This window comes from Papio anubis, chromosome 16 (genome assembly GCF_008728515.1).
Source record: "Papio anubis isolate 15944 chromosome 16, Panubis1.0, whole genome shotgun sequence".
NCBI lineage: Eukaryota > Metazoa > Chordata > Mammalia > Primates > Cercopithecidae > Papio > Papio anubis.
In genome coordinates this window covers 21,149,297-21,290,930 of record NC_044991.1, presented here as the reverse complement: position 1 = coordinate 21,290,930, position 141,634 = coordinate 21,149,297, and the positions used below count along the sequence as shown (strand labels likewise).

At 49.5% G+C, this 141,634-nt stretch overlaps 4 protein-coding genes across 9 annotated transcripts in view; 2 read left to right on the top strand and 2 right to left on the bottom strand.

Annotated features, from left to right (window-relative positions):
* The window catches only part of RFPL1 (ret finger protein like 1), a 3,163-nt gene extending 777 nt beyond the window's left edge, over window positions 1–2,386 (top strand). Inside the window, exon 2 of the mRNA XM_009217046.4 lies at window positions 1,610–2,386. Coding sequence (XP_009215310.1) covers window positions 1,610–2,190 — 581 coding nt within the window. The 3' untranslated portion in view covers window positions 2,191–2,386. The remainder of the gene's footprint in view (window positions 1–1,609) is intronic.
* A 43,475-nt stretch (window positions 2,387–45,861) lies between these two features.
* NEFH (neurofilament heavy) lies at window positions 45,862–56,763 on the top strand. Its single transcript, XM_031656384.1, is given in 6 exon segments — window positions 45,862–46,773; window positions 48,913–49,112; window positions 51,194–51,318; window positions 54,287–55,146; window positions 55,149–55,279; window positions 55,317–56,763. Coding segments are annotated over 6 exon segments (3,060 nt in total). The 5' UTR covers window positions 45,862–45,890; the 3' UTR covers window positions 56,178–56,763.
* A 10,575-nt stretch (window positions 56,764–67,338) lies between these two features.
* On the bottom strand, window positions 67,339–109,123 carry THOC5 (THO complex 5). Of its 5 annotated transcripts, XM_009217052.2 has the most exons (22): window positions 108,521–109,123; window positions 107,080–107,195; window positions 105,406–105,537; window positions 100,358–100,501; window positions 99,323–99,436; window positions 98,445–98,542; window positions 96,361–96,507; window positions 93,236–93,350; window positions 88,105–88,237; window positions 87,350–87,382; window positions 85,117–85,194; window positions 84,560–84,600; window positions 84,208–84,307; window positions 81,973–82,081; window positions 77,511–77,612; window positions 76,225–76,321; window positions 75,225–75,339; window positions 73,478–73,581; window positions 73,244–73,331; window positions 71,025–71,140; window positions 69,838–70,028; window positions 67,339–67,530 (listed from the first exon to the last, which is right to left on the bottom strand). In XM_009217052.2, the coding sequence occupies exons 3-22, from the start codon at window positions 105,499–105,501 to the stop codon at window positions 67,467–67,469; spliced, it is 2,085 nt and encodes a 694-aa protein (XP_009215316.1). In that variant the 5' UTR covers window positions 105,502–105,537; window positions 107,080–107,195; window positions 108,521–109,123; the 3' UTR covers window positions 67,339–67,466. The 5 variants fall into 5 exon arrangements, with proteins under 5 accessions (XP_009215316.1, XP_009215319.1, XP_009215317.1 ...); XM_009217055.2 differs by lacking the exon at window positions 87,350–87,382; XM_009217053.2 differs by lacking the exon at window positions 107,080–107,195.
* Window positions 109,124–109,965: 842 nt separating this feature from the next.
* Window positions 109,966–135,528, bottom strand: NIPSNAP1 (nipsnap homolog 1). 2 transcript variants are annotated; one of them, XM_031656382.1, is made up of 12 exons: window positions 135,364–135,491; window positions 134,492–134,548; window positions 126,753–126,880; window positions 126,525–126,570; window positions 125,561–125,655; window positions 117,241–117,311; window positions 116,955–117,095; window positions 116,616–116,647; window positions 116,220–116,314; window positions 114,338–114,421; window positions 111,044–111,467; window positions 109,966–110,725 (listed from the first exon to the last, which is right to left on the bottom strand). In XM_031656382.1, exons 1-11 carry the CDS (start codon window positions 135,459–135,461, stop codon window positions 111,403–111,405), a joined length of 912 nt encoding a protein of 303 aa, XP_031512242.1. In that variant the 5' UTR covers window positions 135,462–135,491; the 3' UTR covers window positions 109,966–110,725; window positions 111,044–111,402. The 2 variants fall into 2 exon arrangements, with proteins under 2 accessions (XP_031512242.1, XP_031512243.1); XM_031656383.1 differs by lacking the exon at window positions 134,492–134,548 and having other exon boundaries at window positions 135,364–135,528.
* Between the last annotated feature and the right edge of the window lie 6,106 nt (window positions 135,529–141,634).

Sequence of the window (141,634 nt, the reverse complement as noted above, 5' to 3'; positions counted from 1 at the left end):
CAACAACAAAAAAAACCCAATGTCTATGTCATGGGTTAGACAAGGGATTCTCTAAACTTAGTGTGCTCAGATTACCTGGGAATTTTGTTAAAATGCAGATGCTGAACGGGGAAGTCTCAGGATTGATCCCTCTGTCTTGGGGACTTGGCTGAGTAGCGAAAACATAGAGTAACCTAATTTGAATTTCTCTCTAGCAAAGGTTCCCAGGACTCTGACATTGAGATGGGCCTGGTAATTCTCATGCAGGGCGAATATTGGCATCCATTGTACCAAACAACCTCACCCCAGGGTTGGGAAGAGTTTGGAATGGAGCGCCTATGGTGTTTGTTTCTGTGAGTGTGGGGCGAGCTGCAGACGCTGGTCTCATCCATGCGCCATGGGCTTCAACAGGGGTCCTGGCTACAGAAAACACGATCACTCTCCATAACTCTGGAGAAAAGGGACATTTACATGAAGAGATTATGGTCAACCTGGGCAAAGAATTACACCTATAAATGGTGGTGGGCCCCTATGATGTCCCCGACACTGGTCGCTTCTGCCGTGACAGCCATGATCTTTACTCATTCACCTAACATTACCTGACTGTCGCTGTGCTGAAATATGGAGGACAGATTCACCCTGTCCACGTCATGTTTGGAACATTCTTCCTCCTTCCTTGTCCATATCCATTCATTTCATTCCCTAATTCACTATCAAACAGCAATCAATTCCCTCAGGTTTTACTATAATCTATAAAATCTATGTTGGTGATCATATCAGTTTTTTGACTTGAAGGATAATATGTTCTGTAGATTTCTTTTTTTCAGAATGCTCTGGACAATTAATTTTCTTTAGGTCAGATCACACTGCCTCCTTCATGAAAATTGGCAGCTTCACCTGTCAACCACATACTCAATGCCTTAAATTATTGACCTTTGTATTGGCCGCCTTTATTCTCTACAATCAGTCAGTTATGACAAACAACTTTCAAATACCTTTCTCTTGGCTCCAAAATTTACCATTGTTTTGCTTAAGGTCTCACCTCTCATGTAGAATGGAAAACATTCTTTCATCTAAGGCCCCCCTCCTCCTCCTGGCCTTGGAGCCTCTTAATGTCCAGGACGGGCACCTCTGCCATCATATTGTCAGCTGCAGAGATATCCCATCTGTCAGAACCGTGCACAATTAATTTGTTTACAAACATGGAAAACAAAGGCCTGGAATCAGGCTCTAGATACTGAATTGAGCAATACAATATGGAAGCAGATACATATTTAATATTGACCACTTGCATTGTCTTAATTATCACTTATTTATCCATGCATCAAGGTGGGGGTCATGGTGTCTGCGTTCAGAGACCCTCCACTCTAAATGAAGAAAAGTTCAATGAAGCAAACACGTGACATAAAGTCAAATAAGAATTGCTCCTGTGAATAAGAGTCAGGTATTGCCACAAAGCATACCTATGAGAATTTGAACCAGTCAGGGAAGTTGCCTTATGAAAAGTTTTGATTTTGGGGGAAGAAGAGAATTAAACCAAAGTCAAGAGATATCTGGGCCTGCGAAGTAGAGGAGAGGCATGGGGTGGGCTTCTGTCCATTTGATGATCAACTTGTTTTCCTTTTCACAGTGGATATGACCTTGGATGGTGACACAGCCAACAACTTCCTCCTCATTTCTGATGACCTCAGGAGCGTCCAAAGTGGGCACATCAGACACAATTGGCAAGACCGTGCTGAGAGATTTGACTTGTCCATTTGTGTCCTGGGCTCCTCTCGCTTTACCTGTGGCCGCCACTACTGGGAGGTGGACGTGGGAACAAGCACAGAATGGGACCTGGGAGTCTGCAGAGAATCTGTTCACCGCAAAGGGAGGATCCACCTGACCACAGAGCATGGATTCTGGACTGTGAGTTTGAGGGCTGGAGGCCGCCTCTCTGCCAGCACGGTGCCGCTGACTTTCCTCTTCGTAGATGGCAAGCTACAGCGAGTGGGGATTTTTCTGGATATGGGCATGCAGAATGTTTCCTTTTTTGATGCTGAAGGTGGTTCCCATGTCTATACATTCAGGAGAGTCTCTGTTGAGGAGCCACTGCGCCCGTTTTTGGCTCCTTCAAGTCCACCTAATGGTGATCAGGGTGTCTTGAGTATCTGTCCTGTGATGAACCCGGGCACGACTCATGCTCCAGTCCATCCTGGGGAGGCCAAATAAGCCACCACTGAAAAAACAAAAAACAAAAAACAAACAAACAAACAAAAAAAACCAGGGTAAGAAAATTACTTGGGTGGGTAGACTTAGGAATTTTCTACTCGGTAAAAGCATTATACAAGGTCATAGGAGAAAAATATGGGACATTTCATGATTGTACTTCATCTAATTTGATTAGATTATAAATTGAGTCCTAAGTATTATTACCACCATCGAACTCATTGAGTCTTATGTTCACATCTTGTTTCCTATAGAAATGTCCTGTATTCTGGGATCAGTTTCCAAATGCTTTACTTTTGATTTCTGTAAGTTCAAATTAATGTATTATAGAAGTTATGAGTTAAATAAACATTGGAATATCACCTAGTGGATTATGTGACTTTCTTGCCTCAGTCTCCTGAGTAGCCGGGATTACAGGTACCCGCCACCAGGCCCAGCTAATTTTTTGTATTTTTAGCAGAGACAGGGTTTCACCATGTTGGCCAGGCTGATCTCGAACTCTTGACCTCATGATTCACCCGCCTCAGCCTCCCAAAGTGCTGGGATTACAGGCGTAAGCCACTGCACCTAGCAGGATTATGTGATTTTCTAAATGATAGGATTGCAATAGATTTTATTCATAGTAAAAGCGTGAGTGTGTGTGTGTGTGCGTATTTGAACAGAGAACTGGATAAATGCCTATGTCCTATACAGAACTGAAAAGACAAGAAGACGTTGTTGCCGTCATTGCTTAGTATAGGTAACATTTTCCTGGATGTTCGTTCATCTACATTAACAACGAGAAGGTGAAATGTATCAATTCCTTGAGAGACATAATCTTCCCTGGGTCACACTAGAAACATACACAATCTGAACAGCCTCTGCCTATTAATTGAATTAACATTAAGAACTTTCCAAAAAAGACGACACCAGAACCAAATGATTTCTCTTATGAAATCCACCAAATTCTTACGAATCCCAACATATTTTCACAATACAATCCAAAAATTGTGCTCTTAGGTATGTACTCAGTTGAGATGAAAAGTTACGTCCACACAAAGCCTGTACAGGAATGTTTACAGCAGCTTTATCTATAACCACCCAAACTAGAAGCGAGATGTTCAAAAGGTGAATGAAAATAATAATCATCCATAAAACACAATATTATTCTGTGATTTAAAGGAGTTCTCCATCAAGGCATAGAGAAGACAAAGGCATGTATCAGAAAGACTGTGAGGGCAGGCCTTCAAGTGGATGAGACCACACAGAAAGGCAGCAGAGCAGGGTGACTTTATGTTAATTAGTGAAATAAGTTCATCTGAAAAAGCTACATAATACTGGGTTGGTGCAAAAGTAATTGCAGTTTTTGGCATTAAAAGAATGGGAAAACCGCAATTACTTTTGTGCCACCCTAATACATGACTCCAACTATATGACATTCTGGAAAAGGCAAAACCAAGGGGATGGTAAAAATAGCAATAGTTTGTAAGATTTCTGGAGAAAGAGGACAGAGATTCATAAGTAAAGAAGAGGGAAGTTTTGGAGCAGTGAGAGTATTCCTCATGAGATCAAAATGGTAAACATCATAAATATTTCAAAATTCATAGAAATGTGTAACAGGAAGAAAGAACACTATATGAATGATAGACTTTAGATACTAATGTATCCCTTTGGCCTTTCTCTTCAAGGATTCCCTGAGGAAATGGAGCCCCAGTGCCCTCAGACGTCCATGCTTAGAATGAAGCCACACCCCACCCCTGGTATCGAGAATGGTCAGGTCCCAAACGTCCCTGGTAGAACTGTGAGCAGAACGTCCTGTGCGGCAGAACCCCAGGCCGGAGGGGCGGCAGGGCTGATCCTGCACATCCAGCAGTTCTGTTTTCCCTCCTTCCCACCCCAGGCTCTTCTCTGATTTCCCTGCATCTCCCTGTTTCTTCCTGTCTCTCTTTCCCACCTTCTCTCTCTCGAGTTGCGTGTGTGGGGGCGTCCGTGGTCTCTGTCACTGCTGCCTTGGCCACCTGCAGACATCTCTCTCCGATTCCACCCCTGGGTTCACTGACATCCGACATGGGATGCTCTTGGTGCTTCCTGGCACACCAGCCCAGTCCTGAGAGGGAACTGGCAGCCACAGGCACACCGACCCATGGGGCACAGGAGCCTATCAATACATGGCCCCCTCTTCCGAGCTGCAAGTGGACTATTCTAATTATTTATTTATTTATTTATTTATTTATTTATTTATTTATTCCTTTCTTTTTGAGACAGAGTTTTGCTCTGTCACCCAGGCTGGAGGGCAGTGGCCGATATTGGCTCACTGCAAGCTCCGCCTCCTGGGTTCACGCCATTCTCCTGCCTCAGCCTCCCGAGTAGCTGGGACTACAAGTGCCCGCCACCACGCCCAGCTAATTTTTTGCATTTTTAGTAGAGATGGGGTTTCACCGTGTTAGCCAGGATGGTCTCGATCTCCTGACCTCGTGATCCACCTGCCTCAGCCTCCCAAAGTGCTGGGATTACAGGAGTGAGCCACCGCGCCCGGCCTCTTTCTTTTTTCTTTTCTTTCTTTTCTTTTCTTTTTTTTTTTTTGAGACGGAGTATCACTCTATCACCCAGGCTGGAGTGCAGTGGCAAGATCTCAGCTCACCACAATCTCCGCCTCCCAGGTTCAAGTGATTCTCCTGTATCAGCCTCCCGAGTAGCCTGCCACCACACCCGGCTAATTTTTGTATTTTTAGTAGAGACCAGGTTTCGCCACGTTGGCCAGGCTGGTCTTGAACTCCTGACCTCAGGTGATCTGCCCGCCTCGACATCCCAAAGTGCCAGGATTACAGGTGTGAGCCACGCGTCTGGCCTGCAAGTGGACAATTCTAAGCACGTTCTGCTCAGCTCCTCTGACAATCTCGGCCATCAAATCCCAGGTGCCGCAGGGATGGCCCACTGGACAATGACCCTGTATGAGCCGCCTCCATCCCGGCTCCCTCTCCCCAGCCCCACTCCTGTTGCCCTGGGCCCTTTAGAAATAAACTTCTGCTTCTGGAACTGAGTCTCCAGCTCTGCTTTCCAGAGAGGGCTGTGGGTGGGGGACCAGCTTGAGGCAGGGAAGGAGCAGGGAGCAGGGACCCAGGCTGGTGGGCAGGTCCCCAGGAGCCTCGAACGCCAGGCACAGACGCTGGGCTCCTTGGGGTCTCAGCAAATGAAAGTGGCTGAGTCTTTGTGCCTGAGCTGTCTGACTGACTGCAATTGCAGACTTGACCCAGGAGAGAGATGGAGAGACTGACAGAGACTGACAGAGACCACGAATGCCCACACACACGCAATGCGAGAGAGAGAGGGAGGGAAGGAGAAAGATCCAGACAGGAAGAAACTGGGAGATGCGGGGAGATGACAGAAGAGCCTGGGGTGGGAGAGAAGGAAAACAGAGCTGCTGGATGTGCAGGATCAGCCCCTCCACCCCTCTGGCCTGGGGTTTTGCCACACAGGACCTTCCGCTCACAGTTCTCCCAGGGACATTTGGGACCGGACCTTTCTGGATACCAGGGGCGGGGTGATGACTTCAATTCTAAGCATGGAGGCCTGAGGGCACTGGGGCTCCGTTTCCTCAAGGAATCCTTAAAGAGAAAGGCCAAAGGGAAGGACATATCAAGAGATGTTTCATTAACATAGCCTCCTGCCCTGAGGATTTTGAGCTCATCCCAGCTGCTGTGAGGGAGCCCTGGGAGGGTGTGCAGGGGTCCTTGCTGATGGTGATTAATCTGACCTACTCTCCAAATAGCCAACTATCTGCTTTCTTGCGTAGAAGGAAAGGGAAGTCGAAGTTGTGGGGAGATGACACAGACACTAGTGGGCCCTGAACTTTAGTCAAGAAGAGGTCCCCAAGTGGGTTTCTGAGCAGAAATGCCCAGGACCTGCAGGACCAGCATGGCCATTGTCCCGCTGCCATACCCTCTCTGGTCTCACTCTTCTCGTCTTCACAATGGGGATGTTCACATGCAGCTCGCAGGCTGGCAGTGACGATTTCTCAGGGTGATGTGCATGAGCAGGTGCTTGTCAAACCGGCCCCGCCCACACATGCAGATGGGGGAAAGGGGCTCCCCGAACTCTCTGACTTGACAGCTCAGTTTCCTGGGAGTCCTGCCCCTCCCCGCTCTCCTGATATATTAACCGTACTCGGGTGCTGGGAGGTCACGCAGGCAGGCAGCTGAGAACTCCCAGCTCACCCTCAGGCTGGGTATGCCTCAGGGTCTGACCCTAATGAGGGTCCCAGACGGTGCACTCACGGGGCACTCCTGACCTCACTGCAAAGGGGTCAAAGCTGAACAGACATGAGAACCCCAGCGCACACAAACCAGACAGGACAAGGACCAGATGTCCGAGCTGTTTAACCAGCTCCATGGCTGGCCAGGTAAGACACTGAATTCCCAAAGACATATTTTTAAGAAGTGATGAAATTGCCTTTTATTTTTGCACGGGTGGGTGAGTAAATGAATGAATGCACAGGATAAAACTCAGAATGGTGAGAACCAAAACAAAGTAACTGTTACTAGATATAAAAGTTTAAAAACTAATAGTACTGAACACCACCGCCATATAAGCACGCCATATAAACACACGGCATTCCCTTATGCTACTTAGAATCCTTCATGGAGCCTTCACCACCATCACCCTTGCACAGATGAGGAAACTGAGGCTGACTTGGGATAGGGGCCTCCCCAGGGTCACAGAGCTGGAGGTGGCAGTGCCAGGACTGGAGACCAGGCCCACAGCGCACTCTGAAGGCACACAGTAGATTGGAAGTTGCTCTGCCAGGGCGAGTCTGCATTCTGGAATGTCCATCCACTACACCAGGGTCAGTGCCTGCCCACTTTTGCCTTTCTTCCTGGGAAATCACTCCCCATAGCTTATTAACCCAGGCCTCTGCTGCAGAGCCCACCCGGGGGAACTCAAGCTGCCGGCTGCTGCGCATGGCCGAGGTGACCACACCTGCCCCTCGGAGCTGGAGGCCATGAGCAGAGGTGCCAGTCGGCCTGGCAGAGGGGACTCCGGGGGCAGGGCCAGAGGTGAGGGAGAGCAGCCATCATAGCCCAAGGCTTAGCCGTGCCCTGCCTCCCCTCTCTCTTGCCTTTCTCGGTGTCTCTGGGGCCACCTCCTGGCCTGTGGCATCCCCCCAGGCTGGGTTTCCTGGTGACCCTCTGGAGTGCAAGAGACCCAGGCTGGGCAGACTGGACCGTCCCACACCCCAACCAACTGTGAGAGCCAGGTATTTCCTGAGCCCTCACTGCTCCTCCTCCAAAAAAGGGAGCTGGTATTGGCCTCGCAGGGCCGGCGAGAGGCGGAATGGCGTAGGGGAGGGGACCTCAAGGGAGCTGTGCAATAAGCAACCTAAGGCCAGGAGCTGGAGGTTTTAGATCGATCGATCGATTGATTCAGGAAAGTCTGGAACTTGGGTGAAAAGGCAGACTAGGGAAACTGAGGACTCCAGCAGTCAGAGGTGCGCAGGAGAGGAGAGAGTGCAGCAGGGCCACCACAAGTTTGTGTCATCCAGTCCATCCCTGACCCACTTCACAGCTGGGGACACTCAGGCTCAGAGAGGTTGAGTTCTCTGCCCAAGGTCACACAGCCAGCTTTTCATAGAGCCAGTAACACCAAAGTGAAGTACTTTCTAATCCCGGTGTTTTTAGTGAATTGGATGGACCAAGGGGGCCTGCCAGAGCATTTTATCAGATCACTCTCATCCTCATCCTTCCAGAAAATCAGGCTCTGTTTATTATTTGCTCTCCCAAGGTCCAAACAGACCTGGGACCTTCTTGTGTTTCCTTATTCAAAAGAGAAGCTGCCTTTCCAGGGGAAGAGAGTGGACGCTAATGCAGCAACAGCTACATGACAAAGGCCTGACCCCACAGCAACCCTCAAGTTACTGAGTGTCCTTTGCGCTTCACCTGCGTGACCTCCTCCCAACAGAACCAGAGGCTGCTAGTTCCATTTCACAGGTGAGAAAACCAAGGCACATGAGGCCATGCCCTCCCTAGTAGCCAGCAAATGGCAGAGAAGCAGCACAGACCCTAAGTGTGCTTGGCACACAGTCACAGTTGGAACCATGAACCTCACCTTGTCTTCCTTCATTTAATCACAAACAGTGCTTCCATGTGGGGTGGAGAGGAAGGGAGGTTGAATCCTCTATTTTTAGTGGCTTAAAACGGCATTTATTTTTGCAGTTTCTGTGGGTCAGTAATCAGGTGCCTCTGGCTGAAGGTCTCTCATGAGGTTGCCGTCGGGGTTGGCAGGGTCTGCAGTCTCATCTGAAGGTTCACTAGGGGAGGACCCACCTCCAAACCTGCTCATGCATGACCCCCATTCGTGAGATGAACAGACTGAGGCTTAGAGAGGTTAAGGGTCTGACTCCAGAAAATGCAGCTGGAAGCATCAGGGCCAGGTGAATTCATCAGCCTGTGCAGAGACACGGGGTCCAGGTGGAAGCAGCTCCTGGGGCTTCCCAGGGCAGGGAATCTGCTCTGTCTTTGCCATTAGCTGCCACTGTGGGCACCCACAACACACTCTTCAGACATCAATCCACAAATCCTAGCCAGGCCAGGCCTTTCTGTAATCCCACCCTGACTTTGTAGATGTCTCCTAGGCTCAGGTGGCACAGCTGCCCAGGGTCACACACAGGGGGGTTGGTGGAGGTGGGATGCAAACCAGGTCTTCCAGCTGAAAGCCCCTGTTCTTGCTCCATCAAACAGTTTCCTGTGTCCAGTGGCAGAGACACCTGAGCCCCAGCACAGGGCCTCACCTTGATGCAATCAACTCATGGTCTGGGCGTGGGAAGCGTGGCGCCACAGGCATGGCGGAAGACACCCCCAGGGAGGCAAGTATGATGGTAGAGTCCAGGCCACGGGGCCAGAGTGCCTGGGCCATCCACACGTTCATCCCACTCCCCAGCAGGAGATGTTGGGATTCCCGCCATCCCCGCATCGTGTCTCAGCTCGCCATTCTAAAGAGTGAAGCCAGAAGCCCCACCTCGCAGGCTACACTGGTGATCAGACGGGGCACCCCACTGGCGTGGCAGCTGAGTTAGCACATGCAGGGTACACGCACAGGACACTGTCCCTCCACTGCAAGAGATCGACGCACGTTATCTGCCGTTCAATGGTGAGTACTACTGTATGCTTAAGGACAGAATCTCACAACTGGAGAGAGCCTGATGAAGCCCAGCCCACCACTTCCTGGGCAAGCCATGTCCCTCTAACATCCACGGAGCGGGGTGGTTTAGAAATGTGCCCTCGGGGCGCTCCCACTGAGGGGAGGACAGGAAGGTCTTAACCCAGCGCCCGTCCAAGACGAGAGCTCAATCCTGGGTGCTGCTATTGTTCTTCTGATTTTCCGCTAGAGGGCAGTGGCGGCTCGGGGCCGTCCCCTCCAGCTGAGACTACCTGGGCCTGTAAATGTCAGAGGAGCTGCAGAGATTGGTGCTCTGTCTACACACAACGAGGGACTTGCTCAAAGCTACCAGGGCTCATCACACGCTTGTTCACAATGGGCGCTTGTAGGGAGACACACCACAGACAGGTAACAGCCTAAAGGATTGCAAACTTGTGGGGGGAGTCAGGGGGTCCCGTGCCAGGGGCTGCTGAAGACCGGGACTCCAGGAGCCCCCTGTGCAAGGCGTGCTGTCCTTGGGCTGGGCCTGGGGCTCTGGGCCCCTGCAGAGGGGCACCTCTTTTGTCTATAAACTTTCCCAGAAACGTCTTCCTCTATAAACTTGCACCAACAAATGGCTTTTATTATCACACTAATCACATTTCTTCTGATTGCAAAAATAATCATCTTCTGATTTTAAAAGTAATGTGCATGAAAAATACAGAGAGTATTTAGTCACTTGAACCTGTATTTATTTGAACCTGTATTTAGTCACTTGAACCTGTCATTCTGATGTTTCCATATTCTTCTGTCCAACATTTTTCTTCTGAAGAGCATTTTTAGAAGCACAATGTTTTGAGATCTCGCCTGCCTGGGAGAAACATTGAGACTGTCTCCCACATGGTCCCTGTTCTACTAGAACATTGCCCGTCATTCTCAGTGGCTCCTGACTCCCTGCTGGGCTGGGCAGACCCCTGGTGTCAGGGCCCAAGCTGACTCTGGGGAGGGTGGGTCCCGGGGAGAGGTGAGGTCCAGCTTCTGTGGCCAGGTCAGAAGGGTGCGGTTCAGGTCCTGTGTGGCCTCGGAGTTATCCACCCCACTGGCTTCAGCCTTCCATGTGTGAAGCTGGGATTCCCCCACTCGGGGGTCCCACTATCCCTGCCCTGCTAGAGTACCCACCTTTCCTTTGCCTCTCTCTGTGTCTTGCTCTGGCCTCAGGGAGCACTGCTTATCCCAGAAACAATGGAACCATCTGCTGGCTGCTGCTGCAGGGCCTCAGCTTCTGCTGCCTGGGGTCTTGGTACAGCAGTGTCCATTGTTATCTGGGATCTTTCAGCCTCTCGTGGGCAGCCTTCACGCAGGGGGTCATGCCTGCTCTTCATAGGCCACCTTTCACCCTTCACTCCCTCACTCGCCCTGCAGACTCCTCCTAGCTATGGGAGACTCGCTAGCAGGGTGGTCTGCCTGGCACTTTTAGGATCAAGACTGACCAAAAGAAGGTGCACTTGGCTTTATTTATTTCTAGAACAGTCTTATAGAATAAGAAAATACATTTATTTATGTATGTATGTATGTATGTATTTTGAGACTAAGTCTTGCTCTGTCGCCCAGGCTGGAGTGCAGTGGCGTGATCTCGGCTCACTGCAACCTCTGCCTCCTGGGTTCATGCCATTCTTCCGCCTCAGCCTCCCGAGTAGCTGGAATTACAGATGGCCACCACCACACCTGGCTAATTTTTTTTGTTTTTAATAGAGACGGGGTTTCACCATGTTAGCCAGGATGGTCTCGATCTCCTGACCTCATGATCCACCTGCCTCGGCCTCCCAAAGTGCTGGGATTACAGGCGTGAGCCCCCGCGCCAAGCAAGAAAACACATTTAGAACTTAGGTGACTTGTGTGTTTTTAAATGAATTCTGGCTCCATAGTGACAGTCCCCAAGGCACAAGGAATCACACATAATTTGTTTGTTTTAGAGACAGGGTCCCACTCTGCTGCCCAGGCTGGAGTGCAGTGGCACCATCATAGCTCACTGCAACCTCTACCTCCGGGGTCAAGCAAGCCTCCCACCTCAGCCTCCCAACTAGCTGGGACTCCAGGTGCGTGCCACCATGCCCGGCTAATTTTTTTGTAGAGACGAGATCTCACTATGTTGCTCCGGCTGGTCTCAAACTCTTGGGCTCAAGCAATCCTCCCATCTCAGCCTCCCAAAGTGCTGGGATTACAGGCGTGAGCCACCATGCCTGGACTCACACACATCTTGCACACATCAGTGATTTCTGAGTCCACCACATTAGATTAAAAGGAGGTGGCCGGGAGGCTGCCATGGTGTGGATGTTCCTGTCATTGGGGAGTTCTTGACAATGAGAAGGGAGCGGAGGTGTCTCACATCAGCTCTCACACAATCCTGGGCCCCCTCAGCCCGCCGGAGCTGTGGGGGTGTCAGTGGAGAAGGAAAATGCCTCCCCACAGTCTGGCAGGTGGGGACTGGCCTGCTCAGTAACTCAGTCCCACGCCCTAGCTGGAAGGTGCACAGAGCGCACCCAGCCCAGCCCTCTTAGATGCAGATGCGGAGACTGAGGCTGGGATTTTAAATGCAGGCTCCTAACATGGCTCGGGCCTGGGAGAGGACCTGATGGGCTGGGGAGGGCAGATGTCAGACCCTCAAGCACAGAAGAGCTCTAAGTCTGCAACTTTAGCCATGGGAGGCACCTCGGCGCAGACCCAGCTTGGGGCTTCCAGAGTAAGAACGTGTCCAAGCTGCTGCACTGCTCAGACCCTGTCTCTGCACTTGGAAATGGGAACGGCTGCACAGACCTCACTGTGGGGGGGTGACACCCAAGTCAGAGGCACAAAGAGAAGCACCCAGTGAGGCCCCTGGTCTCCTGCAGGCTCCTGGCCTGCAGAGGGCCCATGGCAGAGTGGCCTAGGACTAATCTCTCAGCCCCAGGGCCTGGCCTCCCCAGTCTAGTGGCCAGGGCACATACCCGTGGCCACCAGGAGCTTGGGGCCCTCCGGGAATTCCAGGGCTCTGGCAGATTCCTGAGGACAGTGCTGCTAGGGGCTCAGTCACAGCTCACAGCTCAGCTCCGGCAGGCAGCAGTCGGCATGGACCTCTGTGTGGCTGTGGGTCAGAAAGCTCACTCCATGAGCAGCAGACCCTCAGCGCCTGCTGTGGGCAGGGTGAGAATGTCGCCCCATGTGGCCAGGCTTCCTGGGTTTTCAAGAACAGCAGGATGTCTGGCTTTTGGGGGCGATCTCCACCTGCTTTGGGAAGTCTTTAAACCTCACACCAGCACACTGAGGGCCACTTTGGAGGGTGATGCTCACAGGAATGTGAGCTCCCAAAGTGGGGCCTGTATGAAATCCCTGGTCCTGGAGTAGCACCCACTGAATGTGGTGGGAAGGAAGTCTCTAGTGGGAGGGACAGAGCAGAGACCCAGTGACTATCGTTACCAGATTGCAATGAGCAGGGCATTATAGAGGCAAATTTGGTGGTCTCCTAATTAAAAGCAAAGAAAAATGTCAAACAATTCATACCTCATTCATTCATTCATTCATTCACATCGATAACAAGAATTGCGTGGCCAGCTCCTGCCCAGCCCCAAGGACTAGTTCATGCACCACAGCCCAGAATTTCCCCCCTCCCGACTGAGCAACAGTATAAGTCACCTGGCAGGGCTGGGTCAGGAGCACCAGGATGCCCGATAAAAATACATGTCAGGGGTGCGTGTGTGTGTGTGTGTGTGCACGAATGTACATGTGTCTCTGTGTGTGCATATGTGTATATATGTGAGAGTGCACCTGTGTGTATATGTGTGGTATGTGCACGTGTGTATGTGTATGTGTGTATGCATGCATGTGTATGCATCTGTGCACCTGTCTCTGTGTACGTGTGTGCATATGTGTATGTGTGTGCCAGTGCACCTGTGTATGTGCACACGTGTTTATGTGTATATATGTGCATGCGTGTATGTGTATGCACGTGTCTGTGTACGTGCATGCGTGTGTGTGCGAGTGCACCTGTGTATGTGTATATATGTGTGTATATGTGTGTGCATGTATGTGTATATGCATGTATATGTGTGTGTGCATGTATGTGTATGCGTGTGTGTGTGTGTGTGTGTGTAGGGCATTGTTTTAAGCCGCGAACATTTATTACCTCATTTATTCCTCATAAATACCCGATGAGGTAGGCCAACTACTTATTGTTCTTCCGGCAAAAAGACCAGGAAAGGGAGGCACAGAGAGGTTAAGAAACTTGCCCTGTGTCACACAGCCTGTCACAGAGGCTGTACCCAGCTCCTGGGGGCTCAGGGGGCCTGTGGAGGGGCAGGGAAGCCCATGTCCATCAAGTCCCTGGTGCGTATCTGAGGGTAAGAGTGCTGTTTGGAACAGAGGTTCCCAGAATTGCCTGATGACAAGCATCGCTTGGAAACTTGTTAGAAATCCAGATTTCTGGGCCCCACCCTGGGAGATTCTGATACAAGGGGTCCTGAGTCAAAAATCTCAACCTTTAAGGACATCCCAGGTGACTCTATCTTGATCAAGTTTGGGGACCAGTCCCTCTGGGCACTGCATGAGAGGCCCTGCCCATCTTTGCTGGCCTCACACTGGGCCCCACGGCACACAATAGGTGCTCAGTAAATGTTTACTGGACTCCCAGCTAGCTGCCATGACGGCCCAGCTGCAGAAACCAGGCCCAGGCAAGACTGGTCAGGTTCTCCTCATCCCAGAGGAGCAGGGCCTGGCATCCGTTCCTAGGACCCAGCCTCTCTCCTCTCTGAGCAGGGACCAGGAAGGCGATCTGAAACCCCCCAAAGCCCTGGGCAGACTGGACGGGGCCCTGGAGCGCTTGTGCCAAGCTCCCTGCAGCGGCTTCTCCCCGCCCTGCTTGGGAACGCTGGCCTGGGAGAGCTGAGGAGGAGGAGGGTCAGGCAGGAGACAGCCCTTCCCAGGGTGGGGTGGGGCGGGCGGGCTGCAGCAGCACAGCGAATGACCCAGGGCCGGCTATCCAGGTCAACTGATTGGAGTCCAGAGGCCAGGCTCACTAAAAATGTGTGCCTTCCTGCCCCTCAGGATGCTGGGCTGTGGGGCTGTCCTGAGGAACCGTGATAGCAACAGCTGAGGCTCTGCAGCAGGTGGTGGACCCGGGATCCAGCCTCCCCTCTTCCCTTCCTCTGCAGGGTGAGTTCCAGAACATTCCTCTGGGTCTATCATCACTGGGCTGGTGCCTACTTCTCAAGGTGTTGAGGGAAAACAGTAAGAATTAGTACCAGGGGGCTCACGCCTGTAATCCCAGCACTTTGGGAGGCCAAGGTGGGTGGATCACCTGAGGTCAGGAGTTCAAGACCAGCCCAGCCAACGTGATGAAACCCCGGCTCTACTAAAAATACAAAAATTAGCCAGTAGTGGTGGCACTGCAGTCCCAGCTACTCAGGAGGCTGGAGGCAGGAGACTGCGAACTGGTACGGAGGTTGTAGTGCCAAGACTGGCTTGCACTCAGGCCTGGCAGGATGGAGCGAGGCCCATCTCAAAAAAAAAAAAAAAAAAAAAAAATGCTGGGCTGCTGTGGCTCATGCCTGTAATCCCAGCACTTTGGGAGGCCATGGGGCGTGATCACGAGGTCAGGAGAGCTGAGACCATCCTGGCTAACATGGTGAAACCCTGTCTACTAAAAATACACACACACACACACACACACACACAAATTAGCCGGGCATGGTGGTGGGCACCTGTAGTCCCAGCAATCCGGGGAGGCTGAGGCAGGAGAGCGAGACAAACCCGGGAGGTGGAGCTTGAGAGTGAGCCGAGATCGCCACCCACTGCACTCCAGCCTGGGCGATGAGCAAGACTCCATCCTCAAAAAGAATTAGTACCAGGATCTCTGGGTCTCCCCACACGCAGGGCATGAAGAGGTTAGCCTCAGGAAGGAAAGCAGCACAGGCTGGCTCCAGGGGATAGGTGGGCAGGAGGCCAGGTAGCTCCTACCTCAAGCCCAGGTGCTTGTGCAGGTGCTTAATGCAGTGTCCATGGGATGAAGGGGTCTAGGTGGGCTTCAGACATGTTGCAGATGGGCAGAGGGTGTGCTACCCCCTCGTGGCTAGCTGAGCAGCCATCACTCTGGTGTAGATGAGTGAGACACTGTGCAGGGTAGCCTGGCTGAGCACCACTGAGCGCGTCTGCAGGGGGAAGAGCCAGCACTGGAGCTCTGATGTCTACGGGAGAGGTGGTGCCACGAAGGCCAGCAGGGCCCATGAAGGCAGGTTCCACTGTGCGTGGGACAGAGCATCCCCATTAGCTCATGCAGGCCTCCAGAGAGTTTACCCATATGGTCCAGCCACACAGAAGATGGGTACATGCCTGAAATGCAAGGACATGGTAGCACGAAGAGATGTTTGCTACACATAGTTAAGAAAAAAGGGCCGGGCATGGTGGCTCATGCCTGTAATCCCAGCACTTTGGGAGGCTGAGGTGGGCAGATCATGAGGTCAGGAGTTCAAGACTAGCCTGGCCAACATAGTGAAACCCTGTCTCTATTAAAAATACAAAAAACTAGCCAGGCATCGTGGTGGGCACCTGTAATCCCAGCTACTCGGGAGGCTGAGGCAGAAGAATTGCTTGAACCTGGGAGGAGGAGGTTGCAGTGAGCTGAGATCACGCCACTGCACTCCAGCCTGGGCGACAGTGAGAGACTCTGTCTCAAAAAAAAAAAAAGAAAAGAAAAGAAAAGAAAAAAGTAGGTCCCAAAACTTAGCATACAACATCCAAAATGTGGAAACAACTCAAACACCCATCAACTGATAAATGGACAGACACAATGTGTCTATCTGGACAGAGTATTATTCAACCTGGCAAAGGAATAAAGCGCTGACACATGCGACAACATGGATGAGCCTGGAGGGCATTATGCGAAGCGAAAGAAGCCAGACACAAAGGACAAATATTGTGTGATCTCATTCATATGAAATGCCCAGAGTAGCTAAATCCATAGAGACAGGAAACCCATCGCCAGGGAGTGGGGAAGAGAGGGTGGGGAGTGGCTGCTAACAGGAACAGGGTTCCTTTGGGGTGGTGAACATGTTTCACAACGAGGGAGGTGATGGTACCAAACTGTTATAAATGTCCTCAATGCCATAGAGTTGTACACTTTACAATGAATAATTTTATAATCAACGAATTTTACTTCGATTTTTAAAAATTAATAAATAGGCTGGGTGTGGTAGCTCGTGCCTGTAATCCCAGCACTTTAGGAGGCTGAGGTAGGCAGATTGCTTGAGCCCAGGAGTTCAAGACCAGCCTGGGCAACACAGGGAGACCTCATCTCTACAAAAAAGTAGCGGGGCGTACTGGCGTGTGCCTATAGTCCCAGCTACTTGGAAGGCTAAAGTGGGAGGATACCTTAAGCCTGGGAGGCAGAGGCTGCAGTGAGCCGAGATCACATCACTGCACTCCTGCCTGAACACAGTGAGATCCTGTCTCAAAAAAAATTAATAAATAAAAGCCGCCGGGCGCGGTGGCTCAAGCCTGTAATCCCAGCACTTTGGGAGGCCGAGACGGGCGGATCACGAGGTCAGGAGATCGAGACCATCCTGGCGAACACGGTGAAACCCCGTCTCTACTAAAAAATACAAAAAAACTAGCCGGGCGAGGTGGCGGGCGCCTGTAGTCCCAGCTACTCGGGAGGCTGAGGCAGGAGAATGGCGTAAACCCGGGGGTCGGAGCTTGCAGTGAGCTGAGATCCGGCCACTGCACTCCAGCCCGGGCGACAGAGCCAGACTCCATCTCAAAAAAAAAAAAAAAAAAAAAAAAAAAAAAAGCCAAGACTATGCAGTGTAATTCTAGTTTTATAAATACACATAGACAAACACAGACCCACATGTTAGTAGGAGTGGGATCATGGATAACATTTATATTCTTTTTTTGCTTATACACATTTCCTAAATCATCCACAATAAACATGAAGAAGGAAAAAAGCAACTGTTTTTAAAATAGTTAGCAGAGTGCGGTGACTCACGCCTGTAATCCCAGCACTTTGGGAGGCTGAGGCGGGTGGATCACTTAAGGTCAGGAGTTCAAGACCAGCCTGGCCAACATGGTGAAACCCTGTCTCTACTAAAAATACAAAAATTAGCTGGGTGTGGTGGTGTGCACCTGTAGTTCCAGCTACTCAGGAAGTCAAGGCAGGAGAATCTCTTGAACCTGGGAAGTGGAGGTTGCAGTAAGCTGAGACCACACCTCTGCACTGCAGCCTGGGCTACAGAGTGAGACTCTGTCTCAAAAAAATAAATAAATAAATAAATAAAATTATAGAGTGCCCAGCTTCATGTGAATCCAACCAATAATATCTGACATTGGCACCACCTTGACATTCACAGAATACCTTCAACCCCTCAGGAAGCCATTTCTGCGTCCCCATTTTCTAGGTGAGACAATTAAGGCTCCATCAGGTAAAGTCACTCTGGGCCCTAGGCTTGGACACCATGAATGCACAGACAAGTGAGAATAAAGAGACACCCCCCAAGAACTACAGATGCAAAGCAAGATTGCTTTCTCTTTGTTTTTAGAGAAAGGGTCTCACTGTGTCACCCAGGCAAGATCATAGCTCACTTTAACCTTGAACTCCTGGGCTCAAGTGACCCTCCCATCCAGCCTCCTGAGCAGCTGGGACTATAGTGCATGCCATCTCTGCTATATCACCCAGGTGCCCAGCAGTATTTCTCTTTTCTTTCTCCTTCCCTTCCTTTCCTTCCTTCTTTCCTTTTCTTTCTTTCTTTTTTTTCTTTCTTTTTCTTTCTTTCTTTTCTTTCTTTCTTTTCTTTCTTTCTCTTTCCTTTCTTTTTCTTTTTTTCTTTCTTTTCTTTCTCTCTTCTTTCTTTTTTCTCTTTTCTTTCTTTTTTTCTTTCTTTACTTTCTTTTTCTTTCTTTCTTTCCTTCTTTTTTTTTTTTTTTTTTGAGACAGACTCTCACTCTGTCGCCTAGGCCGGAGTGCAGTGGCGCGATCTCGGCTCACTGCAAGCTCTGCCTCCCGGGTTCACACCATTCTCCTGCCTCAGCCTCCCGAGTAGCTGGGATTACAGGTGCCCACCACCACGCCCGGCTAATTTTTTGTATTTTTAGTAGAGACAGAGTTTCACCATGTTAGCCAGGATGGTCTCAATCTCCTGACCTCGTGATCCACCTGCCTCGGCCTCCCAAAGTGCTGGGATTAGAGGCATGAGCCACCGCGCCTGGCTTTTTTTTTTTTTTTTTTTCCTGACAGAGTCTTGCTCTGTTGCCCAGGCTGGAGTGCAGTGGCACGATCTCAGCTCACTGCAATCTCCGCCTCCTGGGTTCACGCGATTCTCATGTCTCAGCCCGCTGAGTAGTTGGGACTACAGGTGCGTGCCACCACGCCTGCCTAATTTTTGTATATTTAGTAGAGACGGGGTTTCACCATGTTGGCCAGCCTGGTCTCAAACTCCTGACCTCAGGTTATCCGCCCACCTTGGCCTCCCAAAGTGCTGGGATTATACGAATGAGCCACCATGCCCGGTCTATTTCTTTTTGTTGTTTTTTTTTGAGAAGCAGTCTCACTGTGTCACCCAGGTTGGAGGGCAGCAGCATAATCTCGGCTCACTGAAACCTCTGCCTCCCGGGTTCAAGGGATTCTCATATCTCAGTAGTTGGGATTACAGACACCCACCACCACGCCTGGCTAATTTTTGTATTTTCAGTAGAGACAGGATTTCACCATGTTGGCCAGGCTGGTCTTGAACCCAGGTGATCTGCCCACCTTGGCCTCCCAAAGTGCTGGGATTACAGGTGCGTGCCACCACGCCTGGCCCCCAGCAGTATTTCTTATAAGCCTCTAGTGTGTACTGGGCCCTCCTGGGACAATCTTCTTATTCCCAACAACAGCTCACACTCTTGCACACTTCTGAGCCTTTTTCTAGGTTGGACACCTGGCCTGGAAGGTCTTCCCGCCACTCGCCACCCCACCTCACCCCCACCAGCCTATGAGCTTCCTCATCTGGAAAGCCTGCCCTGCTTTGAAGCCAAGAACACTGTGGAAGGAGTTTCTCCCAGCCCTAAGGATGGGTCTGAGAAAGGAGTTGCCTAGGAGAGGTCCCCATGGACAGGAGGCATGCAGCACCCCAGACTCAGCTGGGCTCCCGCTAACCATTTCAGAAATACAGATTTTTAGAAAATGTTTGTTTTTCCTCTTAACTATAAAAGTGACACATGCTTGTGGTTTAAAAAAAAAAAAAGGCCAGGTGCGGTGGTTCACGCCTGTAATCCCAGCACTTTGGGAGGCCGAGGTGGGTGAATCACGAGGTCAGGAGATCGAGACCATCCTGATCAACATGGTGAAACCCTGTCTCTACTAAAAATACAAAAAATTAGCCGGACATCGTGGCGGGTGCCTGTAGTCCCAGCTACTCAGGAGGCCAAGGCAAGGAGAATCGCTTGAACCCAGGAGGTAGAGGTTGCAGTGAGCCGAGATGGCGTCACTACACTCCAGCCTGGTGACAGAGCGAGGCTCCATCTCAAAAAATAATAATTAAAAACAAAAGGTGAGGCCGGCTCAGTGGCTCACATTTGTAATCCCGGCACTTTGGGAGACCAAGGTGGGTAGATCACCTGAGGTCAGGAGTTTGAGACCAGCCTGGCCAACATGGTGAAACCCCATCTCTACTAAAAATACAAAAATTGAGCTGGGTGTGGTGAGATGCACCTGTAATCCCAGCTACTCGAGAGGCTGAGGCGGGAGAATTGCTTAAACCTAGGAGGTGGAGGTTGCAGTGAACTGAGATCGCACCACTGCACTCCAGCCTGGGCAACAGAGCAAAAACTCCATCTCAAAAACAAACAAAAAAGTTGAAACAGAACAAAAACCCTCTGCTGTCATCTCGCAGAGGTCATCCCTGAGTCTGGGTGGCAGTCCCTCCCTGTGGGGCAGAGGAGAGTGCCTGTGGTTGAGGCTGGGGACTCTGCAACTGGGGGTACCAGTATTAAATCAACACCTGCTGATCCCATGAGCCTTTGACAGGTTTCCTGGCTTTTGATGGGGAGGGGGGGCACTGTAAAGTGGCGAGTATAACAGGACCTCCCCGAAGCAAATGAAAATCTGGCATGTGCACATACAGTGCTCGGCACAGAGCTCACATGAGAAACCCGTTTTCTGGGCGGTGGCTGTTGTTCTTGGTAAATCTTAGATCCTCCCATAGCAGCTAGAAAAGTCCTGGGCAGTCTGAGATCCATAAAGCCTGCCCGACTGCACAGGTAATACTCAAAGTGACAGTAACAAAATGCAGCCAAGTCCTGTGTTTGGCGCCGTCCCCAAGGTCTGTGTGCCGGGGTCCTGGCCCGGAGAGTGCCCTCTGCTCCCTGCCCCTCACCTGCCCCTCTGCCCCAAGCCTGTCCCTCGGAGGCTTCCCCGACCCTGAGCAGGCCCATGGCAGGCACTGCAGGCAGTGTCCTCCCCAAGTGCTGCGAGAGGCGTTTTCTCTGTAACCTTCCCAAGCTCCCGGCGGTTGTAAGACTTCTCCTGGCAGGGACTGCAGAGGCTCAGCCTGGAGTTTGGGCAGGCTGACTCCCTTGTCCTCCTTCTGGCTCTGTAGGATGCAGCTCCTCTCCAAGGCCAGGGCAGGATGCCCAGGGCCAGGCGACTGCAGCATTCCTGTCCTCATCCTTCAAGGCCACCCCGAGGACTGAGCTCCCTGTTCAGCTCGCCTGAGTCCCTTCCCCGTCGGCAATCAAGGGTCTTGGGTCTGAATCTTTCTTAAGATTCTGATAAGAATTGTAGTCACTATTTCTAAAAAATGCTCACATAGACACAACACACAATTTTGCATAACACTTTACCAGCTACTTCTCCCACCAGGTTGGTCATGAATCTGCCAGGTAAAGAATTGCCACATTTCAGCAGCTACTGTTATTTGCAAAAAGCAAACTGCAAAACAGAATGTACAATGTTAAGTTTTTAAAAATATAAGTTTTGCCGGGTGCGGTGGCTCACACCTGTAATCCCAGCACTTTGGGAGGCAGAGGCGGGCGGATCACAAGGTCAGAAGATCGAGACCACGGTGAAACCCCGTCTCTACTAAAAATACAAAAAATTAGCCTGGCGCGGTGGCTCAAGCCTGTAATCCCAGCACTTTGGGAGGCCGAGGTGGGTAGATCATGAGGTCAAGAGATCGAGACCATCCTGGCTAACACAGTGAAACCCCGTCTCTACTAAAACTACCAAAAAAATTAGCCAGGCGTGGTGGCGGGCGCCTGTAGTCCCAGCTACTCAGGAGGCTGAGGCAGGAGAATGGTGTGAACCCAGGAGGCAGAGCTTGCAGTGAGTCGAGATCGTGCCACTGCACTCCAGCCTGGGGGACAGAGCGAGACTCCGTCTCAAAAATAAATAAATTTAAAAAAATAAAAATATAAGTTTTAACATATACTTATAAATTCAGAAAAATCTGAAAAAATCTGTGTAAGTGGCTTTAGTGCTTATCTCTAGACAGTGGCTTTCAAGAGCTTTCATTGTATGCCTCAGGCATTTCTGTATATGAATTTTTTTATTTTTGAGACAAGGTCTTGCTCTGTCACTCAGGCTGGAGCACAGTGGTGTGATCACAGCTCACTGCAGCCTCACCCTTCTGTGCTCAAGCAATCCTCCCACCTCAGCCTCCCAAGTAGTTAAGACTACAAGCACACAATGACACGCCAGCTAATTTTTTTCTTTTTGTAGAGATGGGGTCTCACTGTATTGCCCAGGCTAATCTGGAACTCCTAGGCTCAAGCAATCCTCCCACCTCGGCTTCCCAAAGTGCTGGGATTACAGGCATGAGCCACCGTACCCAGCCTTAATATAGTTTTTTTTAACATGCGTATTACTTTTAGGAATTTCTTTCCCATTTAAAATATAATCCTATAATGTTATCACCAACTATCTCAAATTCTCCAGGCCTTCTGTTGAGCAAATGGGGTTGACCACTGTCCCAGAATAGTAATGAGGACTCCAGCTTCTGAAGTCCAATCTACAATTGATCAATATGACATTTACATTTACCACTGGGTTCCTCTGGGAAAGGTATTAATCTGTCTAGGCCTCCGATTAGCCTTCAACGTGGATTAGTTGTAGTTCCTAAACTTCCTAAACTTCAAAGGGTTTTTTACTTCAGTAAAAAGAAAAAAAAAAAGATCAATTTTATTTTTAAAATTTTTAAAGACTCGAGTGAGTCAGGCTCTCAGGGACCCCGCCTGAGTCCCCAGTGGAAATGGTTCGTCTTAGGGCTGCATCATTTGCCCCAGCCAACTTCTTCCCAACTGGAGGGTCTCAACGTGGGCCCCCAGAAGGTCCTGCAGGGCTGGGAGGCCAGAGGACAAATATGGCTAATGGAATCCAGCCTGGATTCTTACATCTGGCACCAGTTCAGCAAATGGGGATATAAAAAACCAGACATCACCTCATCGCTGTCTCATCAAAAAAGGAGACTTTCTCGCTGCACATTCCTGCAGAGGACAAATTCCTGCTCATGTATTACTTGGGAGGGAGCAAGAAGAGCAGAGTAGGGAATCTGAGGAGTTCCCCCTTCTTGGGAATGGGAGAGCAGCCCAGGTCATCACAGCAGCCCTGAGACTGGCCTCTTGGTAACCATGACAACCTCAGCTCCCAGGCACTGTGTGGGCATCTGACATGCAGAGACCCTCCTCTACTCCTTCCTACAACTCTGAAGAAGAACCTGGTTCTACGAGGTGAGGGGGCTTGTCTGAGGTCACTGAGCTGCGGTTGGGACTTGCCCATCTGCCCGTCTGACGAACTCCAGAGCTGATGCTCTCAGCTTCCCAGGAGCCAAGAGGCCTGTGGTCTAAGCGCAGCTCTTCTCAAACTGCATGTATGAGCTTGGGCAGGTCTGAGACCCCTCCTGAGTGCTTCAGTATCCCTCTCAGGATGTCCAGAGGAAAACTCCAGGCTGTCCCACCTCTTCCTCCAGGATAATCTGTTATCAGTTTACACTTTGGGACTTCCTGGAAAATTTAGAACACAGGGCCTGACAGTGTCAGAAAGATAACTAAAATGAACAAACACAACCCTTATAGTTGTGTAAGACCAGACAGTCTCTAAAAGCTACAATAGGCACAGAGGCTCACGCCTGTAATCTCAGCAGTTTGGGAGGCTGAGGCGGGTGGATCACGAGGTTAGGAGTTCAAGACCAGCCTGGCCAAGATAGTGAAACCCTGTCTCTATTAAAAATACAAAAATTAGCCGGGAGTGGTGGCGGGTGCCTGTAGTCCCAGCTACTCGGGAAGCTGAGGCAAAGAACTGCTTGAACCCGGGAGGCGAAGGTTGCAGTGAGCCGAGATTGCACCACTGCACTCCAGCCTGGGTGACAGCACAAGACTCTGTCTCACACACACACACACACACACACGCACAAAAGCTACAATAGGAAGGTACCCACAGTTCCAGATCCCCAGTGTGCTCTCTCTAGAAACTGACGGCCCCACTGGATTCCCTGGCCCTGCCTGCTCAGCCCACCGGCCTCAGGGTCCTCATGGCTTCTCTTCCTCTGATCCCACCCTGAAAGACATGGGGTCCTCTCATGCCCCCCACCCTGTAAGTTTCTCAGGACTCCTCAGCAGGGCTCCCCAAGGACAATGTACACAGCAAAACTAGGCTAAGATGGTGGACTCAAGGGAGCGGAGCCTTTCTTTGGTGTTTCAGGAGAATCTATTAATCCAGATTTTTATGCTAAATCGCCCAGTCATTTCATGTTGACAACTATAACCCTCATGTGCCATATGATGTTTTTTCTTTTTTTGAGACAGGGTCTTGCTCTGTTGCCCAGGCTGGAGTGCAGTGGTGTGATCATAGCTCACTGAAGCTTCAAATTCTGGGCTCAAACCATTCTCCATTTCAGCCTCCTAGCAGCTGGGATTACAGCTGGGTGCCACCATGACTGACTAATTTTTAAAAGTTTTTTTGCAGAGACGAGGGTCTTGTTATATTGCCCAGGCTGGTCTCAAACTCCTGGCCTCAAGTGATCTTCCTGCCTTGGCCTCCCAAAGTGCTGGGATTTCAGGCATGAGCCACCACATCCTGCCTGCTGTATGATTTTACATCCATTTGCTGTCCCTCCTCTGCTCACCATCTGGAAAGGTGGGGGAACTAACCCCTGCAAACTACATTTCCCAAGCTCCTTTGCAAACTGGCATTGATTAAGTCCAGCCAATGGGAGGCACTGAAGGGAGACCGGCAGGTGGAAGAGGCCCGGGTTTTTCCAGCCTTTGGGCAGTGGCTGCATCTTCTCCAAACTTCCAGTTTCCTCCAGACAGACCTCTGTGGTCCCAGGCCATGGGTTGGGTAACCGACCTCTGTCCAGCCTCCTGTTGGCTTTTCAAAATTTCCCCCACTGGACCCCCTAAAGTGGGTTTCTGACTGATAGGGCAACTAATTCAAATCCTCTTTTTTTTTTTTTTTCTTATATTTAAAATGGCTGTGTAAGGCCGGACATGGTGGCTCATGCCTGTAATCCCAGCACTTTGGGAGGACAATGCATGTGGATCACTTGAGGTCAGGAGTTCGAGACCAGCCTGGCCAACATGGCAAAACCTCGTCTCTACTAAAAATACAAAAATTAGCCCGGTGTGGTGGTGCATGCCTGTGATCCCAGCTACTAGGGAGGCTAAGGCAGGAGAATTACTTGAGCCCGGGAGGCAGAGGTTGCCATGAGCCGAGATCACGCCACTGCATGCCAGCCTGAGCTACAGAGCAAGACCCTACCTCAAAAAAAAAAAAAAAAAGTGTAAATGATGTACAGGCCAGAGGTATTCATTATATTCAAAATATCACACAATCATTACTACTATTTCCAAATCAAATCCCTTTAATGTTCTCTGTGGTTCTGCAGACCTATGGATACCTGCTTGCCACCTCTGATTTGCAGATGGCAAAGACTCCTAGCCAGGTGCAGTAGCTCACACCTGTAATCCCAGTAATCCTCACAGTTCGAGAGGCTGAAGCAGGAGGATCACTTGAGGCCAGAAGTTCAAGGCAAAGACCCTCTCATGCATTCTCTCCCCTGAGCATCCCAAATCCCATGAGGTTAATGGGGAGAGGGATGATCGCCCTAATTTCTCAGAGGAGGGAGTTGGGCTCAGGCACGCCCAGGGCTCCTATGTAAGAGGTGAACCCCAAAGGCCTGGTTCCCAGCCCTGTGCTCTGTCTGTGCCCCACCCAGCCTCCTGGTAGCCTCCTCCCCACCCTCCAAACCTGTGCACGTATTCACTGCTGCCCTGCCCTCCACCAAAGCTACCCTGGGGAACAGGGTGGAGGTGGGAGTCCTGGCTTCCTACTGGACATCACAAGACTGGACACCAATACGAGTAACAACAACAGGGCCAAGCACAGTGGCTCACGCCTGTAATCCCCAGCACTTTGGGAGGCTAAGGTGGGCGGATCACCTGAGGTCGGGCGATCAAGACCATCCTGGCTAACACAGTGAAACACCATCTCTATGAAAAATACAACAAAATAGCTGGGCGTGGTGGCACATGCCTGTAATCCCAGCTACTCAGGAGGCTGAGGCAGGAGAATTGCTTAACCTGGGAGGTGGAACTTGCAGTGAGACAAGATCGTGCCATTGCACCTTAACCTGGGCAATGAGAGTGAAACTCCCTCTCAAGGGAAAAAAAAAAAAGAGAGAGAGTAACAACAACAACAATCTCCCTAATATTTATGCACACAGGGGAAGGGACTAGGTCAGAGGCCCGAGCACAGTCTCCAAGGGTCTTGTGTCTGCTTTTCAGGGGTCACAGGGAAGTCTAGGGTGGTGGAAAAGCCCAGAGCCTCCCTAACTCTAACACTCCAGTCACCGCTTCTTGAGGGGTTACTGCATTCCCCAAGCAATTCCAGGTACTGTCTCCTAATCTTCAGAGAAAAGAGGCTGCTCAGGGAGCTATTATGCCTGCTTGGTTCCCAGCATGAAGGGGTGGAGCCAGCATCCCCGCCCTGCCCTGCTTTGATGTGCCCTGTGCACCCCACCTGCCCAGTGCCTCCTCACTCTGGCCCCTGCCTTTGCTGGGGTTGTTTTCCCACACTGGGCCCCTTCTGTGAGGAATAATAAAGCAAGTGTCAGACTGCGCTGAAGGGAGGCCCCCTCAGCCCAAAGCAGCCCTTCACCATTGTAGCCCTGCCGGGCTGTGGGCCTGAGCCCCAACCTCTGCTGCAGCCTGGGGAGCAGAGCCAGACAGGCAGCTCTGCTGAGGAGGCACAGCAGCGGTGGGAGGGGACCTGGGACAGGGAGGGGACCCAGGATGGGGGGATGGAGGCCTCTGGTGGCCCAATATCTTTGCCAGGACATGGTGGGCCCTGTCCCAAGTCTTGAGCAACCCCGGGTGAGATGGGCATCCCACAGGCCTGGGTTTAAAGCTGGTTCTGAGTAACACACAGCTGGGTTTATCTGGGAACACACACACTGCTGAGAAAGACACCTGAGGATCAGATCACCCCAGCTGCTTCCCTAGGAGGATTTGGGTGGCTGGGGACAGAAGAGAGGGGAGATTTTTCACTGTCTACCCTTTGCGCCTTCAGACTTTTGAACCATTAATAAATAATTCAAAAAATTTAAGCCCTGGTTTGGTAAACCCTTTAGGATCTTGTTCTGAAATGGAGGCCATTCCAACAAATGCCAGCTCTGTCACCACTAGCTCTGTGAGTTGCGAAGGTCATGTCACCTCTCTGTGCCTCAGTTTCCTCCTCTGTGAAACAGATACTAGAACTTGTCAACTATTCACAAGGTTATGAACGATCAAGATTTGGTCATCTGGCCAGGCATGGTGGCTCATACCTATAATCCTAGCACTTTGGGAGGCTGAGGCAGACAGATCACTTGAGGCCAGGAGTTTGAGACCAGCCTGGCCAACATGGCAAAACACTGTCTACTAAAAATATAAAAAATTAGCTGGGCATGCTGGCACACATCTATGATCCCAACTACTCAGGAGGCTGAGGTGGGGGGACTGCTACTCAGGAGGCAGAGGTTGCAGTGAGCCAAGATCATGCCACTCCAGCCTGGGCAACAGAGCAAGACTCTGTTTAAAAAAAAAAAAAAAAAAGAAAGAAAGAAAAAAGACCGGGCACTATGGCTCACACCTGTAATCCCAGCACTTTAGGAGGCTGAGGCGGGTGGACCACTTGAGGTCAGGAGTTTGAGACCAGCCTGACCAACATGGAAAAACCCCGTCTCTACTAAAAATACAAAATTAGCTGGTTGTGGTGGCACATGCCTGTAATCCCAGCTACTTGGGAGGCTGAGGTGGGAGAATCGCTTGAACCTGGGAGGTGGAGGTTGTGGTGAGCTGAGATCGTGCCATTGCGCTCCAGCCTGAGCAAGAAGAGCGAAACTCCGTCTCCAAAAAAAAAAAAAAAATTTGGCCCTTCAAAATTCCCCAGTGCTCTCCTCTGTACCACAAATGGTGCCAGGCACAGTGGGTGTCAAGGTGAGGACGAGGGGCTCACAGTCTGGTAGAGGAGGTAAATGCATGAATAGATGCTTGCAACAAGAGGGATGAGTGCCGGACAGGGGAAACTGAGAGAGGCCAGTGGAGGAGCCTAACCCAGCCTGGGATAGGAAGGGCATCAAGGAAGGCTTCCTGGAGGAGGTGATGCCACAGCTGACTCTTTTTTATTTTTTTTATTTTTCAAGACAGGGTTTCACTGTGGCTGCCCAGGCTGGAGTACACTGGTGCAATCTCGGCTCACTACAGCCTGACCTCCCAGGCTCAAGTGATCCTCCTGCCTCACCCTCCTGAGTAGCTGGGGCTATAGACGCTCACCACCACACCCGGCTAATTTTCGTACTTTTTGTAGAGACAGGGTTTCAATCATGTTGCCCGGGCTGGTCTTGAACCCCTGACCTCAAGTGATCCTCCCACCTCGGGCTCCTAAAATGCTGGGATTACAGATATGAGCCATTGCGCTCAGCCATACAGCTGAGTCTTGCAGGCTGACTATCAGTTTGTTGTTTAGTCAGAGGAGGAAGGGAGTCAGGAAACGGTGAGCAGCAAGAGTGAAGGCCAGAGCGGGGATGCAATGGTGTTTCCAGATGGAGCAGGAAGCAGGTTGGTGCTGAGGGCAGTGCGAAGCTGACGAAAGGCGTTTGCCGTGGACTTGACAGGATGGCCCGGCTTCAGACCCTGATTCTACCATTTATCAGCTGTGTGACCTTGAGCAAAAATGATGTGACTACTGCTTACCCTATAGGGTTGTCCTGAGGATAAAAGCAAGTTAATGCATGTAAGGTGCTTAGAACTGTCCTCTGCAGACCCAGGTGCAGAGTGGCCATCAGGAAGATGCTGGCTAGGCTAGGTGCAGTGGCTCACGCCTGTAATCCCAGTACTTTTGGAGGCCGAGGTAGGTGGTTCACCTAAGGTCAGGAGTTCAAGACCAGCCTGGCCAACACGGTGAAACCCCATCTCTACTAAAAATACAAAATTAGCAGGGCATGGTGGCACACGCCTGTAATCCCAGCTACTGGGGAGGCTGAGGCAGGAGAATCGCTTGAATCCAGGAGGCAGAGGTTACAGTGAGCTGAGATCCAGCCTGGGTGACAAGAGTGAAACTCCATCTCAAAAAAAAAAAAAGAAAAGAAGAAGAAGATGCTGACTAAGTATGTCTGAATGGATGAACACATGAGCAAATAGGCCACCAAGCTCTCGACAGTTCCACACCCTCCTTGCAAACACCCAGTGTTGGGGCCCTCCCCGCTTCCTGCTCATGGATCAGACAGATGACCCGGAGGCACAGTGATGACCATCACCCCCACCCCCACGTTGGTCACAAAATGCCCACCCACGGCCATGCTCCCACTGTCTGCAGTGGCCTGGACTTGGTAGCCCCTGGGAAGCAGGCTTGAGGATGCTGGGAAAAGAGACCCGCATTTACTGTCACCTGCTCAAGCTGTGTCTAGCACAGGGATCCGCCTGCAATAAATCAGGTCCGACATTCCCTATTTTATGGATGCGGCTCAGGGAGGCAAGGGACTGGCCTAGAAAAAGCCAGGGGTCCTGCCCAGGGCTGTGGGGCTCCAAAGATGGGTATCTCCAGCAACCATCACCACCCAGGCCTAGTTCTTTCTTGCTTGCCTGGCCTGGTTGCTGGGGTCTCCATTTGGACACATGGAAGACCCAGTTCCAGGCCAGACCGGTGATTCACGCCTGTAATCCCAGTACTTTGGGAGGCTGAGGTGGGCGGATTACTTGAGGTGAGGAGTTCAAGACCAGCCTGGCCAACATGGCGAAACCCCCTCTCTACTAAAAATACAAAAATCAGCCAGGCATGGTGGTGCACGCCTGTGATCCCAGCTACTTGGGAGGCTGAGGCAGGACAATCTCTTGAATCCGGGAGGCAGAGGTTGTAGTGAGCAAATATTGCGCTACTGCACTCCAGCCTACACGACAAAGTGAGATGCCATCTCAAAAAAAAAAAAAAAAAAAAAAAGACTCAGTTCCAAGGCAAAAGACTTGGGAGGTGGTGGGGCAATGTAAAGGAAACTCAGAAGCATGGATATCAGTGAGGATACCTTCAAGATCATTCAATGTGCAAACAGGAAACCTGAGGCCCAGAGAGGTTCCATAAGCCATTTTAGGCCACCCAGTCCACCCATGGCAGGGCTGGGATGGAACTTTGTCCTTCTTCTTAAGGCATAACCTGCCCTGATGTGCCAGGCACCCGGTGGTTGGGGACTGGGGGTGTGGTGGGGTGGGGCTGCAGGCTGTGGCGTGAGACAACCTGACTGCAAACCAGGACCCAGAAAAGAATAGGCCAGGAATGGTTTGCAAGCAGTTTTGCTGGAGCGAGTCCAAAGGGAGCCATAAATCAGGCACTGCGGCTGCTGGTCAGGAGCAGGGACTAGCATCCAGCAGGGATGCCTGCCCCCGATCTGGGCCCTTCGCCCACCACAGTGACAGGGTTGCTGCAGAGGCTGTGGAGGCCCAGGCCGTGTCCCCAGCCCTGCTGCAGCCCTGCAGGGGGAGGAATGTGGGAGATGCTGAGTCGGGCTCAACTGGCTCTAGCCGCAGTGAGAGCAGAATGCCCAGAAAGGCTGGCTGGATGTGGCCTGTTGACCTTACCCTGCAGCCGGGTGGAAGGAGAGGACGGGACAGGAGGGAGGCTTCAGTCTCGGGCTGGCCAGAGGGTCATGCCTTCTGCAGCTGGGCCTGAAGAAACAGGGGTAGGGAAAGGGGCCCCGAGCCTCACTGAGGAGCCAAGAGCTTCTTTGGGTGCATGGGCTGGGTCTGAAAAGGGAGCATCCAGGCTCCACCTCGGGAGGTGGTTAATGCTCTGGGGCAGGGACAGGGACAGGAGAGCTGGCCCTGACATAATTCACTATGTGACAGGTTAGTCAGGGGAGGGGACAAAAGGCACCTGATGGCTGATGATCATATTAATGACAGCAGTAGTGACGACAATGGTTCCTGTGTATTTAGTGTAGACACTATGCCAGCCACTGTGAGGCTCAGCACGACCCTAGCAGGGAGGTACCATTTATTCCCCTTTTTACAGATGAGGTAACCAAGGGCCAGAGTGATGAAGTGATGGCCTTCACAGCGAGGGGTTATTTTTGCTCCAATCAGCCCTGGCAAACCCTTGCGTGTCCCTTGTCCAGGGCTCTGAACTCCAGGCGGGCTGCGGCACAGGCCCTTGCGGTCCCTCCTCTATCCCCTGCGTGGTGCCTTGCACACAAACCACACTTGGTACTCAACAATGAGCGGATATGTGAAGTCAGCCCCGCTGGGTGCAGACGGAGAGAACATCCAATCTCCCCACCACCCTTCTCTACACCTGAGCAAAGCCCATGGTCCGATCTGAGCAGCACAGTGTCCAAAGAGGTGGCCAAGGCCTGGAAAATCCCCCCCCATTTCACAGATGAGAAAACTGAGGCTCAGGGAGGTTATGTAGCTTGCTTGGGGCCCCCAGCCAGCTAGTAGGGGCCCAGGCCCCTTCCCCTTCTCCAGAACCTATCAGCCCTCTCTGGAGGAGGAGGCTCCACCAGGACCTCATCTCCTCCACACTTACCCCATCCTGTGAAGTGGTCCTATCAGGGACAGGGGGTTAAACTGAGGCTCAGCAAGGCTAGTGGCCTATCCAAGGCCACAGGCACGGAGCCAGGACTCTCCTGCTGACTCCCAACTTGCCCTCTGCCACATGCTGGGTCAGGAGCCCCAGTCTGAAGCTCTCACAACCCCTGGACTTGCTGCCTCTATCAGTTCTTACAAAATTGGCCCCAAACTTGCTGGGGCGCTGGGAGCCTGTCTTCTTCATGGCTGTATTCCCAATGGAGGGTGGAGCCTGAAACACATCTTAGGAAATGTCTGCTGAATGGATGAGACAGAAGGAGGGAAGGGCCAGGTGCAGTGGCTCACACCTGTAATCTCAGCACTTTGAGAGACCAAGGTAGGAGAACTGCGTGAGCCTGGGAGTTCGAGACCAGTCAGGCAACATGGTGAGATGGGGTGTCTCCACAAAAAAAAAATAAAAATTTAAAAAAATATATATATATATGTATAAAATAACAAAATTAGCCAGGCATAGTGGTGTGCACCTGTAGTCCCAGCTACTCGGGAGGCTGAGGATGAAGTGGGTGGATGGCTTGAGCCCAGGAGGTCAAGGCTGCAGTGAGCTGAGATTGTACCACTGCACTCCAGCCTGGGCGACACAGCAAGTCTTTGTCTCTAAAACAAAAAAGGGAAAGGAAAGGGAAAGGAAAGAAAGAAAGAAAAGAAGGGTGGAAGGGAGAAATGGGGATGGGGTCTAGTGAGCAGGTCTTCTGACTCCTAAATCAAGAACTCTTTTGACATTTTGGGGTCTTATGCCTCTGGAGAATCACCCACACAATCCTGCACAGTGTGGGGGATTCCTGATCCCTTGTACAGGTCCACAGGAGTCAAATCCCTGTACTGCACGTTAAGAACCCTGTGCCATGCCACTCAACCCTGTCCTGAGGACACGACTCATGCAAATGCACTTATAAAAGTCCAAAGCATGGCACACACTTCAGTTAACTCATCTGGAACCGTGAGGATGCGCTTAGCCATAGTCCCCGGCACACCCTGCAGGAGTCCCAACACCATTCCTCCGCCTCCCCTATTCTCAGCGGCTGCTGCTCCTCCCCAGGAGCTGCTGCCAGCTAGGGACATGCTAGAATGCCCATTAATATCACTTTAGGCCAGCAGCTGGTGCCGGCAGCCTCAGGGGTGGGGGCTGCCTGAGTCCTAACTCTGGATCCTCTGCTGACTCAGCAGGATCCTACCTCTCCTCCCCTAAAACCATCTTAGGGCATAGAGGATGGGCAGGGTCCAAGGCTTAGGAACTCCTCCAGTGCCCAGACTGCTGCTGCAGACACAACTAGTAAAAGTTGTGTTTACCGAGAATTTTCAAGGCCAAAAAAATGGTATTAGTTTCCCCCTCCCCCACCTCATGTTTTCTCACCGAATCCCAGATGAAGCTGGTGCCATTAGCATCCTTTTGTTTGTTTTCGTTTTGAGAGGGAGTCTTGCTCTGTCGCCCAGGCTGGAGTGCAGTGGAGCAATCTCGGCTCACTGCAACCTCTGCCTTCCGGGTTCAAGCGATTCTCCTGCCTTAGCCTCCTGAGTAGCTGGGACTACAGATGCCTACCACCACGCCCAGCTAATTTTTGTATTTTTAGTAGACATAGGGTTTTACCATGTTGGCCAGGCTGGTCTTTAACTCCTGACCTCAGGTGATCTGCCCGCCTCGGCCTCCCAAAGTGCTGAGATTACAGGTGTGAGCCACCATGCCCAGCCAGCATCCCATCTTATACAGGGGAAACTGAGATACAGAAAGGAAAGGTCACTTGCCTGAGATGCCTTACTGAGAATTGGAAGTGTTGGCGTTCAGCTGTGGGTCCGTCTCACCTCGGAGGTGACGTCTGAACTATTAGGGGAGTAAGCCTCCTCAAGCAGTTACTGCTGATTGCTCAAAGGCAGCTGCTCCCCTTCACCCATGCAGGAGGTCTATCCTTGGAAACTTGTGCCAGGGACGTTCTGAGTAAGGTAGAAGATTTATGTTCATTAGACTTTCTCAGAGGATGCAGTTTGCTGACCCTCGGGTTGTCTCTTCATCTGCAGTCATAAAATATTCAAGCCAGAAGGCACTCTGATGATTGGAAAGGTCTAGTCTCTGTAATTTTTTTTTTTTTTTTGAGACAGGGTCTCACTCTGTTGCCAAGGCTGTGGCGTGATCACAGATCACTGCAGTCTCAACCTCCTGGGCTCAGGTGATCCTTCTGCCTCCACCTCCCAGATAGCTGGGACCACAGGTACATGTCATCATGCCTAGCCAGTTTTTTGTATTTTTTTGTAGAGACAGGGTTTTGCCATGTTGCCCAGACTGGCCTCAAACTCCTGGGATCAAGTGATCCCCTCACCTCAGCCACCCAAAGTGTTAGGATTACAGGTGTGAGTCACTGTGCCCAGCCCATTTTCTTTTTAGAGATGGGGCCTCGCTCTGTCGCCCAGGCTGGAGCACAGTAGCATGATTATAGCTCACTGCAGCCTCAAACTCCTGGGCTTAAGTGATTATCCCACCTCAGCTCCCCAAGTAGCTGGGACTACAAGCGTGAGCCACTGCACTGGGCTAATTTGAACTTTTTAAATTTTTTTTTTTTTTTTTTTTTTGAGACGGAGTCTCGCTCTGTCGCCCAGGCTAGAGTGCAGTGGCCGGATCTCAGCTCACTGCAAGCTCCGCCTCCTGGGTTCACGCCATTCTCCGGCCTCAGCCTCCCGAGTAGCTGGGACTACAGGCGCCCGCCACCTCGCCCGGCTAGTTTTTTGTATTTCTTAGTAGAGACGGGGTTTCACCGTGTTAGCCAGGATGGTCTCGATCTCCTGACCTCGTGATCCACCCGTCTCGGCCTCCCAAAGTGCTGGGATTTAAATTTTTTATGTAGAGACAGGGTCTTGCTTTGTTGCCCAGGCTGGACTCAAACTCCTGGCTTCAAGCAATCCTCCCTCCTCCACCTCCCAAAGTTCTGGGATTACAGGCATGAGCCACCGTGCCTGGTCTGGTCTCTACCTTTTACTAATGGGAAAACTGAAGCCCAGAGATGCAGGGAACTTGGCTAAAGTGTGCCTAAATTATAGTTAATTAGGAACAAATGTAATCCTCAAAGCCAGTTCTCCTGACATTCATGTCAAAACTCCCTAAAATCAAAGAACATCGGCTCGGGAAGGAACATTCCAAGTCTCCCAGTCCAAGCCTCTCATTTCACAGTAGGAGAAAGCTTGACCCAGAGAGAAGCGGAATATGCCTAAGAGTGACATACAGGCAGGCAGAATGCACCATCCATGAATCCCAAAGTTAGTTTTTACTATATGTGTCCTAAGGCATATAAAGTGACTTCTCTGAGCTTCACCTTTGAAATGGAAATAAAATCTACAGTATAGGGTTCACTGTCAGGAGGAGAAACGATACATGAAATGCCCTTGGGCCAGCACCCAGCACTTAGTGGGTGCTCAGAGCATGGTATCTATTATTAATACTGCTAGAGCCTTGTCATTTCCCCCTCTGCCATTCTGCCTTCCAGGTCAGACCTTTCTCCATAGAGTATAGTGGATAAGACTGGGGACTACTGCTTCAGCCACTTGTCAGCAGGGTGACTTTGGATTGGTTACTGCCCAGCAACTCTGGGCCTTAAATGCCTCATCAGTAAATTGGGGACAGAATAACAGTACCTACCAGACAGGGCTGTGGGAGGGGAAATAATGCATGTGACTGGCCTTCACACAAAGCCAGGCACATAGTCAGTGCTCAATAAATGTGGGCTACTACTGTTACCAGTTACTTCCACAGCCATGTCTCATGTCTGTCACCATCCCAGACTGCAGGGAGTCTGGTCCACCAGGAAGTGACCGGTCCCCAACCTCCAGGGCTCTCCAGTCTCAAGGGTGCTGACGCAGCAAGGGAAGGAGCTCCCAGTACATCCACACCGGCTCGCCTGACCTAGCTCTGATTTCTCAGGTGCCTGTGTAGGGGCGAGAATTCTGAGCATGCTGGAAGAAATCCCGATTTTTGCATTCATGTAAGTGTCTTGGAAGAGTCCCCATTTTACTCGCGCAGAAATTGAGGTCTGGGGAGGAGGAAGAGGCTGCTGCCCACGGACACACAGGTGCCAGGACCAATGTCTGGGGAGGAGGAGAAGGGCGCTGCCCACGGACACACAGGCGCCAGGACTTGATGCACCGGTGTCCTTGCTTGTGGCTGGGTCCTTCTGGGACGATCCCCTTTCCCAGGATCCCGCCCCTAGGAAGAGTACCTGCCATGCCCCTACCTGAGCCCCACCCCTTGAGTTCTTTGAGCACCGCTGCCCCCAGGCTGTTACGATGAGGGAAGCCACGGCGGCCAAGGCCACGGGTACCTTCCAGCAGCCCCTGGGGATGCCAATGATGCGACGCCGCGGCGACCAAGGCGGGGCTGAAGGCGGCGCACCCCGCTTCCCTGAGCCAGGGCCTTTGGAGGAGCGCTCGTCAATTTTCGGAGACCGGATGAAGCATTCGGGCGTTCCCACTGCGGAAGGGCGGGGATGGCTGTGACGCAGGCGTGCCCGCCGCCGCCTGCAGAGGGCGCTGTTGCTGGCGCGATTCTATCAAGTGCAGAGCCAGCCTAGTATGCCCAGGCAGAGAAACCGGTTCTCTAGTCCCAGAGCCTCGGTTTCTCCCTCTGGAAAGTGTGTGTTTGTTTGTGACAGGGTCTCGCTCTGTTGCCGAGGCTGGAGTGCAGTGGCGTGATCTCGGCTCACTGCAACCTCCGCCTTCCCGGGATTAAGCGATCCTCCCACCTCAGTCTCCTGAGTAGCTGGGGCCACAGGCACGCCACTACACCGGGTTAATTTTTTTTTCTTTTTTTTTTTGTAGAAATGTTTCTCTGTGTTGTCTGGGCTAGTCTCAAGCTCTTGGGCTCAAGCGATCCTCTCTCTTGGCCTCCCAAAGTGCTGGGATTACAGGTGTGAGCCACTGTGCCACCAAAAGTCGGTTTGATGACAAATCTTGTGAGGCTACAGTAGGACCCAGATAAATTTGTGAAAGGAACCAGAAGACACCGATAAATAATCAAATTATTAACCTCCCTACACCTGTTTGTTGATCTGTAAATGGGGATAATTGCACCTTCCTTCCCCATGGATAGGCAAACGTGGAAAAACACAAAGGGCCTGGCACCTTATAAGCACCTAATAAAGGGCAATGACTGTGATCACGAGCAAAGCGCCCTGCCAAGCCAGAAAATAACGTCCAAGTCCCGGTTCCTGTCCTCACGGACCTCCAGCTGCAGAACCAGAGGCGAGGCAGTGAGAGTCAGGCCTGCCACTGACCTCTTGGGTGTCAGTTTCATCATCTGTACCTCTGATGGTCTCTAAGGCCCTCTGAGCCCAGCTTTCTTCAACGCTGGCTTGTGAAATGCAGCCCAAGATGGATTATAATGACATGAATAACATGGAGTAACATCTATGGGAAGTCACCGCTGAATGGCATTTATTCATTCAACAAGTTTTACTAATAATCTGGTACCATGCCCTAGGAATACGACATTAAATAAGAGATGGCTCTTGCCCTTATAAAGCTCCTACCAGTCCAGTTAGGAGAGAAATAGATAGCCCTTCAAATACCGTGTTGGGATTAGAACGAGCAACTGTGGGAGCCTAAAGGAAGCAGTTATCACAACCTTGGGGTTAGCAAAGCTCCTGAGGGAGCGGGTAACCTGGAATGCCTCGAGGATTAAGAGGAGTGACCTGAAGAGTCGGGGAGTGAATACTGGGGTGGAGAAAGGATTTCAGAGAGAAAGCCAGGGTGCAAGAGAATGTTGCAGGATGAATAATTGCATGGAGGTGGGCCCAGACAGAAGAGGTTAAGGTAGGGAAGGACACAACTGCCCCCTCTGTCCAGCCCTGCCCCCTCCTAAGCTGCCACCAGGGAACATTCTGTGTCCTTCTGTCTGGGCCTCAAATGTCCCCCCATTTGTTCACCCACTGTACACATCCTGAGCCACCCAGGTGCAAGAGCCACTCTCTGTCCCCTCCGCTCATGGTCTAGGAGGGGTAAGAAGGCATGAGCACCAGGGACTCCAGTACATGTCATCCCCTGGATCCCAGGACAGGCACTTATGGGCAGGGCACACGGCTCCACAGAGAAAAGGACATGAAGGATGAGGGAGAAAGGCATTCCCAGCAGAGGGCCAGTCTTGAGGTGGGACAGGGTGGCATTCTAGAGCCAGACTGCAAAGTTTTGAATCCTGGTTCTGTGCTTGGCAAATGATTTCAACTCTTCAGGCCTGTCTACTCGCCAAAGCTTCTTAGAGTTGTGGAGCCTAGGGCTGCGCATGGTGGCTCACACCTGTAATTCCAGCACATTGGGAGGCCAAGGCGGGCGGATCACGAGGTCAGGAGATCGAGACATTCCTGGTTAACATGGTGAAACCCTGTCTCTACTAAAAATACAAAAAAAAAAAAAAAATTAGCTGGGCATGGTGGCACGTGCCTGTAGTCCCAGCTACTCAGAAAGCTGAGGCAGGAGAATCTCTTGAACCTGGGAGGCAGAGGTTGCAGTGAGCCGAGATCTCACCACTCTACTCTCTACTCCAGTGAGACTCCATCTCAAAATACTAAATAGATAGAGTTGTGGAGCCTACATGAGATTATGTTTGTAAAAGTCTGTGTGAAAGACTCCGCAGGAGCTCGAACAATGAGCCTGGAAAGTTCGCCGACGCCAGATCCAGAGTCAGTTCTCCTGCTCTAGGGACACTGGCTCAGAATGCACATCCCCAGGCTCCTCTGTAAGAGATTCTGACTTGGATGATCCGGACGAGCCCAGGAATTTGCAATGAAATTCTGTGGTGACCACCACAGAAGCAAAACGTTTAATAGAAAGTACATTTTCTCCACTAACTCCCACTAACAGACAGCAAAGCCTTCAAGCTCTGCTTCCTCTTTCCTCCACCGCTAACCTCCCCAGATGCCAGAAGGTAGTTCAGGTGCCCAGCAGAGCTTTCCCAGCTGTGTGTGGTCAGGTCCCTGGTTCAGGTCCACTCTGGGTCCCTGCAGTTTTCCATGCACAGGGAGTGCCTGGCTCGGGGCTGAGGCAGAGGTTTCAGAAACTTTCTTGGCATGTCTCTCCCATGCTGGCATCTGTTGTCTTTGGCAATGCCAGGCTGCCCCCGAGTCCTCCATGTCCCCACACAGCTGACTGCAGAGAGAGAAGCCAGGGTGCAGCTGCCCCTGGGCAGGGCGAGCTTCATGTCCACCAAGCCTGGGGCTGTGCCCATTTGCAGGGGCTTCTTTTTCTTCTTTTTTTTTAGAGACAGGGTCTCACTCTGTCACCTAGACTGGAGTGCAATGGCACAATTATAGTTCACAGAAGCCTTGAACTCCTGGGCTCAATGATCCTCCCAGCTCAACCTCGCAGGGAGCTGGATCTACAGATGCACACAACCACATCCAGCTAATTTTCAAATTGTTTTCTAGAAACAGGGTCTCACTTTGTTGCCCACGCTGGTCTTAAACTCCTGGGCTCAAGAGATCCTCCCACCTTGGCCTCCCAATGTGCTGGGATTATAGGCGAGAGCCACTGTGCCCAGCCTGCGGGGGCGCCTCTTTTAGGGCTCAGTAATGCCAACGTTGGCCATCAGGAATGAACTTTTATCCAACTGTTAATTCTTCCTCAAGTCCCAAAATCCATTTTTGTTTGTTTGTTTGTTTTTCCGAGACAGAGTCTTGCTCTGTCATCCAGGCTGGAGTGCAATGGCACGATCTCAGCTCACTGCAACCTCCGCCTCCTGGGTTCAAGTGATTCTCCTGCCTCAGCCTCCCAAGTAGCTGGGATTACAGGCACACACCACCACACCTGGCTAATTTTTGTAGTTTTAGTAGAGACGGGGTTTCACTATGTCATCCAGGTGTCTTGAACTCCTGACCTCAGGTGATCCACCTGCCTTGGCCTCCCAAAGTGCTGGCATTACAGGCGTGAGCCACCGCGCTTGGCCCCCAACATCCCAATTTAAACTCTGGGATGAATCTTTCTCTAAAATATACTATGGGCCCCCTCCTCCTTCTCCCCCAGAATAAAGAGATGAAACAGCACTGAAACCTTTTTTTATTGTTTTCCTGAGAGCCAATATGGATACTGGGAGGTGCAAGGGTCCTGGACAAAGCCTAGATGTGACCCACAGCCCCTCCACCACCTTGCTCTGTGGCCTTGGCAGGTCACGTTCTTTCTCAGTGTTGATGTTCTACTCTGTAGAGGACAGTGACCTTGTACAGCTGACAGAGTTGTTGCAGACGCCACGTATGTACGTGGAGCACAGCAGGCAGGTGCCCACCATGTAAAGGATGACAAAGCTGTTTTCTCCATCACTCAAGATTTACACTGTGAACCCAGGTGCAGTAGCTCACATTAGTAATCCCAGCACTTTGGGAGGCTGAGGCGAGTGGATCACTTAAGGCCAGGAGTTCAAGACCAGACCAGGCTGGCCAAGATGGCAAAACCCCATCTCTACTAAAAATGCAAAAATTAGCCAGGCATGTGGTGCATGGCTGTAATTCCAGCTACTCAGGAGGCTGAGGCACGAGAATCACTTGAACCTGGAAGGCGGAGGTTGCAGTGAGCTGAGATTGCGCCACTGCACTCCAGCCTGGGTGACAGAGCAAGACTAAAAAAAAAAAAAGATTTACACTGTGAACACCAATCACTGTCCCATGGCTTCTTTCTACTCATCTATCTCCTCAATCAGGATCATCCAGAAAGCTGAGCTGGTCATCATTTTAACTTCCTGACTATGCTGCCTGGGAAACCTCCTTCCCTCAAGACAACCCAGAGAATATAAAAACCTGGGGAAAAAGAAACAAGTTTTGATTGAGCCCATTTTCAATCCTCCTTGCTTCCACCAAGGCACCAGAAGGAACCCCAAGAGCAAAGCCCCTGGCCAGCTGTGATGGAATCAGGAAAGTGCTGGGTCCAGTTGGGCCTGCCTTGAATGCGAGATGTACAGTCTTGTAGTTCAGTAATCTTGCTGCAGAGCCCATAAGACCTGAGTTCAAATCCCAGCTCCACCACTTTTCAGATGTATAACCTGGGGCAAGTTATTCAATCTGAGCCATCATTTTCTTAAAAACTTATTTATTAATTATTGTTATTAATTGAGATAGAGTCTTGCTATGTTGCCCAAGCTGGTCTCAAGCTCCTGGGCTCAAGTGATCCTCCCACCTTGGCCTTCCAAAGTGCTGGGATTACAGGCATCAGCTACCATGACCAGCCTCTCTGAGCCTTCATTTCTCAAACCATGACATGGGGATAGTAATGGTATCTATTTCATAGGATTGCAAGAACAAGAGAGGCCAGGCATCTACTTCTTTCCTGAGATGACAGCCTTCATTCCCATTGCTACTTAGCCTCTTGCTCTAGGTAAGAAGAGTAATGACAGTCCTGGGGCACTTGTAACTTGGCAAGCCCCACTCAGTTACTAGATGAAAGTCCAATGAACCATCTCACTCTCTGTCTTGGGAACCACAGCCCAAAAATCATTCATCCATAGTCTCCCACAGCAGGAACTAGAGCAGGGGAGATAGGGCGGACCTGTGACCCCATCCTCCAGTTCCTGGCCTTTGGGTAGAATCCAGCTTCCCACCTGGTGCACTCCCAGGGTGGCAGATGGGCAGGCGGGCAGGCAGACCTGCTGCAGGCCTGCGTCAGCGGTGGCTGGTCCCTGGGGGTTAAGGCTGTGGGTGGAAGCCAGGAGGCGGAGGCTTATGCAAAACTGCACACAGTTCAGTTTTTTGTTGTCTGTGTCCTAAAGGGAGTAGGCGTGGGGAGACTGCTGCCCTTTTATTATAAATCAGATTCAAACGCAGCAAAAAGAGAGCATCTCTAAGGAGGGACAGGAGAAAAAACGAGGGAGAGGAAGAAAAAGGAAAAGGAAAGGAATAAAGAGGAGAAACTGGGGGGAAAGAGGGAGGGATATAATAGAGGGAGAAGGAAGAGGGGGAAGGGAATGCAGTGGAGAAAGGAGGGGCAAGAGGAGAGACGGAGAATGTGGGGCATGATGGACATTCACAGGGAAAGGAAACAGGAAGAAAGGCTCAGCGCTTTCTAAAAGGAATTGCTGAACATAAAAAGAACAGGCAGTGCAGGAGCAGGGTGAGTCTGCAGGCAATAGAGCTGGCAATGTTTGAGCCTCAGCAAAGGGGACCACACAGCTCGGGCTGGGAGGCTTCAGGCCCCAGGATGGGGGCCACCCTTTCTTTTTTTTTTTTTTTTTTTTTTTGGACGGAGTCTCGCTCTGCCGCCCAGGCTGGAGTACAGTGGCTGGATCTCAGCTCACTGCAAGCTCCGCCTCCCGGGTTCACGCCATTCTCCTGCCTCAGCCTCCCAAGTAGCTGGGACTATAGGCGCCCGCCACCTCGCCCGGCTAGGTTTTTTGTATTTTTTAGTAGAGACGGGGTTTCACCGTGTTAGCCAGGATGGTCTCGATCTCCTGACCTCGTGATCCACCCGTCTCGGCCTCCCAAAGTGCTGGGATTACAGGCTTGAGCCACCGCGCCCGGCCTGGGGGCCACACTTTCAAGACCTCCTTCTCCAGTCATCCTGTGGGCAGCCTCCCTGGGGCCTGGAACTGTCCAGATGCCCAGTGCTAACATGTCTGGGTGATAACGGGTCTCTTCGGCAGAGCCTCGCAGACATCCTGAAACTACTTGCTATGCACCCACCGTATGCCAGACAATATTCCAAGCATCGGAGAAGTCAGCAGTGAATAAAACAAACAAAAATCCCTGTCCCGATGAAGTTCTATTTTAGTGGAGAAGATAAGACACATTGTAGCGCGTCAGAAAAGGTCAAGTCCTATGGAGAAAAACCAAGCAGCAAAAGAGAACGAGGAATTTAGCATCTGCATCCCCAACAGTGGTCATATGTAGCTCCCACAGAGGTGACACAGTGTCAGAGGGTACCCCGGCCGGGAAGCGGGTTCTCACACGCAGGCTATGCTGGTGTTGGGTTATGGGCCACAGAGACTCACAGATGGGTGATCTGTCAGAGGCCAGACCCCAGCCCCAGGCCCAGAAAGCTGCCCATCCCCTCTCTGATGGTCTCTCAATCCTCTACCCTCAGACCATGTTGGCCTCTACTGTGCAAGAGAAACAAGTTTCCACCCTGTGTGTCCTGTGCCAGCTCAGGTCTCGATAAGTTGAGATACTGGGCTCTGCTGTGTCACTGAGTCAACTCAGGCAACCCACTTCCTCACTCGGGCCTCAGTCTACTTGCCTATAAAATAGGGACAATGATCCCTGCCTAATGAACACTAAGTAACAGCAAGGCTGGTGGCTGTTTAAGCGCTTACTGCTTTATCCTTCACCCTGCATGTATGTTCCTGAAGAGCACCAGCCTTGGGGTCCAGAAAAGCCCAGGGACAGCAGGGGCTGAGACCCAAATCTCAGCGTGTCCTTCACTGTGAGCCACTGGACCCTTGTCCGGGAGACACATGGGGACAAGAAGGGCCCAAGGGCAGGAAGTTTGGGAAACTCAGCACACTCTACTTGCCTTTGGGAGATTCACAATGCTCACTGCCAAGTCCAGGCTCTGGGAAGATATACTCCAAGAACTGTGGGTGGATGGATGGATGGATGGATGGATAGGTAGATGAATATATTATTCTACTCACTTCCAAATGGTAAGAATCCCAGGGAGGAAGGTGAAAGTGATTCAAGCCCCAAGAACTCAGGGCAGAACCATTCACAGCCCCTCTAGACCACAAGTTTGGCTGGAGAATAGACGGAACTTATTCATTCATTGATTCATTCACACAACACACAGTGGTAAAAGCAGCGTTAGAGATGAGCCCTGGGAACCATGGGAACAACTAGGAGGGGACAATTAACTAAATATGGGGGTGAAGGCAGCCAGGGATGGCTTTCTGGAGGTGAGACTGAAGGGTCCTTTGGGGGAACTGACCTCAGGGCTTGAGCCCTCATGCCATTTTTTCCAGCCACAAGAGTCATGCTTGGGGCTTCTTGGACTACATAGGCAGCTTCAATCTGACGGTTGTAGCCCCCTGGCCTCAAAACAGTCCCTCTTGGAGCCCCCTTTTTACCCCAAATCCCTAGTCCTCTTTGCTGTCAGCTGCTTGTGAGCCTTCTCACATCCAGAGAACATATCAGCATTCTGCAGACCGAAAAGACCCAGAGGAACAAGGCTCCAATGGCAAAATTCCAAGTAGAATGACAAATAAATGGGGAGCCATCTGAGAGCAAGGGAGTCCTGCCCAACACCCCCCTCCCCATGCCTTTCTCAGGGACCTCAGACCAGCCACTCACCTCCATCCTCCCAGAACCACCTGCAACCAGCCCGTTGCCCCTTGCAAACTGGAGCATGACTGGATCTTTAGATGGGGGAAAAATGCTTCATCATGTTCTGCTTCTTCATGCAAAACCAGAAACTCCCTCCCCCTCTTCCCTCCTCCCAGCGCACTCTCCTTCCAGTAAAACATGGTTAAAGGGACAGCGCCATCACTTTCCCAGCTCTGAGGGTCTGCTTAGAACCAGGGGCCTTGGAAGGAGACAGAGGGCAAAGAGAAAGGAACTGGCAGAGGTCTTTCCTGGGGGATCTGTCTGTTCTGTCCTGGGAATCCTGGAGCAGGAAAACTCGGGTAAAGTGGGGGTGTAGTGGGGGTTGAGATAACCGCCTGGGGGAGATTCAGAGTGCAAGTAGGAGTCTACAAACTCTCAAGGGGGTCTCAGGGCTCCCGGCATCCCCAGGGGTCCTTTCGCAGGGGTCCCTATGCAGGAGGAGAACAGCCCAGAAAACAGGGAACTAGACCCCTGACAGGAAGTCCAAGGAGGGGTCCCTGGCTCACTGTGTGACCCTCCTGGATCACTCGCCTCCCCTGTCGGGTCCCCTGAGCACTCCGTGCCTCCCTTCCCTCCCCTAAAGTAAAAGCAGAAGTTAATCGCTTTCCCCTCCCCACGCCCAGCAAAGAGCAGGCCCTGTCCCCGGTGCTGAAGCGCCAGCCGCAGCGCCACCCCCACTCCCAAGGCATAAAACATGAGCCAAAACCAATAAAGAACCAAATGTCACAGCCGTTGCAGGGCCCCCTAAGTCCTGGGGACCCCTTTTTCTACCTGACATCCTAGTGGGGTGAGGGACTTTTGTACCTGGAAAGCATCCCACCACTTCCCTGGAAGCGAGAAGGGACTCAGGCGCCTGCTTGTCTGTTATGGGGGTAGGGGAACAGAGAACAAGTTGAGGCTGAGAAGATGGGGAGGGGGAGGGAGAAAAGAGGACTTCATAGTGGCGAGAGAACGGCAAGATGTGGGTTCCCCATCCCCAATTCAGCCAGAGATCCCTCAAAGTGGAACTTCCTGGGGCAGTCGGGGGTCAGAAGTCGGAGCTTGTCTCTGGGGCAAGACCTCTTCGTTGTACAGATGGAAAAACAAGGGTGGGAGAATACAGCTCGTCCAAGGTCATTCAACTAGCAAACTGCTTAGCTGACCCTAGTGTGCAGAACCTGGCTCGGGTGACACCCATCATTTCCCCCCACCCCACACAGGCGCCAGCTCTCTCAATTTCATGCTCAAGCCCCGCTACGGTACCCCCACTGTGGGTTATCTGCCCCTCAAACTCAGCCCAGCTTCCTCCTGCCTATTCAGGGGACCCTCTGCCCGCTTCGCTGAGGGTCTGTCCCCTTTGCTGGGGATGGCAGCAGGGTCTCCTGTCTCCTCTCTCGGGGGGCCACTGCAGACTTTTCATAGAACGCTTTGCCCCCTCCCAACCCCACCCATCCGGGGTTCCCTCTCTCCAGCCTCTGCAGTGTCTCCCATACCCCCATTGAGGGTAGTCTTGGTATTCTCCCCAACTCCAGATCCCCCTTCATCTATTCCAGGGCTGGCCGCGGAGTTTCCTGAGCGCTCTCCAAGTGGGTCCTCTAGATGTTAGGAGAACATTGTACTTCCCCCGGTCAGGGGTCTCCTGTCTCCGTTCTATGGAGCGTCCATGCTCCCATTCAGGACTGTCTTGCTCCCTCCTCTATTCCGGGGCTGGCTGCACAGTCTCTGCACCCCCTATCCTAAGGGCTTCTCTTAACTATTTGGAAAGCTTCGTGTCCTCTCTCATACGGGGATCCCTTCATCCTAATGACTGCAATCTTCCATTGCTCCATCCCGAGGGCATCCTGCCCCTATTCCCATCAGGTTTCTCCTTGTCCTCTCCCTGTTTCAAGTCCCCTTTCTCATTCCGAACACACTCTCAGGCTCTTCCGACGCGTACCCGGGGGTCCTCACTGGCCCACTCCGGGAGTCCTCTGCCCGCTTCCCCGAACTCGGGGGTCTCCTCTGACGCAGCGTCGATTCCCCTTCCCTCCTCGGTCCCCTACCCCGCCCCTCTCACTGCGGCTGAGCCGGTCAGCCGGGGGCCGCAGGGGAGGAGGCGGAGAGGGCGGGGCCCTCCTCCCCACCCCCTCACTGACAAGGGGTTGGACCCGGCCGCGGCGGCTATAAAAGGGCCGGCGCCCTGGTGCTGCCGCAGTGCCTCCAGCCCCGTCCCGGCCCCGCGCACCTGCTCCGGCCATGATGAGCTTCGGCGGCGCGGACGCGCTGCTGGGCGCCCCGTTCGCGCCGCTGCACGGCGGCGGAAGCCTCCACTACGCGCTGGCCCGAAAGGGCGGCGCAGGCGGGACGCGCTCCGCCGCCGGCTCCTCCAGCGGCTTCCACTCGTGGACACGGACGTCTGTGAGCTCCGTGTCCGCCTCGCCCAGCCGCTTCCGCGGCGCAGGCGCCGCCTCAAGCACCGACTCGCTGGACACGCTGAGCAACGGGCCGGAGGGCTGCGTGGTGGCGGCGGCCACAGCGCGCAGTGAGAAAGAGCAGCTGCAGGCGCTGAACGACCGCTTCGCGGGGTACATCGACAAGGTGCGGCAGCTGGAGGCGCACAACCGCAGCCTGGAGGGCGAGGCGGCGGCGTTGCGGCAGCAGCAGGCGGGCCGCTCCGCTATGGGCGAGCTGTACGAGCGCGAGGTCCGAGAGATGCGCGGCGCGGTGCTGCGTCTGGGCGCGGCGCGCGGTCAACTACGCCTGGAACAGGAGCACCTGCTCGAGGATATAGCGCACGTGCGCCAGCGCCTCGACGACGAGGCCCGGCAGCGAGAGGAGGCCGAGGCGGCGGCCCGCGCGCTCGCGCGCTTCGCGCAGGAGGCAGAGGCGGCGCGCGTGGAACTGCAGAAGAAGGCGCAGGCGCTGCAGGAGGAGTGCGGATACCTGCGGCGCCACCACCAGGAGGAGGTGGGCGAGCTGCTCGGCCAGATCCAGGGCTCCAGCGCCGCGCAGGCGCAGGTGCAGGCCGAGACGCGCGACGCCCTCAAGTGCGACGTGACGTCGGCGCTGCGCGAGATCCGCGCGCAGCTTGAAGGCCACGCGGTGCAGAGCACACTACAGTCCGAGGAGTGGTTCCGAGGTGAGCAGGCCCGCGGGTGGGGGGGAGGGGCGCCCCCGCTGACCCCGCAGCGAGCTTCTGGGTGGTGTGACCCAAGGGGGCGCTGCTTACCTTCCCTCTGCAAAGTGCATGCCCCTAGTTAAATCGCGGTTTTACTCTGGGTCTCTTGTGGGGCGTACCCAACTCTGGATTGTCCTTCGGTTCCCCCTTTCCAGGTTCTTTAGAGCTATACTTAAGCTCTGGGCCCCCAGCTGCTCTCTACCCCAAGCTTAGGCAACGCCACTCTGATGTCAAGAACAAAACAAGTTTCCTCTGTAGGAAAAAAGTGATGCTGGAGACTCTTAGCCCTTCTAAGTAGCAAGGCTTCCCCGCCAATGCTGCCACGCCCTCTCCTGCACCCTGCAAGGAACCCTATTCCTCTCTCCCCTACCAGGCTCCTCCCCACTCCGTGCTCACTGCTTAACGTCCCTCCTTAATCTTCCACGTGGGGTGGGGCAGGGCTTTTCGCATCTTTTCTTCCTAGGAGGAACCATTACCACAATCAGTTGTTGCCTGTGGCGAGGTGGCTGGTGGACCCGTTCATGTTTTAATGTCCCTTTTCTCCTTTAGGAAAGCTGGGAGCCTCCCAAGTCTGCCCCTCCCCCAACTCCTTGCAGCCCTGAGTCAGCTAGATTGCGCTGCCTCTGTGCCCAGCAGCTGCAGGGTGACCTTGACCAACACTTGCTCTCTCCGGTTTTAATTTCTTTTTGAGTTGAAAGAGTGGGGTAGATCAACTGGGCTGCTTAATTCGGGGAGTTCCATGATCTCTCACGAAACTGTCTATAAAACTTTGCGTTGTTTTTGGGAGAGAGGGCAGAGGCTTCAGTGATTTTCCAAAAGCATCTGTGATTCACAATAGTTGAGAATCCCCAACCACCTGGATGGTTTCTAAGTCTCTGCCAGCACTAGCAGGGAAAGCCAGGAAAACTGGGATTTGGATGCATAGCTTTTTCTGTTCCTTTTCCACTCCTCTGCAGAGCAGAACCATCCCCTCCTCCATCTCCGCAGCAAGGCCCCTCCCTGCGCAAACCTCTTTTGGGTTTGCCAGTCATAGGGACAGACGTCCCAGAATTTTACTGGCCCATTCAGCTGGCTTCCTTCCTTCCTCCCTCCCCACCAAGACTCATGCCCTGGGTGCCACTATCTGGGGATTCAGGATGTTCACTTTCATGAGCTAAAGACCAGTCTCCAGACCTCCACTGCCCCTGAAAGGTTTCCTGGGAACCAGGAACTGGTTGCTGGCAGAGGCTGGGGTGTGGCTACCAATGTTCAGGGGCAGTGCGCAGCTAGGTGGAGAAAGGGACAGGGGGGTTGGCACCCAGGCCACGGGCTCTGCAATGACCTTGGACTCTGCGCAGAAACCTGTAAGGAAGGAACCATGGCTACAAGGTGACCTGATTGCTCACGGTACCCTCCTGCCTCTCGAAGGTCACAAGCTCATTAACTTGTTCGGTCACAAGCCTCCAGCCTCCAGCTCAGTGTTAAGCCCCATGGGCCAGGTATAACATTGGAACCCCCAGCACTGCCAGGCCCTTGCTAGGGAGCTGGACTGCAGAGTTTTTGGATCCCACATTGCGGGAGACAGAGCCTGATCTTTGGGGATTTGAGTCCCAGCTCTGCCACTCACTAGCTGGGTGGCCTTAGGGAGTAGTCACTTGCCTTTACCTCACAGGAAAGAGTGAGTCAAGCATCCAGGATGGTGCCTGGCACACGCAGTAGGTCAATCCACATGTGTCACCTTCAAAATCTGGGCATTAGGCCGGGCGCGGTGGCTCACGCTTGTAATCCCAGCATTTTGGGAGGCCGAGGCAGGCAAATCACGAGGTCAGGAGTTCAAGACTAGCCTGGCCAACGTGGCAAAACCCCATGTCTACTAAAAATACAAAAAATTAGCTGGGCATAGTGGCAGGTGCCTGTAATTCCGTTACTCGGGAGACTGAGGCAGGAGAATCACTTGAACCCAGGAGGCGGAGCTGGCAGTGAGCCGAGATTGCGCCACTGCACTCCAGCCTGGGCAATAGAGTGAGACTCCATCTCAAAAAATAATAATAATAATAATCTGGGCATTAGAACCCAAATCCAGGTGTGTCTAACCCTGTGCCCTGCTACCTTCTCCCCCAGTGAGGCTGGACCGACTGTCGGAGGCAGCCAAGGTGAACACAGACGCCATGCGCTCAGCGCAGGAGGAGATAACTGAGTACCGGCGTCAGCTGCAGGCCAGGACCACAGAGCTGGAGACACTGAAAAGCACCAAGGACTCACTGGAGAGGCAGCGCTCTGAGCTAGAGGACCGTCATCAGGCCGACATTGCCTCCTACCAGGTGGGCAGGGGCAAGGCAGACAGCTTACCTGATTGGGTAACCCTGGACAAGTTACTGTCCCTCACCGAGTAGGATTGTAGTGGTTAAGATTGTGGCCCTTGGAGTCAGACATACCAGCACTTTCCAGCTGCATGACCCTAGGAAAGTTATCTAATTCTCTGAATTCCTTTCCAGCAATGAAAAAAAAAAGCCTGCTTTGCAGAGCTGGAAAGATGAAAGAGATAGACTTTTATTTATTTACGTATTTGGTTTGAGATGGAGCCTCACTCTGTTGCCCAGGCTGGAGTGCAGTGGCATGATCTCAGCTCACTGCAACCTCTGCCTCGACTCAAGAGATTCTCGAGCCTCAGTCTCCCGAGTAGCAGGGACTACAGGCGCATGCCATCACACCTGGCTAATTTTTGTATTTTTAGTATCAACGGGGTTTCACCATGTTGGCCAAGCTGGTCTCAAACTCCTGGGCTCAGGCAGTCCTCCCACCTCAGCCTCCCGAAGTATTAGGATTACAGGTGTGAGGCACCGTGCCTGGCCTAGAGAGAGAGACTTTAAATGAGATTAGTGTGAACTTGTCAATGAGCTCAGCAAGGTCTTCAACATTCGAATCCTTCTAGATTTGAATCCCAGCTCTGCCACTCACTGGCTTGGTCTTGGTCACAGTGGACATTTGGTAAACAGCCACCAATGTCTTTGGGCGGCCGGGGGAAGGCCTTAGCAGATTCCTTCTTTTAAAGATAACTGGCGGCTGGGCATGATGGCTCATGCCTGTGATCCCAGCTCTTTGGGAGGCCAAGGCGGGTGGATTACTTGAGGTCAGGAGTTCAGGACCAGCCTGGCCAACATGGTGAAACCCTGTCTCTACTAAAAAGATAAAAAATTAACTGAGCATGGTGGTGTGTACCTGTAATCCCAGCTACTTGGGAGGCTGAGACAGGAGAATTGCTTGAACTGAACTTGGGAGGCGGTGGTTATAGTGAGCCGAGATCATGCCACTGCACCCAGCCTGGGTGACAGAGCGAGAGAGCGAGACTCTGTCTCAAGAAAATAAAAAAAAATTAGCTGGGCATGGTGGTGTGTGCCTACAGTGCTAGCTACTCAGAAGGCTGAGGCAGTCACCAATGCCCTGACTATGTGTTGGACACACTGGGGAAAGACAGGAGCAAAAGCAGGCAAGGCCCTGATCCCACTGGGCTTTTTTTTTTTTCTTTTTTGAAACGCAGTCTCATGCTGTTGCCCAAGCTGGAATGTGACAGCAAGATGACAGCTCACTAAAGCCTTGTCCTCCTGGGCTCAAGTAATCCTCCTGCTTCAGCCTCCTGAGTAGGTGGGACTACAGGTGCACATCACCATGTCCAGCTAATTATTTAATTGTTTTGTAGAAATGAGGTCTCACTGTGTTGCCCAGGCTGGTCTCAAACTCCTGAGCTGAAGCGATCCTCCTGCCTCAGCCTCCCAAAATGCTGGAATTACAGGCGTGAACCACCAGAGTCTCGCTATATCTCCCAGGCTGGAGTACAGTGGTGCAATGTCGGCTCACTGTAACCTCCGCCTCCTGGGTTCAAGCGATTCTTCTGTCTCAGCCTCCCAAGTAGCTGGGATTACAGACCTATGCCACCATATCCGGCTAATTTTTGTATTTTCAGTAGAGACAGGGTTTCACCATGTTGGCCAGGCTAATCTTGAACTCCTGACCTCAAGTGATCCGCCCTCCTCGGCTTCCCAAAGTGTTGGGAATACAGGCATGAGAATACACCCCTCCTGTCCTCACTGAGCACTTTCTAAGCTCAAGATCTGTAAAAGTTCTCCCATTATCCTACCAGCCAAACAAACAGAAACAACTGTTGACGTCTGATGAATTTCATTTCAGACCTTCCCCAGGCTGAGGTCATTATACAGCAGAATTTTTGCTCCAGATTGTTCCATGTCCACTAATGAGGACCCAACAGCTCCAGCAGGGTTGGGGTTGGCCCCAGTGAGCCTGGCTGGATGGGCCTACTCTGGGGTTGCACAGCCCGCTGCAGCTTCCCTAATACTGAGGGCCAGACACTGGCTGGCATGTGATGTGTGTCACCTCTCCTTCCCAGGAAGCCATTCAGCAGCTGGACGCTGAGCTGAGGAACACCAAGTGGGAGATGGCAGCCCAGCTGCGAGAATACCAGGACCTGCTCAATGTCAAAATGGCTCTGGATATAGAGATAGCCGCTTACAGGTGAGACGCACAGGGGCCGTCACATGGTGGAGAAACCTTGTGTTCCTATGAGACGCTAAGCCTTGGGTTTCAAGACCCCGTTTAGGCAGCCTACCTGTCTTAGGGACAAAACTCTTTTTAAATTGTGGCAAAATAGATAAAACATACAATTTACCATTGAACCAATTTATTTATTTTATATTTTATTTATTTTTTTGAGACAGACTTACTGTGTTGCCCAGGCTGGAGTACAGTGGTGCGATCTCTGCCCACTGCAACCTCTCCCTCCTGGGTTCAAGCGATTCCCGTGCCTCAGCCTCCTGAGTAGCTGGGATTACAGGTGCCTGCCACCACGCCTGGCTAATTTTTGTATTCTTTTTTTAGTAGAAAAGGGGTTTCACCATGTTAGCCAGGCTGGTCTCGAACTCCTGGACTCAAGCCATCTGCCCACCTCAGCCTCCCAAAGTCCTGGGATTATAGGCGTGAGCCACCATGCCCAGCCCCATTTAACCATGTTAAGTAGATAGTTCAGTGATATTAAGTACTTTCACATTACTGCGCAGCCATAACCACTGTCTCCAGAACTGTTTTCATCATCCTAAGCTGAAACTCCATACCCAAGAAGCCATCATTATCATTCTCTCCTTCCTTCAGCCCCTGGCAGCCACTCTTAGTTTGTGAGATATATGAGTCTTTTTTTTTTCTTTTTGAGATGGAGTCTTACTCTGTTGCCCAGGCTGGAGTGCAGCAGTGTTAGCTCAGCTCACTGCAACCTCTGTCTCCTGGGTTCAAGTGATTTTCCTGCCTCAGCCTCCCAAGTAGCTGGGATTACAGGCACCCGCCACCACACCCAGCTATTTTTTGTATCTTTTAGTAGAGACCGGGTTTCACTATGTTGACCAGGCTGGTCTCGAACTCCTGACCTCAGGTGATCTGCCCACCTCGGCCTCCCAAAGTGCTGGGATTACAGGCTTGAGCCACTGCGCCCAGCCAGTGAGTCTTGAGAGTGACTTACTTTCATTCTGAAATGATTTAGAGGGTAGAAGTTCCTTATCCCCTCCCCAAATCCAAGCAGCCAGAGGCCTGCTTTGGAGGGAAAAGAGGTGCTTGAGTTGTCAGGGAGCTTTAAAACTCTGTCCTTGAGAGTTTCTTAGCTCTGCAAGCATTCACTTCTTGGGGAAATAAAATGGAGATGATAATAAGAGCACCCATGTTGTAGGGTTGTCAGGAAGATGAGCTAATCCCGTTCTCAAGCTAATCCAGGAAGCACAGGTACCACTGGGCTGCCACAGAGGGAATCCTTAGTCAATGGCAGTCTTGAGAAAGCCAATCTCAGGAATAAGACCTGGGGGAGCCAGGGCTAAGGAGCAGGACTGATCCCCCAAGGACTTGTCCCAGTTCTGACTGGTGACCCGTGGCTTCCTACTTCTTGGCTCTAGTCTATAATCTTGCTACTCAAATCATGGCAAATGAACCAGCGGAACTGGCGTCATTCAAGAGCTTATCAGAAAGGTAGTCTCTCGGTCGAGTGTGGTGGCTCATGCCTGTAATCCCAGCACTTTGGAAGGCCAAGGCAGACAGATTGTTTCAGTTTAGGAGTTTGAGGCCAAGCTGGGCAGCATGGCAAAACCCCATCTCTACAAAAAATACAAAAAAAAAAAAAAAAAGATAGTTGGGCATGGTGGCACATGCCTCTCAGCTACTCAGGAGGCTGACGTGGGAGGATCACCTGAGCCTGGGAGTTGGAGGCTTCAGTGAGCTATGATCATGCCACTGCACTCCAGCCTGTCATCACAGAGTGAGACACTGTCTCAAAAAAAACAACAACAACAAAAGACAGACTCTCAGCCCCTCCCCAGACCTGCTGAATCAGAATCTGCATTTTCATAAGATCCCCAGTCATCTGTGTGCTGCTAAATTTGGGAAGCACTAGTCTTGAGGGGTAACCCCCACACTTACTCTGCGACAGGCACTCTGCCAAGTCTTTTCCGTTCGTTGTCTCACTGAAACAACCCTCTGATGTAGGGACTCTAATGACCCTCTTTTTCCAATGGGGAAGTTGAGGCTCAAAGAATTTGTGTGTCTTGGCCAAGGTCACCCATCTAGTGAGGAGCAAAGCCAAGAGGGGAAACTGCAGCCTCTACCTTATTCCTGAAACTCAAAATATGGTAATACAGGGTGACGAGAGACACTCGCGATTCAAATGGGAGCATTCTAAGACCTCTTAAACCCAAATTTATAAAAGTGGAATTGTGGTTAGACGCGGTGGCTCACACCTGTAATCCCAGCACTTTGGGAGGCTGAGGCGGGTGGATCACCTGAGGTCAGGAGTTTGAGACCAGCCTGACCAATATTGTGAAACCCCGTCTCTACTAAAAATACAAAAATTGGTGTGGTGGCGTGTGCCTCTACTCCCAGCTACTCAGGAGGCTGAGACAGGAGAATTGCTTGAATCTTGGAGGCAGAGGTTGTAGTGAGCTGAGATTGTGTCACTGGACTCCAGCCTAGGCAACAGAGTGAGACTCCGTCTCAAAAAAAGAAAAAAGTGGAATTGTTTGCTCAGGCTCCCAGGGTTCTCTTGAATACTATTTTAGTTTGACGTACAATAAATTTAATCTTTGTTAAATTTATTTAGGAGCTTTCTCTTGAGGGCCTTTTTTGTGGGGCAAAAGTTGTTTTATTTCAAAAGTTTCAGGCTTAGCTGTATTGAAGAAGACCAGTTGCTTAAGCCTGGGCAATAGAGCGAGACCCTGTCTCAAAAAAAACACAAAAAACAAAAAACCAGTCCACTGCGTTACATATTCTGGGTGGTCACTGGAATGATTTGCCAAGTGACTTTCTCCAGGCTCATAATGCCCACCCTTCACATTCCTGTTCCACCAAAATCCCTATCATTCAATGTCAGTGACCTTCAGGATAGTCTAGGAAGAACCCAAATAGTGAATTTGCTCTGAGTGTATAGTAATGTGTTCCATTATCCATCCTGCAGAAAACTCCTGGAAGGTGAAGAGTGTCGGATTGGCTTTGGCCCAATTCCTTTCTCGCTTCCCGAAGGACTCCCCAAAATTCCCGCTGTGTCCACTCACATAAAGGTCAAAAGCGAAGAGAAGGTCAAAGTGGTGGAGAAGTCTGAGAAAGAAACTGTGATTGTGGAGGAACAGACAGAGGAGACCCAAGTAACTGAAGAAGTGACTGAAGAAGAGGAGAAAGAGGCCAAAGAGGAGGAGGGCAAGGAGGAAGAAGTGGGTGAAGAGGGGGAGGCAGAAGGGGGAGAAGAAGCAGCAAAGTCTCCCCCAGCAGAAGAGGCTGCATCCCCAGAGAAGGAAGCCAAGTCACCAGTAAAGGAAGAGGCAAAGTCACCAGCTGAGGCCAAGTCTCCAGAGAAGGAGGAAGCAAAATCCCCAGCGGAGGTCAAGTCCCCCGAGAAGGCCAAGTCTCCAGCAAAGGAAGAGGCAAAGTCACCGGCTGAGGCGAAGTCTCCAGAGAAGGAGGAAGCAAAATCTCCAGCCGAGGTCAAGTCCCCTGAGAAGGCCAAGTCTCCAGCAAAGGAAGAGGCAAAGTCACCAGCTGAGGCCAAGTCTCCAGAGAAGGCCAAGTCCCCAGTGAAGGAAGAAGCAAAGTCACCGGCTGAGGCCAAGTCCCCTGAAAAGGCCAAGTCCCCAACAAAGGAGGAAGCAAAGTCCCCCGAGAAGGCCAAGTCCCCAACGAAGGAGGAAGCAAAGTCCCCCGAGAAGGCCAAGTCCCCAGAGAAGGAAGCAAAGTCCCCAGAGAAGGCCAAGTCCCCAGAGAAGGAAGAAGCGAAGTCCCCCGAGAAGGCCAAGTCCCCAGTGAAGGAGGAAGCGAAGGCCCCCGCGAAGCCAAGTCCCCAGTGAAGGAAGAAGCGAAGTCCCCCGAAAAGGCCAAGTCCCCAGTGAAGGAGGAAGCCAAGTCCCCCGAGAAGGCCAAGTCCCCAGTGAAGGAGGAAGCGAAGTCCCCCGAGAAGGCCAAGTCCCCCAGCTAGGCAACAAGTCCCCGAGAAGGCCAAGTCCCCAGTGAAGGAGGAAGCCAAGTCCCCCGAGAAGGCCAAGTCCCCTGAGAAGGCCAAGACTCTTGATGTGAAATCTCCAGAAGCCAAGACGCCAGCGAAGGAGGAAGCAAGGTCCCCTGCAGACAAATCCCCTGAAAAGGCCAAAAGCCCTGTCAAGGAGGAGGTCAAGTCCCCAGAGAAGGCGAAGTCTCCCCTGAAGGAGGATGCCAAGGCCCCTGAGAAAGAGATCCCAAAGAAGGAAGAGGTGAAGTCCCCAGTGAAGGAGGAGAAGCCCCAAGAGGTGAAAGTCAAAGAGCCCCCAAAGAAGGCGGAGGAAGAGAAAGCCCCTGCCACGCCAAAAACGGAGGAGAAGAAGGACAGCAAGAAAGAGGAGGCACCCAAGAAAGAGGCTCCAAAGCCCAAGGTGGAGGAGAAGAAGGAACCTGCTGTCGAAAAGCCCAAAGAATCCAAAGTTGAAGCCAAGAAGGAAGAGGCTGAAGATAAGAAAAAAGCCGCCACCCCAGAGAAGGAGGCTCCTGCTAAGGTGGAGGTGAAGGAAGACGCTAAACCCAAAGAGAAGACAGAGGTAGCCAAGAAGGAACCAGATGATGCCAAGACCAAGGAACCCAGCAAACCAGCAGAGAAGGAGGAGGCGGCAGCAGCACCGGAGAAAAAAGACACCAAGGAGGAGAAGGCCAAGAAGCCTGAGGAGAAACCCAAGACAGAGGCCAAAGCCAAGGAGGATGACAAGACCCTCTCAAAGGAGCCTACCAAGCCTAAGGCGGAAAAGGCTGAAAAATCCTCCAGCACAGACCAAAAAGATAGCAGGCCTCCAGAGAAGGCCACAGAAGACAAGGCCACCAAGGGGAAGTAAGGCAGGGAGAAAGGAACATCCGGAACAGCCAAAGAAACTCACAAGAGTCCCAGAGCTCAAGGATCGGATTAACACAATTTTCACTTTTTCTCTTTATGTAAGAAGAAACTGCTTTGATGACGGGGCCTTCTTCTTCAAACAGGAATTTGTTAGCAATATGTTAGCAAGAGAGGGCACTCCCAGGCCCCTGCCCCCACGCCCTCCCCAGGCGATGGACAATTATGTTATGATAGCTTATGTAGCTGAATGTGATACATGCCGAATGCCACACGTAAACACTTGACTATAAAACTGCCCCCTCCTTTCCAAATAAGTGCATTTATTGCCTCTATGTGCAACTGACAGATGACCGCAATAATGAATGAGCAGTTAGAAACACATTATGCTTGAGATGTCTTAACCTATTCCCAAATGCCTTCTGTTTTCCAAAGGAGTGGTCAAGCCCTTGCCCAGAGCTCTCTATTCTGGAAGAGCGGTCCAGGTGGGGCCGGGCACTGGCCACTGAATTATGCCAGGGCGCACTTTCCACTGGAGTCCACTTTCAATTGCTTCTGTGCAATAAAACCAAGTGCTTATAAAATGAAAATGTTGCTGCTGTTGTTTATTCTCTTCCCCTGGGAAGGCTGGGGGCAGGGCAGGGGAGATCGGGATGGGACACCCAAGACTGCATGGGACTGAGCAAGCATCAGTTCCCTCGTGGATCTAGAGCAACTTGCATAGTCTCTCTAGTGCTGTTTCCTGGGCACAAACCATGTGCCAGGCAGTGTGCTAGGGGCTTCATTTTCATGATCTGTACAGGTGGCCTGGTATGTGGGTTCTCGGTGTGGACTGTGGACTGCCTTGAGCAGCATCACCTGGGAGCATTATAAAAATGCACGCTTGGCCGGGCGCGGGGGCTCACGCCTGTAATCCCAGCACTTTGGGAGGCTGAGGCGAGTGGATCACGAGGTCAGGAGATTGAGACCATCCTGGCTAACACGGTGAAACCCCGTCTCTACTAAAAATACAAAAAATTAGCCTTGCGTGGTGGAGGGCACCTGTAGTCCCAGCTACTTGGGAGGCTGAGGCAGGAGAATCGCTTGAACCGAGAAGGGCAGAGAGTGCAGTGAGCCAAGATTGTGTCACCTGCACTCCAGCCTGGGTGGTAGAGAAAGACTCCATCTCAAAAAACAAAACAAAACAAAAAACTAACTGGGTGTGGTGGTGGGCGCCTGTAATCCCAGCTACTCAGGAGGCTGAGGTACGAGAATCACTTGAACCTGGGAGGAAGAGGTTGAGGTGAGCTGAGATTGCGCCAGTGCCCTCCAGCTGGGGTGATAGAGAAAATAAAATAATAATAAAATTAGCTGGGTATGGGGCACACGCCTGTGGTCCCAGCTACTGGGGGGCTCAGGTGGGAGGATTGTTTTAACCCAGGAGTTCAAGGCTGTAGTGAACTATGATCACACTGCACTCCAGTCTGGGTGAAAGGGTGAGAACTTTTCTCCAAAAAACAGAGAGAGAGAGAGAAATGGCTTTGATTGGTTGGCTCTTCATTATCAAACATGCCCAAGGACTCGATGAAAACCTAAGCATTAATTTTCTGAGCATCTCTTCCCTAGGGAAATCAGACAGACCTCCACAGGCCCTGGCACATAGTACAGCATCTGAATATCCAACTGGGATCCAAGACCCAGGAAATTCCCATGTATCTTGTCTGAAAAAAGTTACAGTTGGTTGAGAACCTCAAAATACTTATAATGATGACAAGTACCATTTGTTGAGATAACCATGCTTTGTTTTTGTTTTTGTTTTGAGACAGTCTTGCTCTGTCGCCTAGGCTGGAGTGCAGTGGCACGATCTCGGCTCACTGCAACCTCCGCCTCCTGGGATCAAGCAGTTCTCCTGCCTCAGCCTCCCGAGTAGCTGGGACTACAGGTGCGTGCCACCACGCCTGGCTAATTTTTGTATTTTTAGTAGAGATGGGGTTTCACCATGTTGGCCAGGCTGACCTCAGGTGATCCACCCACCTCAGCCTCCCAAAGTGCTGGGATTACAGGTGTGAGCCACGAAGCATGGCAGAGATAATCATGTTTTTACATAAATTCTCTCCAATCCATATGGGCATTTTTCAACACAGAGATTCTGATGCCTATTTTAATGGTGAGAAAACAGGTGAGGTGAGTTGCCCAGAGCCACACAGCTAGTAAATGATAGTGCTAGAATTTGAACCCAAACCTTAACTCCAGAGTCCATGTTTTCTGTTGTACCATGCCACAGAGTCCTGAGCAAGCTGCATTGGTTTAATTTTGGTCATCAAATGACTGCTATGTCAGGTGTCAGCTGTTCCAATTCACCTGGGATATAGGAATTTCCCAAGATATAGGACTTTTAGTGTTAAAACCAGGGAAGTCCTGGGCAAATGGGGATGAATTGTTCCACCTAAAATTTGGGCAGCCATTCTAGCACATGTCAGAATATTGCATGTGACAAAACCTAATGGCAACATTCAAGGGCTGAAGTGAAGTCACTGGACTCAGTCACTTCTTGGCTGTCAGGTCTGTTTTCCTCAATATTGGCTTTTGTGATAGGCTTCCTCTATAATGGCTCCAATGGGCAAGTGCCTGTAATCCAAGCACTTTGGGAAGCCGAGGCAGGAGGATTGTGTGAGGCCAGGAGTTTGAATCCAGCCTGGGCAACAAAGCCCCTGTCTACCAAAAATTTAACCAAAACAAAACAAAACAAAAAAAACCCAAACTACTGGGCATAGTGGTGCATGCCTGTAGTTGTAGCTACTTGGGAGGCTGAGGCAGAAGGATTGCTTGAGCCCAGGAGTTCAAGGTTACAGTGAGCTATGATTGCTACCACTCTACTCCAGCCTGGGTGACAGTAAAACTTTGTCTCTAAGAGATAAATTAAAAATTAATAAAATAGGCTGGGTGTGGTGGCTCAAGCCTGTAATCCCAGCACTTTGGGAGGCCGAGACGGGTGGATCATGAGGTCAGGAGATCAAGACCATCCTGGCTAACATGGTGAAACCCCGTCTCTACTAAAAATACAAAAAACTAGCCGGGCGAGGTGGCGGGCGCCTGTAGTCCTAGCTACTCGGGAGGCTGAGGCGGGAGAATGGCATAAACCCGGGAGGCGGAGCTTGCAGTGAGCTGAGATCCGGCCACTGCACTCCAACCTGGGCGACAGAGTGAGACTCCGTCTCAAAAAAAAAAAAAGACCAACAAAATTGACAAACCTTTAGCTAGACTGACTAAGATAAGACTCAAATTACTAAAATCAAGAATAAAAGAAGGCATTAATGCCAACCTTACAGAAATAAAAGGAATTATAAGGCAATACTGTGAACAACTGTATGTCTACTGATTCAATAATTTAGATTAAATGCATACATTCCTAGAAATATAAAAACTACTGAAACTGACTCAAGACAAGTGAGAAAATCTGGCCAGGTGCAGTGGCTCATGCCTGTAATCCCAGAACTTTGGGAGGCCGAAGCAGGTAGATCACCTCAGGTCGGGAGTTCGAGACCAGCCTGGCTGACATGGTGAAACCCCATCTCTACTAAAAAAATACAAAAATTACCCAGGCGTGGTGGAACATGTCTGTAATCCCAGCTACTCAGGAGGCTGAGGCAGGAGAATTGCTTGAACCCAGGAGGCGGAGGTTGCAGTGAGCCGAGATCGTGCCACTGCCTTCCAGTCTGGGTGACAGAACAAGACTGCATCTCAAAAATAAATAAATAGGCCGGGCACAGTGGCTCACGCCTGTAATCCCAGCACTTTGGGAGGCTGAGGTGGGTGGATCACGAGGTCAGGAGACGGAGACTATCTGGCTAACATGGTGAAACCCCGTTTCTACTAAAAATACAAAAAAAAAAGTAGCTGGGTGTGGTGGCAGGCGCCTGTAGTCCCAGCTACTCAGGAGGCTGAGGCAGGAGAATGGCGTGAACCTGGGAGGCGGAGCTTGCAGTGAACCGAGATCGCACCACTGTGCTCCAGCCTGGGTGACAGAGCGAGACTTTGTCTCAAAATAAATAAATAAATAAAAGAAAAATAAGAAAATCTGAATAGATCTATCATAAATAAAGAGATTAAGGTACTAATTTTAAAACTACCCACAAAGAAAAGTTCAGGTCCAGATGGCTTCACTGGTGAAATCTACCAAACATTTAGAGGAAAATTTATACCAGTCCTTCTCAAAGGCTTCCAAAAACTTGGAGGAAACACTTCCTTAACTCATTCTATGAGGCCTGTGTGTTACCCAAATACCAGAGCCATAAAAAGACACCACAAGAAAACTATAGATCAATATATTTTATAAATACAGATGCAAAAATCGCCAACAAAGTACTAGGCAAATCTGATCCAACACCATATTTAAAAGATCAGAGCAGGGGTGGTGGCTCATGCCTGTAATCTCAGCACTTTGGGAGGCCAAGTTAGGCAGATCACAAGCTCAGGAGTTGGAGACCAGCCTGGCCAACATGGTGAAACCCCGTCTCTATTAAAAATACAAAAATTAGCCAAGTGTGGTGGCACATGCCTGTAATCCCAGCTACTTGGGAGGCTGAGGCAGGAGAATCGCTTGAACCCAGGAGGTGGAGGTTGCAGTGAGCCGAGGTCACACCATTACACTCCAGCCTGGACAACAAGAGAGAAACTCTGTCTCAAAAATAAATAAATAAATAAATAAATACAGGCTGGACACGGTGGCTCATGCCTGTAATCCCCGCACCATGGGAGGCCGAGGCGAGAGGTTCACTTGAGATTAGGAGTTTGAGACCAGCCTGGGCAGCATGGTAAAACCCCATCTCTACTTAAAAAAAAAAAAAAAAAGCAAAAATTAGCCAGAGCATGCAGTGGGGCAAGACTGCACCATTGTAGTCCCAGCTTGAGTCGGGAGAGCTGAAGCAGTCTCAAAAAAAAAAAAGAAAAAAGAAAAAGGAAAAGAAAAGAAAATCAATTAATGTAATATACTACCTTAAAGAATGAAGGGGAGCTGGGCACGATGGCTTGCACCTGTATTCCCAGGTATGTGGGAGGCTGAAGCAGGAGAATCGCTTGAACCTGGGAGACAGAGGTTGCAGTGAGCCAAGACTGCACCACTGCACTCCAGCTTGAGTGACACAGTGAGAGTCTGTCTCAAAAAAAAAAAAAAAGAAAAGAAAAGAAAATCGATTAATGTAATACACTACCTTAAAGAATGAAGGGGAGCTGGGCACAGTGGCTTGCACCTGTATTCCCAGGTATGTGGGAGGCTGAGGTAGGAGAATCGCTTGAGCCCTGGAGTTCAAGGCTGCAGTAAGCTCTGATTGCGCCACTGTACTCCAGCCTGGGTGACAGAGCAAAACCCTGTATCTAAAACAAAAAACAAAAAACCAATGGTGAAAGGCTGAAAGCTTTTCCCCTAAGATCAGGAACAAGACAGAGATGCCCACTTCCACAATTGTATTCAACACAGTACTGGCAGTCCTAGCCAGAGAAATTAGGCAAGAAAAAGAAAAGGCATCCAAATTGGAAAGGAAGAAATAGAACTATCTCTATTTGTAAATGACATTATCACATATATAGAAAATCCCAAATAATCCACAATAAACTTTATTTATTTATTTATTTATTTTGAGACTTTTTCCCTAAGACTGGAGTGAAGTTGTGTGATCATAGCTCACTGTAGCCTCTAACTTCTGGGCTCATGTGATCCTCCTGCCTTAGCCTCTTGAGTAGCTGGGACTACAGTTATGTGCCACTACACCTGGCTAATTTTTAAATCTTATTTTAGTATAGACAGGGCTTCACTATATTACCCAGACTGGCAGAAAAGTTTGTTTTAATTACTAGAGTTAATAAATGAATTCAGTAAAGCAGCAGGGGACAAAGTCAGCACACAAAGAACAATTGTACGTCTACTCACCAATGAACTATCAGAAAAAGAAATTAAGAAAACAATTCTATTTATAATAGTACCAAAAGAATAAAATACCTAGGGATAAATTTAACCAAGGAGGCAAAATACACACTAAGTTGCATTTAAATAGGACAGTGAATGTAAAAATAGGACAGTGAATGTAAAAATGTGATTAGCACAAAATAGATGCTTAATGCCTATTCTCATCAGAGACACCGCTGAACACCATAGAAAGGAGAGTTGGCTACACTGACAGGGACGAAGTTCCTTTGGAAGTCTGGCAGCCCTGCTCCCTCCTAGGGATAGGGTTTTGCTTAGCTTTGCGGAGTGATCAGCAAGAACACCCTCAAGTTTATGAAAAGGGTCTGTGGAGTTATTTGCAAAGAAAATAGTAAGGGGTAAGCTGGGAAGAAAATAAGGGAGAGACTAGAAGACACCGATAAATCAGGAATGTGGATGGCAGCTTTAAAAAGGCAAGGAATAGGCCTGACATGGTGGGTTCACGCCTGTAATCCTAGCACTTTGAGAGGCCGAGGTGGAAAGATTGCTTGAGGCCAGGAATTCAAGACTAGCCTGAGCAACATAGTGAGACTTTGTCTCTACAAAAGAAAAAAAAAAAAAAGTTTTAAAAACACTGTCAAGGAAAAAAAACAAAAAAGAAACAAAGGCGAGCAACACAGGCTGAGTCCCAGGTACAAGAGAGCGACAGATGGGCTGCGGTCTGCGATATGCCCCAGAATATAATCTGCCAAAAGTCCATGGACAATTCCAGCTGAGGAGGAAGCTTCTAGGTCTTCCCACGCCAGTCCCTCTCCCCCTAATCTGCCCACCCTGGGCATGAATGGCTAAGTAGCCCACAGAGGAGGGACTGACCGGGCTTCTCGCTTGTTTTAAAATCCTCCTTAAAGCCAAGGGATTCTTTTGTTCAGCCTGCTTCTCTGGAAAGGGAAAATCTCTTCTGGAGGGTGACAGGCTCTGATATCCCCTGTCTAAGCAGCAAAGCCTCTTCCCAGCCCTCACAAGCCCTCTTTGAAATCTTGTCCTGGCTTCTGGAGATGAGCTTTTGTGCTGAGTCAGTTTGGCTGCCTTCCAGCCAAGAACAAAGAAGTGCAGGCTGCAATGCGGGGGCTATTAAAGAAACTATTTTTAGGCTCTATTTCAATCTTATTCAGCACAGGCGGTGAGACACAAGGCCTGAAGGTGGACAGACCAGGGGGATGCCACCTGGGAAAAAGTCCCAGGCAAGTAGGTCAGGGAAAAGACAAGGAGATCTCGCTATGTGGAGAGAAAGAAGCACCTCGCCGGGCACGGTGGCTCACACCTGTAATCCCAGCACTTTGGGAGGCCGAGGCAGGTGAATTACGAGGTAAGGAGATTGACACCATCCTGGCTAACATGGTGAAACCCCATCTCTACTAAAAATATAAAAAATTAGCCAGGCATGGTGATGGGCGCCTGTAATCTCAGCTACTCAGAAGGCTGAGGCAGGAGAATTGCGTGAACCTGGGAGGCGGAGGTTGCAGTGAGCCAATATCGTGCCACTGCACTCCAGCCTGGGCAACAGAGCGAGACTCCATCTCAAAAAAAAAAAAAAAAAAAAAAAGCACCCAGATGCTCATGCTGCTATCCAAGGTGCAGAAGACTGGAGAAGAAAGAGAGCTGCTCAGAGAATCTGGCCCTGTAGAGTCATCAAGAAAAATGAGGAAAGCGAAGGGAAGGGAAGGGAAGAAAGTACAGTGTCTTCCATAAAGAGACCAGGGCAGTCTATACCTGGGAATCTTGGTTAAAAATACACTTCCTGGCTGGGCGGGGTGGCTCACGCCTGTAATCCCAGCACTTTGGGAGGCCAAGGTGGGTGGATCACCTGAGGTCAGGAGTTTGAGACCAGCCTGGCCAACACGGTGAAACCCTGTCTCTACTAAAAATACAAAATTAGCCACACACTTGTAATCCCAGCTCTTGGGAGGCTGAGGCAGGAGAATCACTTGAACCCAGGAGGTGGAGGTTGCAGTGAGCTGACATCGTGCCACTGCACTCCAGCCTGGGCGACAGAGCAAGGCTCAAAAAATAAAAATAAAAAAAATACACTTCCTTGGCGCATCTCAGGTCAACTGAGTCAGAATATTTGGAATGAGACTTGAGTGTCTGTGTTTCTCATCAGGTGCTGGGATGGGTGACTCCCACACGGGCTGAAGTTCGAGGACCTCTGAGCTAGAGAGTACCTGCCTTTGGAATTCAAAGGACTGATGTGGACTGACGGTAGTGGTGGTGATTTATCAGCCATCGAAGGTATCATTCTCTTCTCCTCGCTAGGCTCAGGTTTCTTCTTTTTTTCCAAATGGGGACTCACTATATTACCCAGGCTGGTCTTGAACTCCTGGGCTCAAGCAATTCTCCTGCCTCAGCTTTCTGAATGGCTTGGATTATAGGCACAAGCCACCATGCCCAGCAAGGCTTAGGTTTTCATCCGTAAAATGAAGGGCCCTGGTAGGGGAAGGAATTTATTACTTAGCTCTTCCTCTGAAAATCCTTATCCCTGGGATACTCAGTGATCGGCAGAGAGACCTGGAGGAATAGCTTTTATACTGTAGGTCTGCATTATCCAAAGAAAAAAAGTAAAAGTCCACTTGGGGGAATATGCTTATGATGGGGACCAAGCTTAACAGCATGTCGTGGAGGGACAAAAAGTTCCATCAGGACATCACAAAAAATAAAATGTGTTTCCTCTTGGAGTTAGCAAACTTTATCTCTGCAACTACGTACTAATTCTCAAAAATTTTTACATTTCTACATCTTTTTTTTTCCCCCAAAATGGAGTCTTGCTCTGTTGTCCAGGCTGGAGTGCAGTGGCACAATCTCAGCTCAGTGCAACCTCCGCCTCGGGGATTCAAGCAATTCTCCTGCCTCAGCCTCCCGAGTAGTTGGGATTACAGGTGTGCACCACCATGCCCAGCTAATTTTTGTATTTTTAGTAGATGGGGTTTCACCATGTTGACCAGGCTGGTCTTGAACTCCTGACCTCAGGTCATCTGCCCACTGCATCCCAAAGTGCTGATATTACAGGTGTGAGCCACTGCGCCCGGCCCATCTTATTTTTTAAAATGAATAAAGAATGGAGTACTGATGGTGGGGGTCAAGATACACTTTTTGACAAAACTGTCCAAGAATAGTCTATGCCATCCTTTACTTTGACTTGCAGTATTATAAACGAGGTAATTTTATGAACATTTTAAAGGTTGTTACCTATCTTCCCAAGACTTCTCTTAATCCTTTGAGAATCAAACCATTATATTTTGAGGCACTTTTGTCATTACCATAAAGACTCTACTCAGGCCAGGCGTGGTGGCTCATGTCTATAATTCTAGCACTTTGGGAGGCCTAGGTGGGAAGATCATTTGAGCCCAGGAGTTTGAGACCAGCCTGGGAAAACTACTGGGATCCCGCCTCTACAAAAAATTTAAAAATTAGCCAGGCATGGTGACACACGCCTGTGGTCCCAGCTACTTGGGAGGCTGAGGCAGGAGGATCACTTGAGTCCAGGAGAGGTTGAGGCTGCAGTGAGCTGTGTTCATGCCACTGCACTCCAGCCTGGACAACAGAGCAAGACCCTGTCTCAATTTAAAAAAATATATATTTTCCTCAAATGTTACCTGGTCTCACTGTCCTGTATCTCTGTATGTGATTGATTCTCCAACACCACTCTCGCCAACTCCATGAAATCCTGTAAGACTTAGAATTACTCTCTGTGAAGTACAGTTGATCTCTGAACAACAGTTTGGACTCTGTGGGTCTTTATATGCAGATTTCTTTTTTTTATTTTTATTTTTTAGAGATAGGGTCTTGCATTGTTTCCCAGGCTAGAGTACAGTACAGGCACAATGAATAGCTCACTATGACCTTGACTCCTGGACTCGAGTCATCTGCCCACCTCAGCCTTCTGAGCAACTGGGACTATTGGTGGATACCACCACACCTGGCTAATTTTTAAATTTTTTGTAGACAGGGTCTCACTACGTTGTTCAGGCTGGACCTGAACTGCTAGCCTCAAGGGATCCTCCTGCCTTAGCCTCCCAAAGTACTAGGATTACAGTCATGAGCCCCTGCACAGATTTTGTTCAATAAAATAACAGTGGTGCCTGCCTCTGCCTCCACCTCCTCCACCTTTTCTGCCTCTGCCATCCTTGAGACACCAAGACCAACCCCTCCTCTTCCTTAGACTATTCAACCCTGAGACAGGATGTGAAGACCTTTATGGTGATCCACTTCCACTTACTAGTAGATATATATTTCCTTCCTTATGGCTTTCTTATTTTTTTATTTTTGAGACGGAGTCTTACTCTGTTGCCCAAGCTCGAGCACAGTAGCGTGATCTTGGCTTACTGCAACCTCTGCCTCATAGGTTCAAGTAATTCTGCTTCAGCCTCTTGAGTAGCTGGGACTACAGGCATGCACCACCACGCTTGGCTAATTTTCGTGTTTTTAGCAGAGACAGGGTTTCACCATGTTGGCCAGGCTGGTCTCAAACTCCTGACCTCAAGTGATCCACCCGTCTCGGCCTCCTAAAGCGCTGAGATTACAGACTTGAGTCACTTCGCCCAGGCTCCCTTACGACTTTCCTAATAACATTTTCTTTCCTCTAGTTTACTCTATTACAAGAATACAGTGTACAAGATACAAAATATATATTGAAAATACGTACTATGTTAGCAGTAAGTAACTACTAATAGCATATTACTGGTCAACAGCAGGCTATTAGTTTTTAGGGAGTCAAAAGTTATACACAGATTTTTCAACTGTGCAGGGCAGGGGGTGTTACGGTGCCCCTAATCCCTGAGTTGTTCAAGGATCAACTGAATTTGTCTTCTGTTTACATTGCACTGTCAGGCATTTATAACAGCCAACTATCAGAGACAATTTGTCCATCGGCAACCCTGACAGGGATAATGGGAAGAGCAGGTGGGGCGGGAACAGCTTTTGCTTTTTGTGCTCTGCTGCCTTTGGCTTCTCCTACCACCTCTTAACAGCAGGAACCTGGGATAATAAATACCAAGATCATGAGGACCTCACTCCCCAAAGCAGAAATAGGGTGTGCGTAGACAAGAGGTGAGCATCTCTCTGCAGAATTGGAATCTTTTTCCACTCTGCTTTTCTTGGCTGCTGAGAAAAAGTCTCTCTACAAATGCTTTTTCACACTGCGCCACAGCTCCCACCTGCCCTTCCAGACTGCAAAGCCACCCAGCAAGGAACCACAGACAAAGGCCACTGGTCAGGTGACGCTTTTTAATCGGCTGGTGTCTTTAGAGAATATCAAGAGTCACATGTGGGCCACAGCAGAAAGCAGAAGCCCAGTACTCAGGGTGAGGCCTTGGGGGAAACAACAGGCTGGGCGGGAGGTCAGCGATGGCTGAAGAATCCCTGAGGATGGTTGTATTTAAATGGCTTCATCCTGCTGGGACCCCTAGAGAAATAGGAGAACGGAGTAGTTAGTAACACACCTTCCAGGCTGATAAAATAAATTATGGTTCATTCACACAAGGGAAAAAAAAAAAAGAGGCAGAGTTATATGACACAGAATGTTGCGAGAAAAGCATACAGCAGAACAACATATAAGGTGAGATACTATTTTTGTAAAAATGTCTTTTTGTGCTTGCTAATGAGTGAACACAAACTTGGAAAGGCCCTCACTGACAGTGGCACTTCAGAGACATAGCTTTGGGCGCCCTCACTTTTTAGGATTGTTCCTTTTTTTTTTTTTTTTTTTTGAGATGGAGTCTCTGTATCGCTCAGGCTGGAATGCAGTGGCACGATCTCAGCTCACTGCAACCCCTGCCTCCTGGGTTCAAGGGATTTTCGTGCCTCAGCCTCCCAAGTAGCTGGGATTACAGGCATGCACCACCACGCCTGGGTTTAGGTTGAGGTTTAGTTTAGGTTTCGCCATGTTGGCCAGGCTGGTGGAACTCCTGGCCTCAGGTCTCTTGCTGCCCATGCCAGCACTCTGCATCCTGGCCGGAGAGCCTTGCCTCTCACATCTACCAGCCATAGAGTTAACTGGATCTGAGTCACTGAAGGAGCACCTTCTCAGAATGTGGACAGAGGAGCTCAGCCTGGAGACACAACAAAGCCCTTCAAGAATGGGGTCCTTTGGCCGGGAGGCGGAGGTTGCAGTGAGCCGAGATCATGCTACTACACTCCAGCCTGGGTGACAGAGTGAGACTCCGTCTCAAAAAAAAAAAAGAAAAAGAAAAAGAAATGGGTCCTTTGGGAACCATTGGAGAAGTGGAAATAAATGCCGGCCATGTGAGTTCCCACCCTGGAAATGTGTTAAAGTGGGCTGGGCAGGTGGGAAGAGCTGAGGTCTCACACAAGCCCTCTAGGGAGAGCAAGTCCTAGAAGGTGCCAGCATCTGGCCACCAGCTCCGCCTCCCAGCAGCCACTCAGAGCTGGAACTCGTTATTATGAGACAACACAATGAACCAGGCCAGTGGAGGTGTCAGATGAGGTGAGAGGATGCTGGGACTGCTTCTAGGGGCTGGAACTGGCTGTCCGAGAACAAGGTGAGGGAGAGGTAAGGCACTGTTTAGACTGACAGGGAACAAGGAGGGATGTCCTGATTAGAAACTGATTAGAAACAGATTATCACTCTTCTACCCAAACACTGCTCCTCCCCAACCTCACTCAGAAGGGAAGGGATGCCTGAGCAGTGAAATCTGCAGTTCTGAAACTGACTCTTAAAAGAACATGAGTTAGGGAATGAAAGGGAAATAAAAGACCCAAAACGAAAGAGAAAGGAAAAGTAGCTGGAAGTGCCATGAGCCCAGACACTCTGAGTACCAAGCTGTCAGGAACTGCTGGCATTTTCCAAGTCCCAGTCTTGTGCCAGGAAGCTTTACATGAATTACTTCTGAAGCATCATGAGCTAGAAGGTATTACTTCCAACACTTCACTCTTCAGAAAATGGCAGTCGGGCGCAATGGCTCACGCCTGTAATCCCAGCACTTTGGGAGGCTGAGGCAAGCTGATCACTTCAACCTAGGAGTTTGAGACCAGCCTGGCTAATATGGTGAAACCTCATCTCTATAAAAACATTTAAAAATTAGTTGGGTGTGGCAGTGCCTGCCTGTGGTCCCAGCTACTAGGGAGGCTGAGGCGGGAGGATCGTTTAAGCCCTGGAGATCAAGACTGCAAGGCTGCAGTGGGCTATGATCGTGCTGTTGCACTCCAGTCTGGGCAAGAGAGTAAGACCCTGTCTCAAAGAAAAGAAAAGAAAAGAAAAAAAAAAGTGGGGGGAGGGCTCAGAGCTAAGCAGAAGTGACTCTTCTAAGGTCAGCAGCAAAACAGAGATCTGCACTCCTCTGTCTTACTTCGAGGCTGGTTCCTTCTGTGCCACCTGACTGCCTAAGCTGCGGTTCTCACTGACAGGACAGTACCCTAGAAAGACCACAGCAGACTCCCTGGGTACAGGCGAGCATGCACACAGTTTAAAAAGCTTATTTGGACAGCAAAAAGCAAACAAACTCTATTGTTTTCCACGGAAAGTATAGAAAATAAAGTTCAGCCAAATCCTCTTGGCCTATACCTGGCATTGTTTATGTGGTTGGGTGACACACCTTCAGGAGGTGTTGGTGAAAAACAGGTGGACCAGGGTGACAGGCACAGGCTTGAAGGGGAAGTTTCAGGAAGAAGCAAGCTCTCCCCAGAAAATGTGGCTCTGATCTCTGCCCCACATCACTGTGAGAAGTCACCAGAGCCCCAGACCTCCCCTCACCTGAAGAGCCGCAGACACATCTTCTCCTGGGGAAATTCCTTGGGCCCCTCCACACTGTCGTCATGGCTCTCGGTCTCCAGGTAAACATCCAGCAGCACACACAGCCGCTGCAGCTGGTTGGTCAACAGCTGGTGGCTGGGCCAAGGGCCACACAGCTCCTTGTAGCACACATTGACTTCACCCTCCATGGCCTGTGTGGTGGGAAAGCCAGCATCTCAGCACTACCTTCCTGCGTTTGGGGGACCACAATGGCCGGGCTTCCATTCCTGGATGGGCCTGAGGGCTGATGCCTCTGTAGGAGCTGGGCCATCAGATCAAGCTAGACTGGCTTGTCCTGAGGCCCCCTCATCAAGGCAATGAGGTCTTCCTAATTTTGACCCGTAACTTTCCCTGCCTCGTATACCCACAGCCAGGAAAACAGAGGTGTGCAGGGAAGGAGTCTCAAAATAAGACCTAAGTCAGAGGCCGGGCACGGTGGCTCAAGCCTGTAATCCCAGCACTTTGGGAGGCCGAGGCGGGTGGATCACGAGGTCAGGAGATCGAGACCATCCTGGCTAACATGGTGAAACCCCGTCTCTACTAAAAATACAAAAAACTAGCCGGGCGTGGTGGCGGGCGCCTGTAGTCCCAGCTACTCGGAGGCTGAGGCGGGAGAATGGCGTGAACCCGGGAGGTGGAGCTTGCAGTGAGCCGAGATCGCGCCACCGCACTCCAGCCTGGGCGACAGAGCGAGACTCCGTCTCAAAAAAAAAAAAAAAAAAAAAAGACCTAAGTCAGAAGATGTTGGTTAAAAACGTGTTCCATGGCACGTTTGATTTAGTAGCTGCCACAGGCTGCTACTTAACAGCTGCAACGCTGATTAACAGCTACAATGCTGATTAACAGGTACAACGATGTCATTCTTCATGTCATTCCAGTGCTTCTATAATGCTTCAGAGCTTATTCACATTTTTTTATAGGAGCCCAAGCCAATAATCTTTCAAGTAGGTATTTCTTCTTACTCTCTAAATGGGGAAACCTGCGAACCCCAAGGTAGGCAAGTAGGTCTGGGCTCTTTCCTCTATTACACCACACAAGCTCCAGCAAATTCTGCAAATCCTGGCACAACCTTCTGTTTTGGGAATTAAGGCAGCCACCTCCCCCGGGAGCTTTACCTGCTCCTCCCGTCATCCCCAGCTGGGTCTTACCCGAATGTTGTCATCATTGCTGTTGGTTTTCTCCCCTTTCCAGTTCAAACAGAGCTGGAAAACAGGTGGGATGGAGGAGTAGCCAGGATTCAACACCACAGCGGCCTGCAGTTTGGCTGGGAAGAGAGGAGAGAGGAGGAAAGCTCAGTTCTAAGACCCAGCTTACCAGCCATGGCAGCCTCCCCACTGCACCCCTGAGGCCAGCTCAGATGTCTCCTATTAATCTGAATGCTGCAGAGCACATTCTGGTACCAACTGTTCTAAAATGTCCTAAGTAGAATTGCCAGCTTGCAGAATGTGAGGTCCTATAATTGGTCTCTCCAAGGACTTTGACATATTTACTGTGCCACAAAGCTGTGGACTCCCCAGAGTCTGGTCCACCTTAGCTTTCCCCATGTGTTCTATTTGCTACTTTGATAGAAGTTTAATTGTCATTTCTTTATTTGCCAGCAAGCTAAGGATTTCTCCATGTGAAAGCTTACTATCTAATTTTTCAACAATATTGTGTATCAACTGTTACATCAAATACATTTTCTCTATTTTCATTTGATTTTTACATACTTTGTTACACAAAATTCTTTATACTAGCCAACATGTAGAGAGTCCTTACTGTATCCCAGGCACTGTGGTAAACCCTCTAGACACATTTTATTTCATCCTAACAGTAATTCTATGAGTTAGGTACTATTATCATCATCTTCATTTTACACATAAAGAAACAGGCTCTGACAGAAACTTCTCTACCATCAAATAATTGGAAAGTAGCAGTGCTGAGTTTAACCAGAACTGGCTGATACCAAAGCTGTGTTCATAATTATTAAACAAAATATTTGTGTTTTGAACATACTCATTTTTTCTCTGGTGAAAGCCTTTGCCTTTTTCAACAGGAGGATATTGACGTTCTCAAGTGGGATAGGTTTGCCACTTCTTTTTAGTTATTTTTTGCAGGGGAGAGTTTAACTCTCTGACCACTAGTTATTCAAGTAACAGAGGAGAGGAGAGGAGAGGTTAACATAATTCTTCCCTAACAGTCAGAATATTAACTAAAAAGTTGTGGCCAGGCGTGGTGGCTCACGCCTATAATCCCAGCACTGTGGGAGGCCGAGGCGGGTGGATCACAAGGTCAGGAGATCGAGACCATACTGGCTAACATGGTGAAATCCTGTCTCTACTAAAAATACAAAAAATTAGCCAAGTGTGGTGGCAGGTGACTGTAGTCCCAGTTACTCAGGAGGCTGAGGCAGGAGAATGGCGTGAACCCGGGCGGTGGAGCTTGCAGTGAGCCGAGATTACGCCACTGCACTCCAGCCTGGGTGACAGAGCAAGACTCCGTCTCAAAAAAAAAAAAAGTGTGTGGTGGGGAAAGGATGGAAAGCAAATGTTTAAAATCCAAATAGTGGTCACATATTAGGAGAAAGGGAATAAAGTGGGATAGGGAGGCCTCAACCGTATCTGAAATAATTCAGCTTCTTCAGAATGTTTTTTTAGAAGACATGAAGAATAGAAAGAGAAGCAAGTGGGGTAGTGAGGACAGAAACTCTGATACCAAAGAGTTCAACTTTCCTTACAGTTCTGGAACTGTCTTAGAACTACAGACAACTTCCTCAGCTCAGCACCAAGTCTTGGGGGTGTCAGATCCCACAGGCAGTGCCAGGCTTGCCGCGCCTTGGGTGGGACAACAGCAAAACAGCCGAAACACAGCATCCCAGGACTTCAGCAGGGAACCCTGGCAGAGTTGGATGCCAGAAGAGGTGTGAAGAATCAGAGCTTTCAATGCCTCTGAAGTGAGAACAGGGACTGCAGAAGAGGGAGGGAGGCCCTGTGACCCTGCCCTTTACAACCTGAGAGTGACCCCTCAGCCCTGCTACGAAGAGGGAGAAAGAGGAGATGTCTGGTGTAGAGAGCAGTGAAGGAAAGAGCAAAGAGCTCAGGCTCAGCGCTCAGACTGGGCTTGTAACTAAGCCCGAATTTCCTCCCCAGTAAAATGGAAATGATAGCACCACCCCTAGGACTGTAGTGAGGGTTCAGTGAGACAGAGCGTGTGTGTGACTGTGTTGCAGAATGAGTCCTTGCTGAACAGGCTCTCACGATCATTATTATCTGTTAAGTCCTTGCAGCAGGATTCCAGGATCTTCTGCTTTCTTTGGGCAACCCCCAAGAGTGTTTGATTCTTGGCAGCGCCCTTTGTCTAGAACCCCTGTAATCACCAGAGCAATTACCTGTGCCCCTTTCGATGAGTGCCATGTAGTAGAGATTGGTGTCCCCAGCCAGTCCCGCATCCACAATGTCTTTGGTGAAATGCAGCTCCTAGAAGAGGTACCACAGACAAGAAGTGAACTACTGGCTCCTCTAGTTAAATCCCCTGCCCTTCCAATCAGGTGGCAGGAGCTGGAAGGTGACATGGTCCTGCATTCCTCAGGACAGTAAGGGTAACTTTTCACTCCTTCACCTACCATGTAATCCTCATGGGCAACTGTCACCCATTTCACCAGGCGAGAGACAACCTTGGCAGGGAAGAGGTACTGGCAATCACTGGTAACTGGCACAATGCCATGTTCTAAAAGAGAGCAAGACAGGTGACGTCACAGGTAGAAATCAGGTGCCACAGATGGGTAACTGGCATCCTCCTGGGGCTCTCTGAAGGGCTCAGATGGCCCGGCCAGCTATCCTGGTACACCTGGCACTCAAGTACCCAGGTCAACATGTGCCAGGAATGCAAGCATGTCAACCTGACCTTCACCCAGTGCTGTGTGCTTATGGCCAGATCCAGTGCCAGCATTTACGGTGCTTTCTCTTTAATGCAAATGATAGCCTGCCAAAGAAAAACCCCTGCAGTCAGAACTAGGGAGGATGCCCCTGCAGCAGTTGACTGTTAATTAGATCAAACAGCCTAGAGGCCTGCATTTTCATAGCTGACCTTGATGGAGGAAACAACTGAAGTGTTGTGTGTCAGGGAAAAGAGCCACAGAACTGCTCCATGGTAAATTCCTGCTGGCATTTCAATAAGCAAATACCGCCAACATAGTAAGCGCTGTCCAAAATGACAAGCTCCCAACCTTGGGACAACAAACTCAGCAATGCTGATGGGGAGCAAGGCCCCATGGACAAACATCGGTGCTCTGGAGAGATCAGCAGCCATGTGGAGTCCAAGAACTGGTGGGGAGTGGTCTCCAGATGTGTCCTGGAAACCCAATGCCTTTCCTGACAGAGACTCTTTTTTTCATTTATTTTTTTACTTTTTATTTTGAGATGGAGTCTCGCTTTGTTGCCCAGGCTGGAATCTTGGCTCACTGCAGCCTCCACCTCTCAGGTTCAAGCAATTCTCTGCTTCAGCCTCCTGAGTAGCTGGAATACAGGTGCACGCCACCATGCCCAGCTAATTTTTGTATTTTTAGTAGAGACAGGGTTTTACCATGTTGGCAGGCTGGTCTTGAACTCCTGATCTCAAGAGATCTGTCTGCCTTGGCCTCCCAAAGTGCTGTGATTACAGGCAAGAGTCACCGTGCCTGGCCCAGAGACTCTTTTAGATCAGAAAAATCTTGACCCCATCCCCCTGCCACTGTAAGCACCTTGAACATGGTAAGCATGTGACAACCATTTACTGAGTGAATAAACTAAAAGAAACTCCCAAATGCCACCACCTAAGTCAGTGGCTCATCATTATCACTTGGGAGCTTAGAAGAAAACATAGGCTCAGCCTCACCCTGGGGAACATCAGGTCGGTAGGCCTTGGGGAACGGATATGCGAGTCGCTCCCTGGACAGCTATATTCAAATAAGCTGACTGTGAGCCACAGAGCCAGGGGCAGGGGTTCACTGTGCTCAGTTCTTCTCCCAGCACTATGCTCAGTGCCAGGTATGAATCAGGATCTCATTAAATATGTGTCGAATGCACATCAAAATCTGCAATGCATGGCCTAGGATGAGTTGCCCCTGACCAATCCACAAACCTGTGCTACCCAATGGCTCTGTGCCTCCTCTGTGAGGCAGGACAGCACTGATGGCTCTAAGGGGGAGCTCAGCCCTCTGCCTGGACAGGCCTGGAGCTCTCCCCAGTGGCTCTGCCAAGATGCCCACTCTGTAAAGCCAGGAATCCAGGTGTTGTATTCGTCATCAGGATTCAAGTTTTAAGTGAAAGGCTAAGTTGTTGTCCGTGTGTTACCTGAGTGACTCTCAAACCACCACCCCATCATCAGCTTACCTAGGGATGCAAACTGTTTGTGGAGGGCCAGGCGGGACTGCACCCTGGTCTTCAGAAGTTTCATGGTGGTCTCCATGTGGCTGGCGCTCAGCGAGTGGTCAGCAATCACTGTTTGCTGTGAGGTGAGTGACAGTGAGACACACACACGAGTGCTCCCCCATCCCTTCCTCTGGGCACCATCTCTCTCCTAGGACCTGCCTGCCTGCAACAGCCTGGATTATCCATGCCCCAAGATGGGTACTTTAGACATGGCAGGGTTTATCTGCTATGACAGGCCAGATGCTGAGTCCTGGCAGAAACAACACAGTATGCTGGGTTCTTGAGAAGCTGTGTCCAACTCCTGAGGAAAGGCAGGCTTCTGCTAAGGGGCCAGGCCCCCTGGATTTCTGCTCATGCCTCATATTTGGCACCTGCACACAAGAACAAGGGCAGCAGAGCCTGCAGCCATGAGTCCCAGAGCAAGGACTCAAGCTACCTGGGTCTAGAAGGCTACTAGGCTCAGAGAAAAGGCAAAAGGTACCAAAACTCTTGTAAGTCTAAGACATTTTAGTGTCCTGAGTGGACAGAAGACAGGCCACAGCTCTGAGGGGACACGTTCTGCCAGTTCAAAACTCCAAAGGCCATGACAGGCCTTTTTTTTTTTTTGAGACAGAGTTTTGCTCTTGTTGCCCAGGCTGGAGTGCAGTGGCTTGATCTCGGCTCACTGCAACCTCCACCTCCCTGGTTCAAGTGATTCTCCTGCTTCAGCCTCCTGAACGGCTGGGATTATAGGCACGTGCCACCACACCCAGCTTTTTTGTATTTTTAGTACAGACGCGGTTTCATCATGTTGGCCAGGCTGGTCTTGAACTCCTGACCTCAGGTGATCCACCTGCCTCGGCCTCCCAAAGTACAGGGATTATAGGTGTGAGCCACCATGCCTGGCCTGGCTTTTCTAGAGTCTATACAGGAAGAGAGGAGGTAAGCTCCTCAGCCAAGTAGATGAGATCAGTGTACAGACCTGGGGCTGCTCTTTGGGGAAGTGGAGGCCACCAAGCTTCTGTACCCACAAGTAGGGGTGACCTAGCTCAAGCACATAGTCGCTCAAAGTCAGGATGCTGCAGAAAAGAAAATAAATAAAATTGTGCTGTAAGTCATTTCTGCTGTGGTCCCAGGATACAGCCCTCCTCCAATCCTCCCATGCCCTCCAGACCAGCCAGTCCTGCAGGTTTGGCCATGTTTACAGCCAGGCTGCTGGCAGAGCCCTTCCACTCTGTCAGTTCCCTACTGTGAATTTCATCTCTCTCATATTCACTTTCCTCTTTTTTCCTTTTCTTCTTGCAGCCTCAACTCATAAGCAAATATCAAATACAAAGGCAGTGTACTAATATCTTTATTGGTCTACCAATTTAGAAAATATTTTAAAAATTAATCCTCAGATAATTAAAACGTCAGATTTTTTTTTTTTTTTTTTTTTTTGAGACGGAGTCTCGCGCTGTGTCACCCAGGCTGGAGTGCAGTGGCGCGATCTCGGCTCACTGCAAGCTCCGCCTCCCAGGTTCACGCCATTCTCCTGCCTCAGCCTCCGAGTAGCTGGGACTACAGGCGCCCGCCACCACGCCCGGCTAGTTTTTTGTATTTTTAGTAGAGACGGGGTTTCACCATGTTAGCCAGGATGGTCTCGATCTCCTGACCTCGTGATCCACCCGCCTCGGCCTCCCAAAGTGCTGGGATTACAGGCTTGAGCCACCACGCCCGGCCCAACGTCAGATATTTTTATTGTATCACATATTATTATGCTTCTAGAGGGGTTGTTTTTCTTTTTGTTTTTGTTTTGAGACAGGGTCTGGCTCTGTTTTCCCCAGGCTGCAGTGCACTGGCATGACCATGGCTCACTGCAGCCTCAACCTCCTGGGCTCATGCAATTCTCCCACCTCAGCCTCCCCAGTAGCTGCGACTACAAATGCCTGCCACCACGCCTGGCTAATTTTTGTATTTCTTGTAGAGACAGGGTTTTGCCATGTTGCCCAGGCTGGTCTCGAACTCCTGAGCTCAAGGAATCCACCCGCCTTGGCCTTCCAAAGTGCTGGGATTATAGGCATGAGCCACCACACCCAGCATGTTTCCGAGTTTTTATCCTTCCACCCTTTTCTGTGATCTCCCTTTGCCTTGTAAGCAAGAAAGAACAAGCATTCCCTTCCTATCCTCTAGGTTACCTCTGGCCCTAACAGGTCTCCAGCATTTAGCTTGAGCCACCAGAGAAACTCAGAAGTAGAGAGCTAGGAGAAGAGGAAACTGCTGACTCACCCAACTTTATCAAACTGATACTGATTGGCTGGATTCGGAGTTTTCTTTCCATGATCCCCAGGATACAAGCAACTCAGGACTGAGTCAGGAGACAGCAAGTCACTAGAATAGGAAAAACAGTCCACAGTGAGAATGCAGCCAACATCTTTCTTCAACATAAGCTTGGGCAATTCGGGATGGTAATGCCACATCTCACTGATGCCAGCATTTATTGAAGGCTTTATGCTTGAGGTCATTGCATCCTTACAACCCTATAGGGAGGATTATCATTTCCATTTTATAGAGGAAAAACTCAAGGCTCTAAAAGATATGGCTTGTTCAAGATCACACTGCTAGTAAGTGCTAGAGGTGGGTTTATATTGTCTGATCAAACAGACTAGTACTCTTAATCATTAATTTTTAAAAACTCATCCCTTCAAGATTTATATGGTGCCCAGGGCCTTACCTCAGGGGAGCAAAGTCCCATGACACCAGCAATAGAAATCATTTCAATTTTCATAAAAGCAGAACAGACTCCTTTCTGCTATAGAGAGAACAAGTGTGCAGCTTTGGTGCTATGTCTATCTCACTTTGACCACATCTTATGCTAATCACAGAAAAAGGCCCCCTGTACGTTCCCAGAAAAAGATACAATCACATACATTGGAGACAAGGTGACCCAGCACTACAAGCGGAGAGAAATAGTGATGCTACTGCCACCCACCTGGGATGGTTCGGGCACAGTTTGTCATTAAATGTGACAAGCAAAGAAGAGATAATGTGGGAGGGTAATGCAGTGATTTTATCACAAAGGATGACAAGGCCCATTCTTTCCCTGAACCAAAGGGGGTTCTCCCTCATCTTTCCATGAATAACATCAGGAGCAACTTGGGCAGCACGTGCCTATCCTGCGTTTTGGCCCCAGCATGCCTTCAGGAACTCCACGCTGGGACAGTGCAGGCTTCCAGCTCTTCCCTACTCTGTCTCACTGAGTATCCCTGTTCCCCAAGGTCTTCGCCCCCTTCACCGCCTCAAATGGAGAACTGACTACAAAACAAATAAAACGTTTCAGTCTTTTAGCAAGTGTTTAGGGACTATTACCAACAGACTGAATCAATCTATTAGTAAATAAATAAAACAGAACTAAAACTGCCCACGATGAAGGTTATTAATTGACAAAACCTGAAGAAGGAATCAAACCTTCTTGGCAAAATTTATATCTGCAACATGTGGCTCAAGACAACTGCACTTGGTAAAAATGAACATAAAAGGAAAGGCTATTTATAGTCATAAAAATATAACACCAAAACAAAAAAATTTCTCAACCAGTCAAATCTTATAAAATTTTGATAAAAAATAAGGGATTACAAAAACCTTAGTGGTCGGGTGCAGTGGCTCACGCCTGTAATCCCAGCACTTTGGGAGGCCGAGGAGGGGAGATCACGAGGTCAAGAGATCGAGACCATCTCTACTGAAAATACAAAAATTAGCCCAGCATGGTGGCACGAGCCTGTAGTCCCAGCTACTCGGGAGACTGAGGCAGGAGAATTGCTTGAACCTGGGAGGTGGAGGTTACAGTGAGCTGAGATCGCACCACTGCACTCCGGCCTGGGCGACAGAGCGAGACTCAGCCTCAAAAAAACAAAAAACAAAAAATAAAACATTAACTCTCAAGACTAGCCTGGCCAACATGGCAAAACCCCATCTCCACTAAAAATACAAAAATCAGCTGGGCATGGTGGCTCATGCCTGTAATCTCAGCTACTTGAGAGGCTGAGGCAGGAGAATCATTTGAATTGGGCAGGTGGAGGTTGCAGTGAGCCAAGATCACACCACTGCACTCCAGCCTGGGCGACAGAGAGAGACTCCTTCTCTAAATAAATAAATAAATAAATAAATAAATAAAATGAAATAAAAACATTAACTCTGTCAGGTAGAATTTTAAAAAATTCTCTAATGAATTAACAGATCTAGGCAACAGTTGTCAATGACAGTAACATCACAAAAACTGAGAGAGCCTCTGCTTCTTGATGCAAGTATTCAACAACTATGACACAGTCCTGCCCTCTACCCAACCCACCACCGCAAAAAAAATATAATCCGATCAAGTCTTTAAGCCAACTCCCCGTTCACAAGAACATACAGGGAGAAAGACGAACACATTTAACGTATCCGATACCACAGGGACGTAGTTCTCAAAATCCAGACTAGGTAGAACCTACAGAGCAAACGACCCATTTTCTCCAACAAATAAAAAGATGGTGGAAAGCCCAAGACAATGAATCTTAGGAGAAAACAAAAAAGATGGCAGGACATTCTGATAAGAAGACACTTGAGAGAAGCTTTGCTCATTGGCAATGTATGGGCCTTATCGTGATCCAGACCCAAAACACAAAACTATTAAAAAAAAAAAAAATTGTTTATCTGAAACCCCCCTCCCCCAAAAAAATGTATGAAAAAATCGGGGAAATTAGAACGATAGTACATGATATCCAGGAATTAGTAAGAGAATATATCCTTATGTTTTAATAGATAAATCAATAAAACTGTATGCCAGGTTGGTGTCTTCATGTGGCCAAAGGCAGCCTGGATTTGAGCAAAGGCTTCTGGGCTGGCAGTCCAGAGTCTTGGGCTTTAAGTCCAATGCTGTGATAAGTGGTTGTATGCTCCCTGGACCTCAGTTTCTCTATTTGTAAAATAGGGGGATGAGCTAGACAACACCTGAAGGCCTAAAAGACCTAATCCCAGTTTCACAGTGGCATCTCCTTTTAAGTCTCCTCCCTGTTTGGGGGTCAGAGCCCACCTGCCAATGACAGCAGTGGTACACAGATCTCGCTGACTTTGAATCATAATTCTCCACTCTCTACCTGTGACCTTGAGGCAACCCCTTAACTGTCCAGAGCCTCAGTTAACTCACCTCGTAGAGTTACTGTGAAAGTTACAAGAGTCAATGATGATAAATCAGCTGTCCTTTACCAAGTGCTTCATCTATGCTAAGCATTTGACCTGACTCTTCACAAGCACCCTGGCAGGGGATATTACAATTAACAACCACAGAGCGAGGAAACAGATTCTGAGGCCAGGTATACAGCTTAGTGAAGAGCTGGAGGTGAGCATGCAATAAAGCCAGGCTGCAGCCCTGTTATTAGCATGTAGGGCACCTAAGAAATGAACAAGCAGAACGTTCATGATGAGCTCTACCACAATCTGGGGGCCCTAGAGCTCCTCACTGAACTGAGAGCCCTGGACAGTGTCACTGGGTGCTCAGAAGCAAGCCCGGGGCTCCCTCTGCTGGGGTCAGATGGGAATAGGGTCAGTTTCATCCAGAGCACCCCTGGGGGGGGTCCAACAACACTCTCAGGCACAGCAACCAAAGCTGCTGTGGCCTGAAGGGGATGTGGACTCTAAGAGCAGAGTCTAAAACCCAAGAGACACCATCATCATGGGGAACTGGAAGGGGTGGAAAGAGCCCTGCTCCACCAGGCACCAGAGTTATACCTCCCTAAGCCTCAGTGGTCTTTCTACAGCTGACAGTGGGACTAGGTCAGGGCAGTGCTCTTGTGAATGGAAGATATTTCACCCTCAGGACCCCTTGACCCTTCTTCCCACCCATGTTTGCAGAAGAAGGATGTCATGATTGGGCTGGGTACAGTGACTCATGCCTGGAATTCCAGCACTGAGAGAGGCAGAGACAGGAGGATTGCTTGAGGCCAGGAGTTCAAGACCACCCTGGGCAACATAGCAAGATCCCATTTCTATAAAATAAAAATAGAAAGTCAGCCAGGCATGGTGGCATGCACCTGTAGTCCTAGTTACTCAGGAGGCTGAGGTAGGAGGATCACTACAGCCCAGACGTTTGAGGCCACAGTGAGCTATGATCATGCCATGGTCCTCCAGTCTGGGCAACATAGTGAGACTGTGTATCAACAAAAATATAAATAAAAAAAAAGAACACTGTAGTCAGGGCCTTCCTGGGGAGGCGATGATGGCTGTCATTACTGTGCCTCTGCTCGCTCTTCTCAAAACTCTCACAGGGACCCGCCACAGTCCTCCCACCACCCAGATAAGGACATGGGCTTGGGCTGCGCTGGGGAGCAAAAATCCCAGCACCTTGGGATAGAAAGAGAAAAGGGAAAGAGTGGCCTAAATTTGTCAACCTGCTAATCTCTGCCAAATCTCATTTTCTATTCACACACTTTTCACTAGTAGCAAAAAGCTGGTGCTCTGCCCCACCTACTCAATTTGCAAATATGCTGTTGTCACTTCTATCATCTTCTGTGTAGCAAGAGGACTTCACAAATTAAAGAATGCTTTCTAAGATACCAGCAATGTGCCAGGACTTCTGGTCCATCTGGATACAAGACAAGTCAACACAGCTGTGGACCTCTCCAGAGCCAGAGGGAGGAACCGAGAGCAGCCCCGCAATGAGGCTCTCACCACCTCCCCATCCCGTATGTCACTGCCCAGAGCGCCTGCCCAGTACCCTGCACTGATGGGGGTGATCAGCTCTGTGGCGGTTGTCACTTTGGCTTTTACTGTCATGATGTTGAGGTTCATGAGGTAGTAGAAAGTCAGGTGAAGCACGCTGTCATCTGGAGGGGAGGAAGACGAGAGAATTTATGAGTCAAACGCTCAGAGCAGAATCAACAGAGTCATAGGGAGTAGCAAGGGAGCGGGGTCACGCGTTGAAAACCTAACCACTAGGTATTATGCCTACTACCTGGGTGACGGATCATTCATACCCCAAACCTCAGGACCACGCAAAATAGTGCAACAAACCAGCACATGTACCCCCAGAATCGAAAACAAAAGTTGAAATTATAATAAAAAAAGAAAAAGAAAATCAGAATCATAGAAAAATTCAAACAGACTTTTACAATCATTTACTATAAAAACAAAATTGGCCGGGTGCGGTGGCTCACGCCTGTAATTCCAACACTTTGGGAGGCCGAGGTGGGCGAATCAGGTCAGGAGATCGAGACCATCCTAGCTAACGAAGTGAAACCCCGTCTTTACTAAAAATACAAAAAAATTAGCCGGGCGTGGTGATAGGCGCCTGTAGTCCTAGCTACTCAGGAGGCTGAGGCAGGAGAATGGCGTGGACTCAGGAGGCGGAGCTTGCAGTGAGCTGAGATGACGCCACTGCACTCCAGCCTGGGCAACAGAGCAAGACTCCATGTCAAGAAGGAAAAACAAAAATCACGACAGTAATATAGTAAATAAAAAGAAGCAAAGAGAGCACCTACAAATTCTTTGCTATTTGTCCCACCAACAGGTAGGGCTTAATTTCTCTGCCCTTGAGCATGGGCTGGACTTAGTGACACAGCTTCTAACAAATACAAGATAGAATGGGAACCACGCGAGCAAGGTCAGTATCAGCAGAAATAAGACAGAGATATCAGGTAGCCCTGATATGACATGATAGCAAGGATCTCATCTATGCTATTCTCCCCCAAAATCCATAATCTCAAGTCTAATCAAGGTCATGAAAGACTGAGAAACTGTCACTGCCTGGAGGAGACTTAGAAGCATGGCAACTAAATGCACTTTGAGACCCTGGCTTGGATCCTGGAACATAAAAAGGACATTAATTGAAAAAGGAAGAAACTAAAAAAATTCTGTCATTTAGTTAACAGTATTGGACCAAGGAAATTAAGAGTGGTGTGGATCACTGGTAATCATACCATCTATAATTAAGATGTAACTTTAAGGGAAGCTGAATGAATAGGAACTCATATTATTTTGGCAAGTCTTCTATGAGTCTAAAATTATCTCAAAGTCAGCCACGGTGGTGCATGCTTCAGTCCTAGCTACTTAGGAGGCTGAGGCAGGAGGATTGTTTGAGCCCAGGAGTTCAAGACCAGCCTGGGTAACATGATAAAACCCCATCTCTAAAAAAAATACAAAAATTAACTGGCATGATGGCATGTGCCTGTAGCCCCCGCTACCTGGGAGGCTGAGGTGGGAAGAACGATTGAGCCCAGGAGGTTGAGCTGTAGTGAGCCGTGATCATGCCACTGCACTCCAGACTGGATGACAAGAGTGACACCCTATCACTAAAAACAACCAACCAACCAGCAAAAAGACAACCAGTGTGTAGAGCCTACTTCCATTTGTGTAAAAAATGAAGTGGGAAGTGGATAAATATACGTTTGTATAAAAGCTTCTAGGTGCAAAGAATCTTTCTGGAAAATATATAAGAAGTCTGTAATAATGGTTGCCCTTGGAGGTGAGACCTAGGACTGGTATCTAGGAACCTGGGGTGGGAGGGAAACTTAAATTTTATTGTTAGCTCTTATACTGCTAGAACATTTTATTATGTGGTAGTCTTTCATACAAACCAACTTCAAAACATATACTCTGCAGAATACAAAGTTCTACTTATATTTACCAAATTAAACATGTTGGTCTTATTACTCAAAACCTGTATGCTTTTGCAACTTGTTCTAGATATTTGACTTGCCAGATTCAGAAAGAGGTGTGGTTTTCTCAAGCTTCTGCCTTATGTGACTGGAGTTTTGTTGCTATGTTGTTACGGTTATGACTTAACAACAAAAAGAAACAAATTCCATGCAAAACAATAAGGAAAGACAAAGCAACATGAAATGGGAATCCTTTGTTGGGCAAATAGGCGTCTGGCTCCTGGACCCTCTGCATCTGCAGCTAGGTGAACTCTTAGGTGCTACAGTTCCCCTAAACAAGGTGAGTGTAGCCAGACCTTTGCACTTCAGGTCGAGCATGACGGACAGTGGGTGCCTCTTCAGCATCTCTTTGCGTTTGTCGTCCAACTGAACCCCCAGCGTGGGTCTCCGGCGTTTCTGGACAAAGGAAAGTGCCAAGCTGATGAGCACCGGTCATACCAATCTCCCCTTCCCTCTCCCAACCAGCCAGGCCTTAACCCTACTGCCTGGCACCTGCTGCTTCAGCTAGCTGGGTTGCCAGACTCCCCTCCCAGCAGCCTTTTCTTTCAAACCTCTTTCTTCTGCTTCTAGGGAGGATGGCACCTGCAAACAAGCATGCCCCAGTGCATGCAGCTGCTTGGTGCCCCCATAAAAGAAAATGGTTCTCACCGTGGTCTGCTCCTCCTCAGCATCCGAGTCACTCTCGTCATCTGCAGCCACAGAGAGAAGGCAGCTAGAGGTGAGGGGGCTCCAAATGCTCCCTAAAGCACTCCAACCCACATGGCATAAAGGGGCCCTGACTCTGTCTTTTGTAAATGAGTTTCTCTATAACAAATAATAAATTAACTTGCTGCTTCTTATTCAGTATAGAAAACATGGTGAAGAAAAAAGAAAAAAGGCCTTACTTGCTTTACCTTATTTAATCCACATAACAATCCTACATGAGGTGTTACTATCTGTTTTCACAAATGAATAAGCTGAGGCTCTGAAATGTTAAATACCTTCCTCGGGGTCAGTCAGCTAGTGAGTGGCAGGGCTGAAATCCACGGGCAGCACCTTGTGACTCCGGGAAGTGAGCTCTCTTTCCTGTCTACCCCAGGATGCTAGGACATTCAAGTCAAGCTTCCTGCTACACAGAACCAGTCCAGCTGGTTCTCCAAAGACCAGGACTGCCCTTGGATGGTGACTTGGTGTCGCTGGGGGAGGAATCCCAACCACCACATTACCTTGGGAGTCCTCTGGAGGCTTGAAAAGAGCCTTGGCTTCATCCACACTGCCTTCGATTGCCACAGATAACGTCTTATCTGGGGGGCAAGAAAGAGTCTGGTAGGAAAGCTGCTGAGGAAAGGTGCTAAGCAGCACGAGTAGGCCAGCTCTGGGGCTGCATTTCTCTCACTTCTGCCCAGCTCCTTGCTGACTAAGGGTGGAACGGCAAAAATCCTTGCTCCAGATGAAGGGAAACAAGGTGGGACACTTAAGTCTTTTTTTTCTGTCATTTACTGAGAACAAACAACTTAAGTACAAATTCCTAAACCAACATCACCTGAAACTAGCAGGGAATGCCTCTCTTTTTTGGTGCACACCAAAGCACAGAAATTCAAACTGAGGGCCTAAAGCCACATGGAACTCCTCTGCCAATTGTCTTAGAGATTCTTATCCAGAAATCCACACCTGTCCACATCCCAGAAACAATGACTCTCACCTAAGTGCTTTTTCTTTATTCTACACTATACCAAGCACATGGCTGCCACTGTCTCACTTAACTGGGAGGCAGTAGGACAGTGAATAGGAACTTGGATCTTGCAGTCTAGTCCCAGACCTGAGTCCCCACCTAACCAATTCCCAAACACATGACCTGGAAAGTTATGTCACTGTCTGAGCCTCAGTTTCTGTATCTATGAAATGGGGACTTGAAAAATAGTAGCTGCCGGGCACGGCGGCTCACGCCTGTAATCCCGGCACTTTGGGAGGCCGAGGCAGGTGGATCACCTGAGGTCAGGAGTTTGAGACCAGCCTGGCCAAGATGGCAAAATCCTGTCTATACTAAAAATACAAAAATTAGCTGTGTGTGGCGGCATGTGCCTATAATCCCAGCTACTTGGGAGGCTGAGACAGGAGAACTGCTTGAATCCAGGAAGTGGAGGTTACTGTGAACTGAGATCATGCCACTGCACTGCAGCCTGGGCAACAGAGTGAGACTCTGTCCAAAAAAAAAAAAAAAAAATGGCCGGGCGCGGTGGTTCAAGCCTGTAATCCCAGCACTTTGGGAGGCCGAGGCGGGTGGATCACGAGGTCAGGAGATCGAGACCATCCGGGCTAACATGGTGAAACCCCGTCTCTACTAAAAATACAAAAAACTAGCCGGGCGTGGTGGCGGGCGCCTGTAGTCCCAGCTACTCGGAGGCTGAGGCAGGAGAATGGCGTGAACCTGGGAGGCGGAGCTTGCAGTGAGCCGAGATCGCGCCACTGCACTCCAGCCTGGGTGACACAGCGCGAGACTCCGTCTCAAAAAAAAAAAAAAAAAAAAAAGAAAAATAGTAGCTGCCCCATTAGTGGTGGAGACTGAATGAGCTGATGCTTGTAATTTTAATTATAAAATTATTAAAAATTAATTTTTAGGCTGGGCGTGGTGGCTGATGCCTGGTTGGGAGGCCAAGGAGAGTGGATCACCCAAAGTCAGGAGTTCGAGACCAGCCTGGCCAACATGGTGAAATCCGTCTCTACTAACTATATGAAAATTAGCTGGGCACAATGGTGGGTGCCTGTAACCCCAACTACTTGGGAGGCTGAGGCAGGGAGAATTGCTTGAACCTGGGAGGCAGAGGTTGCAGTGAGCCGAGATCATGCCACTGCACTCCAGCCTGGGTAACAGAGTGAGACTCCGTCTCAGAGAAAAAAAAAAAAAAATTTAATCCTCACAACAACCCTACAGGAGTAATACATTATTATAGCCATTTTTAGATGGGAAACTTAAGGCTCAGAGAAGCTAGACATCACAGCCACATGGCTGATAAACCAGGGTTCAAGACCAGGTCTGTTCAACTTAAGCTTGGCCTCTCCAGCACATAAGCTAACAGCATGTTGCATACACCAGGTGTGACTGTGACACCTTATTGAGTGATGTCTTGGGACCCCCCTCTGAGGGTCCAGTGCTGTGAGGTCAGACAGGCCACCACCTTCCAACTCCACTTTTAAGGGTACAGATAGTCCCAAGAACCTGAAATGGTTTGCCTAGCCGCACAAAAGAGGGATGGCAAACTTCCCCCAAGTGGCTGACCACTGCCTTATCTATGGCAACCCTATGTGAATCACCACCCTTCACCCCAAACAACTAGTTGCTCCCATCAGTCACTGACAAACGCCAGACTATTTTTTTCAGTCATTTAGTATTAGCATTCTACAGGAACATCAGAATGGAACAGGCCAATTTTAAACATAAAAGAAAAGAAAATTACTCACCCTGTCTAGGGGGCTGGGAGGATTTCATATGAGCTGATGATGGAAACAGGAGGGAGAACAAAGGGGAGGGGAGGACCAGAAGGACGAGGAAGACACAAGAAGAGAGACAGTAATGTGTTGGTGCCCATGGTGGGAGAAGAAGCAAGCACTGGTGCAGTATATGTCTGTCTGATGTGGTGGGGTGGGGTTGGGGAGAAAATTTAGGTGCTGGGTGAAAGCTGCATTAGGGCAAAAGGCAGGGTCTCTAAAATTTTCTCAAAACCCTAGCAGAGTCACAGGTTGCCCTCAAGCTTAATGAGGACATATCTAACCTGGAAATCTACAACAAAGGCATGCAGCCTGATTCAAGGCATGGTGAAAGCCTGGGAGAGCTGGCTGAGACCTGTATTCACCAGGCACCCCCACCCTGAAGCAGAGCAAGAGGCACTGATCTAACTGCCAAGCGTGCCTTGATGGGGTGAGCACCTGGGAGCCCAGATAGGCTGCCTGGGCTCTGCACCCAACAGCTGTCCAGTCAGGCTCATGAATGACTCAAAGCCACCCATTGTGAAACACCCATCAGGTATTAATTCAGCCTTAGGCCGGTTGGTCAGAGCAGCCATGCTGGGCAATGCAGAGGAAAGAAAGCTTCTGTCACCTGAGGGCTTCGGGGCAGGACTGAGAAATTTCCTGAGCACGTACTGCTTCCAACTGATTCACTCGGCCCCAGCTGCTGCTCCCACAGCCCCTCGTCCTCACCCAGCCCCCATACTCACCACAGGCCTGCCCATACGCAGTGGCCTGAACAAAGAGGACATAGAGGGGAGGCGGCAGGTGCCTGGCTGTCTCATACTGCTTGTGAGCCTGGTCGAATGGCATAAACAGGTACTCCTGCACCGGAAGGGAAGCCTGCACACAAGAGACAGATTTTTGTTCTTCCTTTTTTAGCCAGTCCACACAGGAACAAGTGGCTACTGAGTGACTATAAACCATTGTTTATAAAAGTGATACATGATAAACTAATAGAACTAATAGGTGGATAAAAGCTCAATATAAACAAAATTATATTTCTTTATACTAGCAACAAACAGTAAGAAAATAAAATTGTTTTATTTTACTTACTGTCAGGGTACCCTAGCTCATGCCCATAGTCCCAGCACTTTGGGAGGCTGAGGCAGGAGGATCACTTGAGGCCAGGAGTTCAAGAGCAGCCTGGGTAACTTAATGAGATGCCATTTCCATAAAAATAAAAATCAATTAAAAAAAAAAAGAAATTATAAAAAGATGCCATTTCAATGCCATCAATAAAACATCAAATAAGAATAAACAGGCTGGGCATAGTGGCTCACGCCTATAATCCCAGCACTTTGGAAGGCTGAGGCAGGAGGATCACCTGAGGTCGGAGATCGAGATCAGCGTGACCGACATGGAGAACCCTGTCTCTACTAAAAAAAAAACAAAATTAGGCCGGGCGCGGTGGCTCAAGCCTGTAATCCCAGCACTTTGGGAGGCCGAGACGGGCGGATCACGAGGTCAGGAGATCGAGACCATCCTGGCTAACATGGTGAAACCTCGTCTCTACTAAAAAATACAAAAAACTAGCCGGGCGCGGTGGCGGGCGCCTGTAGTCCCAGCTACTCGGAAGGCTGAGGCAGGAGAATGGCGTGAACCCGGGAGGCGGAGCTTGCAGTGAGCAGAGATCCGGCCACTGCACTCCAGCCTGGGCGGCCGAGCGAGGCTGCCTGACCGAGACTCCGTCTCAAAAAAAAAAAAAAAAAATTAGCTGGGCGTAGTAGCATATGCCTGTAATCCCAGCTACTCGGGAGGCTGAGGCAGGAGAATCACTTGAACCCGGGAAGTGGAGGTTGCGGTGAGCCAAGATCGTGCCATTGCACTCCAGCCTGGGCAACAAGAACAAAACTCTGTCTCAAAAAACAAACAAACAAAAAACAATAAACAAGCAGGCTGGGCACAGTGGCTTATGCCTATAATCCCAGCACTTTGGGATGCCAAGGCAGGTGGATCACCTGAGGTCAGGAGTTTGAGACCAGCCTGGCCAACATGGTAAAACCCGATCTCTGCTAAAAATACAAAAATTGGCCAAGTGTGGTGGCACGCACCTGTAATCCCAGCTACTCGGGAGACTGAGGCAGAAGAATTGCTTGAACCTGGGAGACAGAGGTTGCAGTGAGCCAAGATTGTACCACTGTACTCCAGCCTGGGCAACAGAGCAAGATTCTGCCTCAAAATAAAATAAAATAAATAAAATAAAATACAATAAAATATAAAATAAAATAAACAAATGAAAGGCATATAAGCCTCTACACAAAAACCTGAGAAATGAAAAGTCTAAAATAAGTGGATACATATGAATGTCAATGGCCTGGAAGACTCAAATATTGTCCAGGTAACAATTTATTCTAAAGTGGTCTGCTGATTCAATGCAATCCCAATCAAAATCCCAGCAGGTAAGAACAGACAATCTCATTCTGAAACTTATACGTAAATGCAAAGGGCCAAGAATAACCAAGACAATCCTGAAGAATTAGGTTGCAACTGTGCATCGAGACTTCTGATAAAGCCACAGTAAATAAGATGGTGTGATACTGTGCACGGATGGACACAGAGATTACACACATATCCACATGTACAAAGACATTTGATTTGTGACAAAAGTGGCACTACAGAGCAGTGCGAAGAGAATGTCTTCAATAAATGGTCAGCTAAATACCTATGTGGAAAGAAAAAAATGAATCTTTACCCTTAACTTACACTACATACAAAATCACTTCCAGGATGACTACAGATTTAAATAGACAGATTTCTTAAACAAGACACAAAAAAAGTACTAACCATAAAGGAAAAGAATAATTAGTAAAATTAGGAACATGCACTCATTAAAAGATACCATTAGCAAAGTGAAAAGGCAGGAGGTTACAGAACGGGAAAGATCTGGGAAAACACTCATCTCCAGGCAACCCAAAAGAAAAACAGGCAAGAGACTTGCCTAGGCCCATCCCAAGAGGTTATCCAAAAGGCAAAACGTGCTGTGTTCAACATCACTAGTCCTCAGGGAAATAAAAATTAAAACTATAATGAGATCCTCCAGAGTAGCCAAAATTAAGGAGACTGAGAGTATCAAATGTTGACAAGGATGTAGAACAATTAGAACTTTCATATGGTGCTGGTGGGAATTCCTGTAAATCGGTACAATCACTTTAAAAAACTGTTTCAATGTCTACAAAAGCTAAATATATGTATAACATACTGTATGACCTAGCAATTTCATTCCTGGATATATATTCAACAGACAGATGTACACATGTATGCCAAAGCACACGTATAAGAATGCTCATAGCAGCATTATTCAAATGGCCCTAAGCTGGAAACAACCAAATACTAAACATTAGTGAAAACAAACTCCTGCACTCATAATAGATCAGATGAATCTTAGAAACATACTGCTGAACAAAAGAAGCCAGATATAGGAGTATATACTATGATTCTCTTTGTATAGAGTTCAAAAACAGGCAAAACGAACCTAGATGTTAGATGTCAAGATTATGGTTACTGGGGTGTGGGGGAAGATAGGGACTGGGAGGGGGAATAAAGGAGCTTCCAGGAAATTGTTAACGTTCTTTCTCTTGGATTTTGGGTGCTGGTTACACAGATGTGTTTCTTAGTGAATATTCATTGAGCCATATACTTGTGAGTTACATGCTTTTCTGTATATACAATTCTGTTTTAAAGTAATACATTGTACACTGTTTTTAAAAGTTGTATTCAAGACCTTAGGCAATGAATTCAGGTTTTGTTTCAGAGATTTTATTTGTGTGCTTCTCTTCTGTTTTTTTCTTTTTTTTCTTGACTCAGGAAAGACTGAACTAGATCGCTTTGAGTTTCAAGTTTGCAGACTCTGTGCAGTGCATGAGGATCAATTGCACAATACATAAAGTAAAATGAAAAGCATTTTAGGCCGGGCATGGTGGCTCATGCCTGTAATCCCAGCACTTTGAGAGGCTGAGGCAGGCGGATCACGAGGTCAGGAGATCGAGACCATCCTGGCTAACACAGTGAAACCCCATATCTACTAAAAATACAAAACAAAAAATTAGTTGGGCGTGGTGGCAGGCACTTGTAGTCCCAGCTACTTGGGAGGCTGAGGCAGGACAACGGCATGAACCCGGGAGGCAGAGCTTGCAGTGAGCTGAGATTGCACCACTGTACTCCAGCCTGGGCAACAGAGTGAGACTCTGTCTCAAAAAAAAAAAAAAAAAAAAAGCATTTATTTTAGGCCAGGCGTGGGGGCTCATGCCTGTAATCCCAGTACTTTGGGAGGCCGAGGCAGGCGGATCACCTGAGGTCAGGAGTTCAAGACTACTGGCCAACATGGTGAAACCCTATCTCTACTAAAAATACAAAAATTAGCCAGGTGTGGTGGCAGGCGCCTGTAAACCCAGCTACTCGGGAGGCTGAGGCAGGAGAATCGCTTGAACCTGGGAGGCAGAGGTTGCAGTGAGCCGAGATGGCGCCACTCCACTCCAGCCTGGGCAACAAAGCAACTGTCTCAAAAAAAAAAAGGCATCTTAAAGTCATGGGGGGCAGTGGCAAAGGTGGGTAAGGAAAAGGGGAAAAAAAGTGGTATTCAAGTTTGTAAAACAAAAGCTCCCAGTTCCCAGTCCTCAAGGTAGCTGCTAATGGTTTGGTATAAATATAGACTTTTCCAAGTATATACCCAACTCCTATATGTATATATCCCTACAGATACTTTGTAAACTAAGATATAGAAATGAGCTTATACTATATGTTCTACAACTTGCATTTTTTTGTTTAATAATATGACAGATCTTCTTCCATATTTCAGTTATTCTGTCAGTGGTTCGATATCAGTAGTTTGATTCCATACTTTCATCATAGCTCTAAGGCTGTACCATACAAGAATTTATTTAACGTGTACCCATTTAGAAAGTTTCTAGGTAACAAGAGAAAATTTAACCATGCAGAAGCTTTGGTCAAGTACAACCAAAACTTTTAATTTCTGCTCTGTCACCCAGGCTGGAGCGATCCTCCTGCCTCAGCCTTCCAAGTAGCTGGGACAACAGGCACGTGCCACCATGACCAGTTAATTTTTTTTTGTAGAGGTGGGGTCTCCCGATATTGCCCAGGCTGGTCTCAAACTCCTGGGCTCAAGTGATCCTCCCTCCTCAGCCACCCGAAGTGCTAGGATTACAGGCATGAGGCACTGCAAGCAGTCAACGACTCTCCTTCCACACTTAGAGGTGAAGAAAGGAAATATAGAGATTGCCAAATCCTAAGAAAATAAGCAAATTTATCTCTAGGATCCTTTTACAAAGTTCTTTCATATTAGCCATCTACCTTGCTTCACAAAATTATAAGGATTTACACCAAATCTGGCTTCGCAAAGCAAATGAAAAGTGGGCCACCTATACAGAAAGACATTATATTTTACAGGCAAAGTGTGGACGCTTCCTCATGAGTAAAGTTTTTTTCAGAGTGAGAAGATCTGTTGAGCAGTCTGACCCTGAAGCGTAGTCAGGGGGATCAAACAGACATCCACAAGAAGCAAGTTTAGATGCCTGGAGATTGTGAGGCCAGTGGGGGCCATGCAGGGGGTAAACCAAATTTACACAGTCTGAGAAAGTATGCTACCCAGAGGAGACTCTGGATGAAAATACCCAGGTCAATGCATGTATATATTCCTGAGGCCAGCACTTCTTCCTCCCAGACACAAGCTTATCACACCAACTGGGTAGGGATGCAGACAAGGCCATCCTTATACTATACTCTAATTTAGGGTAATAGACCTGGCAAAGCTCAAAGGGTGACATGGTGTCTGGCAGCGCCTGGTCAGTGGTGAAGGCAAAGCAAAAGGCCAGCGGGCCCCACCTGCATGATGCTGTTGAGGCGGGGCTGGAGGCTGCTCAGGTACTCCTTCTTCACCTCAATCTCCTTGAGAATCTTCTCCTTGTTGGATAGGCACTCTCGGTACTTCTCTGCCAGCCTGTGGGGGGAGGAACGAGCATTGTCACCTGATATCCCCCTGTGATACCTCAACACGCCTGTTCACCGTCAGACTCCACCTAATGGTAGCAGCCATGATTAACTGCTAATGTTTATCCAGCACTCAATGTGTGCCAGGTACTTTGGTGAGTTCTTTACAAGCATAATTACATTTAATCCTTATAAAGACCCTGGAAAACGGGGACTTTTCTTATCCCCAAAGGAGGAAACCAAGGCTCAGGCAAGTAGATCACTTGCCCAAGGGCATCCAGCCAAGAACAAACACTGTGCTGGGCTTTGGATTCATGTCTCTTGCTCTCCAGAGGCTCTGTCTGCTCTGTAACCACTAGGGGATACACATGCCATCTTCTGTTCCATTTCTTGCTTGAGAGGTAAGACCTAAAACTTTCATAAACATGGACTTAGCGGCTATATAACCCAAAAGAGGCCCATGGACTGGCCTGGTTGGGACAGGGTGGGAACAGATTCTGGACCAGTGCCACAAGAATGCAGCACTGACAGCTGAGTCTGTGCCCAGCACAATCAGTGGACTGGACAATGGAGTGATAGGCCAGCCCCATTTGCTAAGACACTGACACAAATTTCCTAAGAACCAGACTCGGTTGGGCACGGTGGCTCACGCCTGTAATCCCAGCACTTTGGGAGGCCCAGGCAGGCGGATCACCTGAGGTCAAGAGTTCGAGACCAGCCTGGCCAACATGGTGAAACCCCGTCTCTACTAAAAAAATTAGCCGGGCACAGTGGCATGCGCCTGTAATCCCAGCTACTCAGGAGGCTGAGGCAGGAGAACTGCCTGAAGCCAGGAGGCGGATGTGTCAGTGAGACGAGATAGCACCACTGCATTCCAGCCTGGGAAACAGAGCAAGACTCCATCTCAAAAAAAAGAAAAAAAGAACCAGATTCATGCTTACTAAATTCATAATATGAACCGAAAACAGAGAATACATTCCATAACAGAAAAAGGCAAGTATACAGCCACTTCACCAACAAAAAACCAGAACAAATGTGCCAATCAAAAGCCCTAGTATTCTTGTACAAATATGAAAGGGGAAAAAGTTACCATGAATGGAAAGGATGCAACCATGAAAAGTTCATTACAGAAAAAAAAACAAAACCACTGTATTTTTAGAATGACTTCGATTAAAACACATAGTACTGGCCAGACACAGTGGCTCATGCCTAAAATCCCAGCACTTTGGGAGCCCAAGGCAGGTGGATCACCTGAGGTCAGGAGTTTGAGACCAGCCTGGCCAACATGGTGAAACCCCCGTCTTTATTAAAAATACAAAAATTGGCTGGGCGTGGTGGCTCATACCTGTAAATTCCAACACTTTGGGAGGCTGGCGGGCGAAACATGAGGTCAAGAGATAGAGACCATCTTGGCCAACATGGTGAAACCCCGCTTCTACTAAAAATACAAAAATTAGCTGGGCATGGTGGAACATGCCTGTACTCCCAGCTACTTGGGAGGCTGAGAGGCAGGAGAATTGGTTGAACCAGGGAGGCGGAGGTTGCAGTGAGCCGAGATCACGCCATTGCATTCCAGCCTGGGCGACGAGAGTGAAACTCCATGTCAAAAAAATAAATAAATAAAACTCTTTATTAGTATAGAAAAGTTTATACCTAAAGTGTGACTTGAAGTATTATTTATGACAGCAAAAAAAAATGGAAACAACCTAAAATCCAAGAGGGGAATAATTTTGTGAATTTTTCTATACACTAGGATATACACTAGAATGTTGCACAACCTCCTGAAAAAACGTTTACAAAGCTTTATGCCACAGGCATACATTTATAGATAAGGGGGGGAAAGGCAAAATACAAAATTAGATTTATGGTACAAAAGATAAGGTCTTCAGCATTAAAATTTGAAAGAGAGACCAGGCATGGTAACTCACACCTATAATCCCAGCACTTGGGGAGGCCAAGGTGGGAGAATCACTTGAAGCCAGGAGTTCAAGACCAGCTTGGGTAACAGAGTGAGACCCCTGCTCTACAAAAATAAAAATATTAGCCAGGCATGGTGGCAGGCACCCATAGTCTTGGCTACTTGGGAGGCTGAAGCAGAAGGATCACTTGAGCCCAGGATGTCAAGGCTGAAGTGAGTCGTCATCATGCCCCAGTGCTCCATCCTGAGCAATAGAGTGAAATGCCATCTCTTTTAAAAAAAAAAAAAAACAGGGGGCCAGGCTCAGTGGCTCACACCTGTAATCCCAGCACTTTGGGAGGCCAAGACAGGCAGATCAGTTGAGATCAGGAGTTCGAGATCAGCCTAGCCAACATGGTAAAATCCCGTCTCTACAAAAAATACAAATAATAGATGGGCATGGTGGTGTGCACCTACCACCCAGCTCCTTGGGAGGCTGAGGACTGACAATCACTTAAAGCCGGGAGGTGGAAGTTGCAGTGAACTGAGGTCACGCCACTGCACTCCAGCCTGGGAGACAGAGTGAGACTCCATCTCAAAAAAAAAAATGCCCTTAAGCAATTATAACCCCAACCCCATCCATGATGAGGTTGGTGAAGTTTAAACTATCCAGTGTGAATTAATCATAAAATGGATTTGGTCTTAGAAACTATTCTGAGAGTTCCATAGTGCTTTGCTGCATTATCCTGGGTCATGACAAAGCACTGACACTTTATGGTTAAAAGGTCAGGAAGGGGCCGGGCACGGTGGCTCAAGCCTGTAAACCCAGCACTTTGGGAGGCCAAGACAGGCGGATCACGAGGTCAGGAGATTGAGACCATCCTGGCTAACACGGTGAAACCCCGTCTCTACCAAAAAATATAAAAAAAAAAAACTAGCCAGGCGAGGTGGCAGGCGCCTGTAGTCCCAGCTACTCGGGAGGCTGAGGCAGGAGAATGGCGTAAACTCGGGAGGCGGAGCTTGCAGTGAGCTGAGATCTGGCCACTGCACTCCAGCCCGGGCGACAGAATGAGACTCCATCTCAAAAAAGAAAAAAAAAAGGTCAGGAAGGAGGAAATGCTACCTTTTCCGCTGCTCCAGCTCCCAGTCTAGACGTGCCAGTGTTTGCTGGTGAGGGTCTCCCATGGTGACTTCGGCCTTGCTGATATCTGGTGGAGCCTCCTTATAAAACTCCTCTAAACTGACCAGATCAATTTCTTCGTGCTTCGACCTACAGACAAAAACATGACATTGTGCTGCCGTTCTCAGGAAACAAAATTGTAGTTTAAGTAAAATTGTAGTTTAAGTTCCACTATATTCTGGGTTTGTCAGTTTCCATTTGCATGATGATTACAGACCAGTGCATCATATTATTTTGTTTTTGATACCTTTTTAATTTTGAAATAGTTTAAGACTCCAAGAAGTTTCAAAAATAATACTGAGAATTTATTTCCTCCATGTACCCTTCACCCAAGTTCCCCCAATGATACTAACTTATCTAACCACATTATACATTGTCAAAACCAGGAACTGACAATGGTACAATATTATTAACTCAAGTACAGACCTGATGCAGATTTCACCTTTATTCGTATTTAACTTTTACTAGGTAATGATTTTGTGGAACAGATAAAGATGTCTCTCAAAAATCAGCATCAGGGATGGGCACGGTGGCTCACGCCTGTAATCCCAGCACTTTGGGAGGTTAAGACGGGTGGATCATCTGAAGTCAGGAGTTTGAGACCAGCCTGGCCAACATGGTGAAACCCTGTCTTTACTAAAAATTAGCCAGGTGTGGTGGCTCACGCCTGTAATCGCTTGAACCCGGGAGGCAGGGGTTGCAATGAGCCAAGCTCACGCCACCACACTCCAGCCTGGGCAACAGAGCAAGACTCTGTCTTAAAAAAGAAAAAAAAAGAAAAAAAATTCAGCATCAGGCCAGGCGTGGTGGCTCACACCTATAATCTGAGCATTTTGGGAGGCCAAGGTGGGTGGATCATTTGCAACCAGGAGTTTGAGACTAGCCCACCATGGCAAAACCCTATCACTACTAAAAATACAAAAAATTAGCCAGGCGTGGTGGTGCACGCCAGTAGTCCCAGCTACTCAGGAGGCTGGAAGTCAAGGCTGCAGTGAGCTGGGACTATGCCACTGCACCAGCCTGGGTGACAGGAGTGAGACCCTGTCTCAAAAAAAAAAAGACAAAAAACAAAAACAAAACAATCAGCATCATGATTATTAAAAATATTCTGGACCCAATGTCTAATGGGCCCCCTGCACATGTCACATTTGCGATAAAAGCTGCTTTCAGTTTGCATAAAGAGGTCTGATCAAGTGAGAACACTTTCCCTTCTCTTCCCATTTACCCCTTCCTCCTTCTCATCTCTCAGCTTGGTTTTGAGGAAGGACATGGACAAATTGTAGTTTCTTCACCTGAAGGCAGCTAAGCAGCAAGAAATTCAGGTTCCAAAGAATAAAATCCATTTGCAAAAATGAATGCTGGGACTACAGAAAGGAAAACTGGGCCAAAAGGTTAAAAGGATGTGACTGGAAGTGAGTTACTCCCATACAATGTACCCAGGAATCAAACTGGTAATGTAAAGACCCCTGATAGGGAGAGAGACCTGCTTTTTACCAAGTGCAGAGCTCAAAACTCAAAAAGGTCAAAGAGACTTTTGAGATTCTTTATGCAGCCTGAAACCATGGCTTGCAATTCTCCCACATTCACCCTTGCAATTTGCCCTTCTCCCAGATCCTAGTTTCCTAAGCTCATCAGACTTCTTTTTAAAGAGAGACTTACAGGTATGGTGGCTCATGCCTGTAATCCCAGCACTTTGGGAGGCCAAGGCAGGAGGATCACCTGAGGTCAGGAGTTCAAGACCAGCCTGGCAAACATGGCAAAACCCCGTCTCTACTAAAAATACAAAAATTAGGCAGGTGTAGTGGTGGGTGCCTGTAGTGGGAGGCTGAGGCAGGAGAATCGCTTGAACCCAGGAGGTGGAGGTTGCAGTGAGCTGAGATTCTGCCACTGCACTCCAGAGTGGGTGACAGAGGAAGACTCCATCTCAAAAACAAACAAACAAAAGAAACAGACTTACAGCGAGCTACACAGGAAAAAGCAATTACCGAGAGACCACATGTGCCAAAGCCCTGTCCTCCCAAACTCACTTAAACTCCAAACATTTGGTGATCTCCTTCTGCAGGTGCATCACCTCATACAACAGGTTCTGGAGCTGCAAGTGATAGGCATCTACTTTCTGCTTAGCCTGAAAGGAGGATAAGATCAGAGGTAAGCAGGGCAAGTAAGGATGGGGCAGAGGAGAGGGTCAGCAAACTAAGAGAAGGTGTAAAGGGAATAAAGAAGGGGATGGAGCTGGGTGCAGTGGATCACGTCTGTAATCCCAGCACTTTGGGAGGCTGAGGCGGGTGGATCACCTGAGCTCAGGAGTTCAAGACAAGCCTGGCCAACAAGGTGAAACCCCATCTCTACTAAAAACTACAAAAAGGGCCGGGCGCGGTGGCTCAAGCCTGTAATCCCAGCACTTTGGGAGGCCAAGACGGGTAGATCACGAGGTCAGGAGATCGAGACCATCCTGGTGAACACGGTGAAACCCCGTCTCTACTAAAAAATACAAAAAACTAGCTGGGCGAGATGGCGGGCGCCTGTAGTCCCAGCTACTCGGGAGGCTGAGGCAGGAGAATGGCGTAAACCCCGGAGGCGGAGCTTGCAGTGAGCTGAGATCCGGCCACTGCACTCCAGCCCGGGCGACAGAGCGAGACGCCGTCTCAAAAAAAAAATAAATAAATAAACTACAAAAAGTAGCCGGGCATGGTGGTGGTGGCAGGCGCCTGTAATCCCAGCTACTTGGGAGGCTGAGGCAGGAGAACTGCTTGAAGCTGGGAGGCAGAGGATGCGGTGAGCCAAGATCGAGATTGTGCCACTGCACTCTAGCCTGGGGGACAGAACAAGACTGTCTCCAAAAAAAAAAAAAAAAGGGGATGAGGAGGAGAAAGGAGGAAGGTTAATTAAACCTTTTAACTCCTACCTCGTGGGTCTGATCTCTTCCTTTCTTCAACCTGATGTGGGCTAATCGGTTAAGCTTCTTTAGAGTCATGAAATGTACACAGCTCTGAATCCTCCGTTCTTCGATTTCGATTGCCTGTGAGCAAAGAAAACAGTAAAGCCCACTGACGACAGGGGCTCGCTCAGCTTCCTTCCGTCCCTCACCACCGACCCATCCTCATCTGGGGCCAAACATAGGCACTGGAGGGAGCCCAGAACCATGAGAAAAGTCATGAAGAAAATAAGAGGGATGGTTATATAAGGAAAACGCTTAAGAATCTCAGGCAAAAAAAAAGCAATTTCTGCTTGGACTAGAGTAACAGGAATTGAAGTTGGAATAAAGGCAGCGAAGGCACAATCTGTCTCTACAGATTCTACGCAGAGATCCCGGCAATAGTAACATCTTGCCATAAAATTTGACCTCTATAAATAACATTACAGGATAACTTAAATGGAAAATCACAGAATTATAGCCATAAAGCTTGGCTACAATAGATTGAACGCAATAATCGTAGGAAAACTTGTCAGCATAGGCATGAATATGTGCAATTCCTGGAAAAAAAATGGATTTTTTAAAAACTTATCTATCAAGTTTTTAGTCACATTGTTTAATTTATCTGCCCCTAAAACCTCATTTATTCACTTACTATTAATGATAATTTCATTTTTGGTATCTACAATTTACTTACACATATCAATTTTTGTATCAAGCAAATGTATAAGTACCATCATTTCTCAACACCTAGCAAAATGCCTGGCACTTAATAAATATTAATTGGATAAATGATCAAATTAGTAGGGAAAAAATTAATTATCCTATACTTTCATTACTGTAATTGGTGACTGAGTGGTGATGAGAAGTTCCAATAAATTAATAGGTTTTGGGAGCCCTGAGGCTCCAGTCACCTGATCATGGCTAGGACAGAAGACCAAGATCAGGAAGGGCCCTGGTAGGTGCAAAAACAGCCTCATCTATGCATACCCACCAGGTTCACGGCCACGTAGTCCCCCTTCTTACCACATCCTTGCCACCCCTGCTCTTCAGGTCTTGGATCTCAGCCATTAGCCTCTGTAGCTCCTGGCAGGTGTACTTGTATAACTCATAGTCTCTGCCAGGGTCCCGCAGATCCACCTCGGCCTCCTCACTGTAGTATTTACCTTCCTGTAGAGGTAAAGATAAAGGCTCTGTGTCGTGAGGTAAAAGTCTCCCTGTTGGAATCAGGGACACTTGGCTGACATCTCTTGTTAGATAAAAACAGTAACAATGAAGCCCCAATCAGGTCTCTAAAAGATCTGGTCCTTAAATCAAATGCTTTTCTTCTCTTCAAAATAGAAACCTCTTTTGCTTTCTGATTGCAGAGTAATGCATGCCTGATGTCAAAGATTCAGAATATACAGAGTAGTATCAAAAAGAAAACAGAAAAATTGCCTATAATTTCGCCTCTCAGTCCGAAACACCACCACTGTGAAGACTGTGGATAAATAAACATTTCATTTGTAAACAAAACGGGATCATATCATCTGTGCTGTTAAGTGCGACTTCCCATCTGTATTAGTCCACTTTCACGCTGCCAATAAAGACACACCTGAAACTGGGAAAAAAAGGTTTAATTGGACTTACAGTTCCACATAGCTGAGGAGGCCTCAGAATCATGGCGGGAGGTGAAAGGCACTTCTTACGTGGCGGCGGCAAGAGAAAAATGAGGAGGAAGCAAAAGCAGAAACCTCTTATAAACCCATCAGATGTCGCGAGACTTATTCACTATCATGAGAATAGCACGGGAAGGACTGGCCCCCATGATTCAATTACCTCCCTCTGGGTCCCTCCCACAACATGTGCCAATTCTGGGAGATACAATTAAAGTTGAGATTGAAAACCAAACCACATAATTCCGCCCCTGGCCCCTCCAAATCTCATGTCCTCACATTTCAAAACCAATCATGCCTTCCCAACAGTCGCCCAAAGTCTTAACTCATTTCAGCATTAACCCAAAAGTCCACAGTCCAAAATCTCATCTGAGACAAGGAAAGCCCCTTCCGCCTATGAGCCTGTAAAATCGAAAGCAAGCTAGTTACTTCCTAGACACAATGGGGGTACAATGGGGTGAATATAGCCATTCCATATGGGAGAAATTGGCCAAAACAAAGGGGTTACAGGGCCCATGCAAGTCCAAAATCCAGGGGGACAGTCAAATTTTAAAGCTCCAAAATGATCTCCTTTGACTCCAAGTCTCACATCCAGGTCATGCTGATGCAAAAGGTGGGTTCCCATGGTCTTGGGCAGCTCTGCCCCTGTGGCTTTGCAGGATACATTCTCCCTCCCTCCTGGCTGCTTTCATAGGCTGGCATTGAGTGTCTGCAGCTTTTCCAGGTGCATTGTCCAAGCCATTGGTGGATCAACCATTCTAGGATCTGGAGGGACGGTGGCCCTCTTCTCACAGTTCCACTAGGCAGTGCCTCAGTGGGGACTCTGTGTGGGGGCTCTAACCCCACATTTCCCTTCCACACTGCCCTAGCAGAGGTTCTCCATGAGCGCGCCGGCAGCAAACTTTTGCTTGGGAATCCGGGCGTCTCCATACATCTGAAATCCAGGCGGAGCAAATCTCCATTCTTGACTTCTGTGTACCCACAGGCTCAACACCACATGGAAGCTGCCAAAGCTTGGGGCTTCCACCCTCTGAAGCTACAGCCCAAGCTCTACATTGGCCCCTTTCAGCTATGCCTAGAGTGGCTGGGACACAGGGCACCAAGTCCCTAGGCTGCATACAGCACAGGGACCCTGGGACTGGCCCACAAAACCACTTTTTCCTCCTAGGCCTCTGGGCCTGTGATGGGAGGGGTTGCCATGAAGGTCTCTGACAAGGCCTAGAGACATGTTCCCCATGGTGTTGGAGATTAACATTAGGCTTCCTGCTACTTATGCAAATTTCTGCAACCAACTTGAATTTCTCCTCAAAAAACGGGTTTTTATTTTTTATTTTTTATTTTTATTTTTTTATTTTTGAGACAGAGTCTCAGTCTTGTTGCCCAGGCTGGAGTGCAGTGGCATGATCTCAGTTAACTGCAAACTTCGCCTTCCAGGTTCAGGCAATTCTCCTGCTGCAGGCTCATGGGTAGCTGGGATTACAGGTACCTGCCACCAGGCCCGGCTAATTTCTGTATTTCTAGTAGAGATGGGGTTTCACCATGTTGCCCAGGCTAGTCTTGAACTCCTGACCCCAAGTGATCTGCCCACCTTGGCCTCCCAAAGTGCTGGGATTACAGGCGTGAGCCACTGCGCATAACCCAGTCACCTTTTGAAAGATTTGCTGCTTATAAATTTCTTCCACCGGATACCCTAAATCATCTCTCTCAAGTTCAAAGTTCCACAAATCTCTAGGGCAGGGGCAAATGTCTCCAATCTCTTTGCTAAAACACAACAAGAGTCACCTTTGCTCCAGTTCCCAACAAGTTCCTTATCTCCATCTGAGACCACCTCAGGCTGGACATTATTGTTCATATTATCATCAACTTTTTTTTTTTTGGGATAGAGTCTCACTGTGTCGCTCAGGTTGGAGTGCAGTGGCATGATCTTGGCTCACTGCAACCTCCACTTCCTTGGTTCAAGCAATTCTCTGCTTCAGCCTCCCGAGTAGCTGGGATTACAGGCGCCCGCCACCGCACCCGGCCTAATTTTTTTGTATTTTTAGTAGAGACAGGGTTTCACCATCTTAGCCAGGCTGCTCTTGAACTCCTGACCTTATGATCCATCTGCCTCAGTGTCCCAAAGTGCTGGGATTACAGGCGTTAGCCACCGTGTCCAGTCCATTATCAGTATTTTTGTCAAAGCCATTCAACAAGTCTCTAGAAGGTTCCAAACTTTCCCACATTTTCCTGTCTTCTTCTGAGCCCTCCAAACTGTTCCAACCTCTGCCTGTTACTTAGGGCCAAAGTCGCTTTCACATTTTCAGGTATCTTTTCAGCAACCCCCCAACTCTACTGGTATGAATCTACTGTATTAGTTCGTTTTCATGCTGCTGATAGATACACCTGAAATTGGGAACAAAAAGAGGTTTAATTGGACTTACAGTTCCACATGGCTGGGGAGGCCTCAGAAACATGGCAAGAGGTAAAAGGCACTTTTTACATGATGGTGGCAAGAGAAAAATGAGGAGGAAGCAAAACCAGAAACCCCTGATAAGCCCATCAGATCTTGTGAGGCTTATTCACTATGAGAACAGCATGGGAAAGACCGGCCCCCATGATTCAATTACCTCCCTATAGGTCCCTCCCACAACACGTGGCAATTCTGGGAGATACAATTCAAGATGAGATTTGAGTGGGGACATGGCCAAACCATATGACCATCCCAGTGAATATAGATCTCAATCAAAATGGCTGCATGGTAGTCTACTATAGAGAGGAATTCCAGCCGGGTGCAGGGTGACTCACACCTATAATCCCAATACCTTGGGAGGCCAAGGCAGGCAGACCACTTAAGCTCAGGTGTTTGAGACCACCTTGAGCAACGTGGCAAAACCCCATATCTACAAAAAATACAAAATTAGCTGGGCATGGTGGCACACAGCTGTGGTCCCAGCTACTTGGGAGATTGAGCTGGGAGGATCGCTAAAGCCCAAGAGAGGGAGTCAGCAGTCAGCCAAAATCGTGCCACTGTACTCTGGCATGAGTGACAGAGTGAGACCCTGTCTCAAAAAAAATTTTTTTTAAATAGCTAAGTCACAAAGGAAGTTGACAGATTCAAGAACAGAGAAACAGACAAAATGAAGAAAAGAACCTGCTGACCACGAGCTCTCAGACCATAACAGTAACATTATTTTGAATCGAATTAGAAATATATGAATATTCATATATATATTTTTTGGAGACAAAAGTCTCGCTCTGTTGCCCAGGCCGGAATGCAGTGACGCCATCTCGGCTCATGGCAACCTCTGCCTACTGGGCTCAAGTGATTCTCCTGCCTCAGCCTCCCAAGTAGCTGGGATTATAGGAGTGTACCACCACGGCAGGCCAAAATATATGAATATATTCTTTTTTTTTTTTTTGAGACAGAGTCTCGCTCTGCCCCCCAGGCTGGAGTGCAGTGGTGCAATCTCGGCTCACTGCAAGCTCCACCTCCCGGGTTCACACCATTCTCCTGCCTCAGCCTCCTGAGGCTCATGACACCCGGCTAATTTTTTTTTTGTATTTTTTAGTAGCGACTGGGTTTCACTGTGTTAGCCAGGATGGTCTTGATCTCCTGACCTCGTGATCCGCCTGCCTCAGCCTCCCAAAGAGCTGAGATTACAGGTGTGAGCCACCATGCCCGACTATGAATATATTCTTATAAGAAATTCAAAGTTTCAAATCTCCTTGACCACCTGCCTCCACACCTACTTCCTCCCAAGATTTAGGCACTGTTACCAGTTTGATGTGTATCTTTCCAGATCTTTCCTATTTACTTACATATACAGGTACCCACAGAAATTTATAGTTCTCCTTTTGGGTGAGTCTTTTCTATTTTTTAACATAAAGGGTTCACATTACACATGTTATGCTCTAGCTTTCTTCTTACACTTAACACTTTCTCTTGGAGATCTATCCTTGTCCTTACACACATACCACACATACTGACTTCCTTCTTTTCAACTGTACCATAATATCGCATAGTGTGGCTATACCATAGTGGAGTCACTCTTTTATTTTTGGAGACAGAGTTTGCAGGTATTGTCTCAGCAGCACACCCTGGGATTCAACATATCTGAAGCTCCAGTGCCATGCTGCAGATGGACTGCCTTCTTCTGACCATCAGGAAAACTGGAGACACATATCATACTGAAATACATTCTCTGTGCAGGTGCTAATCATGTCTAATACAGGCTTGTTGGTTTTGGAGATGCTGCAGCTAAACCAGATGTGGACACTCAGGTTTTGTGAAGAAACGGGAATCCCAGTCACCTGATCAAGTGGAAGCCACCAAAAAGTTGTACCTGGTAGATGCGACCCCGAGCTGCTGCAAACACATAGCCAGGTGCTTGGCCATGAGATGTAATTTCTCAGCAGCATGGCAACCCTGACTGATCTCACCTGCTCAGTGTCAGATCGATTCCGCTTTCCTTCAGCTGGGGCTCCATCACTTCGGATGACTTTGGGCTTCCGTTTTTTGCTGGATTCTGATGACATGGTTGTTCCTTGTTGTCAGGAGGAAACAGCAGAGACCTGTTAAGAAGAGAAAGCTTTTGAGATTCTTCTGGAGCCGAACTAGCAGTTCTGGCCACTTACAGACTTAGTAACTCAAGAAAAGTCATTTAACCCCTCAAAGCCTCAATTTAACCCTCTATAATACAACAGGGAAGCATCCCTCAGCCCGTCCAAAACAAACTCCACCGCCTTTTATAAAAAGGCATCACCACCCACCCCCACTGATCTCGGAATCATCTTCTTCAACCTCTCCCTTCCCTGCCTTCAACCACATCCTGCTCCACACCCTCCACAGAAGAGACCTGCATTCAAGGGTCCGCCCAGCTATCCAGGCACCATGTGTCTCTCCATCTCAACACCCTATTCCAGGCCCTCCACATTCCTCTCCAGGACTACTCTTAACAGTCTTGCCCAACAATACAGTCTAAATTCTCTTTCTTAAAAAAGACCAACCTAATTAATGCCTCTCCTGTTTCAAAACTTTTGCTGGCTCTTCATAATGCACTGAATATCCATATTCCCTGACCTATCATAAAGACCCTTGATGGTTTGTCCCCAACCCATCTTCCCAATTTCATTTCTTGCATTCCCATTCCTACTGACCTTCCCACTGTCCCCAACCTCTGCTCCTGGCTGCAATTACACCCTGCAATCCCAGTTCTCCAAACACTCCACATCCTTTCCTCTGCTTGCAAAGATCTTCCTCCCTATATCCTTCAAGATTAAGCAAAGCTCATCTGCTCTAGGAAGCCTGTCAGGTCTCCCCAAAGCACTCTTTTGGCTACTTTGGGTACACTGTTACGGAATTTATCTCTATGAATCGTTCACCTGTCTTCCCATGTAGATTGTGAGCTCTATCCTCTTCCCCCTGAGCCTTGCAGAGTGCTCCATAAATTAGTATCCAAACTCCGCAGTCTGGCATTTAAACGCACTCCCACTACTACTGTGATCACTGTGTGCTGGGCCTTGATCCAAGCACTGTATGGGTAAGTTCTCATTTGCTCCTTATAACAAACTTTTCAGATAAGAACTACCACCATTTTACAGACGACAAAACTGAGGCTTGCAAGGGGAATTACTTGCCCAAGGTCACATGACTACTATGCTAAAATCTGGATCTATCCAATCAATGCCATACTGGTGCTCTTAACTACACTGTTATGCCTCCTAGTCCTGCCAGCATCTCATCTAGTGATGCCATCGACTCCCAGGTTGATCCTAGAATTTAAAGTATAGAACCTACATTTCATGGATCTCTAGGGTCACAAAGCATCCTCCCTTGTTGCCTCACCACAGCCTCCTGAGGTGGGCAGCACTGTCCCCTTTACCTTAATCTATCTTGGTCTGTCACCCAAGCTGGAGTGCAGTGGCACAATCATACTCACTGAAGCTTCCACCTCTCTGACTTGAGGCAGCCAATAGTTTGTCATGGTAAAAGTCAGAGAGCCCTGAACTGGAATGTCCGTTCTACTCTTTCACGGCTATGAGTCCCCGGACAAGTCACTTCACTTTTCTCTGGGTCTGATTCCTCACAAATCAAATGAGAATAACAGTCCCTACCACAGGGGTTGTTGTGGGCTTTAACACAGGAGGCATTCCACTGGGGAAGGTGATGAAGATGACCTGGGATTGTGGCTTCAGATGATGCATAGGTGATCTTAAATAATGCTGAACACCTAAGGAGAAAGTTAATCCCTTTTCAATTCTTTTTTGAAACTTCTGATTGCTTCAAGGAGAACATCTAAGTTCCCTAGTTTGTCTTTAACATCTATGAATACCAATGTTCCTTTGTAACAAAAGAACTCTATCCCACAGCCTTAAACAACAAAATCTAGCCAGAATTTGTTAACAATGATCTATTTTCATTATATTAACTATATTAATTTTTACCTTCTACATAAAACAAGTGAAAGCAGCTTTCCATTTCTGGTGGAGAGATTTCAAGTTTTCTCTCAAAGTAAATTTTTAGTTTCAAAAGTGACTTGGCTGGGCGCAGTGGCTCACACCCGTAATCCCAGCACTTTGGAAGGCTGAGGCAGGTGGATTACCTGAGGTCAGGAGTTCAAGACCAGCCTGGCCAAAATGGTGAAACCCCGTCTCTACCAAGAATACAAAAATTAGCCGGGTGTGGAGGTGTGCGCCTGTAAGCTCAGCTACTCAGGAGGCTGAGGTAGGAGAACCACCTGAACCAGGGAGGCAGAGGTTGCAACAAGCCGAGATCGCCGCCACTTCACCCCAGCCTGGGAGATAGAGCGAGATTCAGTCTCAACAACAACAACAAAAAAAGTGACTGGGCTCACACCTGTAATCCCAACACTTTGGGAAACCAAGGCAAGCAGAGGCGAAAGAATCGCTTGAGCCCAGGAGTTCAAGACCAGAGTGGGAAACAGAGCGAGACCCCGTTTTCAGAAAAAATTTAAAAATTAGCCTAGTGTGGTGGCGCACACCTGTGGTCCCAAGCTACTCTGGAGGCTGGGGTGGGAGGATGGCTTGAACCCACAAGTTCCAGGCTGCAGTGAGCTATGATCGCTCAGTCTTGACAACAGAGACCCCGTTGCAAAAAAAAAAATTTTTGGACTGGATTAAAAATTTTCAGTAAACGGTAGTACAGGCGGTAAGTTGATCTGGCAAAGCCTACAAAGACGGGACCTGAAAGGCTTAAGTGTGAGAAATCCTGACTTTGGCAACACAGTAGAGTGCCTGGCACACAGAAAAGCACATTATATGTGAGCTGTTACCATCACCACCATCACCCCCCCCCCCCCCAGGCTACATTTTCACGACCAAGAGGCTGCAACGTGAAGCCTGAGGATGCTGCAGCGAACACTTTTCGGATGACATAACAGCGCACCGCCGAGGGGCCGGGGACCGCCGGTAGTGAGGGAGGAGAATCCGGGTCAGACCCCAGCCCAGGGGCGCCCTTTGGGCGATCAGCACCTCAGTCCCGGAGTGCCCGGCCCCGCCCCATATCCCAGCCCCGCTGCCCTACTCCCCTCCTTACCTCACAGCTCCGCGAACCTGGAACCGGGAGCAAGCCACTTCCGGAGGCGGAGCAAAGGCGGCTCGCGCACCATAGAGAAGCAGAAGTGAGGAAAGGGCGGCCGATCGGAAGCGAGGCGTGGAGGCCGGAAGCTGAGTGCGGAGGCCCCCGAGGGAGGTGGGGGCGTGGTGAGGCTGTAAAGAAGAGACAAAGAGACCTGTTCTTTGTTCACTGTCCCAGGGCCTAAGGCAGTGCCCAGCAACTAGTGGGCGCTCCGCCAAGTAGTTGAATTAATGTTGTGTTATGTCCAAGATAACACGAAAGAACTTGGCAGCGGCCGGAAAGATTTGGGCCCTAAAGGATTTGCATCCATAACGTTGCTTCTTAATTATTATTTTCACCACAATATGCCACACAAGTGAAGGCAACAAGTCAGGGAGGGCATTAACCTCATTTTACACTTGGCTTTTTGAGGAGTGCCTCACCAGTTTCTCCATTTTAGACCTGACTTGCCCAGGACAGAGAGTCACAAGTCTAACGCAATATTTGAAAGCTTCTAATGCAGTATTTGAAAGCTTCAAGTGTTTCCTACCCCCTGGCATGAACTGTACAAATAGGGTCGATTTTTTCGGGTAAATCCTACTTATCCGGAGCTAGTAACACGTGTCCTGAATCCCTGGTTGTACAGGGCCAGTTCCTTCTTCCCTGGAGCAAGAAGGAAAATAATGGTTTTTTTTTTTTTTTTTTTTTTTTTTTTGACAGAGTTTTGCTCTGTCGCCCAGGCTGAAGTGCAGTGGCGCAGTCTCTGCTCACTGCAACCTCTGACTCCAGGGTTTATTTATTTATTTATTTATTTTTGAGACAGAGTCTCGCTCTGTCGCCCAGGCTGATTGCCCAGTGGCGCAATCTCGGCTCACTGCAAGCTCCGCCTCCCGGGTTCATGCCATTCTCCTGCCTCAGCCTCCTGCGCCCGGCTAATTTTTTGTATTTTTAGTAGAAACGGGGTTTCACCGTGGTCTCGATCTTCTGACCTCATGATCCGCCCGTCTCGGCCTCCCAAAGTGCTGGGATTACAGGCGTGAGCCACCGCGCCCGGCGACTCCAGGGTTTAAACGATTCTCCTGCCTCAGCCTGCCTCAGCCTCCCAAGTAGCTGGGATTACAGGCATGCACCACCATGCCCAGCTAATTTTGGTATTTTTAGTAGAGACAGGGTTTCACCATGTTGCCCAGGCTGGTCTTGAACTCCTGACCTCACTCAAGTGATCTGTCCACCTCGGACTCCCAAAGTGCTGGGATTATAGGCGTGAGCCACTGTGCCCAGCCAGTACTGACTGTTGAGAATAGTTCAACACAGTACCCTCCAGGAGGGTAGATCTGCCATGTGGGACTAAGCCCACCAGCTCTACTGTGCCCTGCCTCAGGCACCTGCTAAAGTTCCTTGCAGATGAAGAAAGGACACTGCGATTTATAGTAAATATTTAATTGGTTCCATCAGCAACTCCAGCACAAGTTTTCCTGGATGGGAGGCAGAATCAAGCTACCCAAGGGTTCATGATGAGGTATGGGGGTCACTGAGGAGACCCCCCCGAGTCACTGACCCCCCCCTCCACACACCAGGTGGCCCTGCAGAATGAGGGTTGGGCTGACAGAATGTCAATCAGGGGAGACAGAATACAGGGTGAGGGAACAGGCCCTAGGTGGTACATTTGCCTGCAGGAAGGAGGGAGGGCAGGAGAGACTTTCTGCATAGAAGGACTGGAACTACACATTTAAGTTTTCAACCCCAATATGTAGGGGGAAACAGCCAAGCCACTCTCCATCTGTCTAGTATTAGGAACCTCTCTTCAAATGGTCTTTTGTCATCTCTGTTCTTCTTCCCAATTCTGTATTCCAGATTCCAAATTCTACAATTGAAACCCAAGTTCTGAATTCTAAGTTCTACCTTCTGAGTTCCTGTTACGTGTCTGTCTCCTGCCCCTAAATCCTTCCTGGCTTCCATCCCTTTCCCCAGCCTATCTGGGTGGGATGTCTGGACCTCCTCCTGACCATGGTGATGAGGTTTTTGTTTTGTTTTGTTTTTGGCAGTTCCAGGCTTTTCTCCAACAGGAGGGACTTGGCTCAGACTGTCCAGCAAGTGGGTGGCCCAGTGGAGACCAGGGAATTCCTTAGGGCCTGGCCTGGGGTCCTGTCTTCCCACCCCACCTCTAGCCACTGGACATGTTACCTTTTTTATTTTATTTTATTTTATTTTTTGAGACGGAGTCTCGCTCTGCTGCCCAGGCTGGAGTGCAGTGGCCGGATCTCAGCTCACTGCAAGCTCCGCCTCCCGGGTTCACGCCATTCTCCTGCCTCAGCCTCCCGAGTAGCTGGGACTACAGGCGCCCGCCACCGCGCCCGGCTAGTTTTTTGTATTTTTTAGTAGAGACGGGGTTTCACCGTGTTAGCCAGGATGGTCTCGATCTCCTGACCTCGTGATCCGCCCGTCTCGGCCTCCCAAAGTGCTGGGATTACAGGCTTGAGCCACCGCGCCCGGCCATGTTACCTTTTGTGCAACTAAGCTAAACGGAGGATTTCCAAGGGTGATAACTGGGGACTTGTGGCCTTGAGATGAGGAATTCTAGAACATATAAGAAGGCCTAAAAGATTGCTATCCTTCATTCAGGGAAATTAGAAACTACTTCTAGCAGGGGGAAGGAGGCAGGCAGGGAAAGTGGAAAGGGCCTGGGCAGAGCTGTAATCCTCAGAACTTGTCAGCCTTCAGTTCCCCCTTGTCTGAGTTGAGCACTGCCCCTCAGAGTCCTCCCAGAGCCAAGACAAAACCAAGATAGCAGGACCGGGAGTGCCACTGTCTATCGGGGTTGCCTGAGGGAGAAGGGGAAGAAGGTGGAGGTGTAGGCAGCATCACTGGAGAGGCGAGATCTTCAAGGGGATCATGATCCTAGACTCCATGTGTCGCACCAGGGGGACTGAGGAGAGAGAAAGGCAGAGGTCACACAGGGGGCTCAAGCAAGCCAACAACCTTCCCTGGCCCCACCCAAACATGCTGGCCTTTGAGTGGGCAGAAGGAGGTCCCAGATGCTGCGACAGGAATGTCCTATTGCCCTCCTGAAAGGGCCCATGAAGAGCATCAGATCCCTCAAATTATGGGATAAGATAGGACTTTAGTGGTGATGAGAGTAACATTTTCTTAAATTTTAATAGTTATCTGTTGGCCAGGCATGGTGGCTCATGCCTATAATCCCAGCACTTACGGAGGCCGAGACAGGCGGATCACCTGAGGTCAAGAGTTCGAGACCAGCCTGACCAACATGGAGAAACCCTCTCTCTACTAAAAATACAAAATTGGCCAGGCGTAGTGGCACATGCCTGTAATCCCAGCTACTGGGGATGCTGAGGCAGAAGAATCGCTTGAACCTGAGAGTCAGAGGTTGCTGTGAGCCAAGATCAGGCCATTGCAGTCCAGCCTGGGCAATGAGCGTGAAACCCCATCTCAAAAAAAAAGAAAAAAGAAAAACACTGATTTAGCCCAACTGCCTTGTTTTACAGATGGGGAGGGTGCAGCCTAGAGAAGGTCAGCTCAAGTCATCCAGGAGGTTAGACTCTCCTCCAGCTCAGAGCTTTTCAAACTTTAATGTGCATACAAATCACTTGGCAGTTCTTGTTAATGTGCAGATTCTGATTCGGTAGGTTGCAGGAAGGCTGAGATTTGTCATTCTTCTTTGTTTGTTTGTTTGAGACGGAATTTCACCCTTGTTGCCAGGCTGGAGTGTAATGGCACTATCTGGGCTCACTGCAACCTCCGCCTTCCAGGTTCAAACGATTCTCCTGCCTCAGCCTCCCAAGTAGCTGGGATTGCAGGCATGTGCCACCATGCCCAGCTAATTTTGTATTTTTAGTAGAGACGGGGTTTTTCCATGTTGGTCAGGCTGGTGTAGAACTCCTGACCTTAGGTGATCTGCCTGCGTTGGCCTCCCAAAGTGCTGGGATGCAGGCGTGAGCCACTGCACCCGGCCGAGATTTGTCATTCTTAACAAGCTCCCAGGGGATGCCAATATTGTCAGTTGGGACCACACTTGATTTTGTTTTGTTTTTTAATTTTTGGTTTTTTTTTTTTGAGACAGAGTCTCACTCTGTCTTCCAGGCTAGAGTGCAGTGGCAGGTTCTCGGCTCAATGCGACCTCCACCTCCTGGGTTCAAGCGATTCTTGTGCCTCAGCCTCCGGAGTAGCCGGGATTACAGGCTTGAGTTACCACGCCTGGCTAATTTTTGTATTTTTAGTAGAGACGGGGTTTCACCATGTTGCCCAGACTAGTCTCCAACTCCTGGCCTCAACTGATCCACGCACCTCGACCTTACATGGTGCTGGGATTACAGGTGTAAGCCAGTGTGCCTGTCCTGTTTTTTATTTTTTTATTTTTTATTTTTGACATAGGGTCTCACTGTTGCCCAGGCTGGAGTGCAATGCCACAATCATGGCTCACTGTAGCCTCAAACTCCTGGGCTCAAGTGATCCTCCCACCTCAGCCTTCCAAGTAGCTGGGACTACAGGTGGGAACCATCATGTCCTGCTAATTTTTAAAAAATGTTTTGTAGAGATGGGGTCTCCCTGTGTTGCCCAGGCTGGTCTTAAACTACTGGCCTCAAGTGATCCTCTTGCCTCGGCCTCCCAATGTGCTGGGATTTCAGTTGTGAGGCACCATACCCAGCTGGGACCACGCTGAATAGCAAGGCTCCTGCTACCTCCTTCAGCAGACATATTCTCCCTCATACCACTTGGTAAGTGATCACCGTAAGCTCCTCAGTGGCAAGAACAGCTCTTGTTCATTTATGGGCCCCTCAACCACCTACCTACCACAGTTCCCAGCACACAGTGAGGGCTCAATTAACACCCACTGACTCTAGGTGGTTTCAGGGTTCCTAGCAAAGTGGCAAATACCTTGAGCAAAAAACTTGTTTGAACCTGGGCACAGTAGCTCATGCCTATAATTCCAGCACTTTGGAAGGCTGAGGTGGGAGGACTGCTTAGCCTAGGAGTTTGAGACCAGCCTGGGCGACATAGTAAGATTGTGTCTCTACAAAAACAAAAACCTTGTTCAAAAACATTTCCTGCATGCTTCCTTTGTGACAAACACTGGGGAAAGCACTTTTCATAAATGAGTTTGTGGGCCGGGTGTGGTGGCTCATGCCTGTAATCACAGCACTTTGGGAGGCTGAGGCAGGCAGATCACCTGAGGTCAGGAGTTCAAGACCAGCTTGGCCAACATGGTAAAACCCTGTCACTACTAAAAATACAAAATTAGCTGGACATGGTGGCACATGCCTGTAATCCCAGCTACTTGGGAGGCAGAAGCAGGAGAATGGCTTGAACCTGGGAGGCGGAGGTTACAGTGAGCCAAGATCACACCACTGCACTCCAGCATGGGTGACAGAGTGAGACTCTGTCTCAAAAATAAATAAAATAAAATAAAAAATAACAGTTTGTAGAATCTTCCCTCACAGCCCTCTGATGGAAGCGCTATCACCATCACCATCTTATAGACGAGGGAACAGCCTCAGCGAGGTGAAGAACCATGCCCAAGGTCACAATGGGCGTTTGCTAATCCACATCTCCTAGGCAGAGGTGTGGCCCTGGCTGTGTTATCATCCCCTAGAGCACTCACCTAGGCCTGCTGGTATCCTCTGGAGTGTGCCACTGGGATAGAAACCCACTAACTCACTGTCTTAAAAGTGAGTTCCCCATCACTGGAGGTAATCAAGAAAGGCTAGATCTCCTTGCAGAGGGGATTCCATCCTCAGACAGGGTTCTCAGCAGAAGACCTCCAAAGTCTTCACTCACCTGTATAGTAGACATTTTCATCCCAGCCTCTCTTCCTCCAGGCAGCGTTTCGAGTCTCCTCCCGAGACTGCAGGTCTTTATAGGCTGTGAGAAAGGCACAGACTCATTTCTCAGGCACAGAGGATCGGATCCCTTACCCAGCACAGGGCCCTCTTCCCACTGCCCCCCAAACCCTGCCCTGCTGTCTCCTCCTCCCTAGATGCCTCCCTCGGACTGTTAGCAAACACTATCTGCTTTAATAATCCATCCAATCAGTACATATGTTAATATTGCCTACATTTATATTTCTAGTCGCAAACACTCCCAAGCACTCCAGACTCCTATATCCATCTACTGCCTACTTGACATCTTTACTTTCGTGTGTCAGCATTTTTAATGTAACACTTCTGGCTGGGTGTGGTGGCTCACGCCTGTAATCCCAGCACTTTGGGAGGCCAAGGCTGGTGGACTGCTTGAGGCCAGGAGTTCAAGGCCAGTCTGGCCAACATGGCGAAACTCTGTACTAAAAATACAAAAATTAGTCGGGCATGGTACTGCACGCCTGTAATCCCAGCTACTCAGGAGCATGAGGCACGAGAATCATTTGAACTTGGGAGGCGGAGGTTGCAGTGAGCTGAGATTGCACCATTGCACTCCAGCCTAGGTGACAGAGGGAGACTCCGTCTCAAAAAAAAAAAAAAAAAAAAAAAAAGTAAGAATTCCAAGGGCCAAGATTACGTTCCTGATCCCACTGACTTGTTCCTTCCCTAGACCTCCCAGACTCAGTAAACAACACACAGCAGGTCAAGCACAAACCTGGGAGCTCTTCTGGAATGCCCTTCTCCTTCTCTTGCCCCACACAGGCAATTCATCCACAAGTCCTGCTGATTCCACCTCTAGACTAACGAATCTGTGGACTTCTCAGCATCCCACTGCCCCATCCCCTCCTGCCTGAACTAGAGTAATGGCCTCGTAAAGCTCTGCTTTCTCTCTTGCTCCCCTACCAAGCACCCTTAACAAAGCAGCCAGCAGCCAGAGAAATAATACTAGAACAAAAATCAGGTCATGTCACTGCTGTTTGAAACAGTCTCTCATTGCATTTACAATAAATCCCAACTCATTCCCCCTCTCCTGATCCATCTCCCCACATTCTTCCTTACTCACTCCACACTGGCCTCCTTGCCATACCTCAAAACCCCGAAGGCCTTTCCCCACCACAGGGCCTTTGCACGTGCTGTTCTGTTTACTTGGAATGGTTTTGCCTAGCAATTCACAGCAGGCTCCTTCTCATCCTGCAGCTCTCAGCTTACATTTTACCCCTCAGCTTACATTTTACTCCCTCAGAGAGGCATTCTTTGTCTATGTAGACCAATGTAGATCCCCTGTGTTTTTCACCATCATCTCTCCTTGCCTTTTTTTTTTTTTTTTTTTTTGAGACAGAGTCTCGCTTTGTTGCCAGGCTGGAGTGCAATGGCATGATCTCGGCTCACTGCAACCTCCACCTCCTGGGTTCAAGTGATTCTCCTACCTCAGCCTCCCAAGTATGTGGGACTACAGGCGTGCGCCACCATGCCCAGCTAATTTTTGTATTTTTAGTATAGATGGGTTTTCACCATATTGGCCAGGATGGTCTCAATCTCTTGACCTTGTGATCCGCCCGCCTCGGCCTCCCAAAGTGTTGTGATTACATGCATGAGCCACTGCACCTGGTCTCCTTGCCTGTTTTCTATAAATATTATTTGTAATAATCTGAAATTGATCTTTTTGTGACTTTACATCTAAGATAGTGTCTCCTGCTACAACATTAAGTTCTCTGAGGACACTAATGCAACCCCATTGGCTACAGAGAATGATGACAGAGAAAGAGAACTAACAAAAGGCTCCTGGAAGGTCTTCAACCTACCCCAGAGATGGTGCACCACGTAGAGCTCTCCTATCTGTGAGAAGAAGCCGCCCACTGCCTCCTGGTTCTCCTGCCGGTACTTGATGGCCCGAGCCCTGGAGAAGGCAGAATAATATGGGGCAGAAGCCAGGGCTGGTGCAGAGGGTACTGAGGCTGATTTCTTGGCCACATCCCACAGGAGGGAAAGTGCTGATGGCGGGGTGTTCTACCAACGGAGGGCTCACAGTCTTCTAGGAGATCCTCACCTCCTGGTTGGATCCTTCTCCCAGATCCATGAGGGGCAGAGGGTACTGAGTTCCCTGTGATATGGCCCTGGAAAAGGTGGCCCACCAGGGGCCTTGGTGGGGCAGGTGAGCAGGGCACCCCCCCAACCCCAGTCCTAGTGCTGCCACTTACCAGTTGTTTCCCCACTCGATCATGGTTCCTGGCTGAAAGAGAACCAAAGGGATGATGGGAATGAGCCCCCACCTCAGATTCATAGCATTGCAGCCAGGCAAGGAAGGGAAACTACCCTGTCTCCCCGCCTCCTAAGCTCCAGCAGCCATTTGGCCTCATTTGCAGGCCCTGACTCACTCAGGCCCTGGTATGCATGTTTGCACACATGTGTACACAACTCTGCTCTGAGCCCATAGGGAGGGAGAAGCCAGAAGCCCCAGTCTAGGTGTTGGGACAGCTGAAAGCAGCATTGCAGTAGGGAAGTTGGGGGGCAGGAGGGGGTCGGTCGGAGGGAGGCACCTTGAGCTTGTATGTCCTCAGCTCATAGATGTTGGGACCCAATCTGGGCTGTGGCTCATTCCAGAAGCTGAACTCGAGGAGCAACTGGTTTCTCCTGGACAGCAGCATCTGGCTCCGCTCCCTTCGGAACTCCAGGTACTCCTGTGGGCATGGTGGTAAAGGCACGGCTACCAGGAAGCGTCCTCCATCCTGACAGTGTGCCTCATGGGGTGGCAGAGGAGACCCCAGCACAGGGCTGGGCTGCATCCAACATCCAGAGAGGTGTGCTGAGTGGCCACTAACATACCTTATTGTTTTTGAGCTTGTTCATGCAGTCCATGAGGGCTGGGTAGCCGCCTGAGAATCGCCACAGGTGCACTGTTGGGGGTGAGAGGTATAGGTCAGTGGGCTGCTGGGACCCCCAGCAGATGACCTCCCCAAGGTTGGCTAAGTGTATATGTGGTGGGGACAGGGGAGGCAGGTAGTCTGGTTCCCTGTAGCAGCAAGACTCTCTGAGTTCCCTCTGCCTTGGTGGAAGACCATGCTGGGGAGAGGATGATCCCAGACACAAGTCTAGGAGACCTGGATTTGAGCTCCAGCTCTGCCCAGTAGCCTTGGATGGCTCTAGGCCTCAATGTTCTCATCTTGAAAATGGGAATAATATTCCCACCCCACCTTCCTTAAATAGCAACAAGATCAGATGTGTCCTGTACCCCGGAAGCAGTGGCATGCATAAGGAAGACCACCAGACCTTGGAGGAGCAACTGGACAAAAGGACAGGGGAGAACTGATGGGCTGATATGGAGCATTCCAAGACAGTGAATTGAAAAAAGGAACCAAGGAACAGAAGAGCTTGTGTGGTATGCTACCTCATGTGTTGAGGGGGCAAGGACATCCAGAGATGCTAATTTATGCATCACCTCTTAATGGCGATTTAAGAGATTAACAGTAGACCGGGGCAGTGGCTCACACCTGTAATCCCAGCATTTTGGGAGGCCTGGGCAGCTGGATCACCTGAGGTCAGGAGTTTGAGACCAGCCTGACCAACATGGAGAAACCCCGTCTCTACTAAAAATATAAAATTAGCCGGGTGTGGTGGTGCATGCCTGTAATCCCAGCTACTTGGGAGGCTGAGGCAGGAGAATCGCTTGAACCTAGGAGGCAGAGGTGGCGGTAAGCCAAGACCACGCCGTTGCACTCCAGCCTGGGCAACAAGAGCGAAACTCCATCTCAAAAAAAAAGAGATTGGGCCAGGCGCGGTGGCTCAAGCCTGTAATCCCAGCACTTTGGGAGGCCGAGACGGGCCGATCACGAGGTCAGGAGATCGAGACTATCCTGGCTAACATGGTGAAACCCCGTCTCTACTAAGAAATACAAAAAACTAGCCGGGCGAGGTGGCGGGTGCCTGTAGTCCCAGCTACTTGGGAGGCTGAGGCAGGAGAATGGCATAAACCCAGGAGGCGGAGCTTGCAGTGAGCAGAGATCTGGCTACTGCACTCCAGCCTGGGCGACAGAGCGAGACTCCATCTCAAAAAAAAAAAAAGACATTGACAGTAGATGCCCCTGTGACACAGCATGGAGGCCTGTGAGGCCTTAGGCAGGAGGGATGTTTACTTTGCATGGAAAACTCTTTGTACTATTAGAATTTATAAAAATCCTAGGCCGGCGCGGTGGCTCACGCCTGAAATCCCAGCACTTTGGGAAGCTGAGGAGGGCGGATCACGAGGTCAGGAGATCAAGACCATCCTGGCTAACATGGTGAAACCCCATCTCTACTAAAAATACAAAAAAATTAGCTGGGCATAGTGGCATGTGCTGGTAGTCCCAGCGATTCAGGAGGCTGAGGTAGGACAATCGCTTGAATCCGGGAGGCAGAGGTTGCAGTGAGCCGAGATCGCGCCAGAGCCGAGATCGCGCCATTGCACTCCAGCCTGGATGACAGAGCGAGACTCTGTCTCAAAAAAAAAAAAAAAAAAGAATTTATAAAAATCCTATTATTGGCTAGGCACAGTGACTCACGCCCATAAGCACTTTGGGAGGCCGAGGCAGGCAGATCACTTGAGGTTAGGAGTTCAAGACCACCCTGGCCAACATAGTGAAACCCTGTCTCTACTGAAAATACAAAAATTAGGAACTGGGTGCAGTAGCTCATGCCTGTAATCCCAACACTTTGGGAGGCCGAGGCGGGTGGATCATTAGGTCAGGAGATGGAGACCATCCTGGCTAACATGGTGAAACCCTGTCTCTACTAAAAATACAAAAAATTAACCGGGTGCGGTGGCGGGCGCCTGTAGTCCCAGCTGCTGGGGAGGCTGAGGCAGAAGAATGGCATGAACACGCGAGGCGGAGCTTGCAGTGAGCCAAGATCGGGCCACTGCACCAGCCTGGGTGACAGAGCAAGACTCCATCTCAAAAAATAAATAAATAAATTAATTAATTAATTAATTAATTTTTAAAAATCATATTATCTGCACTGAATTGAACAATGTCCCCTAAAAATTTATGTCCACCCAAAACCTCAGAACGTGACCTTATTTGGAAATAGGTGTCTGTAGGTATAATCAACCTAAGATGAGATTATACTGGGTGGACCCTGAGTCCAGTGACTGGTGTCCTTATAAGAAGTGGGAGATCTGGACACAGGAGAACACTGTGTGAAGACGGAGACACACGGAGAGAACAGTATATGACGAGGGAGGCAGAGATTAGAATGACAAGTCTACAAGCCAAGAAACACTAAGAGTTTCCAGCAATCCCCAGAAACTGGAAGAGGCAAGGAAGGGTTCTCCCCTAAGGCCTTAGGAAGAAGGATAGCCCTGCCCTGTCAACACCTTGATTTGTGACTTCCGGCCTCCATAACTGTGACAGGATAAACCTCTGTTATTTTAAGCCACCCAGTTTGTGGTATGTTGGCTGCCCGGGAAACTAATTAACTCCCAATAACAAAGAAACCTAATTAATTGTGGAGGAGAAGAAAGGAAACAGTTTTGCCATCCTGTGAGCATGGCTGGGCGAATCAGCAGAAGAAGGTCCCCAGAGGATCACACGGGCAGACTAAAGCTAAGGGCGGCTGGCTGCCATCGGTCTGGAAGCTCAGACTTTGTTAACTTCCCATCCCCATCCCCAGCCTGACCTTCACCTGCTTTTTGATTCCATCTGTGCCTTGATTTTCCCATCTGCAAAATGGCCTGACCCTATGGTTTAAAGGCCTCTTTCTCAAAGGAAATGGCAAAAGTACTGTATGGATGGAAATCTACCAAAACCAGGAATGCTGACCTGTGGAAAATGGATTAACGGAGAAAAGTTACAAGGACAATATCACTGGCAAGAAGAAGGAATTTTCTTTCTTTTTCTCTTTTGCCCAGGCTGGAGTGCAGTGACGCGATCTCAGCTCACTGCAACCTCCACCTCCTGGGTTCAAGAGATTGTCCTGTCTACGCCTCCCAAGTAGCTGAGATTACAGGCGCGTGCCACCACACCCAGCTAATTTTTGTATTTTTGTTTTGTTTTGTTTTTGTTTTTGTTTTTTTTTGAGACAGAGTCTCACTCTGTTGCCCAGGCTGGAGTGCAGTGGCACGATCTCGGCTCACTGCAAGCTCCACCTCCCAGGTTCAAGCCAATCTCCTGCCTCAGCCTCCCGAGTAGCTGGGACTACAGGTGCCCGCCACCACACCCGGCTAATTTTTTGTATTTTTAGTAGAGACGGGGTTTCACTGTGTCAGGCAGGATGGTCTCAATCTCCTGACCTTGTGATCCGCCTGCCTCAGCCTCCCAAAGTGCTGGGATTACAGGCGTGAGCCACCACACCTGGCCAATTTTTGTATTTTTAGTAGAGACAGGGTTTCACCATGTTAGCCAGGCTGGTCTTGAACGCCTGATCTCAGGTGATTCACCCGCCTCAGCCTCCCAAAGTGCTGGGATACAGGTATGAGCCACCGCACCCAGCCAAGAAGAAGGAATTGTCTAACAATTACGGTGCTCCCTGTAGGAGATGGATCAATGGTTCTTACAAGTTTATTAAAATGTAGATTCCTGAACCCTACTCCCAGGGTACAGCTCAACATGATTCGGCTGACTCTATGTGAGGGACTGAACTTCAAGGTACAAAAAATGTTGGGTATGCTTTAAAAAGTCAGGATCAGCCAGATGCAGTGGCTCAGATCTGTAATCCCAACACTCTGGGAGGTTGAGGAGGGAGAGGAGCACTTGAGCTCAGGAGTTTGAGACCAGCCTGGGCAACATAGCAAGACCTCACCTCTACAAAACAAACAAACAAAAAACAAAACAACTAGCCCAGGCATGGTGGTGCATGTCTGCAGTCCCAGTTACTCGAGAAGTTGAGGTGAGAGGATCGCCTGAGCCCAGGAGTTCGAGGTTACAGTGAGCTATGATCATGCCACTGCACTCCAAACTGGGTGACAGAGCGAGAGCCTGTCCCAAACAGAAAAACAGAAAAAATAAAAATAGGCCAGGGGCAGTGGCTTACACCTGTAATCCCAACACTTTGGGAGGCTGAGGCGGGTCGATCGCCTGTGGCCAGGAGCTCAAGACCAGCCTGGCCAAAATGGTGAAACCCTATCTCTACTAAAAATACAAAAATTAGCCAGGCATAGTGGTTCATGCCTGTAGTCCCAGCTACTCGGGAGGCTGAGGCACAAGAACTTGCTTGAATCCAGGAGGTGGAGGTTGCAGTGAGCTGAGATCACGCCACTGCACTCCAGCCTGGGCAACAGAGTGGGACTTGGTCTCAAAAAAGAAAAAAAAGAAAAAGTCAGGATCCCATCCCTCAAAGTTCATTTCACAACTAGCAAATGCTTAAGAGAATTCAAGGAATACTGCTGGAGCTGATCAAGTCAAGCTTAAAATGGGAAAGCTGTAGTGGCTGAAACTGAAGGCAATTTGCTTTTGTCTTATTCCCTTAGCCACATATCAGTGTCTAGCCGGGCACGATAGCATACGCCTATAGTCCCAGCTACTCAGGAGGATTGTTTGAGCCCAGAAGTTCAAGTCCGGCTTGGGCAATATAGCGAGACCCTGTTTCTAAATAGAAATAATAAAAATAAAACAGAAATAATATTTTAATATCTGTTACTAAAACCAAATAATTGATTAAGGAGATACACCTATCTATCTGTAGGTCACAGATTATTTTCAAAGACACATGATTATCGGGGCCATCAAAGGATGAAACAGGTTGGCTTACAAGTGAGCTCTTCATGGTTGGGAGAATTCAAGGGAAGTTTAGAGGACCATCTATTATAGCTGTGCTATGCAGACAGTCTAAACCAGTACTGTCCAAAAGTACTTTCTGCATGAGCCCCGTGTGTGTGAGTAAGCATTTGAAATGTAGCTAGTATGACTAAGAAACTGAATTTTTTCTTTTTAAAAATATTTTCTTTTTTTAAAAAAAAATATATATATATAGTAGAAAAAATATATATATATATATATAGTAGAAGCAAAGTCTCATTATGTTGCCCAGGCTGGTTTCAAACTCCTGGCCTCAAGTGTTCCTCCCACCTCAGCCTCCTAAACTGCTGGGATTATAAGCATAAGCCACCATACTCAGTACTGAATTTTTTCTCTTTTAGAGACAGGGTCTCAGTGTGTTGCCCAGGCTGGAGTGCAGTGGCTGTTCACAGGTGTGATGGTATTGAATCACAGCCTCGAACTCCTGGGCTCAAGCAATCCTCCCACCTCAGCCTCCCAAGTAGCTAGGACTACAGGTGAGCACCTTGGCACACATTGAATTTTAACTTTTATGTAATTTTAACTAATATAAATTTCAACAGCTACATGTGAGGCCAGGGCGTAGTGGCTCACACCTGTAATCCCAGTAGTCCAGGAGGCCAAGGTTGATGGATTGCTTGAGTCCAGGAGTTCAACACCAGCCTGGGCAACATAGCGAAACCCTGTCTCTACTAAAAATACAAAAAATTAGCTGGCTGTGGTGGTGCACACCTGTAGTTCCAGCTACTTGGGAGGCTGAGGTGAGAGAATCATCTGAGCCTGGGTGGTCAAGGCTACAGTGAGCTGTGATTACACCACGGCACTCCAGCCTGGGCAACCAGAGTGAGACGCTGTCTCAAAAAAAATAAATAAATAGGCCAGGCGCGGTGGCTGACACCTGTAATCCCAGCACTTTGGGAGGCTGAGGTGGGAGGATCACAAAGTCAGGAGTTCGAGACCAGCCTGACCAACATGGTAAAACCTCGTCTCTACTAAAAATACAAAAAAATTAGCCGGTCATGGTGGTAGGCGCCTGTAGTCCCAGCTACTCGGGAGGCTGAGGCAGGAGAATGGCGTGAACCTGGGAGGTGGAGCTTGCAGTGAGCCAAGATCACGCCACTGCACTCCAACCTGGGCGACAGAGCAAGACTCCGTCTCAAAAAAAAAAAAAAAATTAGCTGGGTGTGGTGACATGTGCCTGTAATCTCAGCTATTCAGGAGGCTGAGGCAGGAGAATCACTTGAACCCTTGAGGTTCAAGAACAACTTGAGGTTGCAGTGAGCCAAGATTGCACCACTGTACTCCAGCTTGGGCGACAGTACAGAGCGAGAGTCCATCTCAAAATAAATAAATAAATAAATAAATAGCTAAATGTGGTTAGTGGCTATCATTTTGGACAGTGTGGGTCTAAATTTGAGGTCCCTTTGAGTGGCTGAGATGTTGTGAGTCAGCCAAATTCATGTGTGGGTTCTTATAGGTGGTACCAACTTTGGTGTGTCTATTAGGGTGGGATGGGGCATGCTAGGGGTGCCCCTGGGACTGTAAGACACCAGCTTAGACAAGAAGAACCCCTATTTATTCCACAAATATGTACTGCATATTGGGGATTCACCTATCTATGGAGACAGACAACTAAACAGGCAGCTATAGGGGTACGTGATCAGGGCATGAGGAGGTAATTACTGAGGCCTGGAGAGCTAGGGAAGGTGCCTGACCCAGCCCAGGTGGAGGAAATCTCAGCAGACTTCCAGGAGGAGGTGACATCTATGCCAAAATAGAAAAGTGAATAGTCCAGGCACTGTGGCTCATGCCTGTACTCCCAGAACTTTGGGAGGCCAAGATGGAAAGATTGCTTGAGCCTGGGAGTTTGAGACCAACCTGGGTAACATAGGGAGACCCCGTCTCTACAAAAAATTTAAAATAAATTAGTTGGACATTGTGGCATGCACCTGTGGTCCCAGCTACTCGGGAGGCTGAGGTAGGAGGATTGCTTGAGCTCAGGAGGTTAAGGCTATGTAAGCTGTGATCACACCACTGCACTCCCCACTGGGCAACGAGACCTGATTTCAAAAATAAATACATAAATAATGAAAGTTTTAAAATGAATAAAAATGAAAGGCCAGGCATGATGGCTCATGTCTGCAATCCCAGCACTTTGGGAGGCCAAGGAGGCAGGATCATTTGAGTTCGGGAGTTAGAGACCAGCCTGGGCAACATGGAGAAACCCCGTCTCTACCAAAAAACACAAAAAGTAGCCGAGCATGGTGGAGCCCACCTATAGTCCCAGCTACTCAGGAAGCTGAGGTGGGAGTATTGCTTGAACCTGGGAAATTGAAGCTCGAATGAGCCAAGATTATACCACTGCACTCCAGCCTGTGTGACAGAGCAAGACCCTGTCTCAAAAACAAAAGGCTGGGAGTGGTGGCTTATGCCTGTAATCCCAGCACTTTGGGAGGCCGAGGCGGGTGGATCACCGGAGGTCAGAAGTTCGAGACCAGCCTGACCAACATGGTGAAACCCCATCTCTACTAAAAATACAAAATTAGCTGGGAGTGGTGGCACATGCCTGAAATTCCAGCTACTCGGGAAGCTGAGGCAGGAGAATCTCTTCAACCCAGGAGATGGAGGTTGCAGTCAGCCAAGACTGTGCCACTACCTGCCAGCCTGGGTGACAGAGTGAGACCCTGTCTCAAAAAAAAAGAAAAAAAAAAAAGGCCGGGTACGGTGGCTCACGCCTGTAATCCCAGCACTTTGAGAGGCTGAGGCAGGTGGATCACCTGAGGTCAGGAGTTCAAGACAAGCCTGACCAAGATGGTGAAGCCCTGTCTCTACTAAAAATACAAAATTAGTTGGGCATGGTGGCACACTCCTGTAATCCCAGCTACTCAGGAGGCTGAGACAGGAGAATTGCTTAAACTGGGGAGGCAGAGGTTGCAGTGAGCCGAGATCGCACCACTGCACTCCAGCCTGAGCAACAAGAGTGAAACTCAGTCTCAAAAAAAAAACAAAAGAACAAAAGACGGTGATCCAGGTAAAGCAGGCAAAGAAGTAGTAATGCTTAAGGCAGAAGAAAGAGCATGAGCAGTAGTCTGGAACTAAAGAGTGAAACCGTCAATCTGAGGAACTGAGTCCTGGGTGGGACAGCACAGCGAGGCAAGGAGGATTTGGCGCCATGAGGCTGGGGGTGGGGCCGGGAAGGACTCACAGGCTTCACAGGTCACCTTGAGGGCACAGGGGAGCCAGGACAGGTATTTGAGCAGAGGAGTGAGGTGATGAGGTTTTAGTAAGAGCCCCACCAGGTGCTGTTGTGGAGAGGGAGTGGAGAACAGCCCAGTGTGAAAGGTGCTGGAGGCCAGGGCTGGGAGGTAGCAATGGCACTAGGGAGGTGAGCGCCTTACCTGCCTGGTCCTGTTCCCCATACCACGTGTTCCAGTTGCCCACGAGTGAGCATGGGTAGTCCTCATCCAGGTGCAGCTTGGGCAGCACAGCCTCCCTGTGGGAGGGGTGCAGAGAGGGGCAAGGTTCACATAGCCATCAGGGCCTCTGAGATAAGGGTTCAAACTCAGTTCAAACTGCAGACCCTGGGGTTGGGCCTCAGACTCTCCATCTCAAAAATGCAGAAGCTAGGCAAAGGGCCCTCAGGACTTCCAACTCTGAAATTTACATCCTGGCTGGGCATGGAGGCTCACACCTGTATTCCCAACACTGGGAGGCTGAGGCAAGAGGATTGCTTGAGCCCAGTAGTTTGAGACCAGCCTAGGCAGCAAAGTGAGATCCCATGTCTCTTTTTTGTGTGTGAGACGGAGTTTCGCTCTTGTTGCCCAGGCTGGAGTGCAATGGCGCAATATTGGCTCACTGGAACCTCCGCCTCCCGGAGACCATCTCTTTTAAGAAAAATAAAAGAAAGAAAAAGGGGCCAAGCGCGGTGGCACATGCCTATAATCCCAGCACTCGGAGGCCAAGGCGGGTGGATCACCTGAGGTCAGGAGTTCACAACCAGCCTAACATGGTGAAACCCTGTCTCTACTAAATACAAAAAAATTTTCCAGGCTTAGTGGCGCATGCCTGTAATCCGAGCTACTTGGGAGGCTGAGACAGGAGAATCGCTTGTACTTGGGAGGCACAGGTTGCAATAAGCCGAGATCGTACCATTGCACTCCAGCCCGGGCAACAAGAGCGAAACTCCATCTCAAAAAAAAAAAAAAGAAAAGAAAAGAAAAGAAAGAAAAAGGCAGAAATAAAAGAAATCTACATCTCCTGGATTTCTACAAAAAAAACAAGGTGGAAGATGTTCTGCGGATTTGCTGAGAGTGTGGTCCCCACCCAAGCAGTGGCTGGGATGTATGGATGCAGGATGCTCACGTGAGGCTGTTGTAGGCATCCAGGTATTCGGGCTTTACATTGTGAACTGCAACAGAGGACAGAGAACAAGAAGTGAGGTAGGGTGTGTACACAGCGAAGAACTTGGGGTGAGGGGAGCAAATCAAGGCCAGGGGTCCCAGGACAGCTGCTCCCATCTCCATCCTGGAGCCTCACAGGCCCCCAGAGCCCCTGAAAGGGCAGAGCTTGGTCAGCTCAGCAGCCACTCACACTGGATCTTGTAGAGGTTGCTGGTTTCCTTCTTGGACAGCAGGGTGGAGTGGGCATCCTTCCGGGGATCCACCTTGTGAACAAAGAGGGAGCGGAACCAGCTGCCTTCATTGTCCTTGGAATAGAAACTGCAGGACAGAGGAGTTGAGGGGGACGTGTGGAGGTGGGGGGAGCCCCAGCAATTCCATCTGCTCGGATGTCCTGCTCCCCTAGACCAGTGACCCACATTTCTGGGAACAGGGCCATGGAGTCCTGTGGTAGCTCCAGAGTGTGAAATGCTATTGGAGCCAGCTCCTTTCTACAGAGATTCCAGCTGCCCAGTTGGCTTCTTGAAGCTTTGCAGAGCCTCAGGAGGCCAGGAGAGGCAGCCCCACCTCCCACTTCTCTCTCTAGCCTCCCTGCCTCCACTTCATCCCCCTTCCAAGAGGTCCTCTACTTGGGTCACACAACTGCCACCTCTTGCCAAGAGGATCAACCCCAAATCCACCTTGCATCATGCCCAAAGCCCACTGTACTCCAGCTTGGGCAACAGAGCAAGACTCTGTCTCAAAAAATAAAAATAAAATAAAATAAAATAAAATAATACAATAATTAGCTGGGTGTGGTGACACATGCCTGTAGTCTCAGCCACTTGAGAGACTTAGGAGGATCGCATGAAGCCCAGGAAATCAAAGCTACAATGAGCCATGATCAGGCCACTGCACTCCAGCCTGGGTGACAGAGACCATGTCTCAAAAAAAAAAAAAAAAAATTTTTTTTTTTTTTAAATAATCTTAAAGTAGTGATATGTTTGTTTTGTTGTGTTTATTTTTGAGATGGATAAGTGGTAAGATCTCCACTCACTGCAACCTCCGCCTCCTGGGTTCAAGTGATTCTCCTGCCTGAGCCTCCCAAGTAGCTGGGACTACAGGCGTGCGCCACCGTGCCCAGTTAATTTTTGTGTTTTTAGTAGAGACAGGGTTTCATCATGTTGGCCAGAATGGTCTCGATCTCTTGACCTCGTGATCCGCCTGCCTCAGCCTCCCAAAGTGCTGGGATTACAAGCATGAGCCACCGCAGCTGGCCAAAGTGGTGATATGTTTGCATAAGTATAAAAATGAGAGCCTGGGCGCAGTGGCTCAAGCCTGTAATCCCAGCACTTTGGGAGGCCAGGCGGGCAGGTCATGAGGCCAGGAGACTGAGACCATCCTGGCTAACATGGTGAAACCCTGTCTCTACTAAAAATACAAAAATTAGCCGGGCATGGTAGTGGGCACCCGTAGTCCCAGCTACTTGGGAGGCTGAGGCAGGAGAATGGCGTGAATCTGGGAGGCGGAGTTTGCAGTGAGCTGAGATCGCGCCACCGCACTCCAGCCTGGGCGACAGAGCAAGACTCCGTCCGTCTCTAAAAAAAAAAAGAAAAGAAAGAAAAATGAGAAATGGGCCAGGCATAGTCGCTCATGCCTGTAATTCCAGCACTTTGGGAGGCTGAGGCAGGCCGATTGCTTGAGCTCAGGAGTCCGAAGCCCTGTCTCTGCAATAAATAAAATATTGCTGGGTGCGGTGGCTCATGCCTGTAATCCCAACACTTTGGGGGGCCAAGGCGGGCAGATCACCTGAGATCAGGAGTTCGAGACCAGCCTGACCAACATGGAGAAACCCCACCTCTACTAAAAATACAAAATTAGCCAGGCGTGGTGGCGCATGCCTGTAATCCCAGCTACTCAGGAGGCTGAGGTGGAAAGAACACTTGAACCCAGGAAGCAGAGGTTGTGATGAGCTGAGATCGGGCCATCGCAGTCCAGCCTGGGAATACAAGAGTGAAACCCTTTCTCAAAAAAAAAAAATTAGCCAGGTATGGTCAAGTACACCTGTAGTCCCAGCTACTCAGGAGGCTGAGGAGGGAAGATTGCTTGAACCCAGGAGGCAGAGGTTTTAGCAAGCTGAGGTCGGGCCACTGCACTCCAGACTGGGCAACAGAGCCAGACCCTGACTCAAAAAAAAAAGAGGCTGGGCATGGTGGCTTATGCCTGTAATCCTAGCACTTTGGGAGGCCGAGGCAGGCGGATTGCCTGAGCTCAGGAGTTCAAGACTAGCCTGCGCAACATGGCAAAACCCCATTTCTACTAAAAAAAAAAGTACAAAATATTAGCCAGGAGTGGTGATGTGTGCCTGTAGTCCCAGCTACTTGAGAGGTTGAGGCAGAATTGCTTGAATCCAGGAGGCAGAGGCTGCAGTGAGCCAAGATCGCACCACTGCATGCCAGCCTGGGTGACAGAGTGAGACTCCATGTTCAGAATAAAAAAAAAGAAAGAAAAAAAAAAAAAGAGAGAAATGACTTATCCCAAACTGTTAATACTGCTTACCTGGGAAAGAGGAATAGGAGGCTAAATTTTTCTTTATTCATTATAATTTTTTGTAAAGATTTTAAAAAGTGTGTTAAGCATTTCTGATTTCATGGACTGTCTCGGTCATTGTACATGCATTTGCTTCATTAGCAAAAAGACAATTATCATTAGATGGGTAGTGTGGTCTGTGAAGTTTTTAGACCAGAATAAGGGAGGCTCTAAGCCAGGGATCTGCGATACACTTTTCAACTGCACGATCTCACTGACTCTATGCAATGATCTTATAGTATTGGTACTACTGGTATTCCCATTCTCGAGACGATAAAATAGAAAGAAGCCCAGGGAGTTTAAGGGACTTGCCCAAGGCCACACAGGAAATCAGAGGGCAGAGTTAAGAACCAACCCAGTGGCCAGGCGTGGTTGCTCACACCTGTAATCCCAGCACTTGGTGCCCAGGCGGGTGACCACGAGGTCAGGAGATCGGTGACCATCCTGGCTAACACAGTGAAACCCCTTCTCTACCAAAATATAAAAATTAGCCGGGCGCGGTGGCGGGCGCCTGTAGTCCCAGCTACTTGGGAGGCTGAGGCAGGAGAATGGCATGAACCCAGGAGGCGGAGCTTGCAGTGAGCGGAGATCGCACCACTGCACTCCAGTGGGAGACACAGCGAGACTCCGTCTCAAAAAAAAAAAAAACAAAAAAAAAACAAAAAAAAAACCAACCCAGTGCTCTTTCCTTGAAAGCCAACCCCCACCTCAGGTTGGGCACTGAGGGACTTGACCTTTGGTTTTAATGTAGAGGGGCTGCTTCCCCTGGAGGGAGACAGGCAGTGAGAACAGCTTCTACTATTTATCAACCAAGACCTTTGCTCTAGAAAGGACTAGACTGAGTAATTTATTAACATCAGCACTGACCAAGATAAATATCAGTCAAGTAGCCAGCCCTGAAGAGAGAGATTATGGGCTGGAATGCTGGAAACTAATCCTTCCTGCCTGTGGGCCTCAGTTTCCGCATCTATCAAACGAGCAGGGTGGTGGAGCCCATCCCTAAAGCTCTTTTCTACAGGGAAAATCCAAGAAAGGACTTGTCAAAGATCTCAGAGGAGAGTTTGAACTCCAAGCCAGCATCCCCAAGGGCACATTTGCAAGAGTACAAATTTCACTTTCTCAGTGAAATTACAATGTTCTCCTACCCTTAACCTCCACAAGCCCTCTCATCCTGCTCTCCCATCTTGTTCTAGAGCACTTTCTAAAACGCTATACTAGGATGAGTCCAGTGGCTCATACCTGTAATCCCAGCACTTTGGGAGGCTGACGCAAGAGGGAAGGATTGCTTGAACCCAGGAGTTGTTTTTTTTTTGTTGTTGTTGTTGTTGTTTTTCGTTTTTTGAAATGGAGTCTCAGTCTGCCTCCCAGGCTGCAGTGCAGTGGCGTGATCTCGGCTCACTGCAACCTCCGCCTCCTAGGTTCAAGCAATTCTGCAGCCTCAGCCTGCCGAGCAGCTAGGACTACAGGCGTGTGCCACCATACCCGGTTAATTTTTTATTTTTAGTAGAGACGAGTTTTCACCATGTTGGCCAGGCTGGTCTTGAACTCCTGACTTCAGGTGATCCTCCTGCCTTAGCCTCCCAAAGTGCTGGGATTACAGGCGTGAGCCACTGCGCTTGGCCTTTTTTTGTTTTTTTGTTTTTTTTTTTGAGATGGAGTTTCACTCCGTTGCCCAGGCTGGAGTGCAGTGGCACAATCTCAGCTCACTGCAACCTCCACCTCCTGGGTTCAAGCGATTCTCCTGCCTCAGCCTCCCGGGTAGCTGAGACTACAGGTGCATGCTACCACACCTGGCTAACTTTTGTATGTTTTAGTAGAGATGGGGTTTTACCATGTTGGTCAGACTGGTCTCAAACTCCTGACCTCAAGTGATCCGCCTGCCTTGGCCTCCCAAAGTGATGGGATTACAGGCGTGATCCACCATGCCCAGCCGAACCCAGGAGTTTGAGACCAGCCTGGGAAACACAGCAAGACCTCATCTCTACTACAAATTAAAAATTAAAAAAATATATACTTTTTGGCTTATTATGTGCTTTGTTTATTGTCAGTCTCTAAACTGGAAGCAGCCCTAGCGGGACAGAATCCTTGTCTGTTCTGTTGCATCCCTGCTGTATCCCCTATGCTTGGAGCAGTGCTGGGCACATGGTGAGAATGCAGTCCAAGTTTGAGAAATGAACGAAGGAGGAGCTAAGACATTCTTGCATGAAAATGATGAAAGCTGGAAAGTATGAAAGAAATGGTAGACCTTGACCCAGAGTGACTTCACTCAGGGATCGGGGGTCCTTTCCATCCTTAACACCAACAGCAGAACTAGTGCTTACGAGCACAAGCTCTGGACAAACCCAGGTTCTGATGCTAGGTCAGCTTTATCTTTCTTTTTTCTTCTTTTTTCGAGACAGGGTCTCACTCTGTCACCCAGACTGGAGTGCAGTGACACAGTCATGGCTCACTGCATCCTCTATCTCCCAGACTCAAATGATCCTCCCAAGTAGCTGAGACCACAGGTGTGCACCACCATGCCTGGCTAATTTTTGTTGTTGTTTGAGATGGAGTCTTACTCTGTTGCCCAGGCTGGGGTACAATGGCATGATCTCAGCTCACTGCAACCTCCACCTCCCAGGTTCAAGCAATTCTCCTGCATCAGCCTCCAGAGTAGTTGGGACTATAGGCATGTGTCACCATGTCCAGCTAATTTTTTTTTTTCTTGAGACGAAGTCTCGCTCTTGTTCCCGAGGCTGGAGTGCAATGGTGCGATCGCAGCTCACTGCAACCTCCGCCTCCGGGGTTCAAGTGATTCTCCTGTCTCAGCCTCCCGAGTAGCTGGGATTACAGGCATCTGCTACCATGCCTGGCTAATTTTTGTGTTTTTAGTAGAGACAGGGTTTCACCACGTTGGCCAGGCTGGTCTCAAACTCCTGAACTCAGGTGATCCACCCGCCTCAGCCTCCCAAAGTGCTGGCATTACAGGTGTGAGCCACCGCACCCAGCCTTTTTTTTTTTTTTTTTTTTTTTTCCCTGATACGGAGTCTCCCTCTGTTGCCCAGGCTGGAGTGCAGTGGCGCGATCTTGGCTCATTGCAACCTCCGGCTCCCCAGTTCAAGCGATTCTCCTGCCTCAGCCTCCTGAGTAGCTGGGAATACAGGCAGACGCCACCATGGCTATTTTTTTTTTTTTTTTTCTGAGACAGAGTCTTGCTCTGTCACCCAGGCTGGAGTGCAGTGGCGCGATCTCAGCTCACTGCAACCTCCAACTCCCTGGTTTAAGCGATTCTCCTGCCTCAGCCTCCGGAGTAGCTGGGATTACAGATGCATACCACCACGCCCAGCTAATTTTTGTATTTTTAATAGAGATGGGGTTTTACCATGTTGGCCAGGCTGGTCTTGAACACCTGACATCGTGATCTGTCTGCCTGGGCCTCCCAAAGTGCTGGGATTACAGGTGGGAGCCACCAGCTCTGGCCTTGCTAATTTTTGTGTTTTTAGTAGAGATGAGGTTTCACCATGTTGGCCAGGTTGGTCTTGAACTCCTGGCCTCAGGTGATCCGTCCACCTCAGCCTCCCAAAGTGACAGACGTAAGCCACTGTGCCTGGCCAAATTTTTGTATTTTTTATAGAGACAGGATCTTGCCATGTTGCCCAGGCTGGTCTCAAACGCCTGGGTTCAAGTGATTCTCCCACCTGGCCTACCAAAGTGTTGGGATTATAGGCGTGAGCCACGGTGCCTGGCCCAGGTCCATTTGATTTAAAAGCCCACACTCCATCCCCACCCCAGCAGCCTCATTGCCCCCAAACTTCACAGGCCAGAAGGGCTGCTGCTGGCCCTACTAGTGACTCCAGAGAGATATGGGGCAGCCTGAGGGCAGCAGGACAGAGTGTTCTCAGGTATCCAATGTGGAATTAAGGCATAAGTAACTGCAAGATGGTCCTTGAGGGACTTGATAAATATTAATCCAAGTGTCTTCACAGCAATCCTGCCAAAAACACCAAGCAGAGATCACCATCCCCACTTTCCAGAAAAGGAAACTGAGGCTGACAGAGGTTCAGCAACTCATCCAGGGTTACTAAGTGAGGGGCAGCAGGCTGACTCTAAGACCCATGCTCCTTTTATGGCCTCTGGGTGTTTGCCACACAAATGGTTTTACCACCAATCCATTCTGTCCCTTCCCCAACCTTGATGTTTTCATCTGGAAAACAAAGGGCTCATAAAGGATGATCTTCCCAGAGCCTTTTGAGCCTCAATATTATGTGGGTCTCATGCAGAAATTGCTTGTAACATAGGCTAGGGGCAAGGAGCAACACTTGCTGCATGTTTGTCAAGTGCCAGACACTTCACAACCACGGTATCTTTTTTGTTTTAGACAGTCTTGCTCTGTCACCCAGGCTGGAGTGCAGTAGTGCGATCTCGGCTCACCGCAACCTCCATCTCCTGGGTTCAATTGATTCTCCTGCCTCAGCCTTCCTAGTAGCGGGGATTACAGGTGTGAGCCATCATGCCCAGCTAATTGTTTGTATTTTTAGTAGAGACAGGGTTTCACCAACATGGTGAATTTTTTTTTTTTTTTTTTTTTGAGACGGAGTCTCTCTCTTGTCGCCCAGGCTGGAGGCTGGAGTGCAGTGGCACGATCCCAGCTCATTGCAAGCTCCGCCTCCTGGGTTCACGCCATTCTCCTGCCTCAGCCTCCTGAGTAGCTGGGACTACAGGCGCCCGCCACTGCGCCCGGCTAATTTTTTGTATTTTTAGTAGAGAAGGGGTTTCACCGTGTTAGCCAGGATGGTCTCAATCTTCTGACCTCGTGATCCGCCCCCCTCGGCCTCCCAAAGTGCTGGGATTACAGATATGAGCCACCGTGCCCGGCCATTTTTGTACTTTTTATAGAAACAGGATCTCACAGTGTTGCCAGGGTGGTCTTGAACTGCTGACCTCAAGTGATCCGCCCGCCTCGGCCTCCCAAAGTGCTGCGATTACACATGTGAGCCACCATACCCAACCAACCACGGCATCTTTAGTCCTCAACAACCCTATGAGATACTTCCTGTCTGATTACTCCCATTTTACAGATGAGGAACCCGAGGCTTAAAGAGTCCTGAGGTCACCCCACCTAGAAATTCCGAGTTAAATTTGTTAGTGCCAGGCAAACTCTAGGCTCTTCCCACGGTGTCAGCTTTCTCCCTAATTATTGGGCAGTCTGGGTGGGGGGCTTATGCCACTCCTCTTTCCCAGCTGTTGAAAAGCCCCACTGCTCTGTGCTGTAACATCTCATGGCAGGCTCTAACAGAACTTTGCAGCTTCATTCCTGGGCTGCAGGGCAGGAGGGATGCTTGCTTCCTTTTCACAGGTTGGGGGAAGGGGAACAGGTGGCCTCACTTCTTTGGTAAATATTCCTTGACCATACACAGTCCTGAGCCCTCTGAGGGTGGGAGGCTGGGGAAACAGAGAAAAATGAGATCAGGGTCTAGCGAGAGACAGACAAGCACCAAGTCATAACTGTGCAGGGTGATATATGCAGATGGGGGAAGTACAGGGCTGTGGGGACCAAGGAGCGAGGGGCTGCTCAGGGACGGTCAGGAAGGCCAATCCCTAGCTCAGCCCAGAGCAGGGCCCAAACAAAAGCCCAGGCTGAGAGCACATGGCCCAGCCAGACTCCCACTCCCAGGAGGCCACCAGTTGGGTGCAAAGTGCATGGCGCATTGGCAGACCTGGGTCCCAGATCTGGTTATGCCATGGCACAGCAGGGAGGGTGACCTTGGACAACTCCCGTCCGTTTCCCCACCTGTACAGTCCGAGGTGGGGGAACAAAGGGTCTGTGCAGCCATGGCCCCTGGGGATCCCCCACTGCTCCCCTGCCATCATCTCTTTCCCACCGAACTTCCCGACGGAGGAGCTGACTCTACCAGAAGCCTCCAGTGGGTGTTAAATCATAAGCTACGCCTGGGAACGGGCCACTCCTCCTGTCTTCTGCCCTCTCCCAGTCTCCAGGGCCCAGTACCTGCCCTTCTCACCATCTTTCATCAGGTCCCCATCACAGCCCGGTCCCAACCAGGACAAAGACCCTACCCATCGCTTTCTCGCCTCCCCCATTCTTTGCCCAGACCCTTCCCTAGGCCTTGATCCTGCCCCGCCTCTAACCCCCAGATTCCAAGAGAGGAGTCTCTGCCCCTCCCCCGCGGCCCAGTCCCTGGCCCCCGCCCGTGCACCCCACCCCGCGCGCTTCTGTCCCTGCCTGGCCCGGCTCTCACCGCGCCGCAGCTGCAGCCGCAACGTCCCCAGCGCGGGGCCCCGGGCCCCCCAGCAGCCGCCGCGCCGCCACAGAGATGCTGCATAGCCGCGGAGCCATGTTGGAGCCGCGAAGGTTGCAGGAAGGCCCCGCCCCCAAGCCTGGGTGAAGGAGGCGGGGCGCGAATAAACTCCACCCCTCCGACTCACCCGCCCCCTCCACTCACCCGGCCAGGTGGGCGTTGCCCGTGGGCGTCTCCAACTCCGCAGGTGCTTGACGGAAGTCAGGGTTCTAATCCTCTGCGCGCTCTGCGACCTTGGCAAGCCCTTTGTCCACTCTGGGCCTCAGGATCCACCTAAGTAAAATGGGAGCGTGGAACAATAATACCAAGGGTTCTTAACACGGCTGTCCGGGATGTGCAGCAGAGGGTCAGTGTAACCTCCCCATGGGTTCATTTTGCCCGTTTCATTTTTCCCCTGACAGAGCGATTTATCAAGACAGGGGAATTGCAATAAGAGTTTAATTCATGCAGAGCCGACTGAATGGGAGACCGGAGTTTTATTATTACTCAAATCAGCCTCCCTGAAAATTCGGAGACTGGGTTTTATTAAGGATAATTTGGTGGGTAGGGGCCAGAAAGTGGAGAGTGCTGATTGGTCAAGTCGGAGATGCCATCATAGGGAGTGGAAGCTGTCCTCTTGTGCTAAGTGGATCTCTGGGTGGGGGCCACAAGACCAGATGATCCGGTTTCTTAATCTGTGTGTCGCCTGCGGATCCATTGAGTGCAGGATCGGAAAAATATCTTGAGCACCAATCTTCGGTTTTACAGTAGTGATGTTATCCCTAGGAGCCGTTGGGGAGGTTTAGAATCTGTGGTCACTACCTGCATGACTTCTGAACCGTAATTTCTAATCTCGTGGCTAATTTGTTAGTCTTACAAAGGCAGTCTGGTCCCCAGGCAAGAAAGGGGTTTATTTTGGGAGAGGGCTATTATCTTTGTTTCAAAGTTAAACTATAAATTTGCAGCCAGGCATGGTGGCTCATGCTTGTAATCCCAGCACTTTGGGAGGCTGAGGCGGGTGGGTCAGGAGTTTAGGTCAGGAGTTCAAGACCAGCCTGGCCAACAGGGTGAAACCTCGTCTCTACTAAAAATACAAAAACTTAGCCAGGCATGGTGGCGGGCACCTGTAATCCCAGTTACTCGAGAGGCTGAGGCAGGAGAATCTCTTGAACCCTGGAGGCAGAAGTTGCAGTGAGCCGAGATTGCACCACTGCACTCCAGCCTGGGCAACAAGAGCGAAACTCCGTCTCAAAAAACAAACACATAAACAAACAAAAAGACTGTAAATTTGGCCTATGCCCAGAAATGAACAAGGACAGTTTGGGGGTTAAAAGCAAAATGGAGTCAGTTAGGTCAGATCACTTTCACTGTCATAATTTTCTCACTGTTAAAATTTCTGCAAAGGGGGTTGCATCAGTAAGCCACCTGAAACTGTATACAACATTACATGCTCCTGTGTGGTGCATTCTCTGGGAAAGGGCATTCACAGGCCAGGTTTATCACCATCAAAGAAACAAACTTCTTTACAAGTGAAGACGGGGACAAGACTGTCAGCTGCAGACACTTTATCTCCACCATCTCCTTTCCCCTTTTTATCCCCCTTTGACTTCTCTGCCTGAAAATCTTGGGGCCTCTTTCTGCCCTGTCCAGCTCTTTTCCCCGCCCTCTGAACTAATCCCTTCTCAGTCCATAATCCCCCAGATCACAGACATTGGCAGGGGTGGAGAGCTTGCAGACCCCACAGGGGGCAGGGGTTTTATCCACTTCCAAAGGGGCAGAGACAGCTCCCCAAAAGAATGTCCACCCACTGACTAGTGGTTGCCCTGGTGTGCTTGGCATGGGAGAATGGAGGGCAGGCCATGATTGCACCACTGCACTCTAGTCTGGGCAACAGAGCAAGACCCAGTCTCTATTTAAAAAAATAATAATTATAATTATAAGATTAGGACCAGGTGTGGTGGCTCATGCCTGTAATCACAGCACTTTGGGAGGCCAAGGCAGGAGGATCTACGAAAATTCAAATAATTAACTGAGCATGGTAGCGCACGCCTGTAGTCCCAGCTACTCAGGAGGATGAGGCAGGAAAATCACTTGAGGCAGGAGGTCCAGGCTGTAGTGAGTTATGAGTTTTTAAATAAATAAACCAGGCTGGGCGTGGTGGCTCACGCCAGTAAACCCAGCACTTTGGGAGGCCAAGGCGGGTGGATCACCTGAGGTCAGGAGTTAGAGACCAGCCTGGCCAACATGGTGAAACCCTGTCTCTACTAAAAATACAAAAATTAGGCCGGGCGCAATGGCTCATGCCTGTAATCCCAGCACTTTGGGAGGCCGAGGCGGGGGGATCACCTGAGGCCAGGGGTTCGAGACCAGCCTGATCAATATGATGAAACCCCATCTCTACTAAAAATACAAAAATTAGCCGGGTGTGGTGGCATGTGCCTGTAATCCCAGCTACTCGGGAGTCTGAGGCAGGAGAATCACTTGAACCCAGGAGGCAGAGGTTGTAGTGAGCCAAGATCGTGCCATTGCACTCCAGCCTGGGCAACAAAAGCAAAACTCCATCTCAAAAAAACAAACAAATAAATCAAATAAAAAATAAAAATACAAAAATTAGCTGGGCATGGTGGCGCACACCTGTAATCCCAGCTACTCCAGAGACCGAGGCAGGAACATGGCTTAAACCTGGGAGGCAGAGGTTGTAGTGAGCCGAGTGCGCCACTGCACTCCAGCCTGGGTGACAGAGAGAGACTCTGTCTCAAAAAAACAAACAAACAAAAAAATCAAAGTCAGTATGATCTTAGCAGAGTTCCCAGTCAAAGCCACCCAGGAGAAACCCAGGTGGGTTGATGGAGGCACAGCAAATGGTGTCATGTGGTGGGAACAGCTCTTCCCTTAGGAACCCAGTGTGGCAGAGTGACTGTGGAATGGTGGAAGCGACCACCTCTGCCAGCCTGACCTTGGACCTGAGCTTCAAAGGATGAGTAGGAGTCTGCCAGGAGAGAGGGAAGGACCAGGGGAAACTCAGAGGAAGCAACATGTACACAGTATGTGAAGGGGCTGCCAGAGGCCGGGCGCGGTGGCTCACGCCTGTAATCCTAGCACTTTGGGAGGTTGAGGCAGGTGGATCACTTGAGGCCAAGAGTTTGAGACCAGTCTGGCTAACATGGCAAAACCCGATCTCTACTAAAAATACAAAAAATTAGCCAGGCGTGGTAGCACACACCTGTGGTCCCAGTTACTCTGGAGGCTGAAGTATGAGAATCGCTTGAACGTAGGAGGCAGAGGTTGCAGTGAGTGGAGATTGTAACACTGCACTCCAGCCTGGGCAACGGCAAGACTCTGTCTCAAAAAAAAAAAAAAAAAAAAAAATGAGGGGGGTGTGGTGAGGGCTCTTCCAGGAAGAAAGCACAGTTGAATATAACAAACAGGTGGCGATTATGTGGTGGCAGCCTTTCATTCAGTACAAGGAATACTTTTCTTTTTTCTTTTTTTTTTTTTTGAGACAGGGTCTCACTCTGTTGCCCAGGCTGGAGTGCAGTGGCGTGATCTCAGCTCACTGCAACCTCCACTTTCTAGGCTCAAGCAATTCTCCTGCCTCAGCCTCCCGAGTAGCTGGGATTACAGGTTTGCATTACCACACCCACCTAATTTTTGTATTTTTAGTAGAGATGGGGTTTCACCATATTGGCCAGGCCAGTCTTAAACTCCTGACCTCAAATGATCCACCTGCCTCAGCCTCCCAAAGTGCTGGGATTAAAGGCATGAGCCACTGTGCCTAGCTGGAATAATTTTCTAACAATGGAATGGGCTGCCTTGGTGACATGTCATTGAATTATGTCAACAGAGGCCGAGTAGAGCACGTTGGCTATGTAGTAGAGGGCATTTGGCAGTCAGGCCACAGCAAGCTGGACCCATGGACAGGGAGGAGCCAGCCTTGCTGGTTTAGGGGAAGAGGCTTTCACCAAAGCCTTGGCATTCCTGGCTGCCTCACACTCCCTCCCAGGTGAGGAGAATGAGGGAGGAGTGACCTGCAGCCTCCTCCTGTGGGTCTTAGCATTTCCAAAAAGGGTTTTCCATCTCTCTCCAGTCAAATAGGGCAGGAAAAAAGGTGGTGCTGAGAGCATGCCTCCACCCCTGCCTGGGAGAGATGGGATACGGGCCTCCCTCCCCATCCTGTATGAACCACAGTGTGGCCACTGACTACAAGGGCAACCTCAAGGCCCCCATCGCACCCCAGCTACAGCGACCACATATCCCAGTGTATCCTGGACTTTCTCAGTTTTAGCACTGAAAGTCCTCCATCCCAGAAAACCCCGCAGTTCTGGACAAGCCAGAACCTTTGGTCACCCCAATTACGGCCCTAGTTCTCTCCCCAGGACATATACCCACTCCATCCCAGAATCTTTTCCTTGCTTAACTAAATCTATTTACCCTTCTTGAAAGGGAGCAGTGGTCTCGGCGGGTAGCTCATTCCTGTAATCCCAGCACTTTGGGAGGCCGAGGTGGGTGGATCACCTGAGGTCAGGAGTTCAAGACCAGCCTGGCCAACATGGTGGAACCTCATCTCTACCAAAAATACAAAAATCAGCTGGGCGTGGTGGCGGGTACCTGTGGTCCCAGCTACTCGGGAGGCTGAGGCAGGAGAATCGCTTGAACCTGGGAAGTGGAAGTTGCAGTGAGCTGAGCTCATGCCACTGCACTCCAGCCTGGGCAACAGAGCGAGACTCCATGTCAAAAAAAGAAAAAAAGGGGGGGGGGGAGGAAAAAGAAAGGGAAGGGAAAGGAAAAGGAAAGGAAAGAAAAGGAAGAAAGAGAGCAGGGATGGGGTCCAAGCTCGGTGGCTCACACATGTAATCACAGCACACTGGGAGGCCCAGGCAGGAGGATTACTTGAGGCCAGGATTTCTTTTCTTTTCTTTTTTTTTTTGAGATGGAGTCTCGCTCTGTCACCCAGGCTGCAGTGCAGTGGCACGATCTCTGCTCTCTGCAAGCTCTGCCTCTGGAGCTCACCCCATTCTCCTGCCTCAGCCTCTTGCATAGCTGGGACTACAGGTGCCTGCCACCATGCCTGGCTAATTTTTTGTATTTTTTTAGTAGAGACGGGGTTTCACCATGTTAGCCAGGATGGTCTCGATCTCCTGACCTCGTGATCCGCCCGCCTCGGCCTCCCAAAGTGCTGGGATTACAGGCGTGAGCCACTGCGCCCAGAGGCCAGGATTTCAAGACCAACCTGGGCAACATAGCGAGACCTTTGTCTCTCTATTAAAAATTTTAAAATGAACTGGGCATGGTAGTGTGTGCCTCTAGTCCCAGCTATTCAGAGGCTGAGGTGGGAGGACTGCTTGAGCCCAGGAGTTGGAGGCTGCAGTGAGATATGGTCGTGCCACTGCACTCCAACCTGGACAACAGAATAAGACCTTCACTCTAAAAGAAAAGGGGTGGGCCAGGCACGGTGGCTCACGCCTGTAATTCTAGTACTTTGGGAGGCCAAGGCGGGCGGATCACCTGAGGTCGGGAGTTCGAGACCAGCCTGACCAACGTGGAGAAACCCCGTCTCTACTAAAAATACAAAATTAGCCAGGCGTGGTGGCATGTGCCTATAGTCCTAGCTACTCAAGAGGCTGAGGCAGAAGAATCGCTTGAACCCAGGAAGCGGAGGTTGTGGTGAGCCAAGATCGTGCCATTGCACTCTAGCCTGGGCAACAAGAGCAAAACTCCATCTCAAAAAAAAAAAAAAAAGGAAAAAGAAAAAAGGGGGTGGAGGTGGAACTGGGCTCTCTTTGTGGTACTCAGTGACATACAATGCTGGTTAACTGAGCACCTGATGGGAACTGTCCTCACCCCACAGACCATTCATTCTGTGTAGCATACCAGTTGCTGCATTCTAGTCAGCAAACCAGTTAGGATAAAATTCCACCAATAGGCTGGGTGCGATAACTCATGCCTGTAATCCCACTTTGGGAGGCCGAGGTGGGCAGATAGCTTTGAGCTCAGGAGTTCGAGACCAACCTGGGCAATATGACAAAACCCCATCTCTACAAAAAATACAAAAATTAATTGGGTGTGGTGGTGCACACCTGTAGTCCCAGCAGTTCAGGAGGCTGAGGTGGGAGGATGGCTTGAACCCAGGAGGCGGGGAGGCGGAGGTTGCAGTAAGCCAATATCGCATCACTGCACTCCCGCCTGGGTGACAGAGCCAAACCCTGTCACAAAAATAAAATAAAATAAAATA

Excerpts from the sequence above, each read along its gene's own strand:
- THOC5 (XM_009217052.2), bottom strand. The coding sequence starts at position 105,501 with ATGTCATCAGAATCCAGCAAAAAACGGAAGCCCAAAGTCATCCGAAGT. Across the intron at positions 98,543-99,322 it reads GAAGAGATCAGACCCACGAG|GCTAAGCAGAAAGTAGATGC; the intron begins GTAGGAGTTAAA and ends TCCTCCTTTCAG. Across the intron at positions 82,082-84,207 it reads GCTCGACCTGAAGTGCAAAG|ATGACAGCGTGCTTCACCTG; the intron begins GTCTGGCTACAC and ends CCTCCCCTCCAG.
- NIPSNAP1 (XM_031656382.1), bottom strand. The coding sequence starts at position 135,461 with ATGGCTCCGCGGCTATGCAGCATCTCTGTGGCGGCGCGGCGGCTGCTG. Across the intron at positions 117,312-125,560 it reads TGGGGAACAGGACCAGGCAG|TGCACCTGTGGCGATTCTCA; the intron begins GTAAGGCGCTCA and ends CACCCCCAACAG. Across the intron at positions 114,422-116,219 it reads CGTGGTGCACCATCTCTGGG|CCTATAAAGACCTGCAGTCT; the intron begins GTAGGTTGAAGA and ends CCTTTCTCACAG.